Source organism: Pinus tabuliformis, chromosome 8, assembly GCF_031772625.1.
Source record: "Pinus tabuliformis cultivar Carrire ecotype Pingquan chromosome 8, CPIR1, whole genome shotgun sequence".
NCBI classification, from domain to species: domain Eukaryota; kingdom Viridiplantae; phylum Streptophyta; class Pinopsida; order Pinales; family Pinaceae; genus Pinus; species Pinus tabuliformis.
In genome coordinates this window covers 905,032,543-905,176,721 of record NC_142294.1, presented here as the reverse complement: position 1 = coordinate 905,176,721, position 144,179 = coordinate 905,032,543, and positions in this window count along the sequence as shown.

The following is a 144,179-nucleotide window of genomic DNA, read 5'->3' as shown; positions in this document are numbered from 1 at the left end:
AGAATTCTTTGCATTTCATCTATTAATCTTGGAGGAGGAACACCATATAACAAGGTCAAAGCTGGATGAATGAAAAGGTCTATGAATTCAGAGTATGTGTATGGTGAGCAAGAGGTGTGATGAAAAACTGAAGTCCAAAACACAACTGACCTTGGATTTCCCTGGGCATCAAGTTTCTTGAGAGGAATAGGGAAACTGTTAGGTTGATAAAATAAGAACAGATGATATATGTATCTGGTGTATCTAAACACCTTCTCCCTTTCTAGATTCATCAGTTGCTCATGAATCTTGTTTGCAATGTATGTAGCATAATCATAGTGCACAGCAGGAGGCTTTCCAGGAGAAAATATGGACAGCATAGCCATAATGGTGTCATCAACATCTTCAGTTCCCTTGTAGCCTAGGACATAGCTGATCAAATCTACAAGCATTTTACCCAAGTGATTGAGGTATGGATTTCCAATAGGAGGCGTTCTCGTAGTTTCAGAGCCTGGCTGTATGAATAACTGATTGATTTTGATGATCTGGGCACTGGACAAGTTCCCTCCCTTCTTTAATAAATCTAGCATGGAGAGAGGAGTCAATGGTCTTGCAGAATGAAAGTTGAGCATTTGATTTATGGCCTCAGGGGTGATATGTGTTGGAAATAATACTGAGAGGGGGGGGTGAATCAGTATTATCAGATCATTAAAACTTTTTCAATGCTCAAAAACATATACGCTACTTTAGTTAAGTGAACCCGTGTGTACATGCTGCTGTGTCTAAAACAACTAGCTTATATCCAGAAATCTTATGATTCAGTTAGCTTATCTTCAGTAAATGCATCAGAACATTATTAACCATATTAACAGTAAACAGGTGCAGTATAACAGAACGGATCATCACACAAAAGCCACACACATGAACACAAAGATATAAGGTGGAAACCCAATGTGGGTGAAAACCACCTGCTGCAAGTCATCTCAATCTTCTTCTTAATAAGAAAATCCTTTTACAATATTTGTACTGGTGCAGTCTTATACCAGTACGGGAGCTACAACCCCCTTTGCTCTTGTACTAGCCGATCCATTTACTAGTACACAGGCTGCTACTTGCTACAATGCTCCAAAGATCTCCCTTAGCTTTTGCACTAGCTTAGATACTAGTACGTAGGTGCTTGCCTACAATCTTCTCTCCTCCAGGTACCACGTTTCATCAATTTTCAGACTGGATACACTGAAGCACAACACATAATCTGAAAGGCCACTTTTCATCGAATTTCCATACTGGACCCATAACTATCATTGAAGCTCAAAACAATCATCAAACTCTGAATCACTGAAACCCTGTTAACAACACTGTCACCAGAACACAGAGCAGACACAGAACTCTGTAATAACCATTAGAACCATCTGCAACTTCAAATATCAAGCTTTACAATGTATACGCTACTTCGATGAATCAAACCCGCGTGTATACGCGCTTTTGCCAAAGACAACCCGCGTACAGATCTAAAAATAATTTCTCATAACTTGCAGCTGTACCAGACATCAGTCATACTCATAACACTTATAGAACAATAAATGCGTCAGTATGTAGATCTAGAATAAGCATCATAAAGATAGTTCATTTCAAACCATTTGATCCCGATCTCTCCTTAGATCTTGTTCTCAATCAGCTGGTGAGATCCCTCCTTAGCTCAAATCAAGCAATGCATCATCAACCCATAACCTGCATACTGGATCTCATGCTTCTTCAGATATTCAAGACATTTCAGATACACTTGCCTAATGATTTCCTTCTCCTTATATAGCCTTAGGCCTTGTTCAATACCAAGAGCCAAAACCATAGAAATCCAATACCATCATCTTCAAAACTAGGGATCAACACGTCCGTCGAGACACCAAGGTCCAAAACCATAGGCACAACTTCTAAGGAATAACCGCCGTGGACCAAAGATAAGTTTTCCACATACACGCGCTTTTACTGAAGCCAACCAGCGTGTACACGCCACTTGGTATATAGCGAACCTGCGTATACGCGACTTGGTATATAGTGAACCTGCTTGTATACGCGACTTGGTATATAGTGAAACAACGTGTATATATTTTTCTTCATATTTGTAGACTGATCATTAATTCCTTGCTGTTGTCCTTCTGCACTATGATTTGTCATCAGTGTGATTTGCCATCAAGGACAACACTTGTCTCATAATGCCAACAATCTCCCCCTTTGGACTTGATGGCAAAGCTAACTTGTCACACTTAGAACTTGGTCTTCTTGTTCCTTTGAGCTGTCCTACATCCCATGCATTTAGTCACATCTGTAAGTGAGATGTTCTTCTATGAGTGGGTTGCCATCAAGTACAACACATGCATCATAATGCCAACAATCTCCCCCTTTGGACTTGATGGCAACAACACCAAATCACTCTCCCCCTTTGACATCAAGGGCAAAGGGTGGACCAAGATGTTCTCTTCCTTTGCTGAACATTTCGCTGTCCATACTCCCCCTGAGTATCTGTTAAAATCTCTAAATGATCTCCCCCTTTGTATATGCCAAAGTGTACCAATCTGTCAATGCTTCCCCTGAGTACATGCCAAGTCTCTGTACTGCTGAAGTGTGCTGTTCATGCTCTTCCTGACTGTAGGCAAGATTTGCAAAAGATGTTCTTCAAGAAGAACATGACTCTATACATCATAAAAGATCTTCCTATCACCAAAGACTCATACATACATCCATTTCTCAACTAAGTGAGGATATACAAAAATTGACTCATCCACCCAACCAAGTGGGGATACATCAAAAATTTACATATGACAACCAATCATATTGCATCAATCATCCCAGGCATAGTGGGGAAACCAACATAGGCCGTTACATGACCTTGACACCATAAAAGAGATACCAAAAGAGATGTATGACATAGAGACGAAAGAACTAGACCAAGACTTATGAAAGTCACCAGCAGCATCTGATAATCACCATTCAGATCAGCAACCAAGAGATCCTTTTGTTCTCCTTTCGCCTTTGTTCCACTTGAAACCAACAACAAATGTGAAATAGAACCAAAAGCTTTAAGATAATGCCAACAATGCATCATTGGAAGATTATCTGCTCCCCCTGAACTTGTGCCAGATGATCTCTGTCGGACCCATATCAGACTTTCTGCAACCAACATTTGTCCCTGCTGATTTCCTTCAAAACTCCATATACGCGTCTGCATCCACATAAACAAGCGTATATACGCGGATAGGCCTTATGAAACTCGCGTACAACCATTTTCATATCAGCAACCTGTAAATGTCCTGCAGCAAGGTATGTCTGAACATAGATGTCAACTCCTCCTTTTAAACATCATCATGAAATCATTCACATTACATGTGAAACCACCATAGCCATTCTATCAATGTCAAGATCTACATGATCCAAGTATTATTACTTGGGAACATCTGCATCAATCAACATATGTAAGTATCAACCTATCATCATATAGATAATAACTCATCACCATGTCTCCAACAAAGCAACTTTGAGTAGTCATCCATGTATCAACACTAGGTATCTTGAGCTCAAGCTCATTTGACAATACTCCTTGATATCATCAACAACAACAATCCTTATCCACAAGAGTGCCTGCATCATAACTGTATGATCTTTATGCATATGACAACAACAGTATATGAGTGACTTATCATCAAGTGAGGAAGATGTGTATTCAAGCTTTGTACTTCTCCTTATCCTTATGAAGATCACCATGTAAGCATCATCAAAGGATCAACCATAAATCTGATCTGAACATCTACTATGTAACTTCAAGAATCATATGAGAGTTTATCATAGACAACTCACAACATCATATCATAGCAAGATATATCATTTAGCCATATAAGAATCATCACCAAGGATTATTAACCATAATGCCAACAATGAATTACTAAAGGCATATGCTCCCCCTCAACCAGTGCCATCTGTTAGATCTGATCATGCATATATTAGCAATAAGCATCAAAACACTTCTAGACATCATACAAGTAACAAAACATTTCCACACATCCTCAGCAGACTGTAACCAATAGAGCAAATAATAGATTGAATCATATCAGATCCTTTTTATGATCCTGTCCCCACTGCTTTTCCTCAGACTGACATATACACAACTTTTCAGTGTCTAACTCGCATATGTACGCGACTTCCCTTTAAGGAACTTGCGTATGAGATTCAAAACGCTGGAGTTTTACACTTTCAGCTCCCCCTGAGTCTGATATGTCTGTGTTGTGCTGTGTCTCAGTACATTGTGCTGACTGTACTTCCTTCTTCCTCCATATCTTCAAGTGTGATGAGGTTTTCTCCTTTTGGTGTGATGTCCATCCTTTGTTCCTGCATTCCTTTGCTATATGTCCAAGCTTGTTACATGCATAACATCTTACATGTTTCATATTCCTCCTGCAGCAATCAGCAGCTTTGTGACCAAACATATTGCAAGCAAAGCAATATCCATTAAAGTACCTTGAGTGTGATGATCTTTCTGCATGATGGTCTTGAACCCTTCTTCTTCTACATCTAGCTGCAACATGTCCAAGATTATGACATACATAACATTCAACATTATTCATAGGAGGAGTAAAAGGTTCTCTTTGAGGAGTCTGTTTCCTTGATTGTTGATGGGGTTGACCTTTCATCTCCTTGTTGATCATTTTAGATTTCTCTTTAGAGTTCCTTGCCTCACCTTGTGAACTAGATTCACCTTCAACAGATTCATGAAAACCAAGACCAGTCTTGATAGCAGGATACCTTTGACTACTAAGAATATCATCCAAGACTTTAGAACTATCTTGAAATCGTAAAAGCTTATCCTTTTCTTCTAGTTTACCTTTCAAGATATTTACCTCAACCTGAAGCTGTTCTTCCTTTTCAAGAGATTGCTTTTTCCAATTTTCTTTAGCTTTTCTTCCTTCTTCCATTTTCTCCCTTAGTTTGAGAATCTTCTCTTCTTGTTCTTCATTCAGATCCTGCTGCATTTGACGAACTCGGAAAGCACATTCCAGCTGGGATTTTAAGCTGATGACTTCATTTTCTTGTTTTTCAATTGCTTGGTGTAGATCTTCATTTTGCTTCCTTGATTCTTCAAGATCTCCCTTTAGTGAGAGGATTGTAGCTTCAAGATTGTCATAGTAGCTAGATCTATCTTTGAGTTTCTTGATGGTTGTGCTTCTTTCATTGACTTCTTTTCTTAATGATGTGACTTCATGCTGCAATTTTTGACATTGGTCTTCCTTGTCCTTGAGTAGCTTTCTTACCTTGTTTCCTTCTTCTAGTTGGGCCTTTAGTTTGGTAACTTCTTCTTTGAAAGCACATTCCCTTTTGTTCAATAGATCTTGTTGATCTTTAACTTTGTCTGTAAGCCTTCTAAATACTGCCTCTATTTGATACTTTTCTTGCTCACCCATAAAAGCATGTTCAGTAGTTTCACTATCACTTCCATCACTTTCACAAGGAAATATAGCAGGAACATCAGAGGATAACACATTCATACCTGATAATGATTCCGAATCTGATTCTGAATCTGAAGAACTTCTTATACCTAATCCCCAATCGACTCTCCCACTGTCATAGATCTTCTGAGATGTCTTCTTCTTCTTATGAGCTTTCTTCTTAAGCTTCTTTCCCATTGTTCCACGGATCTCCTTCAAGCGATCAAGCTTCTACCAAAGCACCTGCTCTGATACCAATTGTTGGAAATAATACTGAGAGGGGGGGGGTGAATCAGTATTATCAGAAGATTAAAACTTTTTCAATGCTCAAAAACATATACGCTACTTCAGTTAAGTGAACCCGCGTGTACACGCTGCTGTGTCTAAAACAACTAGCGGATATCCAGAAATCTTATGATTCAGTTAGCTTATCTTCAGTAAATGCATCAGAACATTATTAACCATATTAACAGTAAACAGGTGCAGTATAACAGAACGGATCATCACACAAAAGCCACACACATGAACACAAAGATATAAGGTGGAAACCCAATGTGGGTGAAAACCACCTGCTGCAAGTCATCTCAATCTTCTTCTTAATAAGAAAATCCTTTTACAATATTTGTACTGGTGCAGTCTTATACCAGTACGGGAGCTACAACCCCCTTTGCTCTTGTACTAGCCGATCCATTTACTAGTACACAGGCTGCTACCTGCTACAATTCTCCAAATATCTCCCTTAGCTTTTGCACTAGCTTAGATACTAGTACGTAGGTGCTTGCCTACAATCTTCTCTCCTCCAGGTACCACGTTTCATCAATTTTCAGACTGGATACACTAAAGCACAACACATAATATGAAAGGCCACTTTTCATCGAATTTCCATACTGGACCCATAACTATCATTGAAGCTCAAAACAATCATCAAACTCTGAATCACTGAAACCCTGTTAACAACACCATCACCAGAACACAGAGCAGACACAAAACTCTGTAATAACCATCAGACCCATCTGCAACTTCAAATATCAAGCTTTACAATGTATATGCTACTTCGATGAATCAAACCCGCGTGTATACGTGCTTTTGCCAAAGACAACCCGCGTACAGATCTAAAAATAATTTCTCATAACTTGCAGCTGTACCAGACATCAATCATACTCATAACACTTATAGAACAATACATGCATCAGTATGTAGATCTAGAATAAGCATCATAAAGATAATTCATTTCAAACCATTTGATCTCGATCTCTCCTTAGATCTTGTTCTCAATCAGCCGGTGAGATCCCTCCTTAGCTCAAATCAAGCAATGCATCATCAACCCATAACCTGCATACTGGATCTCATGCTTCTTCAGATATTCAAGACATTTCAGATACACTTGCCTAATGATTTCCTTCTCCTTATATAGCCTTAGGCCTTGTTCAATACCAAGAGCCAAAACCATAGAAATCCAATACCATCATCTTCAAAACTAGGGATCAACACGTCTGTCGAGACACCAAGGTCCAAAACCATAGGCACAACTTCCAAGGAATAACCACCATGGACAAAAGATAAGTTTTCCACATACACGCGCTTTTACTGAAGCCAACCAGCGTGTACACGCGACTTGGTATATAGCGAACCTGCGTATACGCGACTTGGTATATAGTGAACCTGCTTGTATACGCGACCTGGTATATAGTGAACCAGCGTGTATATATTTTTCTTCATATTTGTAGACTGATCATTAATTCCTTGCTGCTGTCCTTCTGCACTATGATTTGTCATCAGTGTGATTTGCCGTCAAGGACAACACTTGTCTCATAATGCCAACAATATGGAACAAGACTCCACCTGAGGGATTGAGAACAGCTCTCTGACATGGATCATAGCATTCACAGCATCTATGGATTAAGTCTGGAAGGGCATTGACTTGAGGGAGGTTGTAAATGGGCAAGTTGGAGTCCCAAATCCCTAAAATATCAGCTCCACTGAGGTGTTGGGCCTTTAACTCATTCAGCAGATGGATGTTAAATTTGGAATTCATTGAAAATGAGTCTATCATCTGATAATCCTTATCCCCCAGGGCCTTCCATTCTAATTCTCTTTGTGGGGCATTCAGAGGTTGAATATTCAGGGCTACTGGTGTCTCCATGGTTAATAAGGCCTCTGATTTGTATGTGAAGTGGTTTGAGTGAACAGAGCAACACAGAGGGGTATCTTTACAATAGAGAGGTGAATTGCAAGGAGCAGAGGGTAAATTGTAACAGCAACAGTTGAAATACTGCACAGAGGACTGATAGAACTAATATCCGGACTGATTCAAGTGTCTCCACGGTGAAATTATTATAGTTTCGGGGTCTAAGTCCACGAATGCGCGGACAGACTGCAGGTTTGGTGGAAACTCGGACAAACAAGGCTCTGCAGGTGAATTTCGATTCAACAGTTGAAAATGAAGGCTAACCACTGGGGATTTACTGGTAAATTCAGTGTTTTCTTACTCCTTAAGCTATCTTTGGACAATGAAGGATAAAACTAGGCGCAGAGGAATGCTTTGGATAAATACCTGGTAAACTGTCGGCAATGGCTACAAGTGCAGGTGGGATGGAAGCACCGGTGGTCTCTGGCTCGATTTCTGCGGGTTGGCAATGAATGAACGTAATTTTCATGCAGAGCATAATAGTTCTTGTTTTTGCAAAATGTGAGAAAAATCGCGTTTTTTGACAAAAATATGGACTTTTGGGATTTTGGCGCCCTTTTTGGATGACGTCAGCATGACATCATCAGGTGGGGTCAGGGTCGGATGACGTCAGCATGACGTCATTGGGTGAGGTGGCAAGCTGCGAGTGGTCCACGGGGATGCGTAACTGGTGGACAGGTTGGAGCAGTGGCGGACAGGGGCGCTGACACGGCGGCGATGTGGCATGACGCGAGCACGACGTGGCAGTGATGAGGAGGTGACGTGAGCAGTAGAAAACCATAAGCGGTAAGTGGATTTTCTCGGACCGCCCTCGATACGGAAGTTGTTTTGTCAGAGGGCGACCCAAGAAATTGTGGGGGCGACGCGTGGCAGAGGCCTGACGTCACCCTCTAACAGTTTCTCGGGTGCTATCTTACGGACTTCGGGCCCGACCCGATATGTATGTGGGCCGTCCGATGAAAAGACCTGGATCCGACGGTCGACTGATCGCTAAAGTGCCAGGACAATACGGAAGGGGGCCGGGAATAAAATAATATTTGTCTTTGAAATGTGTGTCCGGCGGGACTTAGGACTTCGGCGGATAATATGGGTTTTCAATGTATTTTTTATAAAAACGCGCATTTGCGCCAAACTTTGGATAAAGCCGAAAAGTGGGTTTTGATGTATTTTTTACAAATAAAGCGGGTTAGGGGTGGAAATGGGGTTTTTTTACAAGGTTCTTTTGCAAATGAAGGGGCAAATGGTTTAAATGATTTCTGAAGGGAAAAGAGGGGTAATGCTTAGGCTATTAAACTGACCAGAGGTCAATTTAATCCTTGACTTTGGACATATGGCTATAATGCCAAGGGGAAGGGAATATTTATAGAATGCTTGGGGTTTATACACCATAGTTTTTATAATAGTAGGGAGAAAGGAGAACATAGGGGATTTAGATAATAAGAAGTTAGGGGTTAATATGAGTGGAGGAAGGGGGTGAGAGGGTGAAACACTAAGTTTTATATGAAATTAACTTAGTTTAGGAAGTAGATCAAAATGAAAAGAATTTTAGACAAGAAATGTGGCCTTTAAAGAAACAAGAACCACCATAAGACCTTGAATTCTTCTATGAACATGGCTGGCAATGGGATGTTAGCAATGAATGTGGATGGGGGGAAACAGGAAGTTAGACATGCTCCATTGTGTTGCTGCAAATGATAGAGAAGAGGAGATTTCTCCTATCCATTGATGCTTCCTTTATGTTAGACCAGTTAAATTTAGTTGAAAGAAATGACATTTCTGCAACCCCATCTACATACCCATCTACTTGCCTAACATTTTTTGTTTTCTTCATGGAGGGTGCACTTAGACTTGCAGACCCTCATGTGCCTTTTCTTTTCTTTTGGCTTTTTCTTTTAATTTTCTATCTGGAACTACCCTTATTGCTTCCAAGGTCCCAGATTAAGCAGTTGGGAACCTTAATTCTCTACCTAACTACTAGTTTGCCAAGATTGAACAGTTTGGACAGACTTCTTTCTCTATTCTACGGCAGAAAATTGAAACATGGCATGATCCAGATTAGGCTGTTGGTCCATCCATCCAAAATTGAGTCAACATCAAGCTTATGTACACACATTGTTTTCTCATGGAAATATGGGATCTTTGAATCTCCAAAGCAGAGCATATTTGGAACTTTCATTTGCCAATCATGAAATATGAAACCTATTGGTATAGGTAGCTAACAGTGGCTCCACATGGGGATGGTTTTTCATTTGAAAGACCAAGAACAGTAGGTCAGATTGCCTTAGCCCTTGGCTTCTTTTATCAAAACTTGGATTATTGCTCTTTGAAATCTCAAAATTGTGCTCTTGCCCTCTTGGTGCATCTCTGAACTTATTTGCCTTTTACTAATAATTCACAAAACTAGAAAAACTGCATTCTTTTATATGTTAATAGAAAGTAATATATACACCTAAAAGAAAGTAGTATATACACTTGAGTATGTACAAGGGAGAATTAGGCTATACTCATGGATAGGAGTCAAAATAGTGCTTCAACATCCTGCCATTCACAGGACCTTCATCCAAATCAGTTTCATCTAGATTCTTAAGGAAGTAAGTATTATTTCCTTGCACTGCTTGAACAGCAAATGGTCCTCTCCAAAGGGAATCAAATTTTCCATGTTTTCCTTTATCTTCCCTTCTTGAATCCCACTTGGGGACTTTGTCTCCAATGTTAAAGTATTCAGCCTTAGTCCTTCGTTCAAAAGCTTTCTTTAACTTTTCTTGTAAAACTTGAACTCTGTTATAGACTTGGTCTCTAGTTTGCTGCAACCATATGATTTGATTGATCCTTCTTTGTATGTCATTGGGCTCAGCCTGACTTTCTTGAAGTAGTTTCATAACAGGGATCCCTAGTGATGAAGGAAATTTGGCTTCTAATCCATAAACTAACTCATATGGGCTGACCCCAATTGATCTCTTGGTTGTTAGTCTATCTGCCCATAAGGCATTGACCAGCTTCTTATGCCAATTCTTCTTATTTTCTTCCAACACCTTCTTTATGATGTTTACAAGGCTTTTATTTGAGGATTCAGCAAGGCCATTACCTTGGGGATAGTATGCAGTAGAATGGCCCAAGGTAACGTGGAATTTGTGGCAGAAATTCACCATCTTCTTAGATCTAAAGGCAGTAGCATTGTCTATTATGATCTTATCAGGACAACCAAATCTAGACAATATGTTATTCTCCAAAAACTGAATGATTGTTGAGTCATTTGCCTGTCTACATGGGATGGCCTCAATCCATTTGGTGAAGTAGTCTGTGGCTGTGAGGATCCATCTATGCTGGCCTGAAGATGAGGGATGAATTTCCCCAATGAAATCCAAGCCCCATTGTTGAAAAGGTCTCTCTATTGCAATAGGCCTTAAAGGGAGTGGCAGTAACTTTCTCTTTCCCTCAAACACTTGGCATTTGTGATATGAGGTGGTAAATTTCTTGACATCAGAGAAAACAGTGGGCCAATAGCAACCAGCCCTCAGTATCTTATCCACAGTGGACTTCCAATAAAAGTGTCCACCACAGTCACCTGCATGAAATTCCTTCATAACATTGTTAGTCTCATTCTCCATTAAGCAGTTTAATAATATACCCTCATGGTTTTTCCAAATTAAATTGCCATCCATGACACAAAATCTTGAATCTTTCATTTTTAAGAACCTACATTTAGTTCTGGACAATCCTGGGGGAGCACACAGGTTTTGCAATACATAATAGATGTCAGAATACCAGGGAGATTGTTCAAAGGCTACATTGATCTTTGGAGTTGCCAGCTCCGGTTCACTGTCCAGTTGGTTGATGTCTAAAGCTTGAAAGTTTGCCTCTGTCATTAATTTGGCCAAACCTTGCCCTTTTATCAGTTTTGTAGGTTTTATTTCAATATCAAATTCCAAGATGTTGGCAATCCATTTGCCTCTTCTGCCCTCTAGGTTTTCTTGGGTGAGTATGTCTTTCACAATGGGACTTGGCACATAAGCTATAACATGGGAGTATAGGATATAAATCCTAAAGTCTTTAATGGCCTTGACCAAAGCATATGCTTGCTTTTCCATGATCTGATATTTCAGGGGTGCATCTCTGAGAGCTCTACTAAAGAAAGCAATGGGTTTTTCATTTCCTTGGTCATCTTTCTGTAATAAGACAGCATCAATGGTATGCTGGGAGGCAAAGGAGAAAATAATAAATTCTCTGTCAAATTGAGGATTTGTTAAGACTGGTGTTTGGGTAAGGGCCAACTTTATGCCTTCAAAAGCTTGATTTGCTTCTACTGTCCATTTCACTTTTGAATCCTTCTTTAGCATGTTATTTAGTAATCTGATCAATTCTGCTAAGTTTGGGATAAACCTCCTTAAAAAGTTAATTTTTCCCAAGAAAGCTTGTAATTCTTTGATGTTTCTTGGGTGGGGCATTTGTAAGATAGCTTGTATCCTGTCTGGGTCAATTCTAATGCCATCCTTTGAAATGATGTGACCTAACAGCTTACCTTCTTCCAAACCAAACAGGGATTTCTTGGGATTTAAGGAAATTCCATATTTCCTACAAGTTATGAATATTTGTCTCAAATGCTTCAAGTGTTCTTGGTCAGATTTTGAGAATGGTGTGAGGTCATCTAAATAAATGACAAGGAAGTCATGAATCTCTTTGGCAAAAGCAATATCCATTGCTCTTTGAAATGTAGCCCCTGCATTTTTTAACCCAAAAGGCATTTTGACATATTTGAAAGTTCCCCATGGGGTTGTAAATGTTGTTTTGTCCTGATCATCAGGGTGAACTAAGATCTGGTTGAAACTTGAGAATCCATCAAGTAAAGAAATTCTTGAGGCCCCCACTACTCTTTGCAAGATGTGATCCATCTTGGGTAAGGGGTAATTATCTTTCAAGGACACTTGATTCAAGTTCCTTAGATCAACACAAAGTCTTATCTCACCAGTTTTCTTTCTTGTGGGCACCAAATTTGAAATCCAGACTGAAAACCTGATAGGTGCTATGATACCCGCTTTAAACATTTTTTGTACCTCTTGCTCCATTGCTGGGAGAAGCATAGGATTGATTCTCCTCAATTTTTGCTTAAAGGGTTTTTGATTTGGCTTGAGAGGGATAGTGTGTTGAATAACAGAGGTGTCATAGGATTTTAAATCCTCATAACCCCATGCAAAGACATCTTGAAACTCTTTGAAGAGGTCAATGTATTTAGGTTTTTGATCAGGAGGTAAGGATGCAGACAATTTTATTATCTTGGGCTTTTCAACAGTTCCAATGTTGCATTCTTCAATGGCAGCATTAAGGGGCTGCATTTTTGGTTTTCTAGGGATATCATTTGAATAAAAAATGTCCTCCAATGGAGTTAGGCCTGTTGGAAGAAAATTGTCTTTCAGCTCTATGATTTTAGCCTCTGCACCAGCTATCTCTTCACAACTGATTTGTTGAATTTCTTGTATGTTGTCTTTGTTAAAAATTGTTGGATGTAACATTTGGTTAGCTGTTTTGGGTGATATTGCCCTGTGGTTCTGTTCACTAAGTATTTGTGATTGACTTGCTCCCTAAGTGTCAATGTTTAGTCCTGCAAATTCTTGTTGCAAGGTCAAGAAATTATTTATTTGTGTATCATCTTCAAACACTTGCCAGTCTTTAACATTGTTTGGGACAGAAGGTCTGTATTTTATCTCAGTTGTGAAGCAATGGCTAGGTTCAAAGGGTAATTTGCAGGTGCTTGCAAATGTGGCCAAACTATGAGCATGCAGGTTATGGGTTCTAGGAATTTTGGTAATTTGAAATTCAGTGAAGGATTTTAGTAGTTCAGCAGCAGCAGATCTATAAGATCTCAGTCTTTTGTCATTGGTGACAAAATTACCCTTTACTTGTTGGATAACTAGGTCTGAGTCTCCTAGGATTGAAACTTTTATGGCTTGTAAGGATTTTACTAGCTTGAGGCCTAGTAAGAGAGCTTCATATTCTGCCATATTGTTGGTGCACCTGAAGTTTAACCTATAGGCTCGGCCTTCTGCATGACTGTTTTGTTTATTATGTATCCAAACCCCTGCTCTTGCCCCTAATTTGTTGACTGACCCATCGAATTCAAGGAACCAGAGGACTTCTTGGTTAAGGGAAGAATTGTCAACTGTTGTGGGAGTTAGCATCAACAACTTGGGATCTTGGCTTACATTTGGTTTTCCTTCTTGAACAGTTTTGTTTATTGATTTCTCAATCATTATTTCTTGAACAACAGTTTCTTCATTTATATGTTGATCTTGTTTGAGTGTCTGGTTTTCTTCATCATTTGTGGGACCTGCATTATCATTGAAGAGAATATAGGAGTCTATGTCAGAATGGACAACATATATGGGAAAGTTTTGAGGTTTTTCTTCACTGTTGACCATGTATTTCATAAGTGACTCTCTGTATAACCTCTTTGGTTGCCCAAAGACAGAGATGGTGGCATATGACATATCTAGCTGCAAGGAACCTTGGAGCTTAGCCCCCCATGATCTTGATAACAGCATCCCATATTTGGGTGGGATATAAACAACTACAACATCCATTAGAATTGTTTTGTTTGGGTACTGAACAAGGGACACACATAAGTCTTTTATTAAGCCTAAACACTTAACTTGGCTGGAGTCAAATGAGAATAGGTCCTTATATGGTCTTGTAATATCTAGGTTCAATCTTTCCATGACTGATTTAGGCATCAAATTGTGAGAGGCACCTGAGTCAAACATTGCATTGTGTAGTATCTTATCATGAACATGCAGGCTGACATAGAAAGGTAAGATCCCTGTAACTGCTGTTTTTCCATCAACCTCTGGACCGAAAAGCAATTCCAGGGTGTCATCCAACACATTGACATTATCTTTATTACGAGTAAGTTGAAGGGACTTCTTGATTTGTTGTCTATAAATGTCATGCTTGGCTAGTTCTGAAAGAGGAATAACTACCTTCAATTTGCCAATTTCAGCTTCTAAGTCAAAGGGTCTTTCAGATGGGATCTTGGTGTTGTGGGTGACAGCCTTTTCCTTGTTCACTAGGTTTTCTTCTTGATTCTTATCTTGATCTTGAGGCTTTTCCTTCTTACTCATCTCTTGAGGAGTGTTACTTGGATTGGGCTGCAAGGGTGATGTAGCCATAGGCTGTATTTTTGAAGGCAATGGTTCAGTGACTTCTTGAACGGTTACTTTATTTGTAACTGAATCAGTTGTGTTATTTGGCTCTGTGACTATGGCTCTTTTGGGCTACTCGCTATCCTTTGTTTTTTCAGGCTGTGTTACATTTATAGTTCTGCTTCTTAGCTTGTATTGCTTATGAACTTCATAAACAGCTGTGTCATAGCCTTGTTTAAAGTCAAATGACTCACCTGACCTGTTTTGGAATTTCTGAATGTCATCATCCTTATGATCTTCTTGACTCAGAAAAACTTGCTGCTCATCATTCAGGCCCATCAGGTTAATGTGGGTGTCATCTGTTTGCTCATTCGAAGTGGATGCCTCAGTATAGTTTTCCTGGAACGGAGGTCTTATGTCTGGATCAGACCCGGCCTTGCCAACATTTGGGTTTTGATTTCTCCTAAAATTGGGATTCCTAACAGGGTTATTTTGTGGTGCTTCGCATGATGATTTTCTCTCAACTGATTCTACTCTATCACCCAATCTCTTCATACCAGTGAGTATTGCATCCAGTTGTTGATCAAAGGCTGAGGGTTCTTCTTTGAAGGTGGTTCTCTTTTCCAATCTTGCCCTGTTTCTTTTGGCAATCACGTTAGCCTCTACTGTGACAACAACCTTTTGAGCGTCTTCAAGGGTTTCAGGGGCTCTTTCCTTCAACTGATATGCCATATCAGGGTCAAAACCATCAGGAAATTTGTACAAGGCTAAATCGGGAGGAGGTCATAAATTCTGTGGTATTGCGTTATATACATTGTTGAATCTTGCACAATACTCCAAAACGGTCTCTTGAGGACCTCGTTTGATTGTATCATATTCACCAAGTATGTGCAGGGGATCTTTCTTTTTCTCCCATCCGTTAGTAAAGGCTTGGTAAAGCTCATCAGGGGTTGTGATGGTATTTACAGCCAGTGATCTAAACCAAGTTCTTACATCCCCTGTCAGGCTTTGAACAGAGATTCTCATTCTCACACTGTCATCATCTATTTCATAGTTCTCAAAATGGTCTTGCATCCTTCTAGCATGCTGAATTGCTGTGAAAGGGCCAGTGGAGTCAAAATATGAGATCTTGGATTGGTAGTCCTGAGGTAGAGCTGCAGCATTAGCAGGCAGCTGCAGGGGTGCATATCTATTAGCCATATTTGCAGGATTTATAGGATTGACAGGGATAACTGGGATAACATGAACGATTGGTACAACAGGGGTAATGGGAACGGTAGAAACTAGAGTGTTGGTCAAGGGAATATGTGCAGTGGATGGAGGTGTGAAAGGAGGGCTTTGAGATGTGGATGGTGAACTGGGGGAATCAGGGGTAGACCTAAATAGAACCTTGATTGGAGTTGGAACAGGGTTTGGGTAAGCTGTCTCAGGACTCAAATCAGCAAGAGTTTCCTGTCCTTGCTGCTTCCTAATGATTTTAGGGATTGTATTAGGATTTTAAAAAACAGTTGGAGGATTGGGGTCAGGATTTGACCTTGTATATCGCGGATTCTTCTTGGGAGCCAGCTTCTGAACTTGTTTTTTGAGTATGTTTTTGGGATATTTTTGTGTCTACAAGGGCCAGACAAGATTTTGGAATGGCTGTGTATATCTTAAAGCTAGCTTGAAAATTGACTGAAGCAGCTTTTAAGAAATATACAGAAATTAGAAAATCATGAGGAGCTCCCCAGTGGAGTCGCCAATTATGTTAACACCCAGGTTGTTCCCTTTGACTCCCAAGGGAATACGGCCAGGGTAACCACTAACCAAGCTTTGGATTACAGATCCTAGCCAAGCTGTAATCAGAGAGGGCTCTCTCTTTAAGATTTATCTCTGTTTTGTGAGGATTTTAGGCTAGTTATGGGTTCAGTTTTTGTTTGAGATTTTGGTTGTGAACCGTTGATTGAGAAGGGCATGAAATGTTTGAGGGATTTCTAGTCCATTGGGCTTATGGAGTCAGAGTTTGAGCAGGTCCTGATGTTTGTGATGGAGAAATATTTACTGTAGAGCTAGACAGCTATTCATGATACAAATTTTTGGTTGATAAATGAAACAGAGTGAAATGGAAACTTATATATAGTGTGACTGTATGTCGAGGAAGGGCAGAATGTGTTCAGTAGCATCTAAGAATTACTGCACATATACTGTCAAAAATTTATAGTAATTTGGAGCATTTAAGGATTCCAATTTAACAGATAAACCTGAAGAAAACATTTATAACAATGAAAGATTGAATTCAGGGTGCCTCCATGGACAAATCCTGAGTTATTCTTCTACTTTCTTGTTAAGATTAGATCACATAAATGAGAAATGAAATACAAACTTAGCACATAGACAGAGATAGAGAAACTTATTGTATCAAGATATAGCACTAGAATTCTACAACATTCAATGGTTCCAACACAGTATACACCAGAAAAGACAATCTCTGAAATTCCAAAAGCTCCTTTGTATTATCTCTCCAAAATACAGCCGAGTTCTCTTTCTGAACAAGTAACAACCACCACTGCAAGCTTATGCGAGGGGGAATATATACAATCGGTTCTACAAATATCTGAACCGCATCAGTCACTATGATAATTAAATACGCTCACCAACTTTACAAAACAACAGATAAGGAAGTTATTGCTGCTATGAATACAAAATGAATGCTCTTTAATACTGTCAGAAGACTTTTTGACCTTTGGAGGCCACTGAGTCGGTTTAGCGTTCTGAATAAATGTTGAATGATGTGTCTTTATGCTCTGTCATCCTGTAGCTTTCTCGGCCCTGTCATTTGCAGCTGTCAGTATTGCTTTGGTGGCCGAATCTTTCTGCTGAGTTGGCTCAGTCCACTATTCTATAATCATACTGTGTGCATCACTTTTTCTGAAGGTGATGACTTATGTTTTTTGATAGAAAAACTTAATGAAAGGCTTATGATTACAATATCATCTGTATCATTTTGGTCCACCATTCCTGTGTGGGCAGTTGATGTCTCAAAATTGCATCCAGGGTCTGATCTGCCTCTGTATATTTGTAGAAGTTTGGAGGCACTTCAAACAAATGCTTGATCTCATTCATAATAAAAAATAAATTCTCTACTCTATCATAGAGATTTTGCCCAGATGCTGGCCCTGTTTCTTCTGAAGTACTTGGCGTTACAGTGATCTGATTTGAAGCAAATGTGTTGACCCTCTTTGCATAGTTCTCATGCGAAAGTAGCCTACCTGCGCTGTTCAGTAAGCCAGGAAGACCTCTGCCTTGTAGTACTGCAAATTTTTCCATGAACCTGTTCACTTCTGTCTGCATGTCCTGGCTTCTTCTTTCCAGTGTTTGCACCAGGCTTCTTAATGTAAGGACCCTCTTTATCAGCAAAATGGTTTCAGTTCTGCTGGGAATTCCCATTGCTGCCAGCTGAGGACCTGTACGGTTGTTGAGCACATTAATCATTCTATTGGCTACCTCAGGCATGTTGCCTAGAGATGCCCTTGCTCTCTGGATTTCTCTGTGTGCTTTTCCTATGAGTTTTATTTTCTCATGGATGGTTTCAATGTATTGTCACTGATCTGTGTTTGATTGGCCAATGTTGGCCCATAAAACTGTCTTGAGCTGAGCCACCACTTTGTCCAGGGTGAGCTCTTTTTCCAGCTCCTTTATTTTCTCTTTGAGAGCCTTTATCTCTCTTCCTTTCTCAGCTATGCTTTGTTTTGACTTGTCATATTTCTCATTTAGCTTAGCTAGACTCTCCCTGGCCTCATTTAGTTCTGTCATTTGGGCTTCCAGGGCTTGGATTTCACTCTTCAGCTTCTGCATATCCAGGCTTTGAGCCTGCTCTGTTGTTGGTGCTGGTGCTGTCTGTTCTGTGGGAGGAGCAGTAGTTTGAGGAGGTTCCTCAAGATTGATTATCTCTGGAGGGGGCTGAGAAGTTTGGCCTCCTTCTTTTTGTTGTAATGTTGCCTGCAGTGCAGCCTCTGATTCTCCCAACTTCTCCTGTGTCTGGATCAGTTGTTTGTATAACGATACCAGCATAGCTGTTGCATCTTGGTCATGTCTCAGCTGAGAAACATCTTCTGTTTGTGTGTGAATAGTTGCTGGGATCTTAATCATTTTCCTCAATGCTGCCATGTCTGCATCCCTTAGTTTCAATAGTGCTTGAACAGCCTTGATGTCCTTGGGATCATGCCCAAGCTCTATGATGATGTCCTCCAGCGCTTTGATTCGGTTGTCCTTTGCCTGGGAGGAAGCCTTTTCCAACTCAAGTTGGGCAGCTGTATTATTTAGGCTATTTTCCAGCCTAAGATTCACCAATGTTTTGTCTGCAAGAGTGGCATACACCATCTCACCCGTTTGCTTGTGCAATTCTATTTGATCCATAGGGTGGATGTCTTTGGCTAGGACCTCAAGGTTGGTCCTTATGTAGTCTGCAGTTGACTGGGGCTGCAACATGGTTGGCATGAAATGACTCATTACCATTTTGCCCTCATGTACATCATAGGTAGACATCAATCTTTGCTAGTTTGTAGGAGCCATCTTTAACAAGTGATTGTAGAGCTGTATTTTGGTTGGCTCGTTCCTCTTTTTGATATCAATAAATTGCTGTTTGATGCCTACTTCAGCTCCCTTTTGGTGGCTTGAGGAGCTAACTTCTCCTCCAACTGTTCTTTCATGTTCCTGTTGAAAGGAACTTGCAGATGCTTCCATGCTTGGTGGGCCCATGCCTAAAGATTGCCCAATGGGCATTTCTTCCTCAGAGAGGGGATTCATTCTATGCCTTTTCTCCTCGTGAGTTGTGGAGGTGGTGAGGGGAGTCTCTCTGTCCCTCTTTCGATTTCTGTCCTCATTTTGTGGAGTTTGGAGGACCGAGGCCTCCACTGTAGTCTCCTACCTAGGAGGCAGAGTGTCTTGTGCTTGCTGCCCTGATTGCTCTTTTTCTTGCTGCCCCTCTTGTTGCTGTTCCTTTTGCTGTTGTACTTCCTGCTGCTGTTGCACTTCTGTGGGAGCTAGCTATTCTAGCTCCATCTGTTTCTCTTTGCCTTTGCTGGAAGTTTGATGAGTAGTTTTGGCTACTTGCTGATGTGCTGTTGAAGATGATGCAGCTGCTCCAAGCTGCCTTTGGTATGAAGAGGAAACCTGCCCACAAGTTTCCAAGTCAACCTCTTTCTCAATATTTTTTTTCTTCTCTTTGTAGCATTTTCTCTCTAGTGATTGGCTCTTGTAGGGTGCCCTCTTTCCAACTTAGTTGATTGGAATATTTCTCAATATGAGGCAATCTGACATGAGGATAGCCACCCAGTTTATGTTTTACCCTTCTGAGAGAAATGAAATGATTAGGGTCATAAGGTATCCATTTGAAACTAGTTTCAAATCGGAGGGCTTCTAGCATGCCATCTGCTTCCTTCCATCCCTCCTCCCTTATATTGTAAAGAAAAGGGCCTAGTTGGTTCCTGACCTTGAATTGCACTTTCTTGTTTTTACTATGGAAATGGATCATGTCTGCATTTCCAAACTGCCTAAAATACTCCAAGGCAAATAGTCTCATGGGGACATATCTGGGCAGCCTATAAGGGTCCAACTCACAGCCATATATTCTGATTACTGTGTGGTGTTGGTAAAAGTACCAATCACCAATGCTGTAGGACTTAGAAAGATGGAGAATTCTTTGCATTTCATCTGTTAATCTTGGAGGAGGAACACCATATAACAAGGTCAAAGCTGGATGAATGAAAAGGTCTATGAATTCAGAGTATGTGTATGGTGAGCAAGAGGTGTGATGAAAAACTGAAGTCCAAAACACAACTGACCTTGGATTTCCCTGGGCATCAAGTTTCTTGAGAGGAATAGGGAAACTGTTAGGTTGATAAAATAAGAACAGATGATATATGTATCTGGTGTATCTAAACACCTTCTCCCTTTCTAGATTCATCAATTGCTCATGAATCTTGTTTGCAATGTATGTAGCATAATCATAGTGCACAGCAGGAGGCTTTCCAGGAGAAAATATGGACAGCATAGCCATAATGGTGTCATCAACATCCTCAGTTCCCTTGTAGCCCAGGACATAGCTGATCAAATCTACAAGCATTTTGCCCAAGTGATTTAGGTATGGATTTCCAATAGGAGGCGTTCTCATAGTTTCAGAGCCTGGCTGTATGAATAACTGATTGATTTTGATGATCTGGGCACTGGACAAGTTCCCTCCCTTCTTTAATAAATCTAGCATGGAGAGAGGAGTCAATGGTCTTGCAGAATGAAAGTTGAGCATTTGATTTATGGCCTCAGGGGTGATATGGAACAAGACTCCACCTGAGGGATTGAGAACAGCTCTCTGACATGGATCATATCATTCACAGCATCTATGGATTAAGTCTGGAAGGGCATTGACTTGAGGGAGGTTGTAAATGGGCAAGTTGGAGTCCCAAATCCCTAAAATATCAGCTCCACTGAGGTGTTGGGCCTTTAACTCATTCAGCAGATGGATGTTAAATTTGGAATTCATTGAAAATGAGTCTATCATCTGATAATCCTTATCCCCCAGGGCCTTCCATTCTAATTCTCTTTGTGGGGCATTCAGAGGTTGAATATTCAGGGCTACTGGTGTCTCCATGGTTAATAAGGCCTTTGATTCATATGTGAAGTGGTTTGAGTGAACAGAGCAACACAGAGGTGTATCTTTACAATATAGAGGTGAATTGCAAGGAGCAGAGGGTAAATTGTAACAGTAGCTGTTGAAATACTGCACAGAGGACTGATAGAACTAATATCCGAACTGATTCAAGTGTCTCCACGGTGAAATTATTATAGTTTCGGGGTCTAAGTCCATGAATGCGCGGACAGACTGCAGGTTTGGTGGAAACTCGGACAAACAAGGCTCTGCATGTGAATTTCGATTCAACAGTTGAAAATGAAGGCTAACCACTGGGGATTTACTGGTAAATTCAGTGTTTTCTTACTCCTTTAAGCTATCTTTGGACAATGAAGGATAAAACCAGGCGCAGAGGAATGCTTTGGATAAATACCTGGTAAACTGTCGGCAATGGCTACAAGTGCAGGTGGGATGGAAGCGCCGGTGGTCTCTGGCTCGATTTCTGCGGGTTGGCAACGAATGAACATAATTTGCATGCAGAGCAGAATAGTTCTTGTTTTTGCAAAAAGTGAGAAAAACCGCGTTTTTCGACAAAAATATGGACTTTTGGGATTTTGGCGCCCTTTTTGGATGACGTCATCAGGTGGGGTCAGGGTCGGATGACGTCAGCATGACGTCATCGGGTGAGGTGGCAAGCTGCGAGTGGTCCACGGGGATGCGTCGCTGGCGGACAGGTCGAAGCAGTGGCGGACAAGGGCGCTGACGCGGCGACGATGTGGCATGACGCGAGCACGACGTGGCAGTGATGAGGAGGTGACGTGAGCAGTAGAAAACGATAAGCGGTAAGTGGATTTTCTCGGACCGCCCTCGATACGGAAGTTGTTTTGTCAGAGGGCGACCCAAGAAATTGTGGGGGCGACGCGTGGCAGAGGCCTGACGTCACCCTTTGACAGTTTCTCGGGTGCTATCTTACTGACATCGGGCCCGACCCGATATGTATGTGGGCCGTCCGATGAAAAGACCCGGATCCGAGGGTCGACGGATCGCTAAAGTGCCAGGACAATACGGAAGGGGGCCGGGAATAAAATAATATTTGTCTTTGAAATGTGTGTCCGGTGGGACTTAGGAATTCGGCGGATAATATGGGTTTTCAATGTATTTTTTATAAAAACGCGCATTTGCGCCAAACTTTGGATAAAGCCGAAAAGTGGGTTTTGATGTATTTTTTACAAATAAAGCGGGTTAGGGGTGGAAATGGGGTTTTTTTACAAGGTTCTTTTGCAAATGAAGGGGCAAATGGTTTAAATGATTTCTGAAGGGAAAAGAGGGGTAATGCTTAGGCTATTAAACTGACCAGAGGTCAATTTAATCCCTGACTTTGGACATATGGCTATAATGCCAAGGGGAAGGGAATATTTATAGAATGCTTGGGGTTTATACACCATAGTGTTTATAATAGTAGGGAGAAAGGGGAACATAGGGGATTTAGATAATAAGAAGTTAGCGGTTAATATGAGTGGAGGAAGGGGGTGAGAGGGTGAAACACTAAGTTTTATATGAAATTAACTTAGTTTAGGAAGTAGATCAAAATGAAAAGAATTTTAGACAAGAAATGTGGCCTTTAAAGAAACAAGAACCACCATAAGACCTTGAATTCTTCTATGAACATGGCTGGCAATGGGATGTTAGCAATGAATGTGGATGGGGGGAAACAGGAAGTTAGACATGCTCCATTGTGTTGCTGCAAATGATAGAGAAGAGGAGCTTTCTCCTATCCATTGATGCTTCCTTTATGTTAGACCAGTTAAATTTAGTTGAAAGAAATGACATTTCTGCAACCCCATCTACCTACCCATCTACTTGCCTAACATTTTTTGTTTTCTTCATGGAGGGTGCACTTAGACTTGCAGACCCTCATGTGCCTTTTCTTTTCTTTTGGCTTTTTCTTTTAATTTTCTATCTAGAACTACCCTTATTGCTTCCAAGGTCCCAGATTAAGCAGTTGGGAACCTTAATTCTCTACCTAACTACTGGTCTGCCAAGATTGAACAGTTTGGACAGACTTCTTTCTCTATTCTATGACAGAAAATTGAAACATGGCATGATCCAGATTAGGCTGTTGGTCCATCCATCCAAAATTGAGTCAACATCAAGCTTATGTACACACATTGTGTTCTCATGGAAATATGGGATTTTTGAATCTCCAAAGCAGAGCATATTTGGAACTTTCATTTGCCAATCATGAAATATGAAACCTATTGGTATAGGTAGCTAACAAGCATAATTACATAATTACACCTCATTATTCCTTCTTCAAAATATTTTTCATGCCATTAGAGCTAATTATCTTTCCAAGTCTCCCTATGATACCCCTTAATTCAATTCCTTTCCTTGCGAGAAAAATTTCAAGAAAAGTTCCTGGAAATTAAAACCTATATTCCCCAAAGATTTTAACCATTGGAATCCTAATACAATATCAACACCACCCATTGGAATGGCAAGAATTTGACTATTCAATACATATTCCCTCGTGGTTAGATTGATATTATGGCACTTCCCTGAGCAATTTATAGTTCCTCCATTTGCAACCATCACTTGACACTCTAGTGCTAGATATAAAAAGCAATTCAACTCCTTGGCTATCTTAAAATGAATAAAATTATGGGTACTTCTTGAATCAATAAGCACTATTACCTTTTTCTTTTTGATATATCCTTCTATCTTGAGAGTTTGAAGAGTGGTAATTACTACTAATGCATTACAAGATTTGGTCGGATTCATTTCTTCTTTTTCGACCCTTGGGATTGGTTCTTGGTGTATATCTTCTTGTTTTGATGTTTCTTGTTCCTTTTCTTCCTCCTCTTCACAATCTATGTAAAATAATCTATTATACACACACTTATTACCTTTAGTGTATTTGCTATGAAAACTGTAACAAAACCCATTTTATCTTTTTTCCTCTAGTTGTTGTGGTGTCAACCTTGTAGGTTGTGGGTGAATAGGAGCAACAACACTTCCATATTTATAGTTATGAGTGGTAGACTTCCTTGTTTCCATAAATTTGCTTTCAACTTTTCTTGCCACTCTAAATTCATTCTCCAATGACTTAGGTTCCCAAAGGTGAACCTCATGTTTGATGTTATAATTTAAAGTCCCTATGAAGGCATCAATAATATGCTCCTCTAGAATATCATTTATCTTGATATTCAATATATTGAAGTCCTCAATGTGCTCCCCAACTAAACCCTTTTATTTGAGATTTATAAATTGGATAAAGAAGGTATTTTTCTTTGTATCCTCATATTGTGTTATCAATTCCTCAGTAAAAATTGTCCTAATGAAAAATTATTTGTGAGAACAAAGCCATATATACCACACAAATTGACTGGGTTCTAAAAATAAAGATGCAATGCATAACTTTTGTGTGCGTTGTACATCATGTAGATCAAATAACTACTCCATCCGTAGTATCCATGTTACTGAATGCTTTCCATCAGACTTCCTCATATCAATCTTCAGAATGTAGTTGGTCTTCAACCCAAATTTGGAGTCTCTAAAATCATGATTCAAAGTCCTTTTTTTTTCATCATGAGTCTCATGAGATACCTTATCACTATTAGGAAGCCTTTCTTGTAGCAACTTTGTTAAACCTTCCTTCAAACCTCCCAGATATTTTTTTAAACCTTTCAAATCCAATATTTTTTTAAACCTTTCAAATCCCATTTTAAACCATCCATGTCCCCTTTTAAACCATCCATGTTCCCTTTTAAACCATCCATGTCCCGTTTTAAGGCATCAATGTCCCTTTTCTATTCATTTTTTGTGGCTCATTGTGAGAGCGAAATTTGTTGCACTTGGTCTTTTGAATTTGATATATCATGTTTCATTTCTTCCTCTTCATGCGTCATAGTGGCACTTTATAAGGGCTTAATGGGTGTAGAATTCTTTGATTTGGGAGGACTTTTGGAACCAATTAATGAAATATATCCTTCATTATTCCCTTTTAATCACTTCAAACTAACTTTTCAAACTAAAGTTATGCAAATGTAAAAATACACACCTTTTAGAGCTTGATTTTGAGATTGTTAATATAGATGACCTTGAATTATTGTATCTTTGTGATTTTGGCCTCCCAAGTTTTGAAATGGAATCCCATGGTAGCCCTATGTGTCTTGTTTCCAACCCCACCAGTTATACCAAACTTGGAGTCTTCAAGATAAAATTATGCCAGTTCTCCCACAATGACCTGATTATGGATTGATTCAGTAGATTAAACTTGTATGGAATGCCATGTGTCACTATTTTAGCATTTGGCCCTAAAAATAGTACCCAAGAAACTAAAGTGCATGAAATTTCAGTCAATTTTTACGAAATTCAATTCCAATTCTTGAAGGGAAAATTATGACTATTTTCCCGAGAATGCATTTTTGAGACTAAATTCTGGAACATGAAAAAATCCTAAGTTTCTTAGACCATATCTCCAAACATATAATGAAAAAATATCTAAAAATTTTACACAAAGTTCACCAATACTAAAGATCCATGTGGTAAAATTTTTAGCTTCTTAATTCTTGCAGAAAATTTTCTTTATAGTGGAAATATAAAGATGGCCTCTTTGAAGCAGTGAAACCCTAGGATCCAAAGCTCTGATACCAACTATTATGTAACCAGGTCACAAAAAATTAAGAAAAGATAGATCAATGACTTGAAAATAATCCTCTTTGAGGGGCGAACCTCCTTTTACATCACATAAATGAACAACTATTGGATGATTCAAATGACAAGACCTCCTTGGCATATATAGGAGTCTAAAGGGTAAAAATATAATTTAAGGCCTAAATAATAATAATAATAATAATGTAAGCATTCTACAATAACAATAGTCAGTTTCTATGGGACACAACAATAACAATATGGGGGTTCTATGGTGCAAAAAAATAACGATATCGAGATATATTAGTATTATGTGGACCTAACACATACAATCTACCATCTCATTATATATGCAACTAGAACTCCTTCCTTGTCCTCCAGTTGATGGAAATAAACTCTATACTCTAGATGTAAATTTTTTTATTTAAAATTCTAGTTATAGTGATATGTGGACTTTATACTGTGACAGGTCTAAGACTCAAGATGGATCTAGCGCCGATTGTATCGTGATGGACCCCCAAATATATATGTTTTTAATTTCTTGTAGATTAGAATTGCAATGCACTAATAACACTATAGAGTATGAAGTGATGATTCTTGGGCTAAATAAATCCATTGACCTCAAGGTTGAATGTTTAAAGGTAGTTGGTAATTTTAAAATCATTACAAGGTAGGTACGCAACACCATCCATTGCTTATCACCACACCTGAAAAATTACCAACAAGAGGTATGGAAATTGATTTCTTCTTTTAAATCTTTTGGTATTAAATCATTTCGAAGGATTAACAATGTCGTTGTTGATATGTTAGCTAATGTTTTAGTTATATTTATGTCGCTTAGGGATGTATTTTCTATTGAAATATAAGTCTGTTGTCTTGGATAACATAACTAACGTTCATGTTCTTAACATTAGAGGAAATTTCAGCCTAAAAGTGGCCTCCTAAGGAAAAATAATAAAATAATAGTTAAAATAATAAAATAAGAGCTATGAATTTTGGAGGGAAAAGAAGAAAAATACTTTTTTTTTTAATTGTATTTTTGGCTTATCTCCTTGTAGGTTTACTAAAATTTCAAGTGTAGACACTCATTGGCGGGAAAATTAAATTCCACATCCAATGAGTACCCATTATGAATACTTTTGAGAAGGCATGCATTGATTAAAAAATGAAGATACATTAAAATGTGTGTTCAACATGTTTTTTTAATGTATATTCATTTTTTTATCAATGTGGGTCTTCTCAAAAGTATGCATAATGGGTACTTGTTGGATGTGGAATTTAATTCTGCATCCAACGAGTGTCTACATTTGAAATTTGAGTAAACCTATAAGGAGATACGCCAGAAATAAATAAATAAATAAGGTAGCTTTTCTTCTTTTCCCTCCAAAATATATACATGTATCTCTTTTTAAATTTAAAGGATTTTGATTGGTTTCTATATTATGACATAGAAATTATATGAAAATTTCATGGGCACTTTTAGGTTGAAATTTCCTTTAATGTGATGATCAAAATATATTGTATTTTAAGGCCAACGTGGATGTATTCAAGGACGTGGTGATAGATTAAGAAGAACATGATAATACTGTGTTGGAAGAATCTGACACGTGGTAGGGAAACCTCATTTCCAATGGTGTTTCTACTCTTGAGAAGTTTTTCAACTTACAAAAATGGTTTTGGGGACCACCAAACACAAAGACTCAAATTTCCACATTGTTGCATTAACAAATCAACCTTGGAATGAAGGTTAATCTTAAGTTTCTCAATCTCGACACTTGTCGTTCTCCCGGAGAAAGATTAGTCTTCATTGATTTGTTCAAGAAGTATCGATATGTATTTTCTTGGACATATGAAGATTTGAAAACATATGAAACCTGATTATCTAACATGTGATACCTATAAAGGACGGGGTCAAACCATTCCAACAGAATCTGAGGAAAGTGCATCCAATGCTGGAACCTCTCATTCAAAAAGAGTTGAAGAAGATTTTGGACACACAAATTATTTTTAGAGTCAAGCATTCCATTTGGATTTCCAACATGGTACATGTAAGGAAGAAGTCTGGTGAGATTCTTCTGTGCTTTGATCATTTCTAAAACCTTAACCAGGATTCTGATAAGGATAACTATCATGTCCCCTCAATGGAGTAGATCTTGCAAACAATCTCTAGGTATGAAATGTTATCTCTACTTGATGGGTTTTCTAGTTACAATAGGGTCTTGGTTTCTAAACCAAATAGGTTAAAGACAACTTTTAGAATGAAATTTGGGATCTTTTTTTTTAGATGCATTCCCTTTGTCCTTAGAAATGTTGGAGCTGCTTTCCAAAGGGAAATGGATATCACTTTTAGAGGGATATGGCCAAGGCATGGTAGTCTATATAGATGACATGAAAATGTTATCCAAGACAAGATTAGATGACCTACGTTATCTAACTCAAATCTTTAAAGGCTTTTGAAAATACAAAATATCACTCAACCATTAGAAAAGCATCTTTTCGATCACTGAAGGTAACCTTAGGGGGCATATAATAGGGAAGAGTGGTATCACTGTGGACCCAGAGCATGTAAATCTATCACAAAAATTCCACATCCCAATGGAAAGAACGAAATCCAGTCTTTTTTTGGGTAAGATTGACTTCCTTCATAAGTTCATTTCCGATTTTTCCCAAATAGTGAAGCCACTAGAAAAAATTGATAATTAAAAAAGGATGTAGTAGTTAAATGGAACCAAGAAGAGAGGGAGGCTTTCAGACATCTCAAGAAAGCAATAGCTGAAGCTCTTTCTCTTTACAACCCTAATTTCTATAGATACTTCATGTTATATGCATTTGAATCACATTCATTGTTGATAATTGTTCCAATGCAAAAGGATGATCAGGGTGGTGAACAACCCATATATTTTATGCTTACCAGCTTGTAGGGATCATAACTCAATTATCCTGATATGGATAAGCAAGCATATGTCATCTGTAGTGAACTATGCTTACAGTGTTGAGAAACCTAGCTCTGATGCTGAAACGACTGTGGAAGGAAAACCTAGCAGCCGCCGCCGCCGTTGAACAGGCTCACGCTGTCTGTAGCAGACGCTGTCACTGACAGTCCTATGGAAGCTGAGGTAGGAGGGGAGAGCTCTGCCTCCCCTCCAAAAGGAACAAATCGCACCAACAAACAGCCACTCGAAGAGATACGACACCCTGCAAACAAAGACACAGAGAAGGAAAAGGAAAAGCAACAGCAGCCAGAAAGGACGACGTCCTTAGATAACCCTGCAGAAGAGGAAGAAAGCATTAGACAGCAAAATGCAACAGGCCCATCTCAGACAAAAGTGACCTCAGCTACTTGTATCCCAAAAGCAGCAGAACCAATCAAGATTGAGTTACCAAGCCACCATATTAATGGAGAAATCCAATTTATGCAAGATTACGCACTCATTGGAAAGTTCTTGGGCTTTTGGCCCACAGAGAAAGCCCTCCAGGGTTGGATAGCTTCCAAATGGAAGCCCAAAGGACAAGTTACATTACAGCTTGGCCCAAAGGGCTTCTTCACAGCTATCTTTAACTGCCTAGAAGACAAAACTAGGATATTTGAAGGAGGCCCGTACTTTTTCAACTCATCCGGCTTATATCTAACAGATTGGAAGCCTCGCTTCAATCCTGACAAAGAAGACTTCAGCTGGGCACCTGTATGGATCAGAATGTATTCCCTACCGGTGGAATACTGGAGAGAAGAAACTTTAGCAGACATAGGCAACAAACTGGGATCCTTCATCAAAGTGGCCACAGAAACAAAGACGCGAAAATACACCTCATATGCCAGGATCTGCGTCAAAATGCACCTCACCAAGACCTTAGCGGACTCGGTAAGACTTTTTCATGATGATTATGAATGGAAACAGACTCTTGACTATGAGCACATCCCTTTTCGTTGTAGAAAATGTCATGAGCATGGTCATCTCTTCCGAGATTGTCCCCTAAATGTGCAGCCTAAATTCCCTTCCGGTGAAGGTAACCTTGACCCTGAAGGCTTCACAAAAATCCCAATCCGTCGCCGTCATGGAAAAAAAACTCAAGCTAATCATGCTCCTGCATTCAAAGCTCCACCTCCAAATCGTTTCTCAGTTTTAGCCTCACAAGATATACATGTCATGCCTGAAGCCGATACTTCTGATCCTCTGCAACATTCCCAGACATCCCCCAACAGATCTAAGCCAACCTCATCAACTTCTGCACCTCCCATCCATGCCGAATTACCCTCCTCTGCCTCAGAGCCAGGGGATCTTGTTTCCGCTAAAGGAAAAACCATGTTAAACGAGTCCAATCAAGAGTCGGATATGGATTTAGATGCCGCTCTAGCTCTAAGTCTTCATGATCAAAATATGGAGAACGCTCTAGTTGCTGCAAATGATATGGAGGAAGATCGAGAAGACGTTGATCTCGAGGAATTTGACATATCCAAGCTGGACATATCCAAACTGGAAGCTGCATGCAAGCAAAAGGAGTATAACTCAATCCCTCCCTGGCAATTAGACAAAATAGAAGGAGTACTCACAAGAGTACATCATCACAAAAGTTTGGGCATCCAAGGAGGCAGTCATTGGGATGGAAGAAAAATCATCAAAGAACAAAAGAAAAGAGGCAGAAAAACAGACTTACAGCGCACAATAGCAGTAGGGGAAATACTCATGGATTCGGGGCAATTCCCCAAGTTGACCAAGTTCTTCAAGCCCAAATCTCCGTCTACATGAAGTTACTCTCATGGAATATAAGAGGACTAAACAGTCCCACGAAGCACAGAGCAATTAAAAACATCATAATGAAAGAAAAACCAGCAATAGTATTGATCCAAGAAACAAAATGTAGCAGCTCAACAATGGACAGTCTCAGCAGTAAAGTATGGGCAGGCAGCAGTTCGATAGCAGTGGACTCCTCTGGAGCCTCCGGAGGCCTGGCCATCATATGGAATCCTCAGGTAGTGTCACTTGACAATTTTCATGCCACTCTGCATCTCATTCAAGCAACATTTCACATCATTGGCACTAGCATACATGGGCATATTACCAATGTGTACTTCCCGCAAACAATACAGCAGAAATCTGATCTTCTGGACACGATTTCCATCCTAAATGCAAACAGAAAGTTTCCTTTATGGATAGGCGGAGGAGACTTCAACATCATAAAATCTATGGAAGAGAAAAGAGGGGGTCGGACACGGCTAGATAGTGATAGCAGTAGATTCAAGCAATTTATACAAGATAACCGACTCATGGACATCTCAACTTCAAATGGCATCTTCACCTGGTCAAACAAAAGAAAGGGAGCTCATCAAATTTCTTCAAGACTAGATCGATTTTTAGTATCAGATAATGCCATACACTTAGGCGGAGAGTTCAATGCAGAAATCATCCCTCAAGGAGGTTCAGATCATTGGCCTATTCTTCTCCAATGGTCCAGACCTGGCGTCAGCAGCAACAGACCATTCAAATTCGAGGCCTTCTGGCTCACTGACAGCAACTTTAAAGAGGTAGTCAATCAAGCCTGGACATCCTTCATTCCGCCAGCAGGAGCCAGGATGTATCAGTTCCAGCAAAAACTGAAACATCTGAAGCACGCACTCAAAATTTGGAACCGAGATCATTTTGGCAATATACAGCAGAACAAACAAAAATTAGAACAGCAGATGAAGGAATTACAACAAAGATTTATTCTGGAAGGACGCACTGAGGAACAAACACAACAGGAGAAAACCTTATGGAGTCAAATAGAGGAGAAGCAAAAACAGGAAGAAATCTTATGGCGGCAAAAGTCGCGAGTAAGCTGGCTCAGAGAAGGCGAAAGAAATACTAAATTTTTCCACAAAACAACCATCCAACGGCGCATGCACAACAAAATCTCCTTTATTAATAATCAACAGGGAGATAGATTGGAAGCTCACAAAGATATGGAGAAAGAATTTACTGGTTATTTCAAGGACATTCTAAAGGAACCCAATGAAAACAGAGATGAAGCAATCCAAGCCATCACTCAACACATTCCAAAAATTATTAATGAAGATCACAACACACAACTTCTCCAGCCTGTCACGCTAAAAGAGGTAGAAGATGCCATATCTCAGCTCAAAGATGGAAAAGCGCCAGGGCCTGACGGATTCACGGCCAATTTCTTCCATGCATTTTGGGACCTCATAAAACTGGAAGTGTGGGAATTGGTGGAAGAATCCCGAAGTATGCACTGGATACTCCCATCCATTAACTCAACCTTTATCGCTCTAGTCCCCAAGGAAGCAGCCTCAAACAAGCCGGAGAAATATCGACCAATAGCACTCTGTAATGTAATTTACAAACTAATCTCAAAGGTCATTGCAAACCGTCTCAAGCCGCTATTACCATTGCTCATCTCCCCAGAACAGACAGGGTACGTTGAAGGCCGGCAAATCATGGATGGAATTATACTTTCAAACGAAGTCATCCACTCTTTAAAGCTGCTCAAAAAACCAGGTATGCTTCTCAAATTGGATCTTTCTAAAGCCTTTGATAAACTCAGTTGGAATTATATCCACAAAATGCTCTTAGCTTTTGGCTTCAGTGTAACCTGGTCCAGATGGATCATGAATCTCATCACATCGCCAAGCTTTTCTGTTATTCTGAATGGATCTCCCTCCCACCCCTTTCGCCCCTCTCGTGGCATCAGACAGGGGGACCCTCTATCTCCTTTTCTCTTTGTTTTAATGGCTGAAGGCTTGAGCAGGCTCCTCAAATCAGCAGTTTCCTCTCAAAGCATTAAAGGAATCTCTCTTCATGGGCGACCACCCCAAACCCATCAGCAATTTGTTGACGATACAATGCTCTTCGAGCACCCCTCTGCTAAAGAAGCCACTGCTTTCAAATCCCTTCTTTCCCTTTTCTCAGAAGCTTCAGGCACCTCCATTAATGCGTCCAAATCTCAGCTTTTTTTCTTTAATACCCCTCCCTTCCTGCAAAGGATCATAGCTAGGATCCTGGGATTCACAATTTCACACTTGCCGTCAAAATACCTTGGTGCCCCTCTCACTGATTCTGCTATCAAGCAGATTACTTGGAAATCGTTACTGGACAAAATAGAAGCCAAGCTCTCATCTTGGACTTATAGAGCTTTAAATCTAGCTGGCAGACTTGTTCTAATCAAAGCAGTTCTACAAGCTATGCCGCTCTATTTATTCTCTCTTCTAGCAGCTCCGAAAGGGATTTTAAAAGAAATTCGAAATCTTCAGAGGAACTTTCTTTGGGGATCTACAAGCTTGAACCGGAAATGGGCTCTTGTCAAATGGACAGAGGTTTGCAAACCAAAATCGGAAGGTGGGCTTGGTCTCAGAGATCCGCTACAAAGCAATAACACCATGAGTGCTAAAATTTGGTGGAACTGGGTCTCCAAGCCAAATACACCCTGGGCACAATTATGGCAGGCCAAGTATGCTCAAGGCAGTCAAGAGAATGAACTCATCCGAATAAATCCAACATCGCAGGGATCTCTAATTTGGAACAATGCAAAAACCCAAAGCAGCTTCCTTCAGGAGCATAGCTTCTGGGAAATCAACTCAGGCAAGACAACTCGTTTTTGGGAAGATTCTTGGCAACAACTTCCCAAACTGGCTAATTTATTCCACAAACCGCATTGGCAAGCTCAAATGAACCAAGCAAACATTCCTTCAGTACATCAGTTCTGGCAACCGTCTACAAATCATGACTTCCAAGCATGGAAACCAGCGAGTCTCTGGCAAGCAGATTGGCAGGGAGAAGAACATGCAGATATAGATCAGGAACTCAGCAGCAGAAAGATTCGAATCTCGAATCAGCTAGACAAACTCAGATGGGGCTACACAACCAAGGGTACTTTCACAACTAAGGAAGCTCATCAACTACGATACTCCAATCCCAGAATGGCAAAAGATCAACTATGGGAGCAAGTCTGGCAAGCTGGGCATTGGCCTAAAATATCAACCTTCCTGTGGCTTCTCAGTAGAAAACGCATTCTAACCTGGGATAATTTGAACAAAAGAGGCGTTGTAGGGCCTTCTAGATGCCCAAACTGCAATACAAATGGTGAAACTATCAAACATTTAATGGAAGATTGTACGCTAGCAAAACAAATCTGGGGAAGAATTGAGAAATGTAGCAGGAGAACACACCCAAGGCCGGAGGACATTACAGACACTATAAGGAACTGGGAAAAATATCCATACAAATGCCGGATACTTAATTCCTTATGGCGCATTATACCAGGATTCGCTTATTGGACACTGTGGAAAGAGCGAAATCACAGAATATTTAACAGTACCTCAAGATCTATAGATGATATCTGGCTCAAGCTAAAAGAACATCTACAGGAAACTCTAGCCATCAAAGTCTGGAATAAGGATGACATGCCGGAAACTCAACAGGAGCTTTGCATTATGAAGGAATGGAATCTAAATCTCAAATACTTAGTCAAAGAGACAATTAAAACCTCCACCAGATCAGCTTCACCCTCTTTTTGGTCCCCACCTGCGCACAACTCCTATAAGCTCAATTTTGACGGTGCAGCTAAAGGCAATCCAGGACCTGCTGGTTTTGGAGGAGTCATCCGACGTCACAATGGAGAAGCATTGATGGTCTACTACGGCTCCATAGGGAAAGATACTAACAACGCTGCAGAGCTAGAAGGTCTCTGGAAAGGTATATGCACAGCTGAACAGCATCATCTCTCACCTCTTGAAGTAGAAGGCGACTCACTCATCCTTATAGAGGCAGCTAAACGAATGCAAGCAGGAGCTAAGGCGGTCAAAATAGCCAAAAGTTGGAGATTATTAAATCGCCTGGAATCCCTGGAAGAAAAGCTCCAAGCTCTCCAGAATCTTTCCTTCCATCATGTAAGGCGGACAGCTAACCAGGTAGCTGATCGGCTTGCTAATCAGGGAGCGTCTCAGTCTATACATTTCTTCTCCGGCCCTCTGGATATGATAGAAGATGACAAGCTCAAAAAGGATTGTATCGCTTTGGTGCATAAAGAAATCCTTTCCCCGGATGCGGGTGTCTAATCCGAAAAGAAGGAGGGTACAGCTAGCACGAGGAGGCCACATGGCCAACGCTAGCTGCCATGAGTCAACCGAACGCGGGAGGAGGTCTGGCAGGTTGGAGAATTTAATGTTGAAGCCTTCGCGCCTGAGTTTATTCGCATTAATGCGAGTAGACGGTGACTGTAAGGAGCATTCATGGCGCTCGGGGTTCAAGAGCAAGCCATGGAACTTAAGGAGGCGGACTGGTATGGGGAGCGACATTCTCAGCAAGCTAAGTGTGGGAACACTCTCTGGCCTCTGGCGATTTTGGAGTTTAGGAATTGGCTTGGGGACGCGGAAACTCCGGTTTTCTACATCCTCATGGCCAGAACCAGAGAGAGGCAACCATACCGAAGAGGAATGGGTCGTGGAGCACCAGGTCGCCCTCCTGCAGCTGCAGAGGCGCATCACCATTGTTGTTGTCAATATTGTTTCCGCAGGGCCGGAATTCCCCATCTGCAGGCATTCTCGTTCCTGGACTCTGATGCCCCGCCTGAGCAATTGCCAAGGCCACTGGTGCTTCCGGCTTATGGCTCAACCATCTTCAGGCTGGGCAATCTCAATGTCCACATTTCAATTCTCTTTATTAGAGATGTAGAAGAGGAACACGATGACAGCAGAGTTCCTACTTCTGCAAATCTGGAGAATAAGGCAGGGGAACAACTGGGGGAAGCAAAGGGAAAGGAGCCAATTCAAGCAAAAGCACAGGATGCGTCGACGTCTAAAGCTGGAGAGGACTCGGAAGAGGAGCTGGTGGGCTGGGGATACCCGATTGTGGAGATGGAGCCGGAAGAAACGGAACCAGCAGACTAATTTCTCTAGTCATTCCCATGCCAGGTTCATTTTGATGATTTTGGGTCTCGGTCATATGGTCATGTCCTATAATTCTCTGTCTGGTTCGAGTCTTGAGCGTGGGTCTAGTAATCTTTATACAGGTCATGCTCTGTTTGTTACTAAGTTTTTCAGTTGTGTCTGGGAGTTCGCTAATCCTCAATGTCACCCCTGCGTGGGTTGTTCTGCTTCAGTCTCGGCCCCTGCGTGGGCACTGTCAAAGTTAAACTCTGTTTTTTGAGGTAGTTTTGGGGCAGCCAATGCTTAGAGTATGAAATTCTCAGCTGCTTACCACAGAGCCATAGTTGGCCATGGAAAACTTGTTTCTCTGCTTGTAATTTATTCATGTATATAATATAATACCCTAGAGTAGTTTTATGGAGAAAAAAAAAAAAAAGCATATGTCATCTGTAAAGCTATCAAACACTTCAAACCCTACATTCTAAAAAATCATGTAATAGTGTTTGTACCCTCACCCATCCATGAGATAATTGTTTGTGTAGCCGGAGTTGGGCGAATGCAAGGTTAATTGGAAGACATGCTTGCAAGAGTATGATCAAGAATTCAAACTTAGTCACATAGTTAAAGGACACAAATTTTGCAAGTTTTCTGTTGGAGCCTCTAATTAGCTTGAAGAAGACATACTGGATTAGGAATAAGAGCTCATGATGTATCAAAATGATATAGTACCCACACCTAGCCCTTCACGATCTTGATATGGATACTTAAATCAATATCTCAAGCATGGTACTTTTCCTTCTTCCTTATCAACAAAGGGGAAGAGATCCATCATATTAATAACTATATCTTATCAACTGTTACATGGAGACCTATTTTGAAACCATCATAATGGTGTTCTCTTGAAATGCTTATAATTTGACGATGTCGATAATTTTTTGAAGGAGCTAAATGATGGGCCGACAAGAGGACACTATGTCGATGACACGAACGCACAAAAATAATGAGGGATGGTTTTTATTGGCCTATAATATTCATGGAGGCACACATGTATGTGCATAAATTCTCTACATCTCCGAAGTGTGTTGGAAGAGAATCTCAATCGACTACACCACTCCAGCATATTGCAACAACACCAATACATCCTTATAGCCACGAATTACTTCACAAGGTGGTTAGAAGTTGTGCCACTACAACAATTCAATGACCAAGAGGTAATTAGTTCCTTAATCATAACATTATAACTAAGTTCAGTGTTCCTACCTTCTTTGTTTTTAATAATGCAACTTACTTTTTGTCATTGAGGTTGTATGATTTTGATTTGGAGAATGGAATTGTTTTGAAACAATTTTCTAGCTATTATTCCCAAGGAAATGGTTTATCCAAATCTACCAATATGAATCTAATCTGCGTCATTAATAAAACCCCAATCTCGCAACAGAGAAACTGGCACAATGCTTTAACCAATACTCTCTAGGTTGACCAATTCACTCCTAAACCATCTCTGGGTACCTCACCCTACTTCCTAGTGTATGGAAAGGAATCCATCCTACCTCCTAACATGTACTTACCTGCACTACAACAGTCTCAAGAATATTGATGTAGGTCATGCCCTGTCATGCAAAGTAGGACTGACACCTTACTTAAACTCAAGGAAGAAAGACAAAAAGTTTGTGAAAATTTTATAACTAATCATAGTCGAATCAAGAGGTGGTTTAATAAGGAATCCACAGGTAGCAATGAATTAAATATATGAGATCTTGTCTTGAAATGGGATAAAACCCATGAAGATAAAGGTACGAAAAAAAAGTTTCAAACCTCATGGATAGGTCCTTACCAAATCAAAGAAAATATTGGCCAACACGCCTATGTCCTCCAAACCCTAGACAAGAGGACTGAACCTCTTCCTGGAAATGGCTAAGAACTCAATTTTTACTTCACTTAGCAGCTCTCGTACCTGCTCACTTATCTTTGTACATGTTTACATTCCTATCATTTCCTTTTATGCTTTCAATTTCCTATCTTGCTTTTGTTGCATGCATTTCCTTCATGCTTTGTTTTTAACCCCTTAAAGGCCTCTTGTCCATAAATAAAGGACTCACGTATGAATAATGTTCTAGAAAATCAATAATCCTAGCATATTTTGGAAATTGGGGTAGTTATTCAATCACTGGACAAATAATGATCTCTATTTTCTCGTTTGACCTTGAAAACTTAATAAGTCATTGCCACAAGAAAATGTGGACTAGACTATGTGGGGAACCCTAATCATATGGAATACCATTTATATTTAATGGGATCCTTATCATTTGAGTTAGCTTCAAAATTTAGATTGTGTTTTCAATAACTGGACCTAGTGGCTCAAGGAGGGAAAAGGAGAAACTTACCATGAGCGAACTCTTTTCAAAAGAATAAATTAAGTCTTTGAAAAATAAGGAACAACCTCTCTTAGGATCTCTCATATGCACTATCAAAATGAACGCCTAATAAATGATGGCAATGTGCACGTTGTAACTTCTTTTGGTCTATGCAATTTATCTTTTAAATTGTATAATTTTCCAAAAAAAAAATAATAAGTTAAATTTTTCATCCACTTTAGAATAAAAGTGAGCATATGTTAGTTGCCTCTTTAGGTTGATTTTGGTGCAAATGTTTTATTTAAATAATTTTTTTATTAAAAAATAAAATGTTGTCGAAGAAATTATCATCCGAGCAGCTTTGGATGCTCTAGATTGTCACCGTTCACATCAATGGTCAATGAAGAATTGTAGGACCCCTTTGCACTCCCGGCAGTTAACAAGCAGGGGGTCTGCAAAATGGTTTTCCTTTTACCACTTGATAGACGTGCCCACTTTTCAGCGATTACAGGACCCTCACCCCCGCAAACCGCCTCCACCCTCCGCCATCACTCCTGCCATTTTTGCCCACCGTCACCATTTCCTCCAAAATGACCTTCGCTACATTTCTCAATAATTTAACTATTTGACCATTAAGTTATTAAATATCTCCCTCCAACGCCTTGATTATCAATTATGGATGTGCCAATAATGGTTATTCAAATAAAACCCATTTAAAACCATTTGTAAATCCAAGTCAACTTCTATCAAGTGCATTGTTCTTCAAACTGCCATTGTCCGCTAGAGTACTTAGTGACACGGAATAACCAAATTACACTTAATAACCAATGCTACTAGTCACCTATTCACCAGGTATTCTCTTTCAACCATTCTTTTTCTTTTTATTTTCCAAATGGTCAGTAAAAAGGGTATATCTATGGTAACCATTGAAAGTCTAATTCTACCTCTTCTACCCAATTTAGACGAATTCCCTCTGGTCGATGCCCAATTTAAAATCATAGAAACCCCGTGTGAATTTGATATATATGAGATACATAATTAGGCATTTCAAAAATTCGAGGATGCCAGTGATGAATTCTATTTCTGGGAGTCCATGTTACCCCAATTCAGTTTCCCTCAAACCCATCATTTCCCTAAATTTGTTACCTGGTGTGAAAGCCGCTACCTACCAAGTCAAAGAGCCATAGTTGCCCGAAACAATGAGATTTTGTTTTCCATAACCCCAGAGTCAATTTTTCAAGCTTTGCAAATAAACCCTCAGAGTTATCTTCATCCTTTTTTAGTTGATTCTCTGATGGAAATTTATCAAAAACTTACCTTTCAGCAGCGAGCTCATATTTTCAAGTCCTTTCTACCCGAAAATGCAGAATTACCTTGAACCAATCCACCATATTCTTCTGCTATCTTCCCAGAAGTGTCCTTACAAGTTATTTCCATGGTGTGTTGTCTCTTAGGCTACTAAAATGATTAGTGGGTTGAAGAATTTATTTTAGGATTTCTGTCAGTGTTTTTATCTGGTAGAAAACCCTCAATCCTTTTTTATTTTAGACGGTTTTTATCAAATGTTATGCATGAACAATTTATAAAATTTAGTGTTGAGGGGTCTTTTAAGAATCAATCAGTATTGGTATATATATTAGTATACCACTAGTAAGAAAGATTCAAAATCCCATTGCAAAATCTAGATTCACAGGGAAGACCACAGTATGTTATCCACTAGACTTCTTTGGTAAAAAGAAACCGCAGGAATATTCTTTCAGCGATTTTGTGAATCAACTTTTAAATATTTCATTGTGTCTCCTTAGTAGTGATGTAGTTCCAAGGATATCCATACAAATCAAAAGGATCTTGCATCTTAGTGAGCAATAAAAAATAGGATATTAGTATATTTATCAAAATTTTACAAAAGTGCACTGGATATTAGTCTTCTACCACTCAAACCAGACTATTTTCCTAACTGGACCCTGATAGAGGGCATTTTCAATTGGCATTTCTTGAGCCAATGGTTTCGGTTCCTAAAAGTGCAGAGGAATGAAAGACTTCTGTATTTTCTTTTGATACAAAACAGATTCATCCAATAGATCAAATTGATCTTCATAAACAGAAAGGAGAGATGATTTATCACTCATTGACAAGTTCTACCATGGCAACATCAAAATTGCAAGCTTCTTTAAACAATATCCATTCTTAGCTTAAGCTAGAAAATATGTCCTCCTTAGCTAAAGATACAAGAATAAAAGGATTGGAAGATCTGGTAATAAAATTAGGATTAGATCCTAATGATGTTAATGTTGCTAAAAAAATCATCAAAAACAGGAATGCAGATATTCAAGCATTAAGAAAGCAGCTAAAATTACCAATAACAGAGTAGTGTCAAATTCAGGAAGAGGGGAAATTAGAGAATGAAATATATATATATATATATATATATATATATATATATATATATATATATATATAGATATATATATATATATATATATATATATATATATATATATATATATATATATATATATATATAGATATATATATATATATATATATATATATATATATATATATATATATATATATATATATATATATATATATATATATATATATATATATATGTATGTATATGTATATGTTTAAGATGATTGTTGAAAAAATATTTAGATTTAGAAAATGGAAGTAGATATGGAAAATCTCTTAAAAGAGAAGGAACAACAAATGAGTGTAGGAACTTTTGTAGTGCAAATAGAATCAACCAGTGAAGAAGCCACTGAAAAGTTATCAAAGGCTATGGGAGATTTGTCCTTAAGAAATTTTGAAATAGAGAAATTAAAGGCATCAGTACATATAATGGAAGAAAATAAACTTAAGGCAGATAATGCATGTATCTCAGAGGTTCAAAAGAAATTCAAGCTAACTAAACAGCTTGAAAAGTACACAAATAAATCAATCAGTGCACAAACATTAGCTAAAGCAAAAGAGAAAATCTGGATTGACATCAATTCAACCATTTCAAAGTTGTTGACATCTATTGAAATAATTTTTGAATTGGAAAAACTAGTACAAAAAGCAAAAGAAACCATAGCAAGAATCAAATAATAATTGGACCATAAACCAGGAGAAGCAACAAGGATCATCAAAGTGTTGAACTCAAAATCCAAAGATAAACATGAAGACTGTCGAGCAGTTCGAATGCGAGATTTATACCAACATTTAGATTGTCAATCTGGGTTGGTAAACTTAGAGGCGTAGCACAATATATGTCAGAAGAATACCTTAGGGATCTGTGGAATAAAAATCAACCTCTTGAAAATACTTCAAAAAGGGCATCATTCAGGGAAAGGAACAAGACATTTCAAAGTAAGCACACTTATGAATGTACTTTTGGCTCCTCTTTTGGGTTGAGTGACTCCTGCAGATAGCTTACCTCAGTTTTCCAGGGGACAAGGGAATGTAGATTCAAATTGACAAACCATTCATGAGATAAAGAATGCAAAGTCTCTTAAAGGATTATTGCTATGCTGCAAAAATGGGAAGCATGAAATAAAAGTAGAAGCATAAAGCAATTTCATTCCAACTAATCTGAGAAAACCATTGAATTCCTTAAAAGGAATATAGATTATATATATTGCTTCTCTGAAGATAATTCATTACTTGACTATAAGGAAAGTGTGCAATAAGCACAAATAAGATAAATACCTTTCCTACTGCTTTCAAGCTCACCCTGATCTTATAAAATCATTAAGTACTTTCTCTTCAACATAGAAATATTCTACAAGATATGTGTATTGCTTAAAGCAACATGAGAGAATATCAATCACAGCTTTTAACCTTAACACATTCTAAGAATTTTGTGAGTACTTCACTTTGCCAATAAAACAAGATTACAATCTCTCCTTTAGCATTTGATTTTTTAATATTTCAGGAGTGAGTGCGAGGATCAGTTTCATATCTAAAATAGTGGTTTTAAGGCAGTCATGAATGCTACACGATGAGTTAAATCAACTAGAACTCTTATTAAGACATTGTATCCTTGTTATGCAGCAAATGAGATCAGGGCAAGTATCACACTTAACTTGTAATTAAAAATGATAGATGCAGTAAGAAAACATTCATTACCTATACTCTGTCTCAGTCTTCATAAAATTACATTCCAAGAAAGCGACGATATCATTAATCAAACTCAATTGATCAAAGTAAAGAGTAATTATGGAGTGAAATCACAAATATAAAATAGTCAAAGCATAAGGAAAAGTTATGAAATGAATTTTCAAAGCCGCGTTAAATCACACTCACACACTATGCGTAAAATAGAATGTAGAAAAATCCTAAGAGGTATGGGGCAACAGACTGGCTGGTGGGCCCAACCACCCAACTTGTTGCCTTGGTAAGAGCTAAATCAAAATCCCATAAGCTTTAGAAGAACTGCAAACACAAAATTGAATGCCATATTATATTCATATTGAATCTTGTCACATAGCCATTGAACAACGTAGAGATGGGCTCCAATGGTCCCCTCTAGGGATCATCCCACTAGGCACGATGGCTCCTCTCTTCCTTTCCTAAAAAAATCAATCCTTGTTTTACAAAATACAATCCCAAAGTCCAATACCCCCTCGTATTACAAAACCTTCATATTTATAACAACACTACCTCCCAGCTATTCGAATCCAAAGTCATCAGTGCATACAAGTTTAGAATTATTCAACAATTTTGAACCAAAATAAGGAGATACGATTACTGAGTGGATTCGAATTGATCTATGGTTTCCCATAAATACAAAAACTAGTATCGAACCATGAAGTATTTTCCATAACGTTGTTAACAACCTTTGTGGCTTATAAAAGGCAGTTTGACCGAGTACTTTGACCATCGCTTTATGCACTATCTGGAAGACCTGGGTGCGATCAAGGGAACACATCAGCATATCGAACACCTGATCTTCAAAACCCATATGTTTGTTTTCCATCATGACAACCCGATGTATGAAAATCATGGAGGTGAGAACATGATTTGCACTGCAGGTATAGGAAACAAACTGTTGGAACAAGAATTATGCACCTGCCATAAGGATAACTTATTATTAGTGATAATTTCACATCAAATCCCTTCAAATCATCAAAACAAAGAGAATTCATATAAAAATAACACATTACCTCTGAATGCCTCTAGATAATAGCCAATAATTCATAAAAAGGATAATAATGACTATAAACACCCAGTGCATGCATAGGAGTTATTTAGAAAAAAGTATGAAAATCTAGGCAAAATGGAGGCTCAACATTCCCCCACGCTAATCTTCTTGCCCGTCCCCATGCAAGCCAAACCATAAGATGGATTTCAAAATTTCAAAAATGCAAGGTTGTGGCCTAAATCCCTACTGTATTAAGTGAAATTTTCAGGTTCTTCCTCCCTGTGTTCCTAGCCATGTTGATTTCTCTCTTTAAAATCATGTTATCAACAGCATAATATTTATCCCACTTGATCCAATTCTTGGCCATCTTCTGCAACTTCTCATTCTTAACACTCAACCTATTGTTTTTATTGTGCATCTTAATACAAAGTTTCTCCAAGTCTTTGTTTTCCCTTTTCATAGTTTCTTCACAAACAATAAGCTCTTATATCTTCTTTTTTCAATCTCTTTATTGCCTTATCTTTTCTCCTTAAAATATAGTCATCAATGGAATCATTTGATTTAAGTTGAGTGGTGGAATAAATATCAGCAATCTTTGCTACATGATTATTAAATGAAAACTCAAACCTTGAATTTACCTCTGTCATAGGAGTTTCGAATTGATTTTTTTCTTTTACAAGGCTTTTTATTTGACCTATTCTTGTAATTGGTTCATTGACTTGTTCAATTACCATATTATTAATCTGGGACATGAATTTCTTAGTAAATTCTTCAGATCTTCAGAGTTTATCTGCATCAATGGCACCTATATTTTCTTTCACAGTTTCCTCTTCCTCTGGATCCAAATCGACGGTTTGATACTCCTCGTTTCAGGAAGGAAGTCGGGGGTACTTCATCATGTTACGAGTAACCCTTCATCCAACAACAGGGGTTTGACATTCACATGATAATGTTGCAGGGGTTATAGGGGTGTCTAGCTTTCTCCATCTTCAGACCCCTGAAACTTAGCCATGAATTCATGCCATCTGTCCTTTATCAACTTCTACTTACAGGAATCGTATTTAGGAGTTTTCTCAAGCTCCTCTATGGATGATGCCTCATGGAAGTCATATTTCATTTTCATCATGTCTTTGGGAGTTAAAAACGAAATATGCATCCAGGTGTAAACAGAGGAAAAACAACCCCAACATGCCCAGCAATGTATTTAAATATCACATGAGATCAAAATCAAATAACTCAAGAAACATAGCTAATTATGATGAGCATTGGGTAAGGTCCTGAAGTTGGTGTAATTCAGTTAGTACCTGAGGGAAGAACGTGATGATTGTATAGAATGGCAGTGATACAGTCAAGAACAAGTTCCATTATAAAATGATTTCAAACAGCCTCCTTGTCTTCATAGCATAATTACCCTAATCCATAAGTGTTATATGTGCATAAGCATTCAACAGATATATGAAGAAAAATAAATCATAGTTACAAGAACAGGGCATCTCCAGCATGGACACTTGTTATCAAAATACTAGACACATCAAAAATGTCTACGCATATGCCAATATCTTCATTGAAATTCTAGGGTATGGAGTACCGAATGAAAAATCATGGAAGATGGCAGGGGGGAATATTTAAAGATTAACGGAATATTAAGACACTGATATATCATTTTAAAGTTTCCATCAAGTTTGCAACCTAATTATAGTTCTTACTAAACCATGTTACTGCCCTTATAGAAGCATCAAGTGAAAGAATGATAAAATTATCAAGGGGGAGAAATATTTGATGTGAAAGGAGGGTCATCATACGACAAGATCAGGTGCAGGAAACAGTATTTGTACAAAACATTATGAAAAATATGCACCATTATGATGGATAATACATACATGTTGTCTTGTCTCGAATGAGCTCCCTATTTGTCATAGATTTCTTTTCAAAATTCTATTGTTTTCCCAGAGTCTTATCAACATTAATGATAAAAAAAAAAAGTCAAATCTTTATTGAAAAGGTGCAATTCGAAAACTACCACAAGATTCCCTCACTTATTATAGTAATCATGTACCTAGGTCATGTAGTGCTTTTAGAGGCAACCACAATCAACACACATTGTTATCCATCAACATCTTGTGAGAAATCATCACTGAGTAATTCAATACTCTAAATACCATAAAAAATTGGAGTTATTATACCAGAAAATGGAAATAAAGATAGAATAATATGACACCGTCCTGGTCCAATCAACAAATTCTTCATTGAACACTCTAATTTTTGTTGTCATCTAGATGCAAAACTAAATTTATTATTAATCTGCTATGAAGAATTACCTTCACTAAGGGTACCACATCATTAAAGATTCATAATTTTTGAAAAATAGAACTCAAAGCATCATGCTCAAATCATCTTAAAACCATTTTCCAAGAATTAAAATGATGATTTTTAGGGAAAGAGAAAGATAACCAAGTAAATCATAGTGTGCAATTAACTTTAATACCATAGACATGGCCCTACTTCCCGCAGGCGTCTATAGCCTCGGTAGGGATGTCTTTTAACCTAGTGAAATGCCTATGTTCCACTCACTAGATATAGATTCAAATTTAACTTATTTGGCTTTTAAAAATCAGACGAAAGCCACTGTACTGGCTTGGTAACTAGTTGATGGCATTGCCATTCACAAGAAGTAACATGGATTAACAGGTCAGCTCGTGATGAGACCTCCTGTCTTCTAGCTTTCTCAGATGAAAGCCATTAGTCTGGCTTGGTGACGAGTAACAGTAATGTCATACATATTAGATCTCATGATCATGATAGGTCGGCTCATCATGCGACCTCCTATCCTCCATAAATATTTTGTAAACTCTTATTATAATTAACTTAGAAGGTTACTTAATAAGTGGGGAGGTAGATCTACTCCTTAAGAGTGTGGCATGGCTTGAAAAGTTTTAAATGACTAATCATTATTGGCTAGTTCCTCTACCCTAAAGATTCATTTAAATAAGATGTCCTAGATAATGACTGAAAGCTTCTTTGACTTAATAAAGCTAGTGTTCTCATGAATGGCTCATTATGATCTTTTACAAGAGTGGTCTTCCATAGGAGGTTTTCTAATTATACCTTTCAAGGGAAACTGAAAATATATATCTCAGATGACAACTCATTAGAGTGATTAATCATGGTCACCTTTACAAAATCATGAGGTATTAGAGTGAATCATACTCAACAAGAATTACCACAGATGTGTGTGTTAACAACCAATGTGGATCAAAAGCAGTTTCACTGACTATGCTTTGGAAGTCAAAGCCCTAATAACATTGTTGTAACATCTTTATTTATGGCATTGATTTATTCTTCTACCCTATTCTACCCTAAGAAGTGGAAGACTTCCTTTCAAGTATAGGAGTACTTCCAATGCAACCATGTGCATAACAAGAGGATAATTCTACTCATGTTCAAACTTAAAGAGTATATTCCAGAAAATAACATAACATGAGGGACCAACTGCACGAATTTATGTCATGCTACAAATTGCCGAATGATAAAGGAGGAGTGGATACTGATAGTCATCTGAAATCAAGATTCAATGGGATCCATATACTCTTGGTCACCATGAAAATCCTCCAAATTTCTTTGTTTATCCCCTGAAGTGCAGGCTGGATCAGATGGATGTTCTTTATTCTCTGCCTTTGATGGCTTCTCCTCATCAAGCATGATCCATAGCTTCTCGGTTTCCCTAGGAAAATCATCTAGATCTTCATGAGTATTTTATTCCTGAGGAATAGACCTATTTCTAATTGATGCCAAAATGTGTTCTTTCTGTGAAGCAGAGACCCCATCTTCTACTAGAATTTGAGATAATTATTGGAATAGCATCACACTTCCAAGCATTTTTCTGCTAGCTATAAAGTCTTGTTAGCACCTGGATTTAGGGTGGGGGGTTCTTTTAGCATCAGAAAAATAGAAACACACTAACTCAAAAACTCAATTGTAGTAAAGGAAAACAATCCAGGCTTGTGAGCTGTCTCGTAATACCATCCAGTATGCTTCAACAAGCAAGAGGAATCACACTAATCTAAATTTTCATTTGCGAAGGAAAACAAACTAGGCTTGTGAGCTCTCTGGCAATACCATCAAATATTCTTCAGCAAGCAAGGGGAGTCACACTAATATAAAAATTCATTTGTGAAGGAAAGGGAAAAGCGTGACAAATCATTGAGGCCTTATCCTACAACACCTCCTCGGCAACGACGCCAAAATGTCGAGTGGTATAAATGCAAGATCTATACCAACATTTAAATTGTCAATCTTTTTTAGTAAATTTAGAGGCATATTACAATATATGCCAGAAGAAGACATCAATGATTTGTGGAATAAAAATCAAGCTCTTGAAAACAATTTTAAAAGGGCATCATTCAGGGAAAGGAATAAGACATTTCAAAGTAAGCACACTTATGAATCTACTTATGGCTCCTATTTTGGGTTGAGTGACTCCTGTAGAAAGCCTATCTCAATGGTCAAGGGGATAAGGGAATGTAGATTCAAATTGAAAAACCATTTAGGAGATAAATGATGCAAAGTCTCTTAAAGGATTACTGCTATGCTGCAAAAATGGGAAGCATGAAATAAAACTAGAAGCATAAAGCAACTTCATTCCAAATAATCTAATAAAACCATTGAATTATTTCAAAGGAATATATATTATCTATAGACTGGTTCTCTAAAGATAATTCAGTACTCAACTGTAAGGAAAGTGTGCAATAAACACAAATAAGATAAATACCTTTCCTATTGCTTTCAAGCTCACCCTGATCTTATAAAATCATTAAGTACTTTCTTTTCAACACAGAAACATTCTACAAGATATGTGTATTGCTTAAAGCAGCATGAGAGAATATCAATCACAGCTTTTAACCTTAACACATTCTAAGAATTATGTGAGCACTTCACTTTGCCAATAAAACAAGATTACAATCTCTCCTTTAGCATTTGATTTTTTAATATTTCAGGAGTGAGTGCGAGGATTAGTTTCATATCTAAAATAATGGTTTTAAGGCAGTCATGAATGCTACACGATGAGTTAAATAAACCAGAACTCTATTAAGCCATTATATCCTTGCTATGCAACAAATGAGATTAGGGAAAGCATCACACTTAACTTGTAAGTAAAACTGAGAGATGCGGTAAGAAAACATTCATTACCTATACTCTGTCTCAGTCTTCATAAAAACACATTCTAAGAAAGAAACAATATCATTAATCAAACTCAATTGATCAGAGTAATGAAAAGAACTATGGAATGAAATCACAAATCTCAAATAGTCAAAGCATAAGGAAAAGTTATGAAATGAAGTTGCAATGTTGCATTAAATCACACTCACACACTATGCGTAAAATAGAATGCAGAAAAATCATAAGAGGTATGGGGCAACGGATTGGCTGGTGGGCCCAAGCCACCCATCTCGTTGCCCTAGTAAGAGATAAATCACAATCCCAGAAGCTTTAGAATAATTGCAAACACAAAATCGAATGCCAAATTATATTCGTACTAAATCTTGTTACATAGCCATTGAACAACACAGAGTTGGGCTCTAGTGGTCCCCTCTAGGGATCATCCCACTAGGCACACAGGCTCCTCCCTTCCTTTCCTAACAAAATCAATCCCCATTTTACAAAATGAAATACCAAAGTCTAATCCACCCCTCGTATCACACAACCTTCATATTTATAACAACACCGCCTCCCATTTATTCGGATCCAAGGTCATTAGAGCATACAAGTTTAGAATTATGCAACGATGTTGAACCAAAATAAGGAGATACAATTACTGAGCAGTTTTGAATTGACCTATGGTTTCCCATAAATAAAAAAATTGGCATCAAACCATGAATTATTTGCCATAACGTTGTTAACAACCTTTGTGTCTTATAAAAGGCAGTTGGACCGAGTACTTTGACCATCACTTTATGCGTTATCTCGAAGACCTGGGTGCGATCAAGGGAACATCAGCATATCGAACACCTGATCTTCAAAACCCATATCCCTTTTTTCCATCATGACAACATGATGTATGAAAATCATGGAGGTGAGAACATGATTTGCACTGCTTGTACAAGAACCGAACTGCTGAAGCAAGAACTAAACTGCTTGAATAGGAATTATGCACCGGCCACAAGGATAACTTATTATTAGTGATAATTTCACATCAAATCCCTTCAAATCATCAAAACAAAGCAAATTCATATAACAATAACACATTGACTCTGAATGCCTCTAGATAAGAGCCAATAATGCATAAAAAGGATAATAATGACTATAAACACCCAGTGTGGGCATAGGAGTTATTCAACAAAAAGTATGAATGTTGTAGTGTTTTCTTCTCAAGGATGTAAGAAAAGAACCCACTTAATATTGTGGATGAAAAACAATCTCAACAATATAAATGGTTGTTAAACATTGTAGATCTACAACAACTGATAGAAAAAAAACCTGCCAAAGTGCGCATCTATGCCACAATCATAGTTAAACATAACAAAGAAAGAGTAATAACTCCAATCATCCAATGCAAACCAGATATGTAAAGAATAATTTTATAATAACACCTGTGAAGAGAACAGATAAATGTTACCAATCCCCCTCTATGGGATGGGTTCTTGGCTATCCTCAAACGTCTTCAGCTTCTGTAGAGTCTCTCTCCTCTATAGTGCATAAACCTAGCAAAAATACGGTGTGCAACAATGAAAATAATCAGAGTTACAACAGTGAGTGCAACAATGAAAATAATCAAAAGTGAATAATGAATGGAAAACCCTTCTATTTATAACAAAATATTGAGTTATCCTTGAATAATGAGAAATAATAAAATATTGTTGATCCCATTCTTGGAATAACCACTTGGAATATTTTATTAGATTTTTTTAGGAGGGAAAAAGTATTTAAACTTTAATTTAGAAATAATAAATAAATAAATGATCTATTTATCATCTCAAGGAATTAGTTAAGGAATAATAAACAAATAAGGATTTATTTAATTATTCCTAAGGGATGTAGTCAAATTTAACAAAGAATAATAATTAATTAGCGATTAATTAATTATTCTTAGAGAAAAATAAGATAAATAATTATTTATCTGTTTATTTTTCACGATTGGGTCAAATTTGACAAGGAATAATAATAAAACAATGGTTTAATTGATTATTCCTAGAAGAAAATCAAATAAATAGTGATTTATTTAATTATTCTTCGTGGGTTTAACTATAAATTACTTAACAAAGGTGGTTTATTAGGTAATTTCTCATAGTGAAAGCAATTTTACTATTGTAAAATTGGCTTTACATGGTGTACTTCGATCCATCTTGTAAATTAGGCTAGATGATCAATTTTTTGGTGATAACAGGGATCTTCTTCATGTGAATTTGGTAAGGCCAAAATATGAGTCCTTTAAGAATTTTTATTTTTAGTCTTTGATTTTTTACTAACCTAACGAATCACACCATTAAAATCATGTGATCCTGTAAGAGGTGGGTTGGTTTAACCGAGATGAGGCAAATCTAGAATTTTCTCATACAAAGTGCCAAACTGAGTATAAAGAAGATTTAAACATTGGGCACAAGCGATAATTTTCTCTTCAGTTACAATGCCACCTTCGGCAACATATTGAATAATTACCAGTAAAAGTGATTTTATAAACCATTCGGCTAAGATCTTATCTGGGATACCAACTTTAACTAAATTGCATCTTCGTCTTCGTTCATGAATATGATCTGAAATATAAGTAGACATTGACTGTTTCAGATAAGTTAAAAATTCAATACCATTATTGTATTGGATGGGTAGTTACAATTGTGTCAAAAAAGCAGTGGTTATGGCGTTTGAAAGTACTGAAAGAAGCTCGCGGTAATTCAACATGCCACTTCGCTGGCGAACCAGTTAAGGTTCATTGGAAAAGTCGTAGTCTTATGGAATCATCAACTAATGAGTTTGAGGTGTACCAAAGATGATAAGTCATGGCATGATTAGATGGATTCTCTCCTGGTTTACCTTCAAATTTAGGAATGTCACTAGGAAACTTCATAGGGATTGTCGGCCAAAATGGTAGATAGAAAATGGAATCATTTGTTAATCGAGATATATCCGGTAAATCCAAAGTTACAATAAATGGTAACTGGTGGTTAGGGTCCTATTGCGGGTATTGATAACCCTGAGGGATGAGTCCTGTTCCTAGAGGAAAGCAAGTTCGCTTGTGCCATCTCAAGCAAAGATTACCCTCCAAAAAGTCCAAGTGAGTCTACCCAACGTTTGTTCCAGGTACAGTAGGACCTTCTCTCTGTTGTCACCTTAGGTAGAGCCCTAAGATTATGGTGACTAAGTTTACCAACTACAAAAATTGTACCTGGGGGGACAATAATAAATCAAACGTACCCGCAGGTGCAGAGAAACAAAGCTCAATCCCCTTGAAAGCTTTTCAACATGGTTAATTAGAGGTTTACTTTTAAGTGACCCCAAGTACCTTTTAGCACCATTGTAATATGTTAAAATAACTCTATCATAGCCAATGAAGTGTGTATGATCACTTTACCAGTTCTAACGTCATCTCGTGCTTAACTCATGTATAAGAAGAGCTTGCCAGAGAAAAACTGAAATAATTGGATTTCTCTCCCTAACGCAATATTCTATTATTTGTCTGTAGCTTTGGAAAGTTTACTCACTTTCCTATTCCAAATCCCTACACTTAAGCTATTGTAGGTGGTAAGAGCCCTAAAAATATAAAATTCTAATTGATTTTAATTAACGTTGTGTTATTAAGTTGTTATTTACTCAATAGGTAATGAGAGTGAAACTTATGATATTATGACTCGACTCGAAATTCTAATGCAATTGAACATGCAATTTGTAATCTATCGTTCAATGAAATCCTAATTAAGGGAAAGTAAGAGTTTCTTTGATTTTCTTTGAATAAAATGCAAAACTCACAATTTCACCAAAATTCTTTTCATAAGACAACCAATTTCACTTTGATGCAATCTAGATGTAGAAATAAACTAAGATTTCAAATTTTCCTAAGAGATCAAACAAACCCAAAATGTATTTTTATCATTTATCACTCAAAATTTTGAAACACACAGAAATCAAGCAAGATTTTGGAAAAAATGAAATTTCCCTAATGAATGCTTTAAGCTAATGATGTCAAAATGTAATTATGAAAGATTTCAAAACTGAAAAGAAATGATTTCCTTTTATCATGCAGTAATGAAAGAAATTCTTCACAAAACATAACAATTTTTGAGAAACCCTAATTTGTGATTAAACAAATAATTTCACCACATATAAGCAGGATTGATAATGGATCTGGTATATTTGATAGAAAAAGACATGAATACAGTGATCTTGAAGACAACCTATCTCTTTTTCAGTCAGCAAACAAGCTAGACAAAACCCTAATCGATTTTCCAAAAAGGATTAATTCTCAAAAAGACCTCACAAATCACTCAAACAAGTTCAGAAAAGGTATTGAACAGTAAAAATAAATATTATGACACTTTCAGAAATAAAAATTTACACTCTGGCTGAGAGAAAACCTAATTTTTCAAAAAATTCTAGGAACTGCGCATGTCAGCGTTGTAAACCAACGTGCATATGCAAGTTTCTTAATGCGAAAATTGCATAGATCTGTGCTCTGTGGGTGAACATAAACTGAGAATATCTGGGAAGTCCAAGAAAAAAAAAGAAATCAATCAACCTAGAAGATCTAAAATATCATAAATTTACCAAGACCTAGGTCCAGCTAAACAACAAAGATCAGAAATAAAAACCAAGGAAAGAGAAGAGAATAGTAACGTTCCCCAGGGGAGTCGCCAATTTGTTACGGAAGATAAATCCCTCTTGCTAACAAAAGCGATATCCCTAGATCCTAAAGGAAACTAGAAACAAACAAACAATTGAATGACTCTTTCCCTAGGCTTATCCCATGTAAACACAAGAGTAGGAGAATAAATCTCTTACCTATTTGTGAAATTCTTGATGAAGATCTATGCTCTGTTTGAATGAAGCTTCCAAATGCTCAAAAATACCTGCAATCACAGACATAAGAGAGATCAAAGGCATATGAAATCATAACAATTCAAACAAGCTTAATTTAATGATCAAGGATATTAGAAATTGAGATTATCTTATTGAATATCAAAATAATCATAAACCATTCATCATTTCAATAAGACAATACAATGAGAAAAAGGATTCATTTGTATTAATTCAAGGATAAAGAATATCATTACAACATTTTTCTTGATGTCATGAGGTTCCTCCCAAATGCCTCTAAACCTCTCCGTAGTTGATAATCCTTCCAATCTAAATCCAACATCATAAGTGTATCTTTTCTGAACCTGTTAATCCCTCTATCCTCTAGTCAATTTATAGGCCAAGAGGAAGAAGTTTCATATCCAAAAGAGAAGGATGAGATCCTCTAATTAGGGGATTAGGGTTCCTTGATGAAATGGAATTAGCTCCATGATCTGAGGGGTATGGCTCGAATAGATATGACCTAGAATCTTTCAGTTGGGATGTATTCAACCAACCATGCTTCTGGAATTAATTTTTTATTTTTTATTTTCTTTGATTTACCTGCATAGTCTATTGTGGAAGACAGAGTGTAGCTCTGCGCAGTTATCAGGGATAGAAACTGCAAATGCATGAAAGCTTACTGGGAAAAGCGCGCAGGTCACACTTAATAATTCATAAGTCCATTTTACCCAAAATTCACATCTTCTTCAAGGGTTTTGATTTTTTGACTTCTAAGGGAGTGTAATCGAACATTTTTGTGGATGGTGAGAGATCCATTTTAACAGTCAAGTGTCATGGTGACAAAATTACCTGTAACAAACATAATGCTCTCAGAAGAATGGAATGCCTCTTCCTCCTAATGGCCCAATTATAACACAACCCGATAACCTACTAGTGGTTAAGTTTGACTACATCAACTCTTAACCAGAAATACAATATAGAATCTTATAGATTCTTTTTACATCAAAAACATGTGACTAGCCTATTTTCCATGAATAATGGGGGCTGATGTAACATCCTCTCAAACCATGGTGGTGAAAACAGGTAGGCCAACTTTTGAGTGGCATAACTTTCTCATATGGACTTTTATTGACATGATTCTTGTGTTGTTGGCCCAAGGTCTTTGCGTGTAGAATATCATGAAAAGGTGTGACTACTTTTGTCTGCCCATCTTCAACAAAATACTAGAGACTGTGTTGACCAAAGTGTGCAATGCGCAGTGAAGCGATTGGGACTTGTGCGTACCTACAGTGTTATGGGCTTACAGGACAACATGTAAGAAACTAACGGGACAAACACCTTTCCGATTAGTTTATGGCGTGGAAGCTGTCATGCCGATGGAATATATCATACCTAGTTTGCGCATAACAGTGCTCACAGGGATGACAGACCATGAAGCTCTGGAGGAAAGGCTCACGCAATTGGAAGAACTTGAGGAAGAATAGTTCTTGGATGGGTTTCATCAACAGGTACAAAAGCAGCATGAAAAATCCTGGCACGACCGCCATATCAAGTTGCGCACCTTAAAGGTAAATGACTTAGTGCTGCTGTATGACAGTAAGTTTCAAGAATTTCCAGGAAAATTCAAAATGCATTGGCTGGGACCGTACGTGGTTAAGGAGGTCACAGATGGAGACGCGGTCTAGCTATTCAAACTAAATGGAAGCCCTTCCCATGCAAAGTAAATGGCAACCAATTGAAGCCCTACAAGGGTGGACCGACTATCTGACTAGTCGATTGAAGCACAGTCTTTGCGCTTCGAGGAGCCGGAAAAAGGCGCAGGACTATAAACATACGTAGCAAATGTTGGTACAGATGTAGGGAAATAATTCAGACACAGAGGTCTCAGAACAGAGGATGCAACAGATTCAACAAACAATGGCTCAGTGCGCTGTTGACATCAGCATAGTTCGAGGACAGTTGGAGGAACTTTGTGCCAAGATCACCACACCAATAGAGTGACTCAAGGGTGAGTCACGATGTTTGTGTTGGGGGGCTATTGGGCATGGAATCCCCCCCGAAGCATGTTTTTGGGCTCAAAGCCCATGTTTTAACTGAATAATGTTGTAAAGCCCCACAAATTTCGGGCGCGGAAGTATGTTAGAGTCATAGGGTTGTCCGCCCTAGTTTGTAATGTAATGTCAGCCTACCCATGGTCTGCGGACCATGGGATTGTATAAATAGAGTGAGGCTCTAAGTGTAAAAGAGAGTTAGTTAGAACAAAGTATGGAATAGGAACAAGTCCAAGGGATTGAGTAGTAAGTATCTAAGTGTGTCTTTGGGTCGTAGAGTAGGAGAAGGCTTTGCAGCTGAGTACGTGGACCCCTGCAGCTGAGTGCACAGGGCGAAGTCGAGTCTGTAACTGGAGAAGAGAATAATAAAAGAAGTTTTATCCCAATTCTGTGTACCTATTCTTGAGTTATTACATGTTTGATATCAATTGCAAATATCCTATTTATTTACTACACGCACCTGTATGAATGATTTATATTGCTAAGTATACTTTATACATGCAAGTAAGCTAAGTTAATCAATTAATGGTGGAGTATTAGTAAGGACTTGGGTAATAATAATGTTTGGGCCCTGGGTAGGGCTGCACGATGGCAACATCTCAGGCTGCGAGGAACGGGTAAGTGCGCGTAGCAATGTGCGTGCAGGTCGAACTGGCAACCACTTGAACTCATCAGACATCTCCAGGGTGCAGAAACCTGGTTCTAGCACCCTCCCATACTACTTTGGGTGAGACCTCAGTCTACACTCCATGGACTGTTGTAGTAGTTCTGGGATTTGTTTGGCTAAATCACCTCTGAACCTGGGTCAGGCCCCAACAAGCCTAAAGGAACCTTCCAAAAATTCCTACTACACACATGATATCAGGTCTGGTACTTGTTAGATAGAGTAAACTTCCAATCATAGATCTGTATGTTGGTTGATTCACTGTAGGTGATTCATCGTTAGAGCTGAGACTACAGCCTATTACCATTGGAGTACAGACTGGTTTAGAATCTTCCATTCCGTATTTATTCAGAATTTTCTTGAGATATTTGGTTTGTGAAAGAAAAATACCATCTTTTGTTTGTTGTACTTGTAGACCAAGAAAATAAGTAAGTTTACCAAGAAAGGACATTTCAAATTATTGTTGCATAACTGAAGCAAAGCTTTGACTCATAGATTCTTCATTGCTGCCAAAGATGATGTTGTCAACATAAACAACAATAATTAGTAGTCTATCATTCTCAATCTTGGTGTATAAGTTTTTGTCTGTAGATTCTTTTGTGAACCCTTATCGTTGTAGATATTTGTCAAGGCAATAATACCAAGCCCTTGGAGCTTGTTTTAGTCCATAAAGATTCTTTTAGAGCTTGCATACAAGATTTGCATCATTTCTTAGAATGAATCCTTCTGGTTGTTCAATATAGACTTATTCTTCTAACTCTCCATTAAGAAATGCATATTTTACATCCATTTGATACACTTTGAATTTCTGAAAACTTGAAAGAGCAATAAACATTCTTATGGCTTCAAGTCTGGAAACAGGTGCAAATGTTTCTTCAAAGTCTATACATTCTTGTTGAGCATACCCTTTTCATACAAGTCTTGCTTTGTTTCTAATAACCTTTCCATTTTCATGCAATTTATTCTTGAATATCCATTTTGTTCCTATAACATTTTTATCAAGAGGTCTAGGAACTAGTTCCCAAGTATCATTCTTTTCAATTTGGTCAAGTTCTTCATTCATTGCCTTAACCCAACATTCATCTTTGCTAGCTTCATTAACATTTTGTGGTTCTATGGAGGATAGTAATGCTAGATAACTGGAAGTTCCTACAAGAGTTCTTCTTGTCTCTACTCTAGATCCCTTTTATCTTAGAATTTGAGATTCTTGATGATTCTTTTGAACATACCTAGATGGGGTCTTTTCCCTAACACTTGTATCTTCTTCTGATGCTTCATTGGTTTCTTCCTCTATATCATTTTGATTTAATACAAGAAAGAATTCACTGTCTTACTCATTGTCATCATCCTTTGTCTTTTCCAGGTTTATGCATGCTTCATCAATCACTACATCAATGCACTGAAAAAATTTTCGAGGTCTCTTGTTATAAAATTTGTATCCTTTACTTCTGGATGAATAACCAAGAAGAATTCCTTCATTTACACTGTGTTCAAACTTACCAAGTTTTTCATTAGTCTTTTTGATGAAACATTTTCTTCCAAAAACTCTAAAGTGTTTTATAGTAGGAGGCTTACCATACCGAAGTTCATATGGAGTTTGATCACTATTTACCGAACTTTAGCTTTGTTGAGAATAGTCATGGTAGTAAATGCAGCTTCACCCTAGAAGGTGGCAGGAGTTCCAGATTCATCAAGCATAGCTCAAGCCATTTGTTGAACTGTTCTGTTCATTCTTTCCACTACGCCATTTTGTTGAGGAGTTCTGGCAATAGAGAATTGCCTTTTTATTCCATGTTGTTCACAAAAATCAAAAAATTCATTTGATATGAACTCTCCCCCTCAACCAGATCTAATGTTATGAAACTAGCTCATAGAAAGATAGAAAAGATATATCAATGCCTTAGAATTCAGCCTCTTCGAGGGGGCAACCTCCTTTACATTACATAAATGAACAATTCTTGGATGATTCAAATGAAAAAACCTCCTTTCTATATATAGGAGTCTAAGGAGTCACAATATAACCCAGCCGACCTAACAATAATAATATAAAGCCACAAAAGTAACAATAGAGGGATTCTATGGGGCACAGTAATAACAATATGGGGACAATAGGGGCACAAAAAATATTAATAAGGGATACAACTATAATAGTAATGGGGTAATCACTAGTATTATAGGGACCTAACATGCCCCTCTCCTTCAAAAAATTGTTGTCCTCAACGCTTGAGTAGTTCTAGATGCTTCTTTTTAAAATTCTCATCCTCCCATGTGGAATATTCAGCGGATAAGTTCTTCCACTTGATGAGATACTCCGAAATTGATCGATTTCGTAGCTACCGAGTTCTTGTTTCTGTGACTGCTTCTGGTTCCAATATAGTTTTTCCTTCCTCGTCAAGTTCTGGCAATATTGTTTGAACTGGGAGGTTGTCGCATATAACCTTATTTAAACATGGAACATGGAAAACTGGGTGCATTCGAGAAGCTGCAGGAAGCTCCAATTTGTATGCCATAATACCAATTTTTTTCAGCACCTTGTACGGACCATAATACTTTGATGATAATTTATTATCCTTCTTAGCTTGCTTGAGGGACATTTTTTTATATGGTTGTAGCTGTAGGAATACCCAATCACCTACATCAAAACTTCTTTCGCTGCAATGTTGATCTGCCTGTTGTTTCATTCTATTCTATGCCAACACGAGGTTATCCTTTAAGAGTTGGAGGACTTGTTGTTGATGTTCGATGTGATGTTCCACTGCTTGAACCTTAGAATTTTCTCTTAAATATGATGTGATGGATGGTGGCTGATATCCATAAAGTGCCATAAATGGGGTCATTTTTGTTGTTGTATGGAAGGAAGTGTTATACCACCATTCAGCCAGAGGCAACCATTTGACCCATTGTGTCTGTTTATCATATACAAAGCAACGAAGATATCCTTCCAAACATTTGTTTACTTTCCTAGTTTGCCCGTCAGATTGAGGATGATAAGATGAGCTATGAGCTAACTGAGTACCAAGTCAAGAAAATAATTATGTCCAAAAATTTCTAGTGAAAAAGGGATCTTTGTCACTTACAATAATCTTGGGTTTCCATGTAGCTTTTGAATTGTTTCCATAAACGCAATAGAAACTGTACTGACTTTAAATGGATGTGATAATGCACACTACCATGATGACACTCTTTCCCTCAGACTTGGGTAAACCTGTGATAAAATCCATTGAAACCTCCTCCCAACGTTGGCTTGGAATGGATAAAGGTTGTAATAGACCCGAGGTATTAATTGTTTCAACTTTATTTTGTTGGAAAACCAAACATTCCGCCACAAAATTTTGAATATCCGATTTAAGGCCATCCCAAAAAAATTCCTTCTTAACCCTATGGTAAGTTTTTAAAAATCCTAAGTGCCCTCCTAAAGGAGAAGTGTGTAATTCCATAAGAATCTTTTGTTTGAGTTGGGAATTCTTACAGAGGTATAAGCGATCTTTGTACCATAACGAATCATTTTGCCAGCTAAATGTATCAAATGTACTGGAATCTTGTTGTAACTTTCGAATAAGTGCCCACACTTCTTCATCATTCTTCCATTCCTCCCTTGCTTCGTTTATCCAATCTAGTTGGATAATAGAAATGGCACACAAAAATGCTTCCACATCCTCATCCTTTCTTGAGAGTGAATTTGCCACCACATTTTGCTTCCCTTTTTTGTAGATGATTTCAAAGTCATAACCCAACATCTTTGTGACCCACTTTTGTTGCTCTTCAGAGGATAATCTTTGTTCTAAAAAGTATTTAAGGCTATCATGATCCGTTTTTACCTTGAAGTGTCTTCCCATTAGGTAGGGTCGCCATTTCTTAAGTGCATGTAGTATTGCCAACATTTCCTTCTCATAAATAGCTTTGTTTAAAAACTTTCCCTTGATTGGATGGCTTTCAAAAGCAATGGGTCTTTCATCTTGCATTAAAACAAAACCCATTCCATTTCCTGAAGCATCACATTCCATAATAAAGGTTTTTGTGAAGTCTGGTGTAGCTAAGACCGGTGCTTGGCACATTGCCTCTTTAAGATGTTCGAAGGCCTTTGTTGCTTCTAGAGTCCATGAAAATGCATCTTTCTTCAATAATGTTGTTAGAGGTGCTGCTATTCTCCCATAATTCTTAACAAACTTGCGATAATACCCTGTCAACCAGAGAAATCCTCGTAGATGCTTTATGGATGTGGGGATTTTCCATTCCTTAATGGCTTTAATTTTGCAAGGGTCTACCTTAACTCCTTCATGAGATACAATATGACCCAGATATTCCACCTCTTGTACTCCAAAGAAACATTTGTATCTTTTTGCATATAATTGTTTCTCCTCCAATAGTTGTGGCACCCTGTCAACATGTTCAACATGATCCTTCCAAGACTTGTTGTAGATTAGTATATCATCAAAAATTTCTAACACAAATTTTTTAAGGGTTTGAAAATGGAATTCATCAAACCTTGAAATTTAGAAGGTGCATTAGTAAGGCCAAAAGGCATGACCAAAAATTCATAATGACCCTCATGAGTTCTAAATGCTATTTTCGAAATGTCTTCAGTCTTCATTATGATTTGATGATATCCTGAATGAAGATCCAACTTGGTGAAGTAAATTGATCCATGCAATTCATCCAGTAATTCATCAATGACAGGAATGGGAAACTTATCTTTAATAGTGAGCTTGTTGAGCTCCCTATAATCCGGACACATGTGCCATGATCCATCCTTCTTGTGCACCAATATTACTGGAGTAGAGAAGAACTTTGACTAGTTTGAATTATACCAGCCTCTAGCATTTCTGCAACCATACGTTCAATTTCACTCTTTTGGGCATAGGGATATCTGTACGGCCTGATGTTTGGAGGAACACTTCCTAGAATCAGATGAATAGTATGATCATGATCACGAATAGGTGGGAGACCTTTGGGAGTCTCAAGTACCTTGGAATGATTGTCTAAGACTTTTTGGAGATCTGGAGAAATAGATGATTCCGATGTGGAAACATCTAGCGAACATAATTGTGCAATTACACCTCTTTGTTCCTTTTTTAGAAGCTTTGTCATACCGTTAGAGCTGATTATCTTTCCCAGTTTCCTTGCAATACCTCTTAATTCAACTTCCTTTCCTTCCACAGAAAATTTCATGAAAATTTCTTGAAAATTAAAAGCTATTGTACCCAAGGATTGTAGCCATTGGACTCCTAGTACAACACCAGAACCTCCTATTGGAATGGAAAGCATTGGGCTAGTCAATACATATTCTCCCATGGATAGCTTGATATTATGGCACTTTCCAGAGAAATTTATCATTCCTCCATTTCTAACCATCACTTGACACTATGGTGCTAGATATAGGAAGCAATTCAATTCTTTTGCTATCTTACAATGAATAAAATTGTGGGTACTTCCTGAATCAATCAACACTATTACCTTTTTCTTCTTGATTTGTCCTTCTATCTTGATGGTTTGAGGAGTGGTAATTCCAGCCAATGCATTACAAGATATGGTTGGATTCATTTCTTCTTTATCTAGGCTCTATTCCTGGAGTATATACTCTTCTTTTGAACTTTCTTGCTCCTTTTCTTCTTCCTCTTCACAATCTATGTAGAATAATTTCTTCTCAACACACTTATGACCTTTAGTGTATTTGCTATCACAAGTGTAACAAAGCCTTTTTGCTCTTTTCTGTTTTAATTGTTGTGGTGTCAACCTTATAGGTTGTGGAAGACTAGGGGAAACAACACTTCTGTCTTTATAGTTGTGAGTGGTATGCTTCCTGGTTGTCATAATTTTGCTTTCCATTTTTCTTGCTAACCTAAATGCCTTCTCTAATGAATTAGGTTCCCAAAGGCGAACATCATGTTGGATATTATCCTTTAAAGTCCCTATGAACACATCAATCCTATGCTCCTCTGGAATATTTTTTACCCTTATGTTCAATTTTTGGAACTCCTCAATGTGCTCCATTATTGAACCCTTTTGTTTGAGACTTATCAATTGGCTAAAAAAAGTGTTGCTTTTTGTATCCTCATAATGTGCTATCAATTCTTCCATAAAAATTGCCCAAGTGATAATTTGTTTACGAGAGCAAAGCCATTGATACCATACAAAATGATTTAGTTCCAAATATAAAGTTGCAATACGTACCTTTTGTGTGTTTTGCACATTATTGAGATCGAAAAATTGCTCCATCTGTAATATCCATGTTGCGGGATCCTTGCCATCAAACTTCCTCATATCGATTTTTGGAATATGGTGGGTCTTCAATCCAACATTAGAGTCTATGAAATCATGATTAACATTTCTTTTGTTCTCATCATGAGTTTCTTTTAGTACCCTTTCACCATTAGTAAGCATTTCTTGTAGAAACTTTGTCAAATCTGTCTTCAAATATATCTTCAAATCTTCCATGTCTGTCTTCAAATCTATCTTCAAATCATCCATCTTAGCTTCCATGTCATTCATCTTAGCTTCTACGCCTCTCTTTAAACAATCCATCTTAGCTTCTATGAATTTCTTTAAACCATCTATCTTAGCTTCTACATCTTTCTTTAAACCATCCATCTTAGATTCTGTTACTTTTTGTGCAAGTGACACTTGTTGCACTTGGTCTCGTAATTTTGATATATCATGTTGCATTTCTTCCTCTTCTTCATGAGTCATGCTAGAGCTTTCAGGTAGCTTATTTGGTGTTTGCATTTTCTTTCCCTGGAGCATCAATTACCGATAATAATGCTTTACTATGCCCTTTGAATTCCTTCAAACTAATTTTTCAAACCAAGCTTATGCAAAAATTAAAAAAAAAAGAACTACACACCTTTTTTCACTTTGTAGGAGCTTGATATTGAATTTGATGTATCTCTATAATTTAGGATCATCCAGTTTTGAAATTGTGACCTGCAATAGCCCTCTGCGTCCTATTTCCAATGCCACCAGTCTGATCCAAATTGGATTCTCCAAGGAAGAGTTATGCCAAATCTCCCACAGTGACTTGATTATAGACTTGTTCAGTAGAGCAAACTTGTACAATGTGCTACGAGTCACTGTTTCGACCTTTGGCTCTAAAAAATATACACAAGAAGCTACAGTCTGTCATCTTTCTTTACCTTCTTAAGAAATTTCAATCCGATGCTCAGAGAGAAAGTTATGATGATTTTCCCCAAGTCACCTGTTTGGAATGTAATTTAGGAGTCTGCAAAAAGACCAACTTCCTCAGATCATATCTCCACAAATATAGTGCGAAAAGCTCTGAAATTTGGACTCGAGGTTCAGTGCGATGTCTTCTCAGATGGGTTCTTTTTTCAGCTTCTAAAATGTCATAGAAAAAAGTTATAGTGAAAATTCCACGATGACATATTTGGAGCAACGAAACCCTAGAATCCAAAGCTCCGATACCAAATGTTATGAAACCAGCTCACAAAAAGATAGAAAGGATAGATCAACGCCTTAGAATTCAGCCTCTTCGAGGGGGAAACCTCCTTTACATTACATAAATGAACAATTATTGGATGATTCAAATGACAAAACCTCCTTTCTATATATAGGAGTCTAAGGAGTCACAATATAACCCAACGACCTAACAATAATAATATAAAGCCACAAACATAACAATAGAGGGATTCTATGGTGCATAGTAATAACAATATGGGGACAATAGGGGCACAACAATATTAATAAGGGATACAACTACAATAGTAATGGGGTAATCACTAGTATTATAGGGACCTAACATCTAAGACATTTGATTTTTCGATCTGATTCATTTTCAACTAAAGCTTTGAGGGCTTTAAAATTTTCAAATGCTTCATCTTTTTTCTTTAGTAGACCTATCCAACACATTCTACAAAAGTCATAAGTGAATAAAATCTCCACGAGGTGAATTTTTCCTTGTTGATCCACCCAAATCAGTATGGATGAGTTCAAGAGGCTTACTTGCTGATCCTTCTTTTTCACGGAAATGAACTCTGGTTTGCTTACCAACTTGACATGGTTTGCATATGGTATTTTCTGGAATGCTTATGAGTTCAACAGGCTTACTTGTTGATCCTTATTTTTCACAGAAATGAACTTTGGTTTGCTTAGCGACTTGACATGGTTTGCATATGGTATTTTTTGGGATGCTGATATCTGGAATATCATGAACCGCCTTGAGCCTACATGATTTTTCGTATTTGAGAAAAGATTAGAAGACTCAATCTTCTGTGCCATAACCTGTTTTCATTTGTTTTGCTTAGATAGCATTGTTTTTGTCCTCCTTTCATTATGTATAGATTGTTTGGAGTTCTCGTACCTTTGATTACGGTCTTTCCTATATCAAGTTCACGAACCACACATCCGTTTGATCAAAACACAACTTCATTTCCTTGATCACATATTTGACTGACACTCAACAAGTTATGTTTTAAACCATCAACATACATGACATTTCCAGCTTTAACCTTTTCTTTCAAATAAACAAAACCTAAGATTAAGAGATTTTGTCTTCTCAAGTTCGTTTCTTAGACCTACAACTTCACATTCTAGTTTTTTATTGTGCTTTTCTCTTTCAGTGAGTTGATGTGTCAACGTGTATATGATCATATTATTTTCTTCCAAACAGATTTTGAGTTTAGTGATTTCTTCAAGAAAGCCTTCCTCTTCTAAGGCATCCAAAAAATCATCATTGTCATAAGCCATGAGCATTTTATAATCTTGTTCAATTTCATCTTCATCACTATTAGAAAATCCATCACTATATTCATGAGTATAGTAACTTCTTCTATTAAAAACTTGTTTTCTATAGCCTTTTGTAGATTCCTTTCCTCTTTCATGATTATCTTTATGAGGACATTTTGTAGCATAATGACCAACTCTACCACAAGCAAAGCATTTGAATGGTAGCTTACCTCTGAATCTTCTAGAGCCTCGTTGAAGCTTCTTGACAAAGTTTACCTCATCTTCTTCTTCTGAAATATATCTTGATTCATTGTGCTCTTCCTTTTCTTTTCCTTTAGCTAAAGCTTTGAAAGCAACTTCTCTCATATCTGATGGACCTCCTTTCCTCATTTCAAAGGAAGTTAGAATTCCATGAAGTTGAACCACAGTAATAGATTGAAGATCCTGTTTTTCTTCTATGGCAGATACTTTTGACTCAAATTTATAAGACAAGGATCTCAAAATTTTCTCTACTAAAGTAGCCTCCTTTATCTCTTCACCCAGATTCTTCATACAATTAACAATCTCATCTACACGCAAAAAGTAACTAGCAATAATTTCATCACTATGCATCTTAAGAGTTTCATACTGAATTCTGAGAGTTTGGAGCTTAGCACATTTTACCTGGGAGTCTCCTTCATAGCTCTGAATGATTTTGTCCCATATCTCTTTGGCTATCTTGAGTTGCATGACTTTGACGAATTCTGATTCTGACAGACTTCCCAATAAATTATTGACTGCTTTGGCATTCGTTTCATATAACTTCTTACTCGTTGTATCTGTAGGTATTTCTGCTGGAAATTGGTATGCTCCTTCCACAATTTCCAAAACATCGGCTCCATGCGACTAATGATAAGCTCTAGTTCTTATTTTCCAATATACAAAGTTGTTCCCATTCAAGATTGATGTTCTAATAGATCCCATGCCTTTTTTATTATACATCTTGAAAGATCTCCCTTCAAGCGATCAAGCTTCTTCTGAAGGAGCTAGTCCAATACCAATTGTTGGAAATAATACTGAGAGGGGGGATGAATCAGTATTTATAATTCAATAATCTTTCATTTCCCAATCAGATATATATACGCTACTTCAGTGAAGTGAACTTGCGTGTGCATGCTACTGTGATTAAAGAAACTAGTGTATACCCAGAGAACTTATGATTTAGTTAATTTATCATGTGTTGATCTTTAATTAGTGCATCAGTATCTTATTATAAAGTAACAGAATAAACCATCACACAAAAGAAACACACATGAACAACAATATTTAAGGTGGAAACCCAATGCGGGAGAAAAACCACCTGTTGTTTTTGTCTCTTTCTTCTTAATAGAAATAAAATTGGTTTACAATCTTGTACTAGTGCAAACTCATTCCAGTACACAGGCACCCACTTGCAAAAGGCTACAACCTTCTCTCATTTTCCAGCTTCTACTGGAAGGGAGACAACCCCCTAGCTCTTGTACTAGCCGATATGTTTACTTGTACGTATGCGTCGGTCTACAGAAGGCTACGACCTTCTGCCTTCCTCCAGGGACCACATTTCATAAATTTTCAGACTGCATACTCCTCGCACACAACAACACAATATGAAGGTCATGTTTCATCAAATTTTCAGACTGGACCCATCAGAACTTTGAAACTCAAACTACATCAAGCAATAATTAGTTAATCTGAATAGTTAGATCACTATCACCAGAACACTATTGTCAACCCAGAAACCTGCATTATCATTAGGAACCAACTGCAACCTCAAAATCATACATCAGAATGCATATGCTACTTTACTGAACCCAACCTGCATGTATACGCTACTTCCTTTAACCAAACCTGTGTATACCTCCAAAATTACTGAATCATAAAACCTCTGAATCAAAACTATACCAACCAGTAACAATCTGAAGATCTACTGTCAAATTATAGATATCTAAATACTCACCAACAAATACAACCCATCTCACTTAATCAATCAATCAATCAGACACAAACTCTTTATGCATTCAGTTTTACTTTTAGATCTAAGAAGACTTCATTAAAAGACAACAGTAAAACAATAGAACCGATCAGATAGATCAGTCATTTCTCAACAATAAGATTTTCTTTTGCATATTCTACTTGTAAGAGTTGAACCTGCGTGTATACGCGCCTTTACCAAGGTGAACCAGCGTATAGATCTGCAAATATTAACTTACAACTTTGCTACTATTCCAGACTTCAGACATACCCAGATCAAGACATTTAAAGAATAAAACATGCGTAAGCAATCAGATCTAGGCCAACCAATATTAGATCATACAATGGTAATTCATTTCAGGTCTCATGATCCTGATCCAACATTGTATCGAAGGTGCAAAAAATATTTTATATCACATCATAATCATAGCCCCTGCAACATAAAATATACTTCAGATAGAAGTATTCCTGAGAAACCCTTTCACTTCCACACCTGGCCCTTTGATCTTCTCCTCCTTATATAGTTTTTAACCTTTCTCAATACCTTGCACCAAAACAACACTTAGAGCCTATGGTATTCTTGGATGGGATCAAATATTTGTTATTCTGCTCAATATTGTGGGCTAATACCATCATATTGACCTTTGGTGTTCTTTAAACTTGAATTTCTTTGATTTTCCAACCTATACATGCTTTTGCTCTTGTGAAATTGCGTGCATACGTATACGTTCTTTTTGTTCGGTTAACCTGCGTGTATACACTTCTTTGTCAAAGTGAACCTATGTATACAACTTACAACATCATTTTCCTTCAAATTCTTGATTCTAATTAGTAGACCTTTGTTCCAACTCCCTGTTCTTTTGTACCAATGTCCTATTACCTCTGAATTGCCCTGTTAAAATGTGAGTTGCCTTTTATCAAATTGGAACTGACTTGTGAGTGACTTTCCATCAATGACAACTCTTGTATCATAATGCCAACATCTCCACCAATAGTTTGAGCACCCTGTCAACATTTTGAACATGATCCTTCTAAGAATTGTCATAGATTAGTATATCATCAAAAAATACTAACACAAATTTTCTAAGGAAGAGTTTGAAAATGGAATTCACCAAACCTTGAAATGTTGAAGGTGCATTAGTAAAGCAAAAAGGCATGACCAAAAATTCATAATGACTCTCATGAGTTCTGAATGTTGTTTTCAGAATGTCTTCAGTCTTCATTCTAACTTGATGATATATTGAACAAAGATCCATCTTGGTGAATTAAATTTCTCCATTTATTTCATCCAACAATTCATCAATGAAAGGAATGGTAAATTTATCTTTAATAGTGAGCTTTTTGAACTCCCTATAATTTGGAAACATATGCCATGATCCATCCTTATTGTGCACCAATACTACTAGAGAAGAGAAATAACTTTGACTAGGTTGAATTATACCAACCTCTAACATTTTTGCAACCATATGTTCAATTTCACTCTTTTGGGCATAAGGATATCTGTAAGGCCTGATGTTTGGAGGAACACTTCCTGGAATTAAGTGAATTGCATGATCATGATCATGAATAGGTGGGAGTCTCAAATACCTTGGAATGATTGTCCAATACTTTTTGGAGATCTAGAGAAATAGATGATTTTGATGTTTGAACCCATAGTGAGCATAATTGTCAAATTACGCCCCATTTTTCTTTCTTCAGATGATTTTTCATGCCATTAGAGCTAATTATCTTTCTTGGTTTCCCGGTGATACCCCTTAATTTAGCTTCCTTTCCTTCCCAAAAAAAATTCAAGTAAAGTTCTTGAAAATTGAAAGATATCATCCCCAAAGATTGTAACCATTGGACTCTTAGTACAACTTCAGCACCACCCATTGGAATGGAAAGCATTGGAATATTCAATACATATTCACCCATGGTTAGCTTGATATTATGGCACTTTCTAGAGAAATTTATAGTTCCTCCATTTGCAGCCATCACTTGAAAATTTTGTGCTAGATATAGGAAGCAGTTCAATTTCTTAGCTATCTTACAATGAATAAAATTATGTGTACTACCCAAACCAATCATCACTATTACCTTTTTCTTCTTGATATATCCTTCTATCGTGGGAGTTTTTGGAGTGGTAATTCCTGCCAATGCATTACAATATATGGTCAGATTCATTTCTTCTTTCTCTAGGGTTGGTTCCTAGTGTACATCCTCCTCTTTTTATGTTTCTTGTTCCTTTTCTTTCTCCTCTTCACAATATATGTAGAATAATTTCTTCTCAGCACACTTATGACCTTTAGTGTATTTTATATCACAACTATAAAGAAACCCTTTTGCTCTTTTTTACTGCAAATTTTGTGGTGTCAACCTTATAGGTTGTGGAAGACTAGGAGAAACAACACTTCCATCTTTATAGTTGTGAGTGGTAGACTTACTTGTTTCCATAATATTTCTTTCAAATTTTCTTTCCACCCTGAATGCCTTCTCCAATGAATCAATTTCTCAAAGGTGGACCTCATGTTGGATATTATATTTTAAAGTCCCTATGAAGACATCAATCCTATGCTCCTTTGGAATATCGGTTACCCTAATATTCAATTTTTGGAAGTATTCAATGTGCTCTGCCATTGAACCCTTTTTTTTGAGATTTATCAATTGGCTAAAGAAGGTGTTGCTCTTTGTATATGCATAATGTGCTATCATTTCCTCCGTAAAAATTGACCAAGTGAAAAGTGGTTTACAAGAACAAAGCCATGTAGACCATACAAACTGACTGGGTTATATATATAAAGATTCCATATGTAACTTTTGTGAGGGTTGCACATCCTGTAGATCAAAATATTTCTCCATCTGTAGTATCCAAGTTACCGAATCCTTTTCGTCAAACTTCCTCATATCTATCTTTGGAATGTGGTGGTTATTAAACCCCACATTGGATTCTATAAAATTGTAATTCTTATTCCTTTTGTCTTTATCATGATTTTCATGGATTGCCTTGTCACCACTAGGAATCCTTTCTTATAGCAACTTTTTCAAACCTTCCTTCAACCCCTCTATCTTAACATTCATCAATGCTTCCATGTTTGCTTTTAAACCATGATTCAAAACTCCCACGTCCATTTTTATATCATCTATCTTAACTCCCATGTCCCTTTTTATACCATCTATCTTAACAATCATCATGGCTTCCAATTCATTTTTTGTTACATTTTGCGAGAGCGTAATTTGTTGCACTTAGTCTCGTAAATTTGATATATCATGCTACATTTCTTCCTCTTCTTCACACGTCATAAAATATATTTATAGTTTCTTACTAGGTGTGTCCATTTTTTTGTTTCGAGGAATTTTTCAATCAAACAATGATATACATGCTTCAATATTCCCCTTGAATCACTTCAAACTGATTTTACAAACAAAAGTTATGCAAAAAAATAAAAAAAAATACACACATTTTTCTTTCTTCTTAGGAGCTAGATATTGTAGTTGTTGTATCTCTATAATTTCAAATCTACAAGATCTAAAATTCCATATTCCTGTAGTAGCCATATGAGTCTTCTTTCCAGCCTAGCAAGTCATACCAAGATTGGATTCTTCAAGAAAGAGTTATCCCTAATATCCCACGATGACCTGATTATAGACTAGTCCCGTAGAGAAAACTTGTACGAAGTGTCACATGTCACGTTTTTTACCTTCGGCTCTAAAAATGGTACCCAAAAAACTATAGTCCATATTATTTTTATCACTTTTTACAAAACTCAACTTTGATTCTCAGAGAGAAAGTTATTATGATTTTCCCTAGGTCACATGTTTGATATGGAATTATGGAGTCTGCAAGAACCCTATCTTCCTCGGATCATATCTCCACAAATATAGTGAAATATGATATTCATACAGAATAGTAATCATGATATTGGATCCATGTGGTTTCAATTTTAGCTTCTAAATCTTCATAGAAATGGTTTTATAGTGAAAGTGCCATGATGACTGGTTTGGAGCAGCGAAACCCTGGAATCCAAAGCTCTGAAACCAAATGTTATGCAACCATCTCACAAATAGATAAATCAATAACTTAAATTTATCCTCTTCGAGGGGGGAACCTCCTTTACATTGCATAAATGAACAATTCTTGGATGATACAAATGAAAATACCTCCTTTGTATATATAGGAGTCTAAGGGGTCACAATATAATCAGAGCCCACATAACAATAATAATGTAAGGGCACAACAATAACAATAGTGGGATTCTATGGGGCACAACAATAACAATGTGGGGGCTACATGGGCACAAAAATAACCATAAAGTGGATACACTAGTATTATAGTGACCTAACATACTCACAACATACGAAATCAAGAACCACGATTGTTGAACCATTGTCTATCTTTCACATTCGTTATTTCTTGCGAAAATTGCTTAAAATCACATATCATTTTCCAAATGAGGTCGAATGGCATTGCAAATTTGTCTTAGATATCATTGACAAGGAACATCATATCCATGACAAACAACTTCCTAAACCTTGGTTTTTCATCAATAGTGAATCAATATTATATCCCAAAGGTATTATGTCCAAAATTCTGTACTTTTGATACGATAGTTAGACATGCCATTTAGACACAATTGAAATTCGAGGATGTGATCCTATGAATGTCAGCTTTGGAGATAACACTTTATGTAAGGAAATAAAAACTCCAACAATAATCCTAGCTTTTACATTCATTTTGCAAAGAGAAAACATTCCACACTCTGCTATTCAAAATACACAGTTGATCAATGAAAGTTCCCATCGATATCAACAAATGCGTTTATTGTATCACTGCAAATAGCTTCTTTCCTCACTCTACTAGCCATTTCCACTTCGTATGTAGAAATGCTTGCTAATTAGTGGCGTTCTTAATGTCATTTAACTATAGATTTCTTGTTTCCCTATATAATCACCACCCAATAATATTTTTTTTGTGAATCATATACGAAAACTTTGTATTGGAGATAAAGTTGGCATCAATATTTTTTATTGTCCCAATGTCTATCCTCATTAACCAATTTTGTGTTTATGTGGATATATTTGTGTCCTCATCGCTTGTACATTTCGTGCTAATAGGTTCATATCACTAATTTTATTTTTCATTATCAAATATAATTCTCGTCCTACCATAGAACATTCACAAAATGTCATAGGAACATTTCCAATAACCCATGATTAAAATTAACTAGTATATATGATTAATATAAAACAACGTTGAGGTAAATATCAGGGTTTTCAACATTCAATTCACTAGATACACGTGTGTACAAGACATCTCCTTGCATATTGTTTAGATTGTATCAGTATTAAATTTCATTTACCCTGAAATGTTATGAAATGATGGATTTTCTATGAAACCAGTAATAAGCCTTGTAGCTATAAACTAGCTCCACAAGCCAAATGCATTATATAAAATGTTTACAAATTTGTTAAAAAAAGTAATATTATTATTTTTCTCATATTAACTTGTAATAACATCCTCTTCCTATGAAATTCAATATTAAAACTAGATTCAACTTAAACACTAACTAAAATTAAAAATGCTAATTAATTCATTAACATGTACTATTGTGCGGGACAAAGATCTACATAAATGCATACGGAAATACAGAACATTGTGGGAAAAAAGTTTATTCTCCTTTCTCTACACACCCGTTCTTCACATGCATTAAAAAGAAAATTCATTTAATATTCAATAATAAGTATTTACTTCACAAATGTAAGATCAAAAATGCACATAGTATTTGAAAGTTGTGAATACTATGAGGGAGTTGTGTGGAAGGAATTTGCAAATGAAAAAAATTATGCGGAGGAATTAAACATTATGGAAGAAAGTTTATGTTCCTTACTATGCAAACTTGTTCTCCTACAGAATGCTTCTTCTTCACACACATTAAAAATACACTTCATTAAATATTGCATAATAAATATTTAATTCATAAATGTATTTAATATTGCATAATAAGTATTTAGGAACCTTCAATACAAACATTAGTTGTTTCTAGTTTTCAAATGATCAAAGCCATTGAACATAGTTTTGAGAACCGCACATTGAATCATCGAATCATCCCGATATCAAAAAATATAAATATTCAACATTTTCATGAAACCTTGGTTAAAATTGCAAAAACTCAACCAAAAAATATAGAGTCAATACAATTTGACCATAAATCGAGTGCTATAGTCCTTGGCGATGTGGGGACTGATAAAACAAGCACACATTGATCCACCCTTAAGAGTAAATGTAGCCAAAAATGCAAAATATTATGAATTAAAGTTTCTATTCCTTGCTCCACACACTCATTCTCCCGCACAATACTCCTTTCACACACACACAAAATAGACATTTCATTTAGTATTGGATGCTAAGCTTCTGCTTAAAGTTTAAATAATTCCATGTCTACAAAATAAGTTCCTCTCTACACTCCCATTTCTCTTTATTAATTTATTAGTATGTATTGTCATGTGGGAGAGATGTGTGCAGAAGGAGGATTGAAACATTACTGAAGAATGTCTTTGTTCCTTGCTCCACATACTCATTCTCTTGCACAACACCACTTTTTCACACACATTCAAAAGACACCTTATTTAAAATTGCATAATAATAAATAGGAGTGACTAATAAAACAAGCTCACGTCGATCAACCCTTAAGAGTAAATGTAGCTGGAGATGCAAAACATTACAAATTAAAGTTTCTATTTCTTTCTACGCACACCTGTTCTCCCACACAACACTCCTTTCTCACATGCATAAAAATGACACTTCATTTAATATTGGATACTAATTTTCTTCTTAAAGTTTAAATAATTTCATGCCTACAAAATAAGGTTCCATCTACACCCCCACTTCTCATTATTACTTGATTAATATGTATTGTCGTGTAGGCGAGAGGTGTGCCGAAGGTGGATCGAAACATTGTAGAAGAAAGTTTATGTTCCTTGCTCCACACTATGCTACTTCTTCACATATATTAAAATGACACTTAATTTAATATTTCATAGTAATAAGTATTTATTCCAAGAATGTGAAATCACAATTTCATATATTATTCGAAAACCTTGAATACCAAGATTTATTGTTTCTAGTTTTTAAACCATTGTTTCTATTTTTTTAAACCATGCATCACACATTAATCCACTCTTAAGGGAAAATGTATACAGATAAGTGGAACATTATGAATTAAAGTTTCTATTACTTGCTTCGCACACTCTTTGTCCCACACAACACTCCTTTCTCACACACATTAAAACGATACTTCATTTAATATTAGATACTAAGTTTCTCTTTAAAGTTAATTTCATTTATGTATAATAAAGTTCCCTTTGTAACCCCATTCTCCCACACATACTCCCTCCTTCACACATCCTTCATTTTTTTGGAAAAATACTGAAAGGGAGGTTGAATCAGTGTTTTAAAAACTCACAATAGTAATTTTTCATTTTTGAAATATATACACGACTTCACTGAACCCAACTTGCCTATGTACGCGACCGTTGTAAAATAAACTAGTGTATGCTTTTAGATAGGAGGAATGACCTGTTATAGAGTTTTAGTGAACCCAACGTTTCAGACTACCAAGTGACTCCATCATCAGGGGATGCGTCAATAGATATTCCTCAGATCTCAATGATGTATCCAGGAGCTAGATTTAGGTTATATATATAGGAAATTGAAGAAAAGATGTAAGAAAAAACTTAAGCTAGAATGTAAGAGATTTATCAGGCATTTGATAAGTAGTAAGCAGGTGGAGTAAGAACAGAATAAAGTATCACACATAAGAAACAAACATGAAAACGAGGATTTAAGGTGGAAACCCAATGTGGGAAAAAACCACCACTACTGTCATCTCAGTCTTCAAACTTAATAATATAAAAAACTTCTTACATTCTTGTATTGGTGCAGACTCATTCCAGTACACATGCACCCACCTGCTGAAGGCTACAACCTTCACTCATTCTCCAGCTCCTACTGGAAGGGAGCTCCAACCCCCTGATATGATTACCAGCTACTATTGGTAGGAAGCTTCGACTTCCTCACTGAAGGCTCCAACCCTCAGCAACATCCATGGACCATTTTTCATAAATGTTGACACTAGATACACATAACACTTAATCTAAATATCAATAATCAAATTTTAACTCATCACTGTAACAGAATCATCAATCTCTGACACAACTGAATCAACCAATCACTGAAACCCAAACAATTGAAACTTAATCAAAACTCAATCAATCAACTGGAACAGTCAGATCATTGTAACTAGAATAACAAACATCATACTGCACATCAAAGAAATCATATTATATTGTTGCAGATCCTGATCAACCATATGTCAAAATGTATATGCTACTTCACTTAAGGAAACTCGTGTGTATACACACTTTTCAGTAGAGAAACCCATGTATAGATCTCAATATACCAAAATCTTGTAATTCTAAATCAGACACAGAGTTTACTAGAGTTATTCTAAAATATTTTGTTAGGTTACAGAACCCTCATACAATTAGAAGCATCAATAATCTTTTCAACCAATCAATATGTAACCAAATTCAACTTCAGTATTCAATCAGTTCCACTTCAGACATTATCACTCATCCCAGATCAACATGAGGACATCATTGAAAGACAACAGATATACAACATCATTGATTAGATTGATCAGTCATTTTATTAACAAAACCCCTTCTTTTATATATGTGACTTTGAAGAAATGAACCTGCGTGTATACACGACTTCACCGAGATCAACCTGCGTATAGATCTGAAAATTTGAACAGAAACCCTTCCTTTATATATGCAACTTTGGAGAAACAAACCTGCGAGTATACACGAATTCACCGAGACCAACCTACGTATAGATCTACAAATTTTGACCTAAAATTGTGCAGCTCTTCATAACTTCAGAAAGACCTGGATCATAATATTCAGAGATAAAAACATGTGTCAATACTGAAATCTAGTCAATCCATGAGTAGATCATACAATGAAAAGTCATTTCAGGTCTCATGATCCTAATCCATCTTTGTATTCATCGATGCATAATTATTTCAGATCTATGTGTCAACTATGGCCCTTACAATGAAAATATACTTCAGATTCAAGTTTTCATCAAAAACCATTTCACATGCACACTTAACACTTTGATCTTCACCTCCTTATATAGTTTAACCTTTTTCAATACCACGGGTCAAAACCATACTCCAGCCAATGGTTTTCTTAGACGGGATCAAAACAACCTTTTTTGGGCTCAATACCACAGGTAAATACCATGGTGTAGAAACTATACGTGCGTCTGCTTCTTTAAATTCTTGTGTATACGTGACTTGGCCTTGATGAACCCATGAATAGATCTTCAAATATTCACCTATATCAAACTTCTTATTATGATCTGTAAACCTTTTTCCCATCATTACATTATTTTGTTCCATCACTTTGTCACCTCTAAACTGACCTGTGGATTCACCTAGTTACCATATACTTGTTCTGTTACAAATGAGTTGCCATCAAGGACAACACATGCATCATAATGCTAATAATATCCCCCTTTGGACTTGATGGCAACCATGTTGGCGTTCATGACCTAAACCTATAGAAACTTGTTAGATACATCAAATAACCATTATTCGAACACCAGGGTACTCTCCCCCTTTGACATCAAGGGCAAAGGGTGGACCAAAGCTCCCCCTTTGGCTCTGATTTTCACTATACTATCCATGCTCCCCCTGAGCACATGTTGAATCTTAAATGAAGAACATGACTCTATAACTCTACTAGGTATGACCTTCCTATCACCAAGGACTCATACTTACATCAATCACCCAACTAAGTGGGGATACATATTTGACTCAACCACCCAACCAAGTGGGATTACATATTTGACATGACCTCAAAAGTCGATACCTGACTGAATATGGCAATTATTGCATCATAGGTCTCCACATGAACTTTACATGAAATGAAAGATATAACATTAATAACTGAGACCAGAAGATCGTAATAGTCGCATAATTTAGCAAGCATAATGCCAACAATGCATTATATTCTGCAAGGCTAAGGCTCCCCCTGAACCTGTGCTATATGTTCATTGTCAACAACTCATTCATCAAAGCATCTTCATCAATCAGATAAATATCACTGAGAAAAACATAACTCAATACCATACCAGCAGACTGTACCCATCAACACCAGACCAAGAAAAATCAAAGCATAGCTATATGTAGCATGTCAGAGGCTGATCTTAAGTTTGTCCTATTATTTCTCTACCAGAGAAAAAAATATACACGACTGTATGTAAAGAAAATCGTGTATATACGCAACTATACTTCATGAAACCCACGTATAAAAAGCAACCTTTTGAATTTTCACCTATAGACTTAGCATACTAGATTAATAGAAAAATGAGGCAAAGACAACTCATAGTTTTTGTCTAAGATATTCAAATGCTTCTTTGGGAAGAGGTTTAGTAAATATATCAACAAATTGTTCTTTGGAGGGAACATACACCAATTTAACCTTTTTCTTATGCACTTGTTCTTGCAGAAAGTGATACTTAATAGGAATATGCTTGGTCTTGGAGTGCATAACAATATATTTCGAAATACTAATATCACTTGTATTATCACATAAGATGGAGATGGGTGGAGAACATTTGATTTGTATATCTTGTAATGTTTGCATCATCTAGAGAATTTGTGTGCAACAATATGCAACAACCACATATTCTACTTCCACTGTAGATAAGGCAATGGAACTTTGTTTCTTGCTGAACCAAGATACCAATTGGGGCCCCATGTAAAATGCACCTCCACTAGTGCTTTTCCGGTCATCAACATTTCCAGACCAATCCACATCTATGTATGCATGAAGGGTAAGATCTAAATCTTTAGGATACCATAAACCAAAGTCTTGTGTTCCTTGGAGATATTTGAATATTCTCTTTACTACCTGAAGATGTGATTCCTTTGGATTGGCTTGGAAACGTCCAACAATCCCAACTACATGCATGATATCTGGTTTGGTACCTGTTAGATAAAGAAAACTTCCAATCATAGACCTATACTCTGGTTGGTTTACTACGGGAGAATCATCATTAGAACTGAGGCTACATCCTATCATCATGGGAGTACATACATGTTTGCAATCTTCCATCCCATACTTCTTCAGAATCTGCTTGAGATATTTTGTTTGTGAGAGAAAGATGCCATCTTTTGCTTGTTTCACTTGTAGACCAAGAAAATAGGTTAGTTCCCCAAGTAAATACATTTCAAATTCTTGTTGCATAACAGAAGAAAAGTTTTGACTCATATATTCTTCATTACTGCCAAAGATGATATCATCAACATAAACAACAATAATTAGTAGTTTATCATCCTCAATTTTTGTGTACAAGTTGTTGTCTGTAGATCCTTTTGTGAAACCTTGTTGTTGAAGATATTTGTCAAGACGATAATACCATGCCCGCAGAGATTGTTTTAGCCCATATAAATCCTTTTTGAGTTTGCATACAAGGTTTTCATCATTCCCCAAAATGAATCCTTCTGGTTGTTCAATATATACTTCTTCTTCTAGATCTCCTTTAAGGAAAGCATATTTTACATCCATTTGATAAAATTTGAAATGTCGAAAACTTGATAATGCAAGAAACATTCTTATGGCTTCAAGTCTGGCTATTGGTGCAAATGTTTCTTCAAAGTCTATACCTTCTTTTTTAGCATAACCTTTACAAACAAGTCTAGATTTGTTCCTAATGAACTCTCCATTTTCATTCAACTTATTTTTGAATATCCATTGTGTCCCATTCACATTTTTATCATGAAGCCTTGGAACCAATTCGCAAGTATCATTCTTTTCAATTTGATCAAGTTCTTCATTCATGGCCTTAACCCAACATTCATATCTGCTAGCTTGATTTACATATTGTGGTTCAATGGTGGATAATAAAGCTATATAACTAGGAGATCCTACAAGGGTTCTTCTTATTTGTACCCCACAATCATTTTCTCCTAGAATTTGAGCTTCTAGATTATTCTTTTGAACGTACCTGGATGACGCATTTTCTTTGTCTGATGTGTCTTCTTCTGTTGCTTCATTAGTTTCTTCTTCTATATCATTATGATTTGATGTGGGAAAGAATTCATCATCATCATTCTCTTTTGCTGATGTTACCTTTTTGGGATCTGTGCATGCTTCATCAATCACAAAATCAACACATTCAATAATTTTCCGAAGTATCTTATTGTAACATTTGTATGCTTTGCTTCTAGATGAGTAGCCAAGAAGTATTCCTTCATCTACTCTAGCTTGAAACTTACCAAGTTTTGCATCATTATTTTTTATGAAAAAATTTCTTCCAAAAACTCTAAAATTCTTTATAGTGGGAGGCTTACCATACCAATGTTCATATGGATTTTTTTCACTATTCACACAAACATAAGCCTTGTTGAGAATATTTACTGCAGTATGTGCAGCTTTACCCTAGAAGGTGTCAGGAGTTCCAGACTCATTAAGCATAGCATGATCCATTTGTTGAACAATTCTATTCATTCTTTCTACCATGCTATCTTGTTGAGGAGTTTTAGCTACAAAAAATTATCTTTTATGCCATGTTGTTCACATAAATCATTGAAATCATATGATATGTATTCTCCTCCTCGATCAGATTTGAGACATTTTATTTTTAGATCTAATTAATTTTCAAATAATGCTTTGAAGACTTTAAATTTATCAAATGCTTCATCTTTGTGTTTCAATAAATCAATTTGGCACATTCTAGAAAAGTCATCAATGAATAAGATATAGTATTGTTCTCCATGAGGTGACTTTTTCCTTATTGGTCCACACAAATCAGTATGTACAAGTTCAATAGGCTTACTTGCTGATCATTCTTTGGCATTCAATTGAACTTTGGTTTTCTTACCGAATTGGCACATCTTACATATGGTACTTTCTGGAATGGTGATGTTGGGTAGATCACGAACAACTTTGAGCCTGCTTGATTTTCTTATTTGAGACAATCTTAGATGTCCCAACCTTCTATGCCATAACTAGTTTTGTTTTGCCTTTCCTAGGTAACATTGTTCTTGGCCACCTTTTAATATATACAAATTTATCAGGGTTTTTGTTCCTTTTATTATGGTTTTTCCTATGTCACGTTCACAAACCACACATTCTTTTGATTAGAATACCACCTCATTTCCTTAGTCATTCATTTGGAAAACACTCAACAAGTTATTCTTTAATCCATCACCATATATAACATTACCGCTTTAACCTTTTCATTTAGAACATAACCTTTACCCTTATTGACAGCAGTTGAGTCATTTCCAAAAGTGACATTCTTTTCTTTCTCTAAAGCATTATATGAAATAATTTTATCTTTATCACCTTTCATGTGTTTTGAGCATCCACTATCAATATAGCATTACTTTTCTTATCCTTCTGCAAACAATGCTATGCCACAACTTTCTAACTGCAATTCCTTCCTTTTCCATACTTTAGGATTTGTTGATATTTGCTCTTTTTGAGATCTTGATTGTAATTTTCTCCTGCATTCAGATTCTTCATGTCCAAAGTTATTACAAAATGAACATTCAATTTCATCTATAAGAGGTGATAAGTTCTTATAAGTTTTCTTCTTGACTCCTGTCTTGTTCGTTTGTTTTCCTGCTTCTCTAGTCATGATGGTTTTTCATGCAACGCATTCAGTGGCCTTATGACCAAAATTATGACATGAGAAACATTGTCCATTAAAGAATAAATTTTTGTGATCATAGAATCTTCTGGTGTTGTTTACCTTTTGACTAGTGCTTTTATTTTTGTTCATCATTGGATTAGAGTGAACATGAATTTCCTGTGGAATGCCTTTATTCTTTTACCGAGGACTGAAGCTTTGCTGACTGGTTTTTGTGGCATTTAGATAGCTTCTAGTGGTGGCTGAAGATTTTTCTGTTTGAGATGTTTCTCCAGTTTATCCAAGACCTATCTTCTGAAGAGGAGAGCGTTTTACCTTGAGAATTTCATCTAATGTTTCAGATCCTTTAGAAAATCTAAGATTCAGAGTTTTTATTTTCTGAAGTTCCTTTCTTAGACTTACTATTTCACATTATAACTTCTCATTATGTTTTTCCTTTTTTATGAGTTGATGCTTCAATGTATCTATGGCTACTTTTTTTCTTCCAAGAAAATTTTGAGTTGAATAATTTCTTCAAAGAAATATTTTTCCTCTATAGCATCCATAAATTCATCATTAGACTCATTAGTATTTTTCTCGAAAGCCATGAGTAATTAAGATCTTGAACATATTCTCCTTCTTCACTATTTGACAAGCCATCACTATCTTCATGAGTATAATAACTTATTCTATTGTCAAACTGTCTCCTATTACCTTTTGCAGTATCCTTCCCTTTGTCATGGTTGTTTTTATGAGGACATTTAGCAACATAATGACTAACTCTACCACAAGAAAAACATTTGAAGGGAAGCCTACCTATGAACCTTTCGGTGCCTAGTTGAAGTTTCTTTACAAAGTTTATCTCATATTCTTCTGATATATATCCTGATTCCTTGTGTTATTCCTTTTCTTTTCCTTTTGTAGATGCTTTAAATGAAGATTCTCTGACTTCTGAGGGACCTCCTTTCCTCATTACAAAAGCAATCAGGATCCCATGAAGTTGAACAACAGTAAGAGTCTCCAGATTTTATCTACTAAAGTGGTGTCCTTTATTTCTTCACCAAGATTTTTCATGTGATTTACAATCTCATCTATTTGTAGAAAGAAACTAGAAATATTTTCATCATTATGCATTCCGAGAGATTCATATTGAATTCTGAGAGTTTGGAGTTTAGCACTTTTTACCTTGATATTGCCGTCATAGCTTTGAATGATTTTGCCCCATATTTCTTGTGCTGTGTTTTACTGCATAACATTGACAAATTTTGATTCTGTCAGGCTTACCAATAATGCATTGACAACTTTGTTATTGGTTTCATATTTTTTCTTTTTGCTACATCTTTGGGAACTGCGACTAGATATTGCTAGCCTCCTTTCACAATTGCCAAAACATTTGCTCCAAGGGACTGAAGATAAGATCTAGTTCTTGTCTTCCAATATATTAAATTATTTCCATTGAATAGTTGTGGTTTGATAGATGTCGTTCCATCTTGATTGCTCATCTTGGGAGATCTTCCTTCAAGCGATCAAGCTTCTTTTGAAGGACCTGCTCTGATACCAATTGTTGGGAAAAATAATGAGAGGGGGTGAATCAGTATTTTAAAAACTCATAGTAATAATTTTTATTTTCTGAAATATATACACGACTTCACTAAACCCAACTTGCATATGTATGTGACAGTTGTAAAAGAAACTAGTGTATGCTTATTAAACTTATAAAATAGTTAATTCTTTATATGTTAAACTTAAACCAGAATGTAAGAGATTTATCAGGCATTTGATGAGTAGTGAGTAGGTGAAATAATAAAAAAATAAAGTATCACACATAAGCAACACACATGAATACCAAGATTTAAGGTGGAAACCCAATGTGGGAAAAAACCACCACTGTTGTCGTCTCAGTCTTCAAACTTATTAATATCAAAAAAAGTTTACATTCTTGTACTGGTGCAGACTCATGCCAGTATGTAGGCACCCACCTGCTAAAGGATGCAACCTTCACTCATTCTCTAGCTCCTACTGGAATGGATCTCCAATCCCCTTATTTGATTACCAGCTACTACTAGCAGGAAGCTTCGACTTCCTCACTGAAGGCTCCAACCCTCAACACATCCATGGACCACGTTTCATAAATTTTCACATTGGATCCACATCAACACTTAGTATCAATATCAATAATCAAACTGTAACTCGTCACTGTAACACAATCATCAATCTCTGACACAATTGAATCAACCAATCATTGAAAACCAAACAACTGAAACTTAATCAAAACTCAACCAATCAAATGGATGAGTTATATCATTGTAACCTGAATATAAAACATCATACATCACATCACAAAAACCATATTATGTTACTAGAGATCCTGATCAACCATATTTCAACATGTATATGCTAATTCAATTAAGGCAACCCATGTGTATACACGCTTTTCTATAGAGAAACCTGCGTACAGATCTAAATATACCAAAAACTTGTAATTTTGAATTAGACATAGAGTTGACCAGAGTTATTCTGAAATATTATGTTAGCTTACAGAACCCTCATATATTTAGCAACATCAATAATACTTTCAAGCTATCAACATGTAACGAAATTCAACTTCAACATTCAATCAGTTCTACTTCAGACATTATCACTCAATCCAGAGCAACATGAAGACATCATTCACAGAAACCAAAGATATAGCAGCACTGATCAGGATGATTAGTCATTTTATCAACATAAACCCTTCTTTTATATACGCGACTTTGAAGAAATGAACATGCATGTGTACGAGACTTCATCAAGGTCAACCTGTGTATAGATATGAAAATTTGAACAGAAACCCTTCCTTTATATAAGCGACTTTGAAGAAACGAACTTGTGTGTATACATGACTTCACCGAGACCAACTTGCATATAGATCTACAAATTTTGACCTAAAATTGCATAGCTCTTCAGAACTTCAAAAAGATATAGATCATAATATTTAGAGATAAAAATATGCGTCAATACTTAGATCTAGTCAATCCATGAGTAGATCATACAATGAAAATTCATTTCAGGTGTCATGATCTTGATCCATCATTGTATTTATCAATGCATAATTATTTCAGATCTATGTGTCAACTATTGCCCTTACAATGCAAATATACTTTAGATTGAAGTATTCATCAAAAACCCTTTCGCATGCACACTTATCACTTTGATCTTCACCTCCTTATATAGTTTAGCCTTTTTCAATACCACGGGTCAAAACCATACTCCAACCAATGGTTTTCTTAGACGGCATCAAAACAACCGTTGTTGGGCTCAATACCATAGGGAAATACCATGGTAAGTACCCTTGGTATTTAGAATACCATGGTGCGGAAACTATACACGTCTTTGATTTTTTAAACTCGTGTGTATACACGAGTTGGCCTTGATGAACCCGCGTATAGATATTTTGTTCTGAAACCAACTCACAAAAAGATAGAAAAGATAGATCAACGCCTTATAGTTTAGCCTCTTCGAGGGGGCAACCTCCTTTACATTACATAAATGAACAATTCTTTGATGATTCAAATGACAAAAACTCCTTTCTATATATAGGAGTCTAAGGAGTCAGAATATAACCTAGACAACCTAACAATAATAATATAAAGCCACAAAAATAACAATAAAGGGATTCTATGGGGCACAGTAATAACAATATGGGGACAATAGGGGCACAACAATATTAATAAGGGATACAATTACAATAGTAATGGGGTAATCACTAGTATTGCAGCACCTTGTACGGACCATAATACTTTGATGATAATTTATTATCCTTCTTAGCTTGCTTGAGGGCCATTTTTTTATATGGTTGTAGCTGTAGGAATACCCAATCACCTACATCGAAACGTATTTCGCTGCGATGTTGATCTGCCTGTTGTTTCATTCTATTCTATGCCAACATGAGGTTATCCTTTAAGAGTTGGAGGACTTGTTGTTGATGTTCGATGTGATGTTCCACTGCTTGAACCTTAGAATTTTCTCTTAAATATGATGTGATGGATGGTGGATGATATCCATAAAGTGCCATAAATGGGTTCATTTTTGTTGTTGTATGGAAGGAAGTGTTATACCACCATTCAGCTAGAGGCAACCATTTGACCCATTGTGTCTGTTTATCAGATACAAAGCAACGAAGATATCCTTCCAAACATTTGTTTACTATCTCAATTTTCCCATCAGATTGAGGATGATAAGATGAGCTATGAGCTAACTGAGTACCAAGACAAGAAGATAATTCTATCCAAAAATTTCTAGTGAAAATAGGATCTCTGTCACTTACAATAATCTTCGGGTTTCCATGTAGCTTTTGAATTATTTCCATAAATGCAGTAGAAACTGTACTGGCTTTAAATGGATGTGATAATGCACAAAAGTGTGCATACTTGGTAAGTCTTTCAACTACCACCATGATGACACTCTTTCCCTCAGACTTGGGTAAACTTGTGATAAAATCCATTGAAACCTCCTCCCAATGTTGGCTTGGAATGGATAAAGGTTGTAATAGACCTGAGGTCTTAATTGTTTCAACTTTATTTTGTTGGTAAACCAAACATTCCGCCACAAACTTTTGAATATCCAATTTAAGGCCATCCCAAAAAAATTCCTTCGTAACCTTGGGGTAAGTTTTTAAAAATCTCGAGTGCCCTCCTAAGGGAGAAGTGTGCAATTCCATAAGAATCTTTTGTTTGAGTTGGGAATTCTTACAGAGGTATAAGTGATCTTTGTACCATAACGAATCATTTTTCCAGCTAAATGTATCAGATGTACTGGAATCTTGTTGTAAGTTTCGAATAAGTGCCCACACTTCTTCATCATTCTTCCATTCCTCCCTTGCTTCGTTTATCTAATCTAGTTGGATAATAGAAATGGTGGACAACAATGCTTCCACATCCTCATCCTTTCTTGAGAGTGCATTTGCCACCACATTTTGCTTCCCTTTTTTGTAGATGATTTCAAAGTCATAACCCAACATCTTTGTGACCCACTTTTGTTGCTCTTTAGAGGATAATATTTGTTCTAAAAAGTATTTAAGGCTATCATGATCCGTTTTTACCTTGAAGTGTCTTCCCATTAGGTAGGGTCACCATTTCTTAAGTGCATGTAGTATTGCCAACATTTCCTCCTCATAAGTAGCTTTATGTAAAAACTTTCCCTTGATTGGATGACTTTCAAAAGCAATGGGTCTTTCATCTTTCATTAAAATAGCACCAATTCCATTTCCTGGAGCATCACATTCTACAATAAAGGTTTTTGTGAAGTCTGGTGTAGCTAAGACCGGTGCTTGGCACATTGCCTCTTTAAGATGTTCGAAGGCCTTTGTTGCTTCTAAAGTCCATGAAAATGCATCTTTCTTCAATAATGTTTTTAGAGGTGCTTCTATTCTCCCATAATTCTTAACAAACTTGCAATAATACTTTGTCAACCCGAGAAATCCTCGCAGATGCTTTATGGATGTGGGGATTTTCCATTCCTTAATGGCTTTAATTTTGCTAGGGTCTACCTTAACTCCTTCATGAGATACAATATGACCCAGATATTCCACCTCTTATACTCCAAAGAAACATTTGGATCTTTTTTGCATATAATTGTTTCTCCTCCAATAGTTGTAGCACCCTGTCAACATGTTCAACATGATCCTTCCAAGACTTGTTGTAGATTAATATATCATCAAAAAATACTAACACAATTTTTCTAAGGAATGGTTTGAAAATGGAATTCATCAAACCTTGAAATGTAGAAGGTGCATTGGTAAGGCCAAAAGGCATGAAAAAAAATTCATAATTACCCTCATGAGTTCTAAATGTTGTTTTCGGAATGTCTTCAGTCTTCATTTTGATTTGATGATATCCTACACGAAGATCCAACTTGGTGAAGTAAATTGATCCATGCAATTCATCCAGTAATTCATCAATGTCAGGAATGGGAAACTTATCTTTAATAGTGATCTTGTTGAGCTCCCTATAATCTGGACACGTGCCATGATCCATCCTTCTTGTTCACCAATACTACTGGAGTAGAGAAAGAACTTTGACTAGGTTGAATTATACCCGCCTCTAGCATTTCTGCAACCATACATTCAATTTCACTCTTTTGGGAATAGGGATATCTGTACGGCCTAATGTTTAGAGGAACACTTCCTGGAATAAGATGAATAGCATGATCATGATCACGAATAGGTGGGAGACCTTTGGGAGTCTCAAATACCTTGGAATGATTGTCCAAGAATTTTTGGAGATTTGGGGAAATAGATGATTTAGATGTGGAAACATCTAGCGAACATAATTGTGCAATTCACCTCTTTGTTCCTTTTTTAGAAGCTTTGTCATACCGTTAGAGCTGATTATCTTTCTCGGTTTCCTTGCAATACCCCTTAATTCAACTTCCTTTCCTTCCGTATAAAATTTCATGAAAATTTCTTGAAATTAAAAGCTATTGTACCCAAGGATTGTAGCCATTGGACTCTTAGTACAACATCAGCACCTCCCATTGGAATGGAAAGCATTGGGCTAGTCATAACATATTCTCACATGGATAACTTGATATTATGGCACTTTCCATAGAAATTTATCATTCCTCCATTTGCAACCATCACTTGACACTCTGGTGCTGGATATAGGAAGTAATTCAATTCTTTTGCTATCTTACAATGAAAAAAATTGTGGGTACTTCATGAATCAATCAACACTATTACCTTTTTCTTCTTGATTTGTCCTTCTATCTTGATGGTTTGAGGAGTGGTAATTCCAGCGAATGCATTACAAGATATGGTTGGATTCATTTCTTCTTTATCTAGGCTTTGTTCCTGTAGTATATCATCTTCTTTTGAACTTTCTTGCTTCTTTTCTTCTTCCTCTTCACAATCTAGGTAGAATAATTTCTTCTCAGCACACTTATGACCTTTAGTGTATTTTCTATCACAACTGTAACAAACCCCTTTTGCTCTTTTTTCTTCCAATTGTTGTGGTGTCAACCTTATAGGTTGTGGAAGTCTAGGGGCAACAACACTTCCATCTTTATAGTTGTGAGTGGTATGATTCCTAGTTGCCATAATGTTTCTTTCCATTTTTCTTGTTAACCTGAATGCCTTCTCTAATGAATCAGGTTCCCAAAGGCGAGCATCATGTTGGATATTATCCTTTAAAGTCCCTATGAACACATCAATCCTATGCTCCTCTGGAATATTTTTCACCCTTATGTTCAATTTTTGGAACTCCTCAATGTGCTCCATTATTGAACCCTTTTGTTTGAGACTTATCAATTGGCTAAAAAAAGTGTTACTTTTTGTATCCTCATAATGTTCAATTTTTCCATAAAAATTGCCCAAGTGATAATTTTTTTACGAGAGAAAAGCCATTGATAACATACAAACTGATTTGGTTCCAAATATAAAGTTGCAATACGTACCTTTTGTGTGTTTTTCACATTATTGAGATCGAAAAATTGCTCCATCTGTAATATCCATGTTACGGGATCCTTGCCATCAAACTTCCTCATATCGATTTTTGGAATATGGTGGGTCTTTGATGCAACATTAGAGTCTATGAAATCATGATTAACATTTCTTTTTTTCTCATCATGAGTTTTCTTTACTACCCTTTCACCATTAGTAAGTATTTCTTGTAGAAAATTTGTCAAATTTCTCTTCAAATCATCCATCTTAGCTTCCACGTCATTCATATTAGCTTCTACATATTTCTTTAAACCATCCATCTTAGATTCTATTACTTTTTGTGTGAGTGACATTTGTTGCATTTGGTCTCATAATTTTGATATATCATGTTGCATTTCTTCCTCTTCTTCATAAGTCATGCTAGAGCTTTCAGGTTGCTTACTAGGTGTTTGCATTTTCTTTCCTCGGGGCATCAGTTACTGATAATAATGCTCTATTATGCCCTTTGAATTCCTTCAAAATAATTTTTCAAACTAAGCTTAAACAAAAATTTAAAAAATTCTACACACCTTTTTTCACTTTGTAGGAGCTCGATATTGCCTCTGATGTATCTCTATAATTTCGGATCATCCAGTTTTGAAATTGCGACCTATAGTATCCCTCTGTGTCCTCTTTCCAATACTACTAGTCTGATCGAATTTAGATTCTCCAAGGCAAAATTATGCACAATCTCCCAAGATGACCTGATTATATACCTTTTCAGAAGAGCGAACTTGTAGGAAGTGCCACGTGTCACTGTTTCGACCTTAGGATCTAAAAAATATACACAGGAAACTATAGTCCGTCGTCTTTCTTTAACTTCTTACGAAATTTCAATCTGATGCTCAAAAAAAAGTTATGACTATTTTCCCCAGGTCACCTGTTTGGAATGTAATTCAGGAGTCTACAAAAATGCAAACTTCCTCAGATCATATCTCTGAAAATGTAGCGCGAAAATCTCTGAAATTCGGACCTGCGGTTCAGAATGATTTCAGCCCAAATGGGTTGTTTTTTTAGCATCTGAAATATCGCAAAAAAAATGTTATATCACAAATGCCACAATGACCTGTTTGGAGTAGTGAAACCCTAGAATTCAAAGATCTGATATCAAATGTTATAAAACCAACTCACAAAAAGATAGAAAAGATAGATCAACACCTTAGAATTTAGCCTCTTCGAGGGGGAAACCTCCTTTACGTTACTCAAATGAACAATTCTTTGATGATTCAAATGACAAAACGTCCTTTCTATATATAGGAGTCTAAGGAGTCACAATATAACCCAGCCGACCTAACAATAATAATATAAAGCCACAAAAATAACAATAGAGGGATTCTATGGGGCACAGTAATAATAATATGGGGACAATAGGGGCACAACAATATTAATAAGGGATGCAACTACAATAGTAATGGGGTAATCACTAGTATTATAGGGACCTAACATCTTCAAATATTCACCTATATCAAACTTCTAATTTTGATATGTAAACCTTTGTCCCATCATTCTGTTATTCTGTTCCATCACTCTGTCACCTCTAAACTGACCTGTGGATTCATCTACTTACCATATAATTTTTCTATTACAAGTGAGTTGCCATCAAGGACAACACATGCATCATAATGCCAACATCATTTCGCACAAATTCACAACTTTATGCAACTGTTCTCCTGCACAACGAAATATGTAAAAGTTTAAAATGGAAAACAAGTTTAAAATGAAATAAGAGATAAATGCACTAGCAATACATGTCCGATTGTGAGTGTTAGATAAATAAACAAATAAATGACCCCCGTAAAAGACCTTCTCAAAGATTATGTCAATGCAATGTGAGGGAACTCACAAAATTAGCCTTATTTTTATTTTAAAATGATTTTCAGGAATTGAAAAATACCGAAAATAAATCACCCTCCACCAGGGGAATTTAGCCACATCAAGGCTTGCTCAACCAATGGAAAATTAGAAATAAGATTTCAAGGAATTAGAAAAATATTTTTGAATTATGAGAAAGTAGAAATATTCAACATTTTCCCTAAACTTTGGTTAAAATTGCAAAACCTCAGAAAATAATAGAGCTAATACACTTTAACCATGAAGCAAGTGCTATAGTCCCTGGCGAGACAGGGACTAATAAGGAATTCTGATTCTTCCATTTTATTTTTTCGATATCTAAATTTCACTATATACCTATTTTTTAACATTGTAATTAGAATACAATGCTTCACTATAAATTCTATTATTCAACCATTTCAACTATGGGTGTGGCTCAATATTACAGTGTTGAGAGTAAATATGGGTTTCTAAATAAGGTTAGTTTTATTATGTTTAATATTTTTTATGATAAGAAATTAATATAAGTATTTTATAAAGGTTAGATATAAGATTATATTAGTTTGAGGGGAAATTTACTTGGTAATGCATCTAAATGTGTTATATGAAATATGATAAGGCCTTTCTTTTGATCCTCTAATTAACTCATGTATGTGTTAGGATTAATTATAGTGTACCTAGTGATTATAATAATAGTGGACAAAATCGATCCTATATCATGCCAGCATAAGCCAATCCTTGTTATCAATTCCACTAATCAAACACACATTGATATTTGAAAAGAAAACACACACCGATATTTGAAAAGAAAACAATTAACAAATATAAAAAAGTGAATAAGTCATAATAGCATTTAATTTTAATTCCAAATCTTTATTGATTCAATTTTTGAAACTTTTGTGAATGTTTATAAATTCATTGATAAACTTACATCATTTTTAATTCGGAAAGTTAATATTAGTGAGACCTCCATGTAAACATATTTACCTTAAACGAATCGAAGTATTTACCTTAAAGTATGGTGAGTCTTTGTTTCAACTTAAAGTGAATGATATGTAAATGAGTGGAAGGTGTTTTATTTAAGGTTTAATATTTGCTCATGATGGGTTTCCATGATATGGTTAAAACTTTTTGGGATTAGATATTGTAGGACTTTTGTGCATGTTTTAGAATTAGTGTTGAAATGTTAGTTTATTATTTGAAGAGTAAGAGTATGTTGCTCGTCTAGTTTGTATTATATAAATTGTTTAGTTGGACACATTTAAATTGCTTATTTTCATTGTAAACCCATACCCCTTGAATAATATTTAATAATTTAAATTTAGTTTAAGTGTAATCTTTAAAATTTGTATATAGTAATATTCAACAAAATTAGTCAATGACATTAATATTTCATTTCTTATAACTTTATAGACACCTTTAATATTCAAATGAAATTGTAACAACCTCTGGTCAAATTTCCATGTAAACAAATAACATATGAAAATTATAAAGGTCAAAATCAAAACAAGGTCATCGGACACATATTCCAAGTTGAATGAGGATAAAAACATTACATTGGGATCCACTTGCATTTCATTATTTATTTATTGGCTACGGAAATTGGCATTGGCATTGGCAAGAGGAAAAAGGCAATAAAAGGGAAATATTGTTACAGACTAGCAAGGACATGTGGCAAGGGTAAAAAATAAATAAAGGAAAATGAAATAAATTCCACTTCAACAGGTGGGGGGAGAGGAAAAGGTAAGGAAAGGATAAAATAGAAAAAGAATATGCATGCAATGGAAAAAAGAAGAAAAAAGGAAAAAGAAAAGCAATGGGAGAGACTTCATTCTATTATTATTCACTTGGAGGAAGAGAGGAGAGAATAGCAACAACATGAGAGAACACTAGAGCACTTGGGCTCAAGGAAGAGACAAGAAAGGAAGCAATTAGCGAAAGAGGAATTTGAAGGCAAGCAGGAAAAAATATTGAATAATATCTAGTAAAGGCAGAAAAGAACAAAGAAAAGAGCAACCAATGAGAGGATTTTTACATGTAATACATTGCATATGTGATTATATTGCTAGGATTTGGATGCATGGTACATGCATTGGTTTATTGGTCTTTTTTACTATCATTGGCATGTGATTTTCCTAGAGTGACAATCATGTACAACCTTTGCTATGTCATTTCCTAGATAGCCATGATGTAGTGGGTTCTCTATTGGTTGAGCTTTGGATTTCCAATAGATTTTAGATCCTGGTTTAGGTGGTCTCAGGAAAATCCCAAGGGTTGAGAGTGTAGATGGTTTTCTCTAGGAAGCTCTTGATAGGTGAGTGGAAATAGGAAAATTCCTCTGGGTATGGTGAGGAATTTATGAGGCATCCAAGCTTGTATTGGTTTGCTGATTTCTGGACCGTTTTAGGTGAAATCGCTGTGGCTTGAGGGGTGGAAGTGGTTTAACGTCTAGATTCCGTGTTTGGTTATGTTTTGGTTTATCCTATGTGATCCCACATTCATGCTTGGAATATGGCATGAGGGTGATTAGACTGAAAGAAAGATTTGATTAAGTTCCAATCTATGGTCAGGTGGCACATGGAAGTCCCTGACTTGGTTTGAACTATGCATATGTTATTATGCGTTGTTCTTTATTGAGACCAATGAGCACAAGTTTTGGTTTAATGTGTGATTTTATGACTGATTTTTCATGGCCTTATTGTGGTTTGATGTTGGTTACATGCATGGTATATCTCTTATTATATGATGTTCTCTTGTTATTGATCTTTTTCATGATTTGATCAATTAGTTCATATGAATGCATGAGCTAAGATGTGTTTGTTACAACTAGTATGAGTGGGAAGTGAACTTTACTGATGAATATCTGATAAAAATAATGAAACAATGAACAAATATGCATTCATGACCTACATGTACTATGTTTACAAAGTGCTTTTATAAATGATAAACATGTGTTGTGTAAGTTTGGAAACAGGACATGAAGACTTAGAAAAAAACTTAACAAATTTATGGACAGTTGGCCTATAGGCTATCCTTGAAATTCTATAACTGAGTCCATGGTCACATTCATAGGACTGGGAAATATCAACCACAACCACACTGAGGATGAGTTAGCCATGTGGTTAGAGCCTTCTAGATGCACTCATAGGCCTACATGTGGCTAGGTAGTAAAGATTGGTTAAAGAGTAGCCTATGCTTAGGGAAGGGGATCACCAAGCAAAGGTTGGTTGATGTCAGTGTGATCATGTGTCCTTGGGTGTTGTAAATTTTTTTGGACAATTAGACCCCATTTCCATAATTGGAACTTGGATTTTTCTCATGTATAGTAACTCTGAACTCATGTTTACCCTGGAAAGTAGGTAAAAGTGGGTAAATGTGGGGTGAAGTGTTATAGAGTGGTACCGTAGTAGGTTCACAGAACTAGACCTCAAGGTAAATGTAGAAGGTTATGAAAATATATGTTTATCATGCATGCATGGCCATTATTTTATTATTAATGTTGTTTTAGTATCTTGATTCATGCATATACTGATATGATCCTGATATTACTATTTTGTATCATGCTAACCTGGATTGCCCTGTGTATATGCAATAGCCTCACCAACGGTAAGTTGAGGTAATTCTTTTGATTATGCCTTTTATTGTATCTAATAGTGATATGTTGTAGGAAATAAAAGGCTAAGAGATGAAGAGAATAATGGTTGAGTACAATTCATATGAATCCCCATACATTGGGAGGTTGAATGAAGCACAAGAAAGGCTTGCAAATGCTCAAGAAAAGCAAGATGAGGTTAATGCAGTGATCCTTCGAAACCTTTTAGATTTATAGAAGCAGGGACAACTAGGGACCAATCATGGAGAAAGATAGGAAGAAAATACTAATGGCGTAGATGGAAGAATGTATTTGAAAAGGTACAGGATGGACATGGATGATACAATAAAGAGTAGAAGAATCTTGGATACACCTGAGAGGAGGGATAGTGTGCATGGACCTTATTATAGCTCTACCTCTAGTAAACATCTTTGGCAACATCATTATAAGAGGAGTGAGAAAGGGTATTTACCAAAGGAATTCAAAAAGTTAAACCGTCCTACTTTTGACGGTGAGATGACCAAATTGGAAGATGCAGAAGCATGACTACTTGGAATAAGGAAACTTTTCTGACTTCATAATTACTTAAAGGATATGAAATCCAAGATAGCCACCTTTAGTCTCAAAGGAAAAGCAGATATCTGGTGGGAAGATGTCAATCATGTTAGAGGCATTAGGGAAGAGGAGCTGACATTGGAAGAACTTTAAAGACTCTTCAGAAATAAGTACCTTTTTGAGAGGTATTGTGATGGGAATTTCATGGAATTCTATGAGCTCAAGATGGGTTCCATGTCAGATGAAGAATATACAACCATATTTCTATAGTTATTGAGATATGTTCCATATGTCAAGGACGAGAAAGAAAATTTCCAAAGGTTCATCAACAAATTTCCATTATCATTCAAAGAGTAGATTGAGTTTAATGGGCCTCATTCATTGGAGGAAGCTATCAAAAAGTTGAAGCATTGTTATGAATAGGAAAAGCATAAGCCCGAGTTAAAGTGTGACTAGAAGGGTAGCGGTAAGACTAAAGGAAAAATGGATTGAGAAGCAAGGAAGATCTTAGGATATAGGTGAGAAGGAAAATATGGCCTCTCATAAGAAGTTCAATGTTGTTGAGAAAGGATATGGGCTTAATCATGTGGAGCCGTAGAATAACGAGAATGGAAGAGAAGCATTGATGTCTTGGAATTGTGGTGAAGACCATCATAGGAGGGATTTTACATTGTACCAGGGTACTAGGCCTCAAATCTACAATACTTAGGAGGTGCGGAGAGTTGGGTGTGTAGCTCAGAACATTCCTCGGATCTATGCAACAGTTGATAATAATCGGAAGATCACCAGGCATCCATGATCGAGATGGAAGGTGGAACTAGAGGGAGAGTTATAGTTAGAGCCTGAATTCATCTTACAGTAGAATAATCTCATGCTCTGACACTGAGCAATTGAGCAAGTTAAAGTGTAATGGAAGCAGTTTGGGACCGAGGAAGATACATGGAAGATGAATAATAATATGCAGGAATAATACTTGGTTTCCGATTATATCTTAATTCATAAAGGGGATTGAAATCCCTTAACAAATGATACATGCATATATTCAATTGCATGGAAACATGCTTGGTACTATAGGGTAAGGAAACTACTATATTTTTATATTTATTAATTCACTGACAATGTGTGTTATAGTAGCGTGATGCAAAGAATCACATGGCATAAGAGATTTCCATAAAATTTGAAGAATGCTAGGGATGAGCCTTTATTTATGAAGCCTTAGAAGTACTGGAAAATCACGAGGATTAAGTTTTGATATCTGTTGAATTTTTTTTGCATTTGGTGTTTCGTGGTTTATATTGTAGAAATTATGGTGTATATTTGCAACTGCTCCTGAATTTTTAATAAAAATCAGAAGACAAAAACGTACTCTACTTCTCTGTGGAAGTTAACTCACAATTTAGAACAAAAATTTCAAACATGAAATAAGAAATAACACACATGCACACTGTGGTTTTCCTAGGGAAAGAAATCTACTAGAAACCCCAATTCCTACTTGCATTAATATGATGAATAGAGATGTATTACAATTTCTTTTTCTCAACTGAGCACAACATGCAAGTGAATAACCTATCTCTCTGCTCACTGAGAATATATGACCTAGACTTAGTCAATTTATGCCTCTATTTAAGCCCTTATTTCCTTGCGCAGTTCCTTGAGAAATTAGGCCCCTATTATTTAGGAATTTCTCCAAAATGAATTATGAAACTCCCAAGGTTGATCATCTGACTACATGCAACACCTGTACACTTAAGAATAGTCTACAACTGATGTTACACTACCTTGGAATCTCCCCCACAGTTGGGAAAATCAAATTCACTACATGCACTATATATTTTGGGTTCATTGATCAGTTAACTAGATGATCATTGAGTTTGACTGAAGTCCCACTGCAAAACTGATCTTCCACTAGTTCCTCCAACAGTTGGAACTAGTTTATCTGAAAACAACTTGAGATAACTAGCTTTGATTGTTACAAATTAGCAATCACACATTCTTAACTGAAATCTAACTCCTCTAACTCAAATTTACTGAGTAAATTGTGTGACACAAACCATGTCACATAAGTTAACTGCATTCAAGTTTTCTAATGATGTGGAAATTCAATTTTTCTCAATTTAATCAAGGAAAAATCAAATTGAGATTTTCTTGTTGCATTTTTGAACACTCCCTCTTAGCCATAAATTCTAAATTTGATTTTGGAACTCGAAATTCCCTATCTTTCACCTGTGGAGCTTGAACTTCCCTCTTGACAAGGCCTTTGTCAAAATGTCAGCATCTTGTTTCTTTCTTGGAATGTACGGAAGCAACATTATCTTCCTCTGCACACAGTCCCGTAAATGGTGATACCAGATATCTATATGCTTGGATCAATCATGAAAAATGAGATTCTTAGAGAGCTTGATGCAACTTTGATTATCACAGTTTGATCCATCATCTGACCAAATAGTCCAACAAGTATCTTTATCATCTAGATTGCCTCACATGTTGCTTGACTTGTAGCCATGTATTCTTATTTTTCTAAGTTGAGCACCATAGATATTTTCTTCCTCTTGTACTAGGAAACAACTAAAAACCCAACACTGAAAATTCCACTTGATGTACTCTTTTGGTCTGATGGATTCCCCACCCAATCTGCATTTTTGAAGCCACACAACTTCACTCCCTCTGTCCATCGATACCATAGTCCAGACTGGGTAGTGCCTCTGAGGTACTGTAAAACATGCTTAGTTGCCTTCAAAAATAATTTGGTTGGCCTAACCATAGCTTGGCTCAACTGGTTGACTGCATAGCACATATTTGGTCATGTGTTTACAAGATACATCAATGAACCCACTAGCTTCCGATAAATGGTAGCATCATCTTCTTCACCTAAAGTGGCATCCTCCTTCCTCTAGTTGGTCACTAGAGGTGTCTCCATGGGTTTGCAACTCTCCATGAAGAATCTTTGAAGTATCTCATTGGCATACTTTCCTTGAGAGATAAGCAGTTCCCTATCACCTTGCCATACTTCCAAACCAAGGAAGTAGTGCATGAGACCCATGTATTTCATTTCAAACTCCCTTGCAAGGTCCTCCTTGCAAGATTTGATGAACTTTTCATCACTAGTTAAAATAAATCATCAACATATAAGAAAATAATATGAAATTTACATTCTACTAAGATATACAGAGGTTTGCATCTACTTCACTTTTGGTGAATCCCAAGCATGGGGTGCTTGTTTAAGATCATACAACACTCTCTTGAGTTAGAACACATGAAACTCTTGATAAAATGTCTCAAAGCCTTTTGGTTGCTCATTTTACACCTCCTCCTCAATAACCCCATTGAGAAATGTTGGTTTTACATCCATCTGGTTTATCTTCCACCCCATCTACATAGCCAGGGCAAGAATTGATCTAATGAATGAGTACCTTGTTATAGGAGAAAACGTCTCCTCATAGTCAATTCCCTCAACTTGAGAGTACCCCTTGGCCACAAATTTGGCCTTATACTTCTGTATGCTTCTGTCTGCTTCCTACTTCACTGTGAAGATCATCTCAAACCTACAACGGATTTATCTACTGGTCTTGGGACCATTTCCCAAACATTTTTACTTACAATGGATTTGTATTCCTCCACCATTACATCAACCCATACAGGTTTTTCTGTTGCTTCCTTGAAAAGGGATGGATTAGTCTTTATAAGCTCAGTCATCAAAGCCATGTAGCTAGTGTACCTTTCAGGTGATCTTCTTTGCATGCACATATTTGAAGGAGCACCCACATTCTCCCTTGCATCCTACATAAGTATCTAAGCCTCCATAATCCTTTCTCTTCCTTCTCTAGATGGTTTTGCTTGTGTGGATGTCTCCACTCCATGTTATTCAATTTGTGGCTACTCCACAACTTCTTGAGGTTTCTCCTTTGGAGCTAAAATCTACCCTTCTGGTGGGATCTAAAGCTCCCTCTTAAGAGAGCACTGCATCGCTTTCTCCTCATCAAACTTTACATCTCTCCTTATAATTTTAATTCCAAGGGATGAAAAGTACACCCAGTAGTTGTGGGGAGTTTCTATGTAACCCACAAATACCCCCAATTCTACTGTCAATTCAAGCTTCTTCCTTGATTCTTTGGAGAGACTCCAAAAATCCTAAAGTGCAACACATCCAGATTCCTCCTCAAGAAAGCCTCCTTCTATATAATCATACCAAGAATTTGGTGAGGACTGAGGTTCTACAAATAGACTGTTGTGTTGCATGCTTTAGCCCATAAATGTAGAGGTAAGCTTTAGTCATGCAACATTGTCCTCGTTGCTCCCAAAATGCTACAATTATTTCTCTTAGCCACCCCATTATATTGTGGGTTGTGGGGTTTTTTAAACTCTCATTGAATGCCTTCTTTTGCATAGAAAATTTTAAATTCATTCAACATGTACTCACCTCCATTATCGCTCCTAAGAGCCTTCACCTTCTGGCTAGTTTCTCTCTCAACCAGTGCCTTGAGCTGTATGAACTTGGAGAATATATCATATTTTTTCCACATGAAGAAGATCCAACAATTCCATGAGAAGTCATGAATAAAAATGATAAAATACTTGTGTCTGGAAGTGGAGGTTGTCAATAAAGTTCCACAGACATTAAAGTGAATCCTTTCTAGGACTGCATGTGCCTTTTTGTCCCGATCATGGATTGTGGATTTTGTGTACTGCCCCATGGCACATCCATTTCATACATCATGTTTCTCAAGTGCTCCTTTTAGTAGGTTTGTGGTTATTTGTTGCATAATCTTTAGGGTTCCATGATGCAAATGGCCAAGTCTTTTGTGCCTAAGTTCATCGACATTGTGACTCTTCACCTTCTCTGCATTATTTCTTAATGTTGCACAATCTTCCACATATAGCTTATGCAGGTTCTTCACCCGAACCCTGATCTACTTCACCTGTCCCATGGTTATGTGTCTCAAGAATTCTTTTGCTTTACTCAAGATCACATCATAACCACGATCTTCCAAAAGTGCAACAAAGATGAGATTTTTATTTAGGCCTGAAATGAACATGAAATCCTTGAGCTTGAGGGGGGAGCCTGACTCCCTCTAAAAGGTGAATGTACCAATATTAGTCGCATTGTACCTTCTATTATCCCTTAGTTCGATGTGCATCTAGAGATCTTTCTCCTATAGGTCATTGAAAAAATATATACACATTGTCATGTGGAATGAGGCAATTGATTCCAAGTACCACATGCTCCCCATCACTATGATAGTCATGCATGTGATAAGGGTAAAGTCAAGCTTGAAATGTGAAGCCAAGGCTCCACCTATTGCTCCTACTGAGGTCTTCTTGCTTTCATTTTTGTGTGGACACTTCATGGCATAGTGCCTGAATTCATGACAATGGAAACATTTAATTTTGGGCAAATATTTCTTCTTGCCCCCTTTGTTGATTCTGGTTTGGAATGAGATTTCTTCCCTTTTCCTTTATTTCCTTTTCCAATCAATGCAAATTTTTATTCCTCCTTTTCCTTTCTTTCCTCTTCCAACCAATGCAAAGTTTTATTCATCCTTTCCCTTGGATGAAGTCCCATCTATGGTATTCCACCTTATTTCCTCTTGTACCAAATCACACTATAAGCATTCCCAATTTAGTAGTTTGTCCCTCACTTTCACTAAATTGTGATAGATATGCCAACTCTTGGGAAGGCCAATAAGGGCTAGGATTACCCAATCCTCTTCTGCAACATTAACACCAACCACACCAATTTCATCACGACATTGTGTGAACCTGCTCATATACTATGAAATAGTGTCATTCTTTCGTATCTTGATACTTCAAAGTTTATCCTTCAATGCCAGCTTCCCGTGGTCACTAATATTCTTGAAAAAATCTATCAATGCTTTCCACATTGCGAATGTAGTTTCTTTCCCATGGATATTTGAGACAATGTGATCCCATACTCCCTCCAAGATTATTCTCCTACCCTTGGCTATATATTTCTTCCATTGAGCAAGGTTTTGGGCATCAAATGCTTGTAGTTTTGAAACATCTATCTTGATGTCTTATAGTAATCCATTGTCATTTAATACCACCTCCATGTGATCCTTCCATCTAATGAAATTAGAGGTGCCTTCCAAGGCATAATCTAGCCTCAACCTATTGAAGGTCGTCTTCTCAACTCTGAAGAGATCTTGCTACATTGAACTTCACATTTGATTCTCCTCGTAAACAACTTTGAAATTCCTACTGTAATGTGAATATTGCTCCAATACCATGTAGAAATTATGGTGTATATTCACAACTTCTCATGAATTTTTAATCAAAATCACAAGAAACAAACCTACTCTATTTCTCTGTGGAAACTAATTCACATTAAAAATAAAAAAAATTAGACATGCAATAAGAAATAACACACATGCACACAATAGTTGTCCCAGGGAAAGAAATCCACTAAAAACCCCAATGCCTTCTTGCATCAATCTGATGAATAGAGATATATTACAATTTCTTTGCTCAACTAAGTACAACCTGCAAGTGAATAACGTATCTCTCTTTTCACTGAGAAGCTTTGACCCAGACTTAGTCAATTTTTGCCTATGCTTGATTCCCTATTTCCTTGCACAATTCCTTGATAAATTAGGCCCCTATTATTTAGGAATTTCTCCAAAATGAATTGTGCAATTCCTAAGGTTGATCATATCATCACATACAACACCTAGACACTCAAAACTAGTCTACAACTGAAGTTACACTACCATGGAATCTCCACCACAGCTAGGGAACTCGAATTCACTACATGCACTAGATATTTTGGGCTGATTGATTAGTTAACTGGATGATCACTGAGTTTAACTGAAGTCTTGCTGTAAAACTGACCTTCCATTAGTTCCTCCAATAGTTGGAGCTAGTTTAACTGAAAACAACTTGAGATAACTGACTTTGATTGCTACAAATTAACAATCACACATGCTTAACTGAACTCTAACTCCTCCAACTTGAATTTAATGAGTAAACTGGGTGACACAAGCCATGTCACATAATTTAACTACATCCAAGTTGTTTGCTGGTGTGGAAATTAAAATTTTATGAATTTTCTTAATTTAATCAAGGCAAAATCAAATTGAGAATTTCTTGCTGCATTTTTCAACATATTTGTCCTTGATTTATGTTTTTTACTATGATTGGTGCATGGCCATGCCACCTTGTCTATGGTGTTGTATTGATGTCTGGATTTCTATGTTTTCTTCATATTTTCTTTTTGTTTTGCCTTTTATGCCTTGAGGGTATTGGGAATTGGTTGGGGAAAGAGGAAAACTAATGGAGCTTGGAGACAACTGAGCAAAATGCAACAAGCAATGTTAGACCCATATAAAGTCCAATGCATGAATAAATGGTAGTGGAAGGCAAGGATATGAAAACCAATTGGGTTGGTTGAGTCCATAGCGATAAATGGATAGTGGCAAGACAATTATGAGAAAGGTAACCAAAAAATATAGAGTAAATGAGCTTGAGGTGGATGATACCTTGGCTAAGATGGGAACTGTTGTTCTCAATGTTGTGCATGATTTGCACGGATAAAGGAAATTCTCTTAACCTTTACCTAATGAACACTTGAAAGTGTGTTGTGATCATATATATATATATATATATATATATATATCTATCTATATATATATATATATATATATATATATAGGAATGTGAGGGGTCACTCTTGTAGAAGAATGATTGTTTTGATCATTTAATGGCATGAAAAGGTTTTTGGTTGTGATGAATCAAGTGGGAAAAGTAGCCCCAAAATATCTATAATTTTAGTATGAAGTGGATATGATTTAGATATTATGTGTTTATAAATATGCACATCTTTATGCTATGAATAGGGAATGCTGAAGGATATATCAAAAAAAAAAAGGAAATAAATGTGATATGCGACATGTTGGGACAAGCATGGATAATAAAAAATACCATAGATCCTAGATTTCAATTGTGGATGCATGCAATAAGGCACGGGAAAGACACTAGAGGCAATATTGCCTAGTAGAGGCGGTGTGGTATCTATATGTGTAATACTATTGTTGTGTACATGTTGTGTTGTTCCATGTGTATTATTACATGTTATGTTGTAACATGTGTATTAGTTGTGTTGTATCATGTGTATATGTGAATGTGTTGCATTGTTCACTGTGTGTATGTGTATGTGTTGTATAATGTGTTTGCACAGGAAGGTATGGGACTATTTGGATTCCCTTGTTGTCGATTGAGGGTAGAGACAAGATAGTCTCTGGGTTCCCTTGTTGTTGATATTGAGGGTGGGGACGATATAGTCTCTATATTCCCTTGTTTCTTTGGGCAACCAATCTTGCGTATAGAAGAGAAGATAAGGCACTAGGTGCTTTCCGGGTTTGGAAACAGATCCAATGTGTGTACATGTTCAAATAGAAGAGAAGGAATTGGGTTATTTTAGAGTTTGGAAACCAATCTAGTGTGTGTAAATCAAAGAGAAGAGAAGGCATCAGGGGTTTGCTGGTTTTGGAAACAAATCCAATCTGTGTAGGTGATTGAAGAGAAAAGAAGGCACTGGGTGCATGCTAGGTTTGGTAACTAATCCAGTGTTTGTACGGAAAGAATAAAGAACAAAGGGAGAAGAAAATAAAAATTTGAAGATAAGTATCAATATTTTATTCAATTTTTAATTTCAAAAATATGAACATAATGTAAGATTCTGATTTATGATGGTTGAGTTTTGAGCTAACTAGATGCAATATTTTTATACATGATGATTTGATCAAGGATATAATTTGACTCGTTGTTATAGGAATTAAACATAATTGCAAATGTCACCTCATTGACAAGCTACCAATGAGGTATGATTTTAATTTATTATAATTCCTTTTGGTGAGTCTAATGGAAATTATGTGCTTGATATAGGAAAGCATGGAAATTTCCTTGTTTGGATTGTTGGAACTAGATGGAAGATAGTAACAAAAGGGATTGGAGCATACACCAGTATGTTGGTAAAGAACTTCAGGAGTAGGTCCATTCTCGGACACTGGTACCCAATATTGTCCAATGATTTCCATAAGCATGATATGATTAGTATGATGGTTTTTAGGCAACGATATGCCTTGGTTTTGGGACCTTCCTATGTGACGAAACCTTTCCAAGGAATGGATCGCCTTAGGGACTGGGAAGAAGAGAAGGGGATGCCTAAACTTGGAAGGTGAGTGACTGCATGGAAGGGGGTGATTGGATTACTCGAGGGGCTAGGAAGCAGAGAAGGGAAGGTCAAGGAATATTTTTCTTTTGGTCAATAGCATTGCTAGTTGGAATTAGTAGCACATTGGGAGTGTGCCCAGAAATAATGAGCTAGTAACTGTTCACTGAGGGACCAAGGAGCACAATGATTTATAATGTTGGAAATGGGAGGAAAATTTTGATTTTAGCATCGGATTCTAGACTTTCTAGAAAGGAGGTGAATCCATGGTACTACTTTTGCGGGTGGAGGTGTGAGCCTCTATATTCCCCTTGTTGTTGATGCGAGCATTGTATCATTTTCTCTATTGGTTGAAGAAAATGTGTGTATGTATATATGTGTATGTCATCATAATTACTGCATTGAGTTGTGTTTATAAATATCCATAAGTAGTATGTATATTTTCCAGTTGAAGAAAATGTGCATAGTTATATATGTGTATATCATTGTAAGTATTGTATTGAGTTGTGTTTATAAACTCCATAAGTAGTATGTCTTGTCATAAGTGTCATAGAACACCAAGGAAAGTGTTCCCCCAAGGGGGAGGGGTCTGTAGGAGCCCCGGTTTAAGTTTACATGTAAAAAAATAACTTATGGACATTATAAAGGAAAAAATCAAACCAAGGTCATGGGACACGTATTCCAAGTTGAATGAGGGGAAAAACGTTACATTGGTATCCACTTGCAGTTAATTACTTATTTATTGGCTATGGAAATTGGCAAGAGGCAAAAGGAAATAAAAGGAAAATATATACATGTGGAAAAGGTGAAAAATAAATAAAAGAAAATGAAATAAATTCCACTTCAACAGGTGGGAGAAGAGGAAGAGACATCAAAATGAGAAAATAGAAAAAGAATATGCATGAAAGGGAAAATTAAGAAGAAGGGAAAAGGAAAAGAAAAGGAATGGGAAAGACTTAATTATATTATTATTCACTTGGAGTAAGAGAGGAGAGAATAGAAACAACAAGAGAGAGCACTAGAGCACTTAGACTCAAGGAAGAGACAAGCAAGGAAGCAAGCAACAAATGAGGAATTCAAAGGTAGCCAAGAAGAAGGATTGAATAACAACTAGAAAATACGGACAATGAGAGGATTTTTATAGGTAACAGGTTGCATGTGTGATTATCTTGTTGGGATTTGGATGCATGGTACATGCATTGGTTTATTGGTAATTTTTGTTGTCATTGGCATGGAATTTTCTTGGAGTGACAGTCATGTACAACCTTGCCTATGCCATTTCCTGGATAACCATGATGCAATGGGTTCTCTATTTGTTGAGCTCTGGATTTTCGGTAGATTTTAGATCTTGGTTGAGGTGGTCTCAAGAAAATTCCAAGGGTTGAGAGTGGAGATGGTTTTCTCCAGAGTTCTCTTGATAGGTGGGTGGAGATTGGAAAATCTCTCTAGTTGTGGTGAAGAAATTTTGGGGCATCCAAGCTTGTATTGGTTTGGTGATTTCTGGACTAGTTTAGGTGAAATCACTATCGCTTGAGGGTGGAGGTGGTTTAACCTCTGGATTCCCTTTTTGGTTATGTTTTGGTTTATCCCATGTGATCTCACATTCATGCTTGGAATATGGCACAGGGGTGATTGGTCTAAAATAAATATTTGGTTCCAAATCTATGGCTGGGTGGTACATGGAAGTCCCTCACTTGGTTGGAACTATGCATATGTTATTATGTGTTATTCCTTACTAAGATCAATGAGAACACGTTATGGTTTAATGTGTGATTTTAGGACTGGTTTGTCATGGCTTTATTCTGTTTTGATGCTAGTTACATGCATGGTATATCTCTTATTGTATTATGTGCTCTTGTTAGATCATGTTCATGATTTGACAACTTATTGATTAGTTCATATGAATGCATGAGCTAATATGTGTTTGTTACAACTAGTATGAGAGGGAAATGAGCCTTCTTGATGAATATCTAATGAAACTAATGAAACAGTGAATAGATATGTAGTCATGACCTACAACTTCTATGTTTACAAAGTGTTTTTCTAAATGATCAACATGTGTTGTGTAAACTTGAGCAAGGATAGAGCTTGGAAAGAGGACATGAAGACTTATAAACACTATTAATAAATTTATGGGTAGTTCATGGCATTTGGTCTATAGGATAGCCTTGAAATTCTAGAACTTAGTCTATGGTTGCATGCACAGAACTAGGAAACCTTAGCCACAACCACAATGAGGATGAGTTGTGTGTAAGGTTGGAGCCTTCTAGCCACACTCGCAGGCCTAAATTTGTGTCGCGGGACAATAAATATTGGTTGAAGAGTGCCCTATACTTAGGGAAGTGAAAAGCAAGGAAAGGTTATTTGACCCAATTTCCATAACTAGATCTTGGATTTTGACTCATGCATAGTAACTCTCAACTCATGTAGGTAAAAGTGGGTAAAATGTGGGGTGGGGTGTTATAGAAATGAAATTATACACAAAATATTATAAGTTGTAAAAGATAAAATGATCTTGTCTTGGTTATTATTGCAATAATATGTGCTCTATATCTTAGTATAAGAGAGATGTTCTAGCCAATGAAAAATGAAGTGTTAGATAACAAAAAAAACATAATGTCGACCCAATTGAAAAAATAATAAATGGATTTAATTCAATTTGTTATATTGTACTTTTTTAATTAATAAAATTACAAACAATTTTTAAACAAAAAATCATAATATGCATATCACATTAAAATGAATTTAAATTATAATAATTCATGTTCGTAATTATGATATTTTAGAACATATAATAAAAAATCATATAAAAAAAGAATAAACATATAATTAGAAATATGATATATATATATATATATATATATATATATATATATATATATATATATATATATATACAGAGATGTGAAATATATATAAAATATAAATAGTAGCTATAAATTAAAATCCATTTTTCCATATAAATTAAAATAATAGTTCATATTAGCGTACGAGGAGCAACTGGATTAGTGATAGATGTGTTATGAAATATTGTGTAACATATGAGATTCAAAATTCAAATCCCATATGGGTCAAGCCAACAAACAAAAAAATAGCAGTTCACATTAATAACCATTATATTTGAGAACTTCATATTTAAATTTAATTAAAACAAGCATATAAAAACTTAATATTTACAATAAACTTTTTTTTTCATAAGCCCCCCCCCCCCCCCCCCCCCCCCCCAACACACAGAGAGAGAGAGAGAGAGAGAGAGAGTATTATTAAGAACCATTATAGGTCCATATTAACTTCAAATCTACCAAGAATCAAGAGGAATTGAATTCCTCAAGGTGAAAAACCTATCCTCAAGTTTTGTGCTAAAAAAAAGTTTGCATCTTGAGAGAGTTGATCCATCTCAATGCTTCATAGATTTGTAGTTGAGATGAATCTTTAATAAATATATAAAACTTAATATTTACTAAAAATCTTTTTCTAAGCTTATATAAAATCAATTTTATGGACATCACATCAAAAAATTAAATTATAAAACATGTCAAAGAAAAATTCCAAGTGCATCTATATATATATCTCCATATTAACTCTTGATCTACCAAGAAGTGAGAGGAATCAAATCTCTCGAAGTGAAAAATATTCTTCAAGTTTTGTTACTCGAAAAGAGGTTTCATCTTGAGATAGTTATTCCCTATTAGCACTTGGCAGATTGAGAGTTTAGATAGATCTATGTTGGTTATAGGCTTGATCTACCAATATTTATAAATATAAAATTCAACATGTCAACGCATTGGATATTTCAAATGTGAATAACAATATGGTTCATAGTGTTAGAACCACCTTAACTATAATAGATAGTATTGTGAATGGTGACTTAGGTGGGGGTTTTGTACTAGTCATAAAATATAATACTAGTAATATTAATCATCAAATATATGTTAATTGGATAGTATGATATTTAAAGTAACATTGTTACTAATTTGGATAATTGATAAGACAATTAGACACCTTCCTTAAAACACAAGGATATATTAATGTGCAAAGAAAAGAAACATAGCATTGTTGGTGGAGTTTGAAAATGAGACCTGGTGATAATGGTGTGATTCAAAATAAAAATCTAGTTTGGATATGAATGATCGAAAACATATGAGATGGATTATGGTGATTATTTAGGCATTTAAAAATTATATGGTTGACTTTTCTTTGAGAACATTTCGTCTCAGAGAGGGGAAGAAGGGCAATAAAATCATGGCTATGTATATTAGGATAAGGACGTTGGATATGAAGTGATATGAAATCATATAAAGAAGGCATTAACTATTCAAGCAAGATGTGAAGAAATTTTAAGTGATCAAATTGATAGAACAGTAGTACAATTCCCTAAAAGTACATATCAAATTATAAAGTCAAAAGTAGAAGCGATGTGTATATGTCCTAAGATAGTATGCAACTACCTTAGAATGATAGTAAACATATTATGGAAAAATAAGTACAAAGAGACAAGGATTTTAAAAAATGAAGGAAAATTTTCTAAGTTTCAAGCCGAATGTTAGCAACATATATTGGATAATGTACCTTATGAAGGATGGGAAAATGACAATCTTGCCAATTTTCTAAAGATTATTACTTATTTTAATCCTTGTAACAAAACCATAATGAAATAATTTAGCACTCTTGAGCTCTCTCATGAAATGATAAGCTTGTGGAAATTCGTTGTAGAATCATTGTAATATTTTGATATAAGAAAATGATAAGGATCACTATTAGGATGACACCTAAAAAATAGCGTTAATCAACCAATGAAGGTAAATGATAAATTACTATAGGAAATATGGTAATATTAGATTAAGAGGTAATAAATCCATGAAAGGTGGGAGTGAACAAGAGAAAATAATAATGATAAGCATTTTGCAAGTAAATAAAAATATCACTCAAGTTTCAGAGGGTAACCAGGTTACAGAGCCACGATGTAATGATGTATTTATATGACTAACTCTACATGAACTATATTGAGATACGTGATTATACTCAATTATGTTCAATAAAGTGGATAATTCCTTAAATAGGAACATTGAATAATTATATTGCATTTGATAACCAAACTTATTGGCTTTGTTTATGAGGTTTTATTCCCAAATTGGGGAATAATAACAACATTCTCACTTTCAACAATTTTGTACATTTAATATAAGAGGGAAAGAAACAACTCTTGATAGGTTTGAGAATTCACGTGAAGTTAATAAACATGTGAATTTAATAAATTAATACTAGTAGATAATTTGAAAAATAAATAAATGAATATCTAGTATGAGGAAGTGAAGGTTTGTCTTTCTCAAGCAACAAGCATTCTTAACAATATTGATGAGTGAATTAAGCAACATTAATGATGATTAAGGATGATTAGTGAGGGTCATAGTGATGAACCATATAATTTGAATGTGTCAAGGTTGTAAACTTTAAGACTTGCAATTAGCTAGGAATGATAAGTGATAGACTAGGAAAAGGTTAAATGTTTAAATACTCAAGGATAACAAATGTTTACCATTTGGTAAAGGAGATAGATTATGTGATAGGATAAGTCTAGGCAAGGGATAAGTCTAGATGATAAATGGAATGTGAGCTTGGCCTTTGTGGGCACTAAGTTTAGACTATGTGATAGGTTGAGTCTTAGAGAATGATGAGAAAACAGCTAACATGAAGAGTAAGAAGCTTATATTCCCATGATGAGTTATGTATTTGGACTAGATATGACATTGTTTCCAAGAGAGAACAATGATGACCTAGTGCTTAAATATTATTGGATATAGATATCCTAGAAAGGATAAAGAAAATATGTAAAATTATGAAAACAAATCATGGAATATAAGTGTAATATTGATGATTTAACACATGTTAGTAAAACTAGTGATAGCTTAATGTGTTATCTCACCAAATTTCCCTAGGCTATGAAATAATACATGATCAGATATTAAGGCTCAATGTGATGAGGCTTACTTGAAATTTTAATGATATACTTAAATAAGAAAAATATATGAAAACTTAAGTATACAAATAATGTGACTATACGTACCTCATAATTTGAAAAAAAAAATGGTAATCAGAAAAAAAACAATATCTTCATAAAGATTTAGCACTCATATTATTGATGATCTAGCCTAAGTTAATAGATGCAACCAAAATACATCCTAAAGGGGATATTTAATGATGTTATAGTTGGTATTCATTTCTTTTGCAAACTAATGAAGTTGTTGTTTTTATGAATCATGATAAAAACACTCATTTTGATTTGTTTCTCTCCATGTGATATGCATTGAGATATTATCATATTTATGATCTTATGTTATGTTATGGTAACACATTATTTCATTTATTATGTTGATGTAATGCTATGTCTTTGATATAGATATGTTGATGATATAATAGTATGATGGTATTTTATGATGTGATGATATGTGTGATCATGTGGTGCCTTACTATTCAATATGTGATAATAATGATGTTGTGTTCTCATGATGACATGCAAGATTTGGCACATGGATTATTTTCTATGAGATGGTGATGTTATGATTATAGCTAATGTGTTGGTTGCATGTTGTGAGATAATGATTGATAGGAAATTGGTCAATGGGCTAATAGGGTTGGTTTATTTGATGATCTCATGGGAGCCAAAACCAACAAAGGAGAATATGTAAAACCTTATGGGCTAGGAACAACTTCAATCAAGTAATTATGCTAGTGTTTCTTTTTCTTTGGATAATTATGTAATGGGATATTTGACCATTTTGAGAATGCAGTTCCCACATCTTGATCCTATTACATTATATTAGGTTATTAACCTATTTGTTAAATGATTGACTTCTGTGACTAGCTCTTATAAGTATTATTAATATAAACACGATGTATGTGTATGCTAGATACATACCCACACCTCACACAAATATTCTAATATTCTATAGCCTATTATGCTAAATGATTAATTAATGTTTAAGATTGACTAATGCTCAATATTATAGTTAGCCTTAAGATTGATTAGTAATTAATTAACCCTTAATCCTGACTTATAATTAGTAAATTATATTTTAACATGATTATTTAATATCTAAATTGATAGGATTCTTATGAATCGATAAGTTTAACTGAAATTAAAAGGATATTAGTATTTTATTATCATCATTATTTTATTATTTACCATTCATATTCCCTAACATGACTATCTTCCTTAAATTTAATTTTAGATAAGGGTATATGTGGAGGATGGAGAGAGAATTTTTAGGGTTAGAAGCATTGACTCTGGGTAGGAGGGGAAGCTAACTGTAGGAAATTGGAGGAATGCGGGGGGGATTCTTATGAGGGATTGGAGGGAAAACTTAGGGGGCGTAGTAGGGAGACTTTCAGGGGAGGTAGATTGGGTTTGACACTTGGGAGTGTAGAGGTTTGGGGCTATCACTAAGAGGTGGTTACTAGTTTTGGCAAGAGTGTTGGGCATGGGATCCCCCAAGGAACATTTTGGAGCTTAGAGCCCATATTTTGGTCAAAGATTGTAATTCCAATGTAAAGACTCCACATTTTGTGGGCATGGAGCACATAGTTGGTTAAAAAGTCATAGGGTTGTTCACCCTTAATTTTTTTTATTGTATTGTTGGCTGTAGAGACCTACCCATGGTCTGTGGACCATGGGATTGTATAAATAGAGAGAGGCTCTAAGTAGTTTGAGAGATAGATAATGGATAGTCGAAGATGAAGAGTTGAGTCATATTTATGGAGTAAAGTCTAGTTTTGGGTCATAGAATAGGAGAAGGCTCTACAACTAAGTGCATAGAGGCCTAGTAGTCTGCAGCTAAGTGCACGGACCCCTACAGCTGAGTGCGCAGGGCGAGTCATGTCTGTAATAGTTGGAAGTATTAATAAAGAGAAGTTTCTTACCATTTCTGTGTATTTATTTCTTGTTTTATACATTTGTTGCATTGGATATACTTTAATTCTTATATGATGCGTGAATGTGTATAAATGTGTTGATTAAGTAAACGAAGATAGAATATCTATTTATGTGAAGTTAAGTAAGGTATGTTAAGAAGATAAGTAAGATACACGGTGTAGTTTGGGGAAATAGCATAGGTCGCTACCATAACAACATGAAAGAATCTCATCCCCTGGGTAGGGCTGTGCGAAAGACAATTATAACAGATAGCGAAGGTATTGAAGGTTAGAACAGTGCGTGAAGCGACCTGTGCAAAGGCAAATTTAGTTGGACTAAATCGACATCACATACATCTCAAGGGTGTAGAAATTTGGTTCCAGCATCCCCCCATACTACTTCAGGTGAGACTTCAGTCCGTGCTCTATGGGATGATGCTAAAAGGGCCAGTAATGTAGGGAGTTTTTTGGCTAAATAACTCCGAACATGGGTCAAGCTCCCATAAGCCAACAAATGGTTCTTTTGCCAGGACCAGAATCTGCATAGAGATGTCTGATTTTGTATCATTGGAATCCAACTAAGAAAGAAATTGAAGGTTGGTTGGACAGAAGAATTCACGAGTTTGTGGGGTAGGAGAATAGGAACTTGCGACTGTTGAAAGAAGAGTGGTTAGACTGCTACCTGTACATAGAGATCCACGAAATTTTCTTTGTATCCTTGCCTACTGAGCTATACGAGTGGATCACGAAGCTAGCAGATAGCCAAGGAAGGTGGAAACGTTGGAAGCATCATAGGATAAGATCGCACACATCATTGATCATTGGCTTGATCAAATTATAGGAGGATTCATTACTGATTTCACGGTCGACACCTCAATCATCTATAGCGAGGCAGAGCGACGCTTTCTCAAAGGACCACGAGGTAAGTACGTAAATTCTTTGAATACTTGGATTAAAATGCTATTGTGCGAAAAGAGGTTTATGCAGTTATCTTGATGTTCGAGGTTATGAAAAGTGGAAAAGCTTACAAGAATCAAGGAAATAAGGGACCATAAAATATCCCCTTGATTTCACCTCCACGAGGGGATGAGGAAGAGATAGCGAAGGTCTCTCTGCAAAGTGTAATCCATCTGATAAGGAAACGAATTCCACAAATACCACCTCTACCCACACTGCCACCAGCTTCACCACCATCACCTCCATCTTCACCCGTACCACCTCCACCACCACTGCTATTCAATATGGTAAGCACAGTGAAGTTTCCTGTGTTCAAGGGATTGGGAAATGAGGATCCAGACCAATTTTGGTTCATTGTAAGGGCTGTATGGGAAGTGCAAGGAGTTACAGATGAAAATATAAAGAAAGCGACACTAGTTAGCGCCCTGTAGGATTGTGCGCTGACTTGTTATATTAAGCACTCCAATGATAATCCAAATGCGGGAATCGTGGATATCCAAACGATACTAAATAAATAATTTAGTAGGCCGAAGTCTGAATCACAGTCGATCATTGGATTCAAAGAGATCACGATGATACCAAGAGAGACTCCTTGGGAGCTGGATCAGATGCTAAAATGTACGATTTGCGAAGCTAATATGAATCTGACGGATGGACAACATCGCGAGTGGTTTGTAGCTTCATTAATGCCACATTTAAGGAGTGCGCTATTGTAATAGAAGATAACGACTTAGGTAGAGGCCTTAGAGATTGCAATGAGGCTGCATGAGACCCTGATGCAGGATCCTAACTTAGGAGTTCAGCAGATCCACGCGTAGCTGAAGAATTTATGCCTTGAGATGGAGAGTCTGAAACAGGATAGGACAGCTCGACTAGAAGTGCGCAAAGAGGTATGGTGCATAAAATGCAAGGGTCAGGGTCATGACAAGGACCATTGCTCGGTTTCACAAATTACCTCACAGGAGGATCGATGCCTTTAAGGCTGAAAGCGCAAGCAATACCTAGCGTGGTGCCTAATTTGTGGTGCGCAGTTTGTCAAATAACTGGAAAACATGCCACAGACAACTGCCACTTGTTACAAAAGCATATGCAAAATTCACAATAGTTTTTCTGCAACTTTTGTAGGTCGGTGGGACATGATGAGTGCACTTGTAGATGTTATGAGTTAATGATGGATAGAACTCCCACCTTGTTATATACATATTTGGGCACTTCAACCCCAGTCACATATGTCGATAAACCAAGGGCTATTTAACCCCTAAAAATGTTGTTTCATACCCTAAAGGATCATGGTCAACTGATTACATCATTTCCTAGAAGTTCCACCTAAAAACCCACTCAGAACTAGCCAAAATGGGACCATACTAATTGCTCCATGGTCAAGGTGTGATGCATACTGGCTACTACACTAGCTAGGTGTGATGCATACTGAAGAGGCCTTCTGTAGGGTGTGATGAGTGAGAATGGACAAATGGCAGAGACAGTTTGCTAAGTGGAAACTCATGGAATCTTCTAGAAACTTCTCCCATGACACTTTCCTCTTTGAGTTCGCCCAGGGATGAGTAAGAGATCAATGAAATCTCTAAGTGGAACCAAGAACTATCAGTGGAATGACACTAATCAAAAACCCAGATCTAACTCACACCCTTGCAAGACATCTATAAATGGATCCCTCATCTGAGAGATCTAGAGGCTGGAAGTTTTTAATTTGTAAGGAATTTTTGTTGGTTTATCTTTGAGAAGAGACATTGTATTGTTGGGTGATCTTGCTTTTCATGAGTTCAAGAGGGCTTTGATGCTGGGAGGATGATGCTGGATTAGACAGTTGGGTTGTAATCCTCTCTTCTACTATTAATAAAGTTCTTTGAGTTTTCCTCCATATAATCGTGTATTTGTGAATCTTGTTATTTGTGAATGCAATTTTATGGTCAATGTATTTCTGATTCTGCATTGTTTATGATATTATAGATCGAGATGCTTTGATGGTGTTTTGTTACTTTGACTCTATAGGTATTCTCTAAAGCAGGACAAGTAGGAGAGGAGTTGCAAACTCTATTAAGGGAGAAAGAAATCAAGGAAGGAGCCAAGCGGAAGATCCAGGTTGGTCCCCTTTTCTTCTCTCTTATCTATCGTACATCAAGGAAATCACAAATTACTTTCATTGTTTGTTTCTAAGATAGCTACCCATCTTAGTGGGACTAGCAGATCGAAAAGACACTAGTTTTCCCGGAAACACACCTACATAGTTTAGGCCAAAACACAACCCCTTGACCAGACTGTGGGAATGGCGCAAATAGGATTTCAGGGGCGCGGATGAGGCCAAGGTGGAGGAGGACCTAGAAGAGGTCACAGACAGTTGATATGCTACAATTGTGGAGGGCCATGACATTATGCCCGCAATTGCACGAATCCAACGCACCTGTCGTGTTTGTATTTCACATTGTTTGATCATGAGACAGAAGATTGTCCTACGCTGGTAGCGAGGATACGCGACAAAGGAGCACTACCGCCTCCCCCGACTCAGAACCTGCAGATGATGAGGTCTGAGCCATGCGAGGAAGATCTGAATGTGAAAATTGTGCTTCGAAGTGGAATCACGATGGGAGATGACAAAGGAAAATAGCTAGAAGATATTACTTAGGTTCGCAAAGCTCCAGGGAAAGAAGCGGAGTTTGATTTGGAGCACGCTTGAGAAAACTTCATGGAAGCTAAGAAGAGATTCGCTAATGCCTCCACTTCAGGAAGCAAAGATAAACCAGAGGCGGATATGGACCCATATTTGCTCACAATGTTCCTAGAAACATGTATGAATTTACTGCATGACAGTAAGGCAGTGAAAGGGTTATAGGAACTCATCAACATATGCACTGGGAACGTGCCAGGAGAACCGTGTGTACTCCGGAAGATCAGAAAGCATAAGACAAGAACATGAAGAGAGATGAGACTAACCGCGTAGATCAAAGAATATGAGATGGATCAAGTCATCCTGGATTTAGGATCAGATGCGAATGTTTAGTTGAAACAAACATGGGAGAAAATGGGGAGACTTGTGCTGCAATGGTCTCCAATTCAGCTGCGAATGGCGAGCCAACAGAAAATAATACCCATGGGGCAATTGCAAGGAAAAGCTGTGGATATTGAGGGAGTGAGCGTGCTGGCAGACTTTGAAGTGATAGAGATTGTTGATGATAGCAATCCATACCCCGTGCTCTTAGGAATTGATTGGGCCACTGACATGAACGGGGTGATTAATCTGAAGAAGCACAAGATGGATTTTGAGAAGAAATCACTACGTGTAATTATACCCATAGACCCTACTGAAGGATCGCACTATACGGAGCCGGTGCGCGACTATGAAAGTGATGATGATTTGGACTACATCTACAAGATAACAACGCGAGAGCAAGACTGGGTGAATCCCACCGCGGATGGGCGGATTTCATGGGAGCGCGAGAGCTCCTATACTTCAGATTCTGATGAGGAGATAGAGCGATGGAAGAATCGGTTACACGAAGTAACTATGCTGAATTGTAATATGATGACAAGGTCACTGTGCTACATCTCAACAGAAGTAAGAGATTTGCCTACTTATGATGGTTTAAGTGAGGTAGATACCTTCTTGGATAAATTTGAAAGGGAGGTGCCGGAAAATCAATGCTTCCAGGCCTTGGACTGGGTACTGTGCGCTACACTCGTGAGATGGTGGGGTACACATAAAGGGAGCTTTGATGACTGGCGCGAATGTAGGATAATGATGCACACACGATTTCGGAAGCTTATGGTTCGACTGACAGAAAAGTACAATGGACGGGATGATCTGCGCATGCATCTGGCTAAGTGGGCACAGGGATATGGAGAAAAGCCACAAACTGAATGGGTGTACTGTTACAGGGAAAAGTGTCTATTTAGAACTGCTCTATCCCACTAAGGTGTGACAGCTGCCTTAGAAACAAACAGAGAAAAACTACTTTTGTATTTCCTTTATGAACTATAGATAGAGAGGAATAGAAAGAACCAACATGTGTCTTGCGCTAATCCTTTGATCCAATCCCTCTCTTCTTTGACAGTCTCCAGCTACCTGCTCCCTTACTTGCCCAGCTTCAAAAAGTACCTGTAAGATCACAGAAGAAGAACACTATACAAAGACATGGATCTATATTCATAAACAACTTAGGATCAGATTCAAGTTAACCACACAAATGTAACAAGCATCAATGATAGAAAAGCATGGAGGAAAAACTCAAATAGTTTTTATTGATACACAAGAAAAGATCTAGGAGGAGTTACAACCAGTGGTTCCTGACCCAGCATCAACCTCCCAGCAAAGAAGCCCCTCTTCACCTCAAACAAAGCATAGATCACCCAATACTCTGATGTTTGTCTCAAAAACCCAACAACAATTCCTTACAATATGCAAAATTCCAGCCCCTGGATCTCTGAGATGAGGGATCCATATATAGATATGTGTAAGGATGATGAGTCAGCTTGTGATTTGATTAGTGTCTTCTCTCTGTCAGTTCTTGCTTCCACTTGGAGACTGAAGGCCTCTTACTCATCCTTGGTCAAACTCAGTGAGGCAAGTGTCTCAAGAGAAGATTCTGGAAGCTTCCATTGTCTCTCCACCTCGTGGAATGACACTGCCATTTGTCATTTCTCGCCCATCACACCCCACAGAAGGGACTTTTGAAATGCAACGCACCCTCATAGTGTATTTAGGTGCAATGCAACGCACCTAGCCAGTGGAGCAGCTGAAATGATCCTGTTTTGACTTATTCTGAGCATTTTCTGGTGGAGAACTTCTGGGAGAAGCTGTAATCTATTGACCTTGTTCCTTTAGGGGTTAGAACAACACTTTTAGGGACTTAGGAGCCCTTGGTTTATGGACATTTCATGCTTGGAGTTGTAGGGCACAAAAATGTCTATAACAGTTGCCCCCTAAAGTATGAGGCCGTTAACCTTTTGGTGTCGGGTGAAATGCTTTATTATGAGGATCCGAAGTTCTTTCAATGCTAGGAGGAGACCTATAATAAGATACATTACAATACATTATCTTCATACTGTTTTCATGATCTAGCTGAGGCGGGCATTCCCATGCTCAGCTTTATAAATTCATTTTCATGTACATAGGACAGACAATCGTCTGAGTGTAGACTGATGATTCTGATAGAGCCATCATCCTTTTGGTAGGATGATTATCTGTGCTTCAATGCTGTACATTTGATGTCTTTATTTTCATGAATATATATCGCAGCCCAGATGGATGAAACTAGATCCGGGGTCTTCAATCTCGTCCGATCTTTACTCGAAGTACAAGTCGATCCATGTGAGAAATGTTTTGAAGTCGAACATGGAAAGACATCGCTTGATTACTAGTCAATGATGTAAACTGTTAACAAGTGCGAGAGGAATCACCGATAATGATAATGATCCTCAAGGTACTGCAGTACAATCCACGTGGTGTGAATAAAGGACTTGGCGTCGAACACCACGCAAATTCTTTCGGTCAAAGGTCATTCATGTAAACCTGTCGCCGGAAGTGAGAAACTTGCCATTGAGGCATGCAAGCTTCAAAGTACTGAACGGGGTGTTCCTAGATCAACTTCTTGGATAATGAGCTGATGTCGACAAGAAGTGATCCATCACAGGAGGGCCTTAATGAATCCCACATCAATGACATGGAACGAAGCAAATGATTTTGATGGAGGTGAAAATGATCTGATGATATAATGTTCAGGGTGGCGGTCATGAAAGAATGGAGTATAATGTATGGTAGTGGGTGAGACACAGGTGACTTCTCTGGATGACTTCTCTTGAACATATCGGCGACACTGATGTGATGGATTGGTAGCATTAACCCCAAATGTGGATGGTATGGCGTGACCATGGCGATGTGACCGGTGAATGAAACAACCCAACCCGACTCGGACACGGAGTGGAAGTGTCATGTTCAAGAGCGACTTGCTACCAATAAAGATTCTTTCAGTTTTCTTCCCAATTTTTCCCCAGTCATTGCTGAACAGTACCTCTTTATTTTTGTCAAGCTTGAGGAGGATAACATATGCTTGTTCTATAATTTGCCCTTCGGGCAAACCCATCGCTATGTTTCAACGAGCCTAGTGATAGTGAAACTCGTTCTCGTTTAAAGACAAGTTTGTCGCTATTAATATTTTTAACGAGTTTAATGAAAAAGATAACTCGGTCCTTTTCAATTTTAGAGAGTCTGAAAAGGAACGTAAAGGTAACTCCAAAATTCCTTTTTCGTCATCTAATCCCTTAAGTCTGAAAAAGTATAAAACAATACAGAAGGGATGAATTTTCGATAGTTTTAACGAGCCGAACAAAACAAGCGCTCGATCTTTTTGTGCAATAATCCCTCAGGTCCAAAAAGATTAAAATCTAGATGAGGGATAACACTTCCTGTCCCTTTAACGAGCTGGAAGGCCAAGGACTCGGCAATCTTTTCATATTTTACGAGTCAGTTGAAAAGAGCTTAAAGGAGACTCGTCTTTTGAGGAACGAGTGATAAAAAGGGTAGCTATTGATTCCAGGTAAGGTTTGGAATTTTCCAATCACGGCAGTGTCACAAGGATGGCTAATGAAATCACTCTTTGCAGATGTTCCTCAAAATGGGTAAACAATCAAATGGAGGTGAATGATTGGCCAATGAAAAAGTGGAGGTGACGGTGCAAACACGACCAAGGCTTTAATGGCTGAAGTACTACATTCACGGAAGTTATTTACCAGGGAATAGTTCATTTTTTAACGAGCTTAAACGCGGGTGGAAACATTTGCTCATGTCTTATGTTTATTTTTTAACGAGCTTGAACTATGTGCTAAAACTGCTCGATGTGGGTTTATTTTTTAACGAGCTTGAACCTTGCAGTAACACTGCTTGATTAATCTAGTCGTATGATAAGAATGTCTCATATAAAAATGGAAACTTTTAGAGTTTTGCCCCACATCCTTTCTTTATGCAAGTTAGGAAACGACCAATCCTACGGGTTTAAAGGGTTAGAGGTCCTAAAAATTTAAAAAATAAATAGTTGCTCTTCGCTTGCATTCCAAAAGGTTTGCATGCCCCCAGGTATAAAACAGAGTTTCAAGGTTGCCCCTTCTTTAGTCCGTTAAAACATTTGTTTTACCGAGAGAGGCCTACCTCTTACAGGTTACCCAAAGATTGTTCTATTCACAGCGCAAACAAAACACTTCTTCGGCGATGTCTACCGAGATAAAAAAAGGTGAGCGGCGGTGCTCGCCAGCTCACATAACTTTGACAAGAGAATCTTGTTCCAGTCCAACTCCCTCTTCCAATCACGGATGGGAGTACGGAGGTCATATTCTCTCGCGGAAACCTACCCTATACCTGAATTTTTCCTGTCGAAGCAGGCCAGGGTGCATGCCCCTTGGGTTTCAGTCATATCCCTCTGAATCACTCGCGCTCATCGGGAGGACGGACTAGAGATTGAGACATTTCTTGCGTGAAAAGACCATTCAGGGATGGTATATGACTATTTGCTCTGTATGATCCGGGAAATGAAAGCTGGTCCACAAGCTTGACCACTCTTCCTTCGTGCGGAAAACACATTACTCTAAAGAGTGAGGAGACAATTGCTCCCATGCAATAAATATAGTCTCATCCAAGGAGTAGATTGTAATCCCTAAAATGCAATCTAAAGATGATAAACAGACTTTTATCTCTTTTGTGCAATGAAAATCCTAGCTACTAGGGGAAAAGAAAGACACAATCTTTTCACAAAGAGCAAAGAGCACACCGTAAATGCACTTTCCTAAATCAAGCCAAACAGACTGTCTATATGCAAATGCACATGCATGTATTTGTTTTCGACTTTCTTAGTATTGATTCTAAAAAGAAATTTGATGTACAAATCTGAATTTCTTTTCAAGCGACAAATATAAACAAGCTCTTTTTTGAAATAAAAAACAGAGATGATTACGACACCTTGCGATTTTGAAATGAACACTTGTTCTTGACTCTAGAAAATCACAAATTCAGACCAAAGGCAATAGTAACAGTATAATCGACCATCAACAGCAATCAAACTTTCTCCTATGATCGAAATCGACACTTGCAACAGATTCAAATCAAAGGACGACAGTACGACTATTCTACTTTTGCAATGGAAAACTGTAAATGACTCAACAAACACACAAAAACAACTACAGTTCTTTTGTACAAAGGAGGCGGAATAACAGCAAGGAAAAGGGGTTTTAAATAGACATATACTAATCACAGGCAGCAAAATTCAGAGACAGAACTGGAAAGAATGAAGAACAAGAACCATAGCTGCACAGGGCTAGTCTGATCAGCGGACCTGTAACACAGAGAATCTGAAATGCAGCGCAGGTTTCCCTTTCAGGAAGTGCGCTGAAATTCAAGATCTCTTAACAGTACCTGTGCTGGGCCAGAAACGAGAATCTGTCCGGGTTCCGGGTCACAGTTTGTAGTTCAGTCTTTGGTTTTTGGCCGAGTAAAAGCAATCAGTAATGCACAATCAGGGGTAGATCTAAGGAGGGTCTAAGAGCTATCACAAGGGCAATCAGATAGTTTGTGAATCAGTTGTTTAAATCATAAACAGATCCAGTGAATGGATTGAAGTAGCGGTTGTCTACTTTGCATTTGTTATGGAAAATGCAGTTCGAAAGCTACTTATAAGTTTATGAAACAAACAACAAAGAGATACACAAACAAACTAATTAGACATTCCCCAGTGGAGTCGCCATTTTGTTACAGGGAAAAGTGTCTATTTAGAACTGCTCTATCCCACTAAGGTGTGACAGCTGCCTTAGAAACAAACAGAGAAAAACTACTTTTGTAATAGAGAGGAATAGAAAGAACCAACCTGTGTCTTGCGCTAATCCTTTGATCCAATCCCTCTCTTCTTTGACAGTCTCCAGCTACCTGCTCCCTTACTTGCCCAGCTTCACAAAGTACCTGTAAGATCACAGAAGAAGAACACTATACAAAGACATGGATCTATATTCATAAACAACTTAGGATCAGATTCAAGTTAACCACACAAATGTAACAAGCATCAATGATAGAAAAGCATGGAGGAAAAACTCAAATAGTTTTTATTGATAAACAAGAAAAGATCCAGGAGGAGTTGCAACCGGTGGTTCCTGACCTAGCATCAACCTCCCAGCAAAGAAGCCCCTCTTCACCTCAAACGAAGCATAGATCACCCAATACTCTGATGTTTTTCTCAAAAACCCAACAACAATTCCTTACAATATGCAAAATTCCAGCCCCTGGATCTCTAAGATGAGGGATCCATATATAGATATGTGTAAGGAGGATGAGTCAGCTTGTGATTTGATTAGTGTCTTCTGTCTGTTAGTTCTTGCTTCCACTTGGAGACTGAAGGCCTCTTACTCATCCTTGGTCGAACTCAGTGAGGCAAGTGTCTCAGGAGAAGATTCTGGAAGCTTCCATTGTCTCTCCACCTCGCGGAATGACACTGCCATTTGTCATTTCTCGCCCATCGCACCCCACAGAAGGGACTTTTGAAATTCAACGCACCCTCACAGTGTATTCAGGTGCAATGCAACGCACCTAGCCAGTGGAGCAGCTGAAATGATCATGTTTTGACTTATTCGGAGCAGTTTCTGGTGGAGAAATTCTGGGAGAAGCTGTAATCTGTTGACCTTGTTCCTTTAGGGGTTAGAACAACACTTTTAGGGACTTAGGAGCCCTTGGTTTATGGACATTTCATGCTTGGAGTTGTAGGGCACAAAAATGTCTATAACATGTACCAGTTTTGTCATACCCTAGATGTTATACCGATGAACTGGTATATTGAAATAGAGCATTGCCATGGGATTGGCAAATGGGATATCCTACACGAAGGGCTCATGATGACCTTTAGTTTTAAGGATGGATTTGACTGTATTGAAGAAGCGCCACAAGAAGTAAAATCTACCATCTTTAGGATTTTGTGGGGTCCTGTAGACCTGACACAGCTTGAATGGGCTACTTAGCTAAGTTGTGAGCTGGAATGTTATAATGTAACTGTTGAAGAAGAGGATGAAGATCCATGGAAAATTAACATTCTAGACACGGAAGGCCACCACGAGGTTCAAGTAACATAGATTGAGAACCCTGACATAACCACGCTGGTGAAGACTAAGCAGGTGAATATTGTTATGGAGGCGAAACCTAGATTCGTGAAGATTGGAGACTACTGGGACAACGCGAGGGTGTATAAGGTCGCTGAATTACTCCGCGAATATTAGGGCTTATTCCCGACCAAGTTTACGGATTTGAAAGGAATAATCAGAGATTTAGGGGTAATGAAGATCATGTTAAAGCCTAACGTGAAGTTAGTTAGGCAGAGGTCCTACCGCTTAAATTTGAAATATAAGGAGAAGGTCCGCATAGAACTAGATAAGATGCTCACAGTAGGCATCATTGAGTTTGTGGAAGAATCTCCTTGGGTAAGCCCTATGGTGGTGCAAGAGAAGAAGCAGAAGGATGAAATGAGAATATGTGTGGATCTCAGAAAATTGAATGACGCTTGTGTGCATGATCCATTCCCAACTCCGTTCACGGATGAGGTGTTGGACAATGTAGGCGGTTAGGAAGCATATTCTTTCACTGATGGGTTCTCAGGGTACCACCAAATCAAAATTGTGTCGGAGGATAGGAGCAAGACAACCTTTGTGACTGAGTGGGGTTTCTTTCAATATACTGTCATGCCATTTGGATTGAAGAATGCGTCGACCATCTTTTCGTGCGTAGTTGTTGCAACATTCAAGGAATATATCCATAAGTTCTTGGAGGTCTATTTTGATGACTGGACTGTATTTGGGCTGGTTAAGCACCATGTAGCGAGCTTACGCTTGATGCTGGATACCTGCCAAAGATACCAAATCATGCTCAACCTCAAGAAGTGTGTGTTTCTTGTTCCTTTTGGGAACCTATTGGGGCACGTGGTTTGCAGACAAGGGCTGATGGTAGATCCCACGAAGATCGCGGTGATTCTAAATTTGGAAGTGCCACGAAGTGTGAAACAGTTGCGCGCTACTCTGGGACATATGTGGTACTACAGAAAGTTTATCAAAGGTTATGCCCAGATCACTGCACCGATGGAAAAACTGTTGAAGAAGGATGTCACGTTCTGCTGGGACGATGACTATAAGAAAAGCCTAGATATATTGAAGGAGAAGATGGTTACTGCATTGATTCTTGTCTTCCAAAACTGGAAGAAAGAGTTTCATGTTCATGTTGACGCATCGTGTATAGCACTGGGGGCGGTGCTAACATGGGATGGTGGAGAAGGCTTGGATCACCCTATCGCATTCATGAGTTGTAGATTATCTAAAGTAGAAAAAAATATTCCACCACTGAATGTGAGGGACTGGATGTGGTATATGCACTCCAGAAGTATTGACACAACTTGCTAGGAGGTCACTTCAATATGTATAAAGATCATTCCGCGCTGAAGTACTTGGTTAATAAGCCTATGTTGGGGGGGCGCATATGCAGGTGGCTTTTATTGTTCCTAGAATATGATTTTGAAGTTTTTGTGAAGCCTAGATGATTGAACGCAAGACCAGATCATCTATCGCGTATTGAGACAGGGGAGGAACCTACTAGTTTGGAGGAAGGATTACCTGATGCACAAATTTTTGTTGTGTGCGTAGCAGATGGACATTTTGAAGATATAATTTACTTTTTAACGACTGGAACTGTGCCGGAAGGATACTCTGTCTAGCAAAAGAAGGAATTAGTGGTGCGCGAAGCAGATTTCTCTATCATTGCGGGGCATCTATACAAGATGGGTAATGATGAGATACTGAGTTTGAATGAAGCAGCATCCTCGTAGACACTCATGGGGGCGCTGCGGGAGGAATTTCTGCAGGGAGAGAAACCGCGTATAATATTCTTTGCACAGGGTTGTGGTGGCCAACCCTTCATCAGGATTCAAAAGCAAATTGCAAGGCATGTGATGTATGTCAAAGAATAGGTAAGCCATCGCGAAGGGACAAGATGCCTTTGAATCCATAAATTACGTTGCAACCCTTTGAAAAGTGGGAAATAGACTTTGTAGGACCTATTAAACCTCAAGGAAAGACAGGCACGAGATATATTATCACTGTGACAGAGTACCTGACTTGTTGGGCAGAAGCGCAGCCAGTGAAGGATTGCATAGCCGCGAGAGCCGCAAAGTTTTTGTTTGAACACGTACTAACGCGATTCAAATGTCCAAAGATCTTGATGAGTGATCATGGTACACATTTCCTAAACGAGATGACCAACACATTGACGGAAGAGTTTCAAGTGTGTCATTAGAAAAGCACACTATATCATGCACAGGCTAATGGGTCAGTTGAAGCATTCAAAAAAGTATTGGAGACCACGCTGACCAAGGTATGCAATGTGCAGCAAAGTGATTGGGACCTGTGCGTACTTGCAGTATTATGGGCTTATAGGATGACATGCAAGAAACTATGGGCTTATAGGCTTGTCTATGGAGTGGAAGCCATAATTCCTATGGAATACATCGTACCTAGTTTACTCATAACAGCACTCACACGTATAATGGATCACGGAGCCCTACAGGAGAGGCTCATGCAGTTGGAGAAGCTCAAAGAAGAACGATTTTTGGCTGGATTTCACCAGTAGGTACAAATGAAACACAAAAAGGTCTGGCACAATCAACATATTAAGTTGCGCACCTTTAAGGTGAATGATTTGGTGTTGTTGTATGATAGAATGTTTGATAAATTCCTTGGGAATCTCAGAATGCATTGGCTAGGGCCATATGTTATTAAGGAGATCACAGAGGGTGGCATGGTGCAGTTGGTAAAGTTAAATGGGGTAAAGTTAAATGGAGAACTCTTCCTAGGGAAAGTCAATGGTAGTCGTTTGAAGCCATACAAAGGGGGCACAACCATCTAACTAGCCGACCTTAGTGCTCCAGGCAGCTGAAAGGAGGCGAGAGTCTATAAACTACTCTGCCTGGGAGTTGCGCGATGTCAGGACTGCGCATAGTAGCAAAGTGTCACAGGGTCCGCAACAATGCAAGGGTAGTTGCACTGTTGTGCGGGTCGGTTGGAAAGTGATCATTATAGTCACTATTCACGATGTGATGCTTAGTTTGAGACCAAATGGAGTAGGTGGCAGGCATTTAAGGTGAACTTTATGGGCTAGATTCTTGAAAATCTGCCACCAATCAAGCATTAATGGACAGAATGTGGGGCGAACGATCGAATTGAAATTCAAAAGGCGCTATAAATTACAAAGGGTTGTCCAGCGAACAACAATTGGAAATTTGAGAACTGAGTTGTTGCACGCCCAGATATGCATGAAACCAGACTTGTTCGATCTTCTGAAGGCGAATTCATTGCTTGAGCAATTACCCGAGACGTTGAGAGAATTGTGGAATCGCATTATGGAAGCACTTGAAGAAGCCATGGATACCGGAGTAACCACTGTCGAGGAAGCCACGCATTCCATTACGGAAGTTGAAGCCCTAGAAAGTTTCAGGATAGTCACAAAAATCCCTAAATCGCCACACGCACTGAGACCCAAAAAAGACAAGCAGGCCATAATACCAGTGCGCATATCACCTAGAAATCCTCTGAGGACTAAGCTTACCATGGAAGAAAATGGGAAGGCTATCAATTTGGAGGTTGATGAGGAGGAAGAATTTGAAGAAACCCTGGTAGAGGACGAGGATGTGGAAATGGAGGTTGAAACCCAGGGTGCGAACCCTCTTACCAAGATGGCCACATATGTTCCTCCGTGGAAGGGTAAAGCAAAGGTGCCCAAATATATAGATGAGAGAAAGAGCTCTCTGTAGACTCTGTTGCTCCCTGATGACATTATTTTTGAAGGAGCGCACTTGGGGCAAGTGCCCATACTGAAATTTGAAGACTGGGATCTTGTGGACCATGAGAAGTTCCCACATTTGGCAACCACGTAGCTAATGCGCGAGAAGAAAGACATGTCGACTGGAATCATAGAGTTGGAGCCATGTAAATGGATGAGAGGTTTAGAGAAGGCAGTTGTTAAACCTGCTCTGGGTGCCGCATTACCATCACGCCCTAGTTACCATTTTTGTGATCAGGTAGCTGCTCTGCTTGGTGCATGGTGGGTGCTTGTGGCTAGAGGAGCCCATCCCCATCATAGATGATTTGATTCACAAAATTACCTGGCTCCATTGTAAAGGGGAGGACCCAACAAACATCTTGAAGGGAAAGAGTGATGATTTGGCCATCGTGGAGGCTATGAAGAAGAAGTTTAAACTAGAGAAGAAGAAGAGAGGGTACACCATTTCCAGCATCAAAACCCTGCGGTCAAAGTCGCGACGTAGATATTGGTAGGAAAGGTTATGCGGAAGTGTTGCGTAGATGAGGTGCCCATGTCGGTGGTTGCACTAGCAGCGCAATGTGCAAAAGGGGTCCAATTCAACTGGGAAAACTACTTATGCAGACAGTTCCTTGAGAACCGTCGCAGGCACAGGAGAAGGGAAAAACTTTTCACTATGCGTGGCTTCTGTTGTCCATAGTACTGGTGGCATGTGAATTGCCCAAAGATAGCCAGTTCCCAATGATCGCGCAGGACCTTCCGAAGGCAGCGAAGTATGCTTTGTTGTGGGAAACCAAGGATGCACAAAGGATAAGGGATAGCAAAATCTTCTGGGTGTTCATGGAGATGAACATCAGAATGGGGATTAATCGCAAGCTGCGGTTATCACCCATGATCTACAATAATCTGTAGAGCTTCGTGGAGTTCAAGGCATATTTCCACCACGTCTACATCAGGGCATGGAAGGACCCCATGAAGACGTGGTGCGAGCTACCCTATCTGGCGACAGATGATGTTATCTTCATGGTCCCTGAGTTATGGCTGCCAAAGTGGCGCACCCCAGCCAGCTCTGTGGTGGAAGCATAGGAGTCCACTGTGCAGTGGAAAAAGGAAGAGGTGAAATTGCGGATGGCACAGTTGGAAGAAAAGTGCAGAAATGAAATAGCAGTAGCTAAGGCCCAGGCAGCGCGCGACGCTATGAAATTGGCAGAAGAGTAGCAGAAGGTAGCAGAAGAAGAGCACGAAGGACAGAAGTTTCCTTCACCTGAGCCGGAGACTGATATAGAGCAAGGTGGCACAAACCTACAGACAATGTCCACCCAGCTAAAACGTCTACACCCAAGAGAGCAGGTAGGGCCGTGGAAGAACTTGAAGGATTCAAAGACTTCGTTCGACCTGATCACCCTCACTGAGGGGGGTTTCTACACGACATTGGCGAGATGGTGAGGGACGTCACCATGGAGGCCCTCTAATAGTTCGAGGAGGAACACCAGATGGTGTTGGGGGCTCTCCGGGCATAAATATAGGAGTTGTAGGTGCACACTCCATAGGATGGCACTATATCAACCAACCTCACAGTAGGCACGTCCGCAGCTGAGGAAATGTTGCGCGCCTAGATGACCAGCACCATAGTGTTGCCAGATGGAGCACTTATTACAGAAAATGAGGCCGACAGGCCTATGGTCAGCGGGTTGAAGGGAATCAGGTTAAACATGGTTGGTCTCCCTCGGGAGACGTTCAATGTTCTGCAAGATGGAATCACTGCAGAACTATGAGCTAGGGAGGGTCACGCGCAACAGGTAACGAGCGAGCAACGCATCAACATTGAACAGTTGAGCATGTAGCGTGATGAGGTAGTGGCGTAGAATAGACAGATAGTGCAAGTGGTGGAAGCTTGTCAGATGGTCCCGGAGTTAGCCATCCAAGCATAGGAACCGGTGGAGGTGCGCATCCGGAAGTTAGTAGTATGGGTGCACGAGGCAAGGGAAGAAATGGCCAGGGTTCAACTAGAGATGAACCTCCAAATAGTAGAACTGCAATTGAAGGCGTATCCTTCAACTCTGCCAGAGGTTAAGGAACAATGCGCCATCGCAATCACGACATCAATCACGGCGTCAACAGTGCAGTGACAAACTGCACAAAGTTGTTCAAGCAGTTGTTCGAGGTCCTCACCACCCTGCAGGAGGACCCGAACATACAACACCTTGAGACAGAGGTACATGAGTTGCAGCAGAGATACTACGAAGTAAAAGGGAACACGCAGACAATTTCCCTTACATAGAGGCTCGCGAGGATGAGGTAAGCTAAAGCGCTCAAGGAGCAGGTGGATGCTACTCGGTATAAGGAAGCAGTTTTAAAGGCGCACTTACAACCGTGGATTGATGAGGCATATATCATTATAGCCTCCATTGAAGCAAAGCTCACGCAGTTGCAAGCAACGTAGTAAAGGATCCAGGGAAGTAGTTCAACCACAACGGTCTCTAAACAACACATCGAGGAAGTACAACAAGCAATCGCTCAGTGTGCTGTCGAACTTGCAGTGATCCAGTCAGAGTTGGGATGTCTTCGTGCAAAGATCTCTGCATCGACAGAGTGACTCGAGGGCAAGTCACGATGTTTTTGTTGGGGGTCTATTGGGCACGGGATCCCCAAAGGAAATTTTTGGGGCTTAGAGCCTAGATTTTGGTAAAAGATTGTAATTCTAATGTAAAGACTCCGCATTTTGTGGGTGCGGAGCGCATAGTTGGTTAAAAAGTCATAGGGTTGTCTCCCTTTAATTTTTTTATTGTAATGTTGGCTGTAGAGATCTACCCATGGTCCGTGGACCATGGGATTGTATAAATAGAGCGAGGCTCTATGTAGATAATGGAGATAGTTGTAGTTGCCCCTGTATTAGTTGTAAGAGAACATAAGGTACCAAGCCTCTCCACAAAAGTCCCACCTCTCTCGTTGAATGAGAAATGAAACATATAGAATCAATCAAACAACTTCCCCACCTTTAGAAGTTGAATTCCTAGATGGTGGAACTGTTTCCAAGATTCTCTCAACCAATAGGTGAGAGTGAGAAGGTAAAATACAAACTCTTCTCTTAGACTTTGTTTCCAATTTTGCTTCCTTTATGAGGCCTAATTAACCATAAAAACAACCTATCATGTCTATTTATTCATGATTACATCATATAACATTGAACTATTGCAATTACATCATGAGTTTTGACTTTGACCAAGTCAAACTAAAAACCTAGGAAATTACATAGTGAAATTTTAAAATGAAAACTCAGAAATTTCTAGAAGAGAAACAACAACTTTGAGGCCCTTTTTAGGTTCCTTCCTGAAGTCCAAATTGATATCTTAGAGAATGGTCAACTATCCTTGCCTGTCTAGTTTCCATAACACCTTGAATTTCTAAAAATGATCCATGGGAAGGCCTTCCAAAACTCATTCTCCCAAGGTGTCTCCATAAGCGCAACGCCTATCAAAAAGAGTGGCAAAATGATGATTTTTTACCCCTTTTCTCCTTTTTCTCAAAATCTGAGCCCTGTATGAGAAATATGATGAAATGGGTTTTGAGAGGAGGTCATAAGATTTCCAAAAATATAAGCCACTTATCATTTGGATCCCTGAAGAAAAAGCACAGTGCCTAACTAGCACAATTTCTGAATTTGGCACCAAAATTCTCAAAAAACCAAAAATTCTCAGAAAACCTTCAAAATTGGTCATGAAGTTAAAAATGAGGTATGTAATTCCCTCATGTATTCTTCAGCAAGAATATACAAGTTATCTCTCTCATTTCTTTCCTTTAGGGTTTCCTTTAGCTTGTCTTTCAACTGCTTGAGCTTGATGTTGCAAATCATGTTTATGGTATAATAATGATGGGACATGTGTCTCAATAGTTGATTATCCCTGTTGGATTTTTCAAGAAGTTATTTTAAGTGGTAATTTACCTTACTTAGACAACACTCTCTATCCTCATTGATCTCAAAGGCAATTATGTCTTCCATGTCTAGGTCTTCATCTAGCAGATTATGTTCTTTCTCCTCCTTCAATGCATCTTTGAGTCCCTTGGTCCTTGGCCTCCTTTTCCTAATTTGTTTTTAAGTTTCCTCCTTCTCACTAGTCTCCAACACTACTTTTCCTTTTCCTCCTTCATGTAGAATCTTGGACTGCTCTTTCTCCATGCTAAGATGTTTAGCCCTAAGCTCACTATTTCCTTGCTCAAGGAAGGAAATGATGAAATGAGGGCATTAGGGAAGGAAGATGATGATAGGGGAATTTTGGGTGATGGATAGGGGTGGTAGAAAACTTAGGAAGTTTTAATGGAGTGAAATTAGAGAGAGAGATGAGTAGGAGAATTTAAAAACAGTCCTACTAGGAAATTGTCCAAAATGATAGGTATGAGCTAGGGTTTGTGTAAAGGTGAGGTAAACTGAAGGTAAATGAGTTGATTAGTGAATGATAGGGTGATTTATATATGTATAGAGGTATGAGATGAAAAATTTTAAAGTTTTCAATGTCATAACTAACAAAACCCATCATTTGCACTAGCTTTGAAGCATGAATTTTCACATAAACCCTAGATGAACACAACTCACCATTTGCACTTGCTTTGCCAAAGTAATAGAGTGAATAAGATGAGAGTAATTACTTCTTGATCAGGCTAGAAGAGTAAGGAATATGAATTCAAGCTTAAATTTGAATTTTGGGTGCATTTTGGCAAGTTTTGGGCTACTCTCTCCCAAGAACGGTCGTTGGCATAAGCGCAGTGTAGTTCATAAAAGCGCAACACCACCTCTAGAAGCACAGCGCCATCTTCCAACCAGATTTTGGAGGCCTTAAACGTCACCAAATTGTAAATTTGATAGCGCGTTGGAAATCTCTTGAAGTCTTCTACAAGATTTACTCATCAAGAATATAATTTGGACACTCCAGCTAGGAGAAAAATTGATATTCCCAAGGTCACTCCAAAAACGCAGGGTGTCTCTGACAAAGACACAACGCAAAGTTGAAGAGCACTTTTGGATGCCTTCCACTAATCCAATTCACTATATGAAGTTACCATTAGAAATCTTAGGATGTGTACTACAGAATAGAGTCCTTAAGAACTACCAACACCTGCTTTAAATACCTGAAAATATGTCTTGAAGTTAAACTATCCAAAAGTGTAACAACTCTCTCGTTGCAAGTGTAGTTTGGGCATTTCTATCAAATCATAATACTTGTGCATAAACTGAAGGATGTTTTTGTTCCTTGGACTATCATTGACAAAAGCCTCTTTCATGTTTGTAAACGTATTCTCCATTTGGTCAGAAACATATTTTGAAGCAAAAATGGCCCTATGAGAAATGATGAGATGAGGTAGCATACTGCAACATTGTCTTATTTGAAATAAAACATTACCTTTACCTTTATTTTGATTTCCCTAAGATGATAACTCCCTTTACCCACTGAATCACATGATGTACATGTTTTTGTTTTTACATATAGTATCATGATGTCACATGGAGTGAAACCCTAGACCATGACATAAAATGAGGAATTTAACCATTTCATGACCCAAGACACTTAAATGAATATATGATACCTTGAAGAATACAATGACCATGATGAGTGATGAAGACCATGAGTAAGTGAAGGGAGTAGCAGTGACCTAGACACAACAGCCAATGACCAAATTTTCATTTGAAGATTCACTGAAATTACAAAAAATTGACTTGACACCCTAACAACACCTTGTAAGAGTATATTTATTACTGTTGACGGGTTGAACTCACTGACACTAACATTGGCTCCAGCTAGGGATGGTAGCTCCTTGGAGGTGTCAAGAACACTGTAGACCAAGTAGCCTTGTTTCATTGGTCATGGAGTCAAAATACGAAGACCAAACTCAAAAAATTGAAAACTGACTAACTAACTTACTTTCACAAAACAAACCGACTGGACTTACTTATGGGAGCAGACCATTGGGATCTTAGGGCCTTCACCTTGGGCTTCAAATCCTGATAATAACCACCCACCTTCTGAAGATATATATACAATCATGTGTAATGATCCCTTCAGTGTAACCAATCCAGCAAATTATTTGAATCATGCTCGCTCTTTCCTTGAGCAGGCAAGAAAAACAAAATATTGGCCACTCCAAGTGTCCACTGAACATATGCTCATGATCCATAAATATAAGAAACTTCCTCTTCCTAGATGGCTTCAACAAATCAGTGTAAATATCTTTAAAAATCTGAAATGTTACCTTGTCTTGGAATCCAGCAAAAATACAAGTACTCCTTTCATTTTGATATGAAAGAATACTTGGTTGTTGATCCATAGGAAGGCACAGGGAAGTATGAATTTCTTCTACCTAAATATTGGCTGCAAATTCCTCAAGCATGAGCAACTCTGATTCTACCTCCGACATACTGTCTATCTCGGACTCATACTCTTCTAGTTTATAGTCTAAATGATCCCTGAACAGAACACATTCTTCAAGATTATTTAACATATCAGCCCTATCCTCTTCATGAAAGAAAATAGTTCCTATTAGCTGATCTCCTTGTAGGAAATCTACATCACAAATTGGCTTACTCACAACAACTTCCTGTATAGTTTCATCAGTCTCACGATTGTCATCATTTAAACTCAGATTTTCATTTTCAATAGTGGAAGAAATTTCTCTTACACATTCTTGACCGTGTGAACACTCAAACTTGCCTTAACTTGAGCTGTAACATGGTTTTTCAAGAGCTTATCTATTTCATTTTTAGACAGAGGAGAACATTGAGTTTTATAGAAATCAACATTGCCTTGGTGATTTTCATTTTCAAGATCAGGAATAGGCCTTTTTCTATTTTGATTCCAGTCTGCTTCATCCAAGGAGGAAGTTGCTAATTCTTGTTGGGAGGAAAAATCATAAAGGGCTTCTAATATATCTTCTTCCATACATTCTTCATCCCCATACAAATTTTCAAGGAATTTAATGAAATTTTCAGAAATCTCACAACATCTATCCATCATTGCTAAGGAAAAATTACAGCTTTGATAATGTTGAAAAAAAACTCAATAAAAATCCTTTAGAGAATATAAACTAGCAGATGGTAGACTCTCATACCATTTTCTCACTATTTCCTCCAAGCTAGCCATGAATATCTTCATCATAAAATCTTCAAGAAACTTAGTCTTTAATCTGTGAATATGATAATGAAATTTGACTATATTGTTATAGACATTTTTGTGCCTTACAGCATGAAGCATGGAATGTCAATAATCTGAGGGATCCAAAGTCCCTAAACATGTTGTTCCTACCCCTAGAGGAACAAGGTCAGCAAACCACAGCACTGAAAATCAGTTCTCCACCTGAAAAACACTCAAAAACAAGCTATTTCTGGATCATGTCAGCTGCTCCACTGAGCATCTGTGCTGAATGTCAACTGCTCCACTCTGTACCTGCGCTGAATGTCAAAAGCAATGAAGGCTACCTGCGCTGGGCGAGATTGGCCAAGTGGCACAGTCATTCTGCAAGGTGTCAAATGCCCAGGAAGCTTCCAAAATGACACTTGGATCAGGGAATTCGCCTTGTGATGAGTAAGAGGATCTAGATCTCCAAGTGGAAGTAAGAAACTCCAAGTGGACTCAAGAACTGAAGTATAACTGAAGTGGGAGAGGACACTAGTCAGCTTCATGCCAGCCTCAAGCTGACTCATCCTTTCTCCAAAACTCCTATATATAGAGCTCTCTCATGAGGTCTAGGGAGGCTGGAATCTTGTGAATGTAAGGAAGTGATGTTGGTTTGAGTATAGAACTATTGGGTGATTGCTTTGAAGGAGGTGAAGAGGAGATTTCTTTCTGCTGGGAGGTGTTGCTGGATTGGGCCTCTTATGGTTGTAACACTCTCAGAACTTTACTTCTTCCATTAATAAAGCATTTGAGGTTCTTCTATATGCATGTGTCTATGTGGCATTTGATGCTTGTATATTTGATTTATTCTAATCCTTGAATCAATTATGGATGTATGCTTCTTGTAGTTTCCCTTTCTTGTGCTTTTGCATGATCTTTGTGTAGCTGGGCCAGTGAAAGAGAAAGGAGCTGGGAGCAAGCAGCAAGGAGAGAAGATTGGATCAAACATTAGCGGAAGACAACGGTTAGTGGATCTCTTTCTCCCCTCTCTTACATCTCATAAAGAAGTAATCTTGAATAGTTTTGCATTCGGTTGTTGTTGAGGTATTATCACCCTTAGAGTGGGATAGGGTCATTCCGTATTGGATACTTTTCCCAACAACAAATTGGCGACTCTGCTGGGGAGCGTATCTTGTTGGTTGTTTGTGTTTTTTGCTATTCATTTCATAAACAAAGGGAGTACCGAATCGAACTGTATTTGGATCCTTCAAATACAAAGTAGAGGGCAGCTACTCTAGCTCAGTTTCTGGGCAAGTTTATGATTTGAAGAGCTGATCCACAAGGACTCTAATAAGCTCTTAGTGATAGCTTTTCATCCTCCTTGTCATCCCTTAGTGTGTCCTTGACTGATAGCTTCTGATTTGAGCAAAAACTGTGAATTTTTGAGCAATCTGTGACCCGGAAACCAAGAGAAACGAAAGTTTCGTTCTTCAGTGCAGGCTGTACAAAGGCTGTCTGCATTTCAGCGCAGTTCCCGAAGGGGCTACCTACGCTGAAGGTCAAATAGACAGTGTCCCACCTGCGCTGGACTAGTCTTGCTTTGTGCTACGGGGGTTTCCTGCTGTTTCTTGCCCTGTTTTCACTCTTGTTTTTGCTGCCTGTTACCAGTCAATGTGCCTATCTGAAACCAACTTTCCTTGCCACTATTCCGCCTCGGTTGTATAAAGAAATTGTGTTTGTTCTTTGTGTATTTCTTATATCATTTACAGTTTCCCATAACGAAAGTGAACTAGTCTTGCTGTGACCTCTTAGATCTAGACCTGTGATAAAGTGTCGTTTTGATCTTAAGAGCTAGTTTGTTTGCTGTTCATAGCTGATTGAGCTTTTGCTTTCGTCATTTGGTTTGAGTTTATATATTTCTAGTGTCGAAACAAGTAAATCTTAAGGTGTCTTTTGATTTTGGACGAACTTGTTTGCTTTCACTTGAAATTGAATTCAAAATTATACAACAGCTTTCTTTTTGTGTCGCACAAACATTAAGAAAAGGAAAAGAAATACTTGCATTTTTGCATTTTGCATATAAGTTTGTATGTTGATTTAGGGAAAAAGTGCATTAGTGAGTGCTCTTTGATCTGTGTGAAAAGATTTTGTCTCTCTTTTCCCTCAGTAGTTAAGATTTTCATAAGTCAAAAAGATTGAAAAAGCTTGCTTCTCAACTTAGACTGCATTTAGGAATTTGTATCAATACATCTCGTGGTGAACCTTGAAAGGAAAACTTTAAAAAGATCAACTTAAAATATATTGAATGAACCTAACAACGCTTTGAAACATAACACAAACATCTAGAGGTCTAAGCTAGAGACGTGTTCCGGCGTCGTTAAACGTAGTGACTGTCGATCTCGACGAAGGTGGGTGATTCCTCCTGAGAGTCGGTGGAACTAATACGGACTTGTGCTCCCACGTACCGTTGCGTATATATTGGGAGACCCCTATAGGAATAAAGCCTTTATCCATAGGAAACCGTGTCGGCCGCCCTACTGATCGCAATGCAGTGAACACAGCATTCACGAAGATCGACCACTCGTACCGTAAAACGTATTCTGTGGTTTTGCGAAAGGTTTGGCACACCCTCTGCCTAGATCTCCAGAGCAGTTTCTTTTGGCCTTTTTCAAACTCTATAACTGAAAAAGTCCAACCGAGCATTTGTCACTTCGGGCTCGTTAATACATCGAAGGAGACTAGAGTCATCTTTAGCTTTTTCTCGACTCTTAAAAAGTGAAAAAGCAAGTTGTGTTTAAAAGCGTCTAATAAAATTCATTCAATTCGGAAACAAAAATTTCCCCTTTTAATATTTTAGTTGATCGAGTAATCCGCAATCGTGGAAGAAAGTCAATTGAAACCCCGTCGTTCACGGAGGCTTACGAGTCAACCGTCTTTGTCCTCGGAATCGAAAACAGTACGGGCAAAGCGAACTCGTTTAACCGGTTCAAAATCCCCTTTGAAGGTTAGAACAAGTGTTCCGACTGCATCTGAGGTTCCGGTTACTCCTTACATTTCTGGAAACCCTGCCTTTATAGAAGAAGTTCAACAGCCACAGAAGGACAGTAATACTGATCCTAGTCTGGGAGCAAATACTTGTATAACTGAACCAGTTCCATCTGTAACCGGTCCAGAAAGTTTTGTTCCCCAAACAACTGTCGTTGTCGAAGCAACCACTTCTTTGGCACCAGAAATATTTTACGGACCTGACGGTCTTCCTCTTCCACCGGGTTTGATTGCGATAGAGGAAATTGCAGAGGATCTGCAAGCAAGTACTCCAACTCATTTTGGGGTCGGGGTCACTCTATTTCCTTCATCAGAAGTTAATCCACCACAAGTGGAAGTCCCTGTAGAATCGCTAGGCAATCTTTTGGATAGACTTAAAATGTCTGAACAACCGTCATCGTCTAGGACTGTGTCAAATGACACAACGACAGCAGAAGCCCCTGCCATCACTCCAACGATGTTTGCCGGCATACCAGCTGTCCCAACTAGCTCTCAACAGCTAGAAGGAGTCCACCAAGGGACTATTTCGACAGTATGGTCTGTTCCAGTTTGTTCATCCGGAGTAATACCCAGTAATTCTTATGTTGAAACTCGACAGATTGATCCTCATGGAGGTCAATTTGGGCCATCTAGTCCTCAAGGACTAACAATCCCTCTGAGTTCTGGATTGCTACCATATGGGGGGCAGTATGCCCTTTCATTACCTCCTCCGGGAGGATATCCATATGGAAGTTCTCAACAGTATTCAGGTTATACTGGAATTGCATCAAGTAGTTGGGTACCTATGCTACCTCAACAACCAAGGATTGTATATTCTATGCAACAGTGTGTACCTGTGACGAACATCCCAACCACACCGACTATTGTAGCCGTGTCGCAAGTTCAAGCGATGCCTGTTACATGTCAACCTCAGATTTCTCAGGTTGTAATGCAACAGTCGCTTGACCATGGGTCACAACCACAATTGCCAACTGGTGGGACGACACAAGTACAAACGGGTACAATTAACCCACACCTTGGTCCAATGGTTAGCATGATGCAACAGAACATGGCGTCACAACCATGGCTTGTACAATACCAACAACCACAATTCCAGCAAGTGTACCAAGGTTCTGAGCAGCAGATCTTTGCGAACAGTGGACAACCGCATATCCAAAATGGTCAAAACCAACCACTTTACAGTGGTCAAGTCCACCAACTGTATCAGTCATACCAACATCAATTACATTATGCTGGTGTGCAAAGACCCACTGCTCAAGCGATTCCATCGTACCCTGGTTATGCTTCGCCTAACCTGAATCAACAGTTACCATTCGTGGAAACTTTAGAGTTACCCGATTTACACCGGTTGACGAACGATCCGATTGCTTATGCCCCTTGGTGGCCAGCGATTCCTCATAAACTCCCATCTGACATTCCTAAATTCAATGGAAATCCAGGTGAAGACCCATCGAATCACGTGATGACTTTTCATCTATGGTGTTCGTCGAACACCCTAAACGACGATTCAATAAGGCTTCGCCTTTTTCAGAGGACATTGACAGGTCCAGCGGCTAAATGGTATATTGAATTGCCAAGAGCCTCTTTCGACAACTTTAGTTCCCTAGCCACGACTTTCTTAACCCACTTTCAATTACCGATAAGGTATGAAACGGGAACAGAAATATTAACCAACTTCAAACAGACAACTGCTACCCATATATCTGATCATATACATGAGTGGCGTCGTCGTCGTAGGATGGTGAAAACATATGTTCCTGATCAGCTATTAGCCGAATGGTTTATAAAGTCGTTACTTCCGGCTATTACGGAAGATGTGGCCAAGGGGGGAGTCGTAACAGAGGAGCAAGTCATTGCTCGTGCGCAGTATTTGGACTTAGTTTATACCCAGTCCGGCACGCTCTATGACAAAATACCTGACGCCCCTAGACCAGAATTTTCAATTCCTCCCCCTCCTAAATCAAATAGTGACTCTCATGCCGGTGACGGGGTGATTAGCACAGCAAACGCGAAATCAATAAAGGCTTCGTCAAAGAAAGCCCGTAAGAATTCAGATCAAAATGCAAAAGGAGAAATTCTTTCTTCGGAAGTAAATGCCGTATCGGAAGATAAAGGCAAAGAAACCAATCAACCAGGAAGCAAGAAGAAGCAAAACAAAGGGAAGAAGAAGAAACAGGGTGAGTCATCCCCTGGAAAAAATTCTTCAAACCCTCCTGGCAAAGGGAAACAAATTTATCCATGTCAAATATGCGATGATGAGGATCATTACACAAAGAATTGCCCATTCAAAGCTGAGTTAAAGAGGTTCTTTAAAAGTTCCCAAACCTCAGCTGTGTTGACTGATCCGTTTCCCAACCCAGGTCAAAATCTGGTTGATAATGGAAATGCTTCCCCGTCGCAAGTCCTTATGTTGTCGGTTTCGAAACAGCAGAATGATGTTTTGATTTCGACAAGGAACAAAGATTATGGTAATCCTCAGCTGTCGAACGAAAAAGGTAAAGATCAACCAAGTAGTTCGACAACAACTTCGACAGAAGTTGTAACACCCACCATCCCTGAATTAACAATAAAACCGCCAAAGGGTGTAGTACACAAGTCGACATTTAATCCTCGCGCCAGAGCGGCGCAACATTATAACATAGTGGAAGATTTGGCCCAATCGCCATCTGCTATGTCGACCCTTGAAGTGCTACAAAATTGTCCAACCCAAAGGCAGGCATTGTTATCGGCAATTGGTGGGGTTGATCCTAAGGATTCCAATCTTGTATCCTTTGATCACAAGGGATATGATCCTCAGTTACCAGCTCAGCTAGCTTTCCTTATTCAAGTGAAAGCACTCAACAAAACTGTTCACAGAACAATAATTGATGAGGGAGCCTCGACATGTATTATGTCAATGAGTTGCTGGAAAACTTTAGGATCTCCAACCTTGTCACGCTCTTCGACGACATTAAAAGCTTTCGACGGAAGGACTTATACCCCTTACGGTATCCTTAATAACTTGAAAGTTGAACTAGGAGGAAAAACAGTAGAAATTGATGTAGAAGTCATTGATGGAAATCTTGACTATAACATCCTACTGGGTAGACCATGGATTTATGCCATGGCAGCTGTCGTGTCGACTTATTTTAGGAAGATCGCATTCCCATTTGAAGGAGGGATTACGATCGTCGACCAACAGAATTTCCTCCCTAATGGTTCACAAGTTACAGGAAGCATTCCCATGATCCATGAAAGCAACCATTCAATTGAAGATATCGGAGTAGGATTATTGAAAGACCCCACATTGATGGGAACTTTCACGCTACCACCTCCTATTTATACAGGAAATGTACCGTTTGTAGCAACCTGCAACATGATATCTTCCACGAAGGTCAACATGGATCATTCAATGGTTTTGCCCCCAAGCCCTTTAGAAATATTGTAGCAATCAATGTTTCAAGCATGGGAGGCGAGCCCAAATCAACGCTCGTCAAGCGTTTGGGTAGATAGGTCTGGAGAATATGGAACCCCATTAGATCCTTGGTCGAAAGTACATGGGACAGACGAAGGAATCTTGCAATCAATGATGATTGAGGGGGCACCATGGAATGATCACCACCATCGTTCCCTTCTTCCGAAATATGAAGAAGATAATCAAGGTGACCTTTATCACCCTTCAGTAGTTAAATTCCTAACAAATACTGTAAATACGGTGGATTCTGAGCGAAACCTATCCAATATTGAAGAGACTATATCCATAAATATCTCGACTAAAACAGATGTTGTAGAGAATATTCACGTCGGTAAAGGTTGTTCCCCTTCAGAACTGGAAATATATAACGCTCTTTTTCGCGAATTTAGAGATGTCTTTGCTTGGTCATATGATGAAATTCCAGGCATTGACTCGAGTATCATTGAACATGAAATTAAAATGTATCCTGATGTCAAACCAGTAAGGCAACAACTTCGGCAAGTGCACCCGAAGAAAGCCGCTGCCATTAAGGCGGAAGTTGAAAAACTCCTCCATGCTGGGTTCATCTACCCGGTTCCTCTAACCGATTGGGTATCGAATATTGTCCCTGTTATGAAAAAACAAGGGACGATTAGAGTATGTGTCGATTATAGGGATGTAAACCAAGCTTGTCCTAAGGACAACTACCCTACACCCTTCATCGACCAGATAATTAATGAATGCACCGGATGTGAAATCTTTTCATTTATGGATGGATTTTCCGGGTATAATCAAATAAATATCCGCCCACAGGACCAGTCAAAGACTGCATTTATTTGTCCGTGGGGCACATTCGCTTATCGAAAATTACCCTTTGGTTTAAAGAACGCAGGGGCGACGTTTCAGAGGGTAATGAATTATGCCTTCCATGACATCAAGAACATCGTTCAACCTTATCTCGACGATCTTCCGGCTCATTCGCGAAAGCGGACTAATCATCCGCAGCATTTAAGAGCGATATTTCTACGTTGCCGACACTACAAGATAAGACTCAATCCGCACAAATGTGTGTTTTGCGTCGGTTCTGGTCGTTTACTTGGCTTTGTAGTCTCTAAAGATGGGATTCGTCTCGACCCCTGTAAGGTTCAGGCAATCATAAATTTGCCTCCACCTTCAAATTTGCTTCAGATTCAGAAACTCCAAGGGAAAGCGAACTTTCTGAGGAGGTTCATTCCGAATTATGCAGAACTTGCTAAGGGTTATACTCGTCTTTTGAAAAAGGATGTACCTTTTGTCTGGGACCAGGTGGCGCAAGCTTCCTTTGATGCTCTGAAAGATTGTCTAGTAAAAGCATCATTAATGTATGCCCCGGACTATCAAAGAGATTTTAACTTGTATCTGGCTGCAGCAGATACGACCATTGCAATGGTTTTAGTTCAAGAAGTCGATGGAATTGAACATCCTATCTATTATTTAAGTAAAAACTTAAATGATACAGAAAGTAAATATTCCTATGTAGAAAAACTAGCGCTTGCAGCTGTTCAAGCGATTCAAAGGTTTCGACATTATGTCCTCTTTCGGAAAACTACCATCTTGTCAGATTGCAACCCCATGACTTATATACTGTTGCGACAGTTGCTGGGGGGCAAATATTCAAAATCGATAGCGATCCTTCAAGAGTTTGATCTGGAATTTGTAAAATCCAAATCAAAGAAGGCCCTAGTTTTCGCAGAATTATTGTGCGATCTCCCATCATCGTCCAACGATAAAACATCGGAAGAGTCAATCGTGGACGAAAGTTTGTTTCTGATATCTGTAAGCAATGAATGGTATGGAGATATCATAGTTTATCTCCAAACCCAAAAGTTCAGGCCTAACACCTCTCGCTCCGAACAAAAACGTATACGATACCAAGCAAAAGACTACATGATCGTCGGTTATACACTTTACTGTCGTGGTGTCAATACAGTTCTGAGGAGGTGCCTTACCCATGAGAAGGCCGAAAAAGCCCTGAATGATTGTCATTCAGGCGCGTGTGGGGGGCATCAGTCTGGATATGCAACAACACAAAGAATCTTACGAGCAGGATACTTCTGGCCAACCATGTTCAAAGATTGCATAACCGCAGTCAGAAGTTGCCATGCTTGTCAAATATTTGATAGCAAAACCAGACGACCACCCGCACCTTTACAGCCGATAGTTGCTGTTGGGCCCTTCGCCAAGTGGGGCATCGATTTCATGCAATGTAACCCCACCTCGACCGGGGGGCATGGGTATATTATAGTCGCTGTTGACTATTTTACCAAATGGGCCGAGGCGATGCCTACATTGGATAACACTGGTGAAACAGCTGCCCTTTTCTTTTTCAATCATGTAGTCGCCAGGTTCGGCGTACCACAAGCTATAGTTACAGATCATGGGTCGCATTTTCGCAATCACATGATGGTCGAATTAGCTGCCAAGCTAGGGCTATCTCACGACAGCTCTACGCCATATTATCCGCAAGCCAACGGACAAGTTGAGGCAATCAACAAAGTCCTGAAGCGTATGTTGCAAAGGATGATTGGGGTTCATAAAAGAAGGTGGCACCTAATCCTGTACTCAGCCTTGTGGGCTTACCAAACGTCGGTAAAGAACGCAACTGGGTTCACACCTTTTCAACTGGTGTATGGCCTGGAAGCAGTCTTACCAATCCAGTGCGAAATTTCATCGCTTAAACTCGCAATCGATCTTCTCCCCGGAACCTCAGAAGAAGAGGCTCGTTTCTTGGAATTAATCCAGTTGGATAAAACCCGTCGTGATGCCGCTTTGGCTAACGAAGCTCATAAGAAACGAGTCAAGGCTCAGTTCGACAAAAATGTCAAACCCCGTGTCTTCTCAGAAGGTGATTTGGTCCTGCTTTATGACCAAGAATCCGATAAATTGGGAGCAGGAAAATTCAAGTCCTTATGGATGGGTCCCTATATTGTTAAAAGGGTGTTAGCAAAAGGAGCCTACGAGTTAATGGATTACGATGGAATTCCACTGGCGCAACCCCGCAACGGGTTGTACCTCAAGCGTTACTATGCTTAAATAGTAACCTGCATGCTTTTGTTGTATTTTTTTTTCGCTAAAGTGTTTGTTCTGGTCGAGTGATCCACCTTTTTCTGTTGCAGATGTCGAACCTTCTGGAGACATGTGTTGGATATGCCGACGGAGCGAGTCGTAGTTCGCGAAACCTGTCCTCCGCAGCCTGGGCCATTTTTGATCCAAGCGGCGAGTTAGTAAGAGGGGTATGTATTGGGCAATCAACGAATAACATCGCTGAGTATAGCGCGTTGATAGAACTACTCTCTGATGCCATCACACGTGGCATACGCCGACTAATTGTCAGGCTAGACTCACAGCTCGTAATACTACAGCTCAATGGTATATATTATGTTCGCAATCCAGCTATTTATCGCATGTTCCTAAGGGTTAAGATCTTGGAAAGACGATTTGATTCAATTCAATATCAACATATTTCAAGAAACTTAAACACATTAACTGACTCATTAGCAAACTATGTGTTAGATAGACATTTGCAACATTTATAAAAAGGACACATCATTAGAGATTGTACATATGGATCACATAAATCAACCAGAATAAAACTCGAAAATCAAAATACGTATAAGCTGTTTATATAAAAGTTCATACATAATGTTCTGTAACCAAGACAAAATTGGTCATATGACCTAAAAACTCAAAAAGATGCTAGGGGGCACCCTAGCCTAGTGGTGCTCATGATAGTACGTCACGGCCTGTGCAATCATGCACAAGAGACGAGTCCATCGTCTAGGCACACCAATGGTATGCCGCTGCATCTGTAAAGGTAACTCGTCAATCTGTACATCCGAAAGGCCACAAGTAAGGCTATCAACCTGCTCCTGCATAGCTGTAAGGGTCTCAGTATCGTCAAGATCGCGAATAACAACTCTCCTAGCGAACTCCCCTGCCGGGGCAGCAGCTGGCGATCTCGGACGAACTGTTGGACGAACAGGACCAATATCTGCATGCACCCAAGAGTACAATTAAAAGTCTTGATAGAATAAAGCACAAGCAACATTATGAGTAAGAACAATAAACAGTAATATGGTCAAGGAGTTTACCAATGGCTCCCCACTGCTCGCCATCTGGTAGCACCAAATACGGATCACCTCGGAAATCCATACCCACATATGGATACTCAGAAAACGCCATCTCCTGGCGCTCAAACCACCTAAAGAAGGCCTCAGTAAAAGTAATCTGAGGTTGACCTGCATGCCTAGACATGTGGTCAACCCACCTCTGCATGCGTGGCTCGGTCGGAGAAGGCAAGTCAAGTATGATGTACTGAGGCTGCATCAGTGGGATTTTCTCCAAGGCGAAGGCAGTCAGAATAGAACCAAATCCAAAGTTCTTCAGCTTCCCGTCCTTTACCTTGGTCAATTGACTTTTCATCTGAACAAGTACTGCATCACACCAATTGAATACTTTCGGTTGGAGGCACTCCAAGGCGTGCTGCATATAAGACCTGTTGGCAACATGTAGAGCTGCGCTGCCGGCCACCCTACTAATAGTGAACATAATGGACCTGAGAGCCCGATCAGTAATCTCACGGATAACAATCTTGCCGTCTCTCCTCGGCTAAGAACCTTCCCTGCAATACTGGCAGACATAATCTCTGGTGGAATCAGTCCCCCGGGCCGTACCTGATAAGGAAATGGGGGCACCTCGTCTTGACAATCCAGTCAAGAAGTACATGTCCTCTATGGTCAAGGGGATGGTCTTTCCCCTAATCTGGAACACTTGGTTAACAGGATCCCAAGCATCAA